Here is a 121,896-nt window from a genome sequence, read left to right on the forward strand (position 1 = left end):
AATCACAAAGAAAGAAAAGTAAAAGTAAAAGTAAAAAAGTGTTTCTAGGCGTTCGCAAAAGGAGCAGGAAGAACTCAACATTAAGAATTAAGAATCCTCACATGTTATGATCGCAGCCAGGACCAGGATCATTCCGCTGAAAGTGCATTCCCCCAGAATCACGCAAATCACGTAACACCGGCAACTATCTCACTAAGGAAGATAAAAGGAAGTTGCGTGCTATGAGAAGTTTCAAAATAAAACACCCCAGTCGATAAATACAATTACATTTTCGGGTGCTTTTGTCAGCGTCTAAACAGAAACACACGCGCATACACGCGCAGGTTAAAAGTATGGGACAACTTTGGGTCTCCAGTGAACAATTTAAGACAATGTACAATACAAAAATATGAAAAATAACAAAACCCATTCAATTAATTAGCACATGTAGGGCAGTATGCAAGTGCACAGCTTTTGCAGATATATTTCTTACACTTGCAGCACACAGTATGTGGTTTACAGTCCTTCTTTTGAGGGCAAAACTGACATCTCTTCCTCTTACTTGCCCTAGCTGGGGACGTGGCTGTGGTAGCTGGAACTTCAGGTTGATCAGGAGCTCCTGCACTCTGAATAGCTTTCACAACTGCTGCTGAGGCTTCTGTGCGGGGGACATGCTTCCTTCTTTCAATGAGTGGAGTTGCAAGTGCCTTTCCTAGCTGCTCCAGGAACACCCTCCTCTTGTTCTGCTTACGAGACATCCAGCTTGGGTTGATCTCTCTCCAAATCACAAAGGCATTGTAGGAGGAAACATCAATGATGTTGTGGAAGATGATCAGGGGCCAGTGGGCAGTCATGCTTCTGTAGCTGTATGTTCCAATCACCTTATCTAGGTTGTTCACACCTCCTTTGTTGCGGTTGTAGTCTAGGATGATGGCTTCCTGTCCTCACGATCGCTAATGTCACCGTATCTGTGCAGTGTGCTCAGAAGAACTACATTCTTGTTTTTCTTTGGGAGGTATGAAACTAGAGTGGTGGTGGGCGTGAAGGGAAACTTTGATGAGAAGACCTCTCTTCTTTGATGCAAGCAGTGCAGGTGGGAGCTCAGGCTTGTTCTTTCGAACTGTACCAACCATGGTGATCTTCCTCTTCAGGAGCTGCTGTCTGAGTTCATAAGAGGTGAAGAAATTATCACATGTCACATTGTAACCCCTCAGGCCCTCTGTCACATCAAGCACAACTCGCATCCCCTGGTTCTTCTCTGGGCATCCACTAGTCGGCTTCCCGGTATAAACTTGCATTTTCCAAGCATAGCTTGATTTGGCATCGCAAGCCACCCATGACTGGATCCCATATTTTGCTGGCTTGCTGGGCATATACTGCCGGAAAGGACGACCTTTGGACAGAAGACATTAGCATCAGTGATTAGTATCAGTGTCACAGAAAACAGTCGAAGAAATCAATAGTAAAAATCACTTTTATTAGAAATATGTAAATAGATTACCTCTAAATGGAACCATTGTATTGTAGAGATAGGGCAGCCACTCCACCCACTTGTCCCAGACATCTCTTATGGCTGCAAGTTTGTCTGTCACACGTCTTTTGCTGGTCTTGACTCACGGTCATCAAATCGTAGCAGTTTTGAGTAGGTGTGAAAGTGTTTGAGTGGCATTGTGGCTCGGAAAATTGGTCTTCCACTCTCTGCGTCCCATAGACTAGCTGCAGCCTTACCTCGGGACCTGTATACACCTGCTAAGATTAGCAGCCCTAAGTAGGCCTGCAGGTCAGTCTCATCCATCTTTTTCCAGCTGTCTCCATATTTGCGAAAACCCTGCAGATTTGTCATCTCCAGGATTATTTTTTCTATTGCTGGTGTGATAAACAGGTAGAATGAAGAGACAATGTCACGGGCATGAGAGACAGCATACCTTGTGGGTCCTGGGGTCATCTTTATGACGTTTTGTTCCGCACGCCTGCCGTGTTGGTCATATTCTGCTGAGGACCATGTTATTTTGCCATTTTTTGAAAGGAAAGTCTCTCTTTCTCTGGGTTGTATTCCTCCCCATCTTCTTCTTCTGATAAATCCTCCACTTCCTCTTCTGAATCAGAGCTGTCTTGTTGGACATGTGAAAAAATCAGCTCTAGAGCCTCTTCAGTATTATAACGCGCACTCATGGTCTTAGCATAGAGAGAATTCGGGGTCCTGTCATCTGCAGCACCTTTATATTCTCTCTGCAGTCTGCGAGAACACCACCTATCTTGTGTTGCTTACATTTGCTATTGATTGATCTGAGACACATCTAAAACACTGTAAAATTCTGTGGCGTGTAAATTACTCCGTGACCTTGATTTCAACTCTATTTGCCTCATGGGTCATTGTGACCCGAAGACCACCTTTGTACTTTTTTTTGTACAACTTACATGGAAATGTGAATAAAAGCAACATTTCACTTGTTCTACTTTTGGGGCCAATCTAGGAAAAGTCATACAATTTCAAGTTAAAAAAATATTGTTTAGGGGATTTTTTTTTTGGTTTTTAATGCAGTGGCGGGTCATTTTGACCCGAGGACAACAGAATGGTTGAAGGAGTCTCGCCTGCCTCGGGTCATCTGACATGTGGGTTTAGTCCAGGACGCCTCTGTGTCATGGACAGGACGGGGATTTGTCCACCCCTGAATAGACAGACGAGATTTGTCCCCCAGGGCAAAGGTGTTCAGAGTGCTCCATCACCCCCCCCCCCCCACCACCACCTCCTTTGTGCACCACAAACAATGAGCGATAATATTCTGGGTGTACTGATCTCTGTCCTGTGGGAAGTCTCTGTGAGGACACGATGAGGTGTGGTTTTCAGGTTCACATGTCCGGGTATAAGCCGTCGCCGTTCAGACACAGCGGGAGGACATGGACGAGATCTGGACCCTGATTGTGAGTTTGGGAGCGATGTGGTCCGCTCCAGCTGTTTCAGCGCAGGATTCCTCCAGGTAGAAGAACTCTGTCCCAGTTATCCTTTTGATTCCTTTTCTTTCTTGTGATTTGAGTTTCTTCTTTCTCTCTCTCCACAAGGGCATTTTTTGTAGTCACGGGTCCAGAAACGCTGCTTGCTGGGGTCCCAACATCTCTGGCTGTCACGTCTTCTGCAGATTTTCCAGGAAGGGTCATGATTGAGGTTGCTCATGGCAACACCAAAGTGGTCCAAACAGAGGAATTCCAAGGAGGTGATGTTGATGTTTATGCTGTTTATCCCAAGTCTTCGCTGTGAAGGCACTAAAATACAGTTTCCCACCTTCACAAGGTTCCACTGGGGTCATCACCCTCCCTCCGGTGAGTTTTTAAGTTCATCCACCTTTTATTTCCAGGTTTCTTTGGAGAAATTTGACTTGAGAATGGCTGAAATCACACTTCTGTTCCCAAACCTGTTCAAGGTTTATGGACCTTTAACACAAAGCGCCCTGTTCAACCTGACGGTGAGGGGCTACAAAGGGGACAGCCTGGTTTTCACCAACAGCACCACCCTTCCCTTCAGCCCCAGGAACGTCTCCAGCTTTATCCAAACGGACCGGACGCACTACCAACCGGGCGACACCGTCAAAGTCAGAGTCGCATCCCTCAGGTGGGATCACCATCCATACCAAGGCAGAGTGGATGCCTCCGTACTGGTGGGTGTCTGTCCCAACAACAAAGGCAGAGGACGGAAGAGGGCTCTAGGCGGCCGTTATGATGACTAAAAGTCTCTTGTTACCTGCAGGATCCCAGCGGGGAAGTCGTAGATCGACGGGAGGCCACAGGGAATCTGGGAATTGTGTTGTGGGAATTCCCTTTATCCCAGATGGCAATTATGGGAAAGTGGACGATCGCAGCGACAGCCAATGTAGCGTTGAAATGTGATTCGTGTCGTTATGTCAGGAACTTCTTTAAAGACTGAGTTCTTTACCTCCCTTCTTCTTCCACACAGGGTGCAACTGATGAGAGGACATTCACAGTGGAGGACTACGGTAAATCGTTACGCTTCTGTTTATCCAGCCTGTCCTTCTCGGCTCCCAAACTTTCTGTCAGGTTGAGGTCAGAGGTCAGAGGTTAAAATCTATAGAAAATGGTCCCCTGTAATGCTGTTCTAGAGCCTGATCTTCTATATTCCAACCAGTTTTGGGAAGTAAATGATGATGTTTTCACTTTCTTCTTTGTTTTTCTTTCCGCCTGGCTGCAGAGCGTCCTCCCTTTGAGATGCTGGTCAAGACAGCCCTGCAGGTCCTGGAGGGCGACGCTGTTTCAGGATCAGTGAGAGTTCTGTGTGTTTGCTTAGCTCACCTAACGCAGCCTGTGTACGAGCAGCATCCTATAGACAACCGCGCTGATGCTTCTTTATCTGTAGTTACTCGAGTGGACAGCCGGTCCACGGAACACTGGTCGTCTCAGTCTCTCTTGCCTCTGCTACGCATGAGACGGCTCCTCCGTCCATCCCAGCACAAACCAAAGAGGTGATCTTGATGAAAGACTCACGCGTTCAAACATCTGCATACGGACTTGATTCGCCTGACTGTTCTTCTCCTCAGATCTACGGGTCAACCCAATTTTTCTTCAGTAAAGATCTGCTTCAAACCCTCTACTCCTCACCAGGAATCGGCAGCGTGCTCGTGGCTGCGTGCGTCACCGACAGCTCTACAGGTACCAGACGTCTGCAGCTCAGTTGGAGTCTCTCCTGTCTCCTCAATCTTGCGATCTTTTGTCACCGAAGGTTTAAAAGTGAACCAGACAGCAGAAGTCCAGGTCCAAAAGAACAGATTCCTCCTTGAGTTCCATGATTTCCCATCGTCTCTGAAGCCATCGCTGTACTTCTCTTCCACAGTGAGTCTGTTAATATCCGATCAGTCAATATCCTGAACCTCCAGAACCTTCTCGGCTCGTTTTCCACAGCTCAGCATCCGGAGCTACAACAGTGGGCCTCTCAGCTCAGAGGATTTAATAAACCCTGCTGTGATTGAAGTGGTCCAGGAAACGACCACCATGAACAACGAAGCTACGACTCTGACGCTCCCCGTGCCCGAGGATGGAAAAGTCCACGTCAAGTTCAGGTTAAAAGACAAGGTCCTTATGCTCTTCATTCGGGTGAGTATCGTGGCTTCCAGGACCTCCAGTTTTGCTCGCTTCATCATAAGCGGTTTTTGTTCTGGTCTCCATTTAATTTCACTTTTCAGCACCGACAAAATTGTTGAATGACTGAATTCAACAGGCTCCCCCTTTTTTTGTTTTCCCTGTTGTGTTTCAGGCTAAATTTCAATCTAGTGAGGAGACCCTGAGGGTCTCCAGCCATTACTCCTCTCCAACAGGCTCCTATATTCAAGTATCTGCCAACACTTCAGCTGCACAGGTGTGAACCATCACCTTCCACTACAGTTGTGCAACCAATACGCCTTAACTTTATTCATGTTTATTAAACTGTGAGATGCTAAACTCTTCAGATTGGAGTTCCTCTTCAACTAGAAGTGGAAAGCTCATTCCAACCATCCAATCTACACTACGTGGTAGGAATTTTAACAATATATAAAACAGCATCATCTGCATATTAGATACGAGAGGTTATAACGTGGGAGAAAAACAAGAATTAACATATGATCTGTATTCCTACATAGAATTCCTGGGTAACACTCAATGTTGTTGTACAGGTGTTATACAGGTGTTATACCACCAAGCCACTATATATGCATATCTATGTAAGATAAACACCTATAATCTTTGAATTCAGCTATGAATATAAGTAGAAGAACATTAGGCTGCGCTGTTACACCATAAATACCCAAGTTTGCTGCTTTCCTCTCAGGTTAGTTCCAGAGGACAGGTGGTGGCTGCTGGAACAGGGGATTCCTCCTCCTTTTCTCTGATGCCAACCCTGTCCTGGTCCCCTGAGGCCTGCGTCACTGTCTACTGTGTCCATCCGGATGGAGAACTCATCAGCGACACAGTGCACGTAGCCACCGACCAGCCCAACCCTGTACTGTATTTCCTCTCCTAGTCATTATACCTGAAAGATACAGTCTTACCCACATGGTGCTTTCAGGTGTCTCTGAAGTGGAGCAGTGAAACAGCCCATCCTGGGGAGCAGGTATCGCTCACTGTGACTGCCGCTGAACCCAGGTTCCAGCTGGGAGTCATGGTGATGGGGACACACCGCGACACTCCGCGAGCTGACCTCAGCGTGAGAGTGAAGCAGGTAAGATGGAGTATTGGGTAAAAGGGCAAAATCCTGGTTTGCTCTCAGGCCATCACCCATTTGTGTCAGATTCGCATCATTTCCCTTTTGTCTGGTTCCAGCCTCCTTAATCGGGTATACATTTTACCTTTGTCACGTTTTCTCCTGCTTGGGCTTTCACTGCAACCTGCAGGTCTGGATGTAACATATCTCTCTCCTTTGTTGGAAGATGACACTTCCATTTCTAAGAAGCGTAACTGTAGCGTGTAAAGGTGCAGGACCCGAGGGTTTCTGACGGGTGCAACAAAGTTTGGGTTTGGCATGATGTCTGAAGGTGACCTTTACTGCTGTCTGCATGTTGACGACGCCATTGTCGCCTCTTCTAATCCGTCTCCTCACTTACTTTTTTTTAAACATTTGCAATGATGACTAACATTGTTTTACATCATCAACCTCTGATCCATCGGTTGGTTCCACAATCCAACAGGGTAAAACAATGTTTGTGTTTGTGTTTTGTCTTTCCTACCACAGAATTGTAAGATTAAGATGCTAACCAACGCCGTGCTACAACAGCACCAGCAGCCCGATGTACCTGTTGGTATGATGTGGAACTGAAACGTTCTTTGCACATTTAAACTTTCTCCGCTTCTAATTCTCTTCTTCTGGGTTTCAAGATGGACACGCCCTCACGATAGAGACGTCCTGGAGACACTGGATGGATGACACAGAGTCTCTCTTGTGGATAGATTCGCCTGTTAGGTCAGTAAGAAATGTGACTCGAGGGAGATTTTATCCTTAAACACCATCTAATGTGGGACATCTTGATCGCCCTCTAGTGGCGTTAAATATTAAGTCCCACCTTTCCAACTAATTTGAATGGGAATATCGACCAAATTGAGAAGCTCCCAATAGTTTATATAAGCACCATTGTTTCACCAATTGCCCTACAAATCCCCAATTTTGTGCAGCGGGAGGAAGCAGCACGTGTAACCCAATTTGTGTGTATTCAGCCATTTTGTAAAATTGGTCATAGTACTGTTTATACCTGCATACATGATATTTTTTTCAGTGAAAACACCTGGACAAGTGAAAAACTTTCCGTGCCAGACGGGTTTACGGCTTTACGAGCTGTGGCCCTGGTGATGTCAGACAACCTGGGTTTGGGTTTCACCCCAGCGCCGCAGCAGGTAATACACACTTCTGTACACGCCGACTGTTTGCCCATGGCTGGGCAATTTAACATGACTTTTGTCTCCTCTTGACCCAGTTAATGGTGACCAAAGACTTCTCCCTGTCTCTGAATGTCCCGTCCCGCCTCGTCAGAGGAGAGGAGATTGTGCTGGAGGTGCACGTGATCAACCATTTAGAGCGCGACTTAGAGGTGAGAGGGAGCAAATATGGCTAAATGCTGAGACGTTCTGCATCCTGGCACCCCCGTTTGTCTCCACAGGTCATCCTTCTGCTGGCTCAGAGTGAAACCTTTGAGTTTGTCTTGGCGAACAGTGCCGACATGTCTGTGGTAAATGCCCAGAAACTCACATTAGGGAGCCATTTGTCTGCTGTGGCCTCGTTCCCTATAAGGCTTGTGGCTCTGGGCATGGTGGACATCACCGTGGACGCCGTGTCTGCAGAGGCCTCGGACAGCCTTGTTTGGAGAGTTTTGGTGCAGGTGTGTGATGATGTAAACGATCTTTCACCTGACCTGAGGTAGAATAGTGCACCCGGTTTATTAACGGGGAGTTCCTGTTGCTGAAGCCAGGGGGGGTGGAACGGTCCTTCTCAAAGACGTTGTTTCTGGAGCTGCCACCACTGAACCACAACATTTCCAGATCCCTCAGCTTTTCCACGCCACCTCATGTGGTTCCGGGCAGCCAGAGGACTCACGTGGCTTTGGTTGGTACGTTTATCGTCCCGCGCTAGCTTTTTGTGAGTGTTGGAACATATTTAGATTGTTCCTTCTTCAATCACAGGCGATATTTTGGCCTTGTCCATCAGCCACCTGGACTCCCTGGTTGAGATGCCTCTTGTCGGTGGAGATCAGAACATGATCCTGTTTGCTCCAAGCATATACGTCCTCCTGTACCTGGACAAGTCAACCCAAGACAACCAGGAGCTGCGGAGCTTGGCTGTGGGCTACATGAAGGAAGGTAAGCTCGCTTGGGTGGTAGTTTGAGGTGATTCCAGGTTCTAACAGGATGTTCTGGGGAATCTCTAAGGATATCAGAGACAGGTGTCATACCAACGAGAGGATGGATCGTTCAGTCCCTTCGGAGACAGCGACTCCTCGGGTAGTACCTGGTAAGTCAGTAGGTAGACTTTATTTTTAAACTTCCAACTTCTTTTTGAACCAGTCCCACTCTTGTGCTTCAGGTTCACAGCCTTTGTGTTGAGGTGCTTCCATCAGGCTCAGGCCTACATGCGGGTAAACCAGAGTGTGCTGTTTAGGGCCGTGACCTGGCTCCTGAAGCACCAGGGTCCCCTGGGGGAGTTCAGCGAGAAGGGCCGTTTGATCCACACAGAGATGCAGGCTGGGCTGGATGACGCTCCGGTGGCCCTCACAGCCTACGTGCTGATGGCACTGCTGGAGGACGAGAGCTACGTGGTGGGTCCAGATGCCACATCCCGAATGAACCCATCAGAACCTCAATGAATTAATGTTAGTCTGTTTTGTGTGTAGGTCAGGTACGCGGGAAACATATCTCTGGCTCAGAAGTACCTGGAGGACAAAGTGACCGGTGGAGGCCTCAGTAACTACAGCATGTGTCTGGCAGCGTATGCGTTAGCGTTGGCTAATAGCCCTGTGGCTAGCGCAGCCCTGAATGAGCTCAGAAGGAGGGCAGACTTAATCGGTGAGAAACCGCTGCTGGCCTGGTCCATTCAAAAGTGCAACAAACCGATGCGGCTTTGGTGTCGCAGATGGGGTGATGATGTGGAGCTCCTCGGCCGGCCCGCCGTCACCCGACTGGCCCCCTCGCTCCGCGCAGGTGGAGATGACCTCCTACGTACTGCTGGCTCTTTTTAGGCGCGGCAACGTGGTGGAGGGCATCGAGCTCATGAAGTGGTTAAGCGAACAGAGAAACCGTCTGGGGAGCTACGGGACAACGCAGGTGATGAGACACGGGAAAATATCCATGGATATCTGTGCACGTGAGAGTAATTTCTCCTTCCTCAGGACACCATAGTCGCCCTCCAGGCTCTGGCTTACTACGCGGCGTTCAGCGGGGCCAAAGCCATCGACCTGGGGCTGAGCGTGTCCACCCCGACGTCCCCGGTTGTCTCGCAGCTTCACATCAACTCCACCAACTTTCTGGCTTTTCAGAGCCAAGAGGTGAGAGAACCGAGTTCAACTCAGACGCCGTCGGTAACATTCAGGCGTCGTTTCAGACCCGACAGTAGTTCCATACAGCTGAACTGCGTCCTGTGTCTTCGCCACACGACTTTCAGATTGACGCTGATAAAGACGTGGCTCTAAACATTTACATGGAAGGAAGAGGATTTGCAATACTTCAGGTACGGCTTGAGGTCTACAGTCTACGTCTACTCGTAGTTTCACTCCTTCACTGCTTGTTTTACGCCAACACTTCCAGCTGAACGTCTTTTACAACCTGGACAGCGGAGCGTTTTCACAGCACGCCACAGAAAAGGAAGCGTTCTCACTGGATGTTGCAGTGGCCGAGGAAGCAGATCACAACCATATGCTGTTGTCTATATGCACAAGGTAAACGCTGCCGGGGATCAGCAGCATGCACGCACTTATTTCAGGGATTCAGTAACACACGTGTCTGTGCCGCTTGTAGATTAAAGGACAGCCAGGCGCTCCGCCAGACAGGTATGGTTATAGTGGAAGCCGGCATGCTCAGCGGGTTCAGACTGCCTCCTGGCGCTGCTGCACCTGAAGGCCTCATCAGAAAGGTGGAGAATCAGGAGGAGAAAGTCACCCTTTACCTGGACTCAGTGAGTCTCTGACGTGTCGATCGGGTGTTTGGTGTCTCTCATCGGCAGAACAAAATCTTCATTACGTCGATGTTCGACATATCTGGTTGGATTTACAGGTTAACAAGTCAGAGATGTGCATCGGGCTTCCTCTCCACCGATATCACAAAGTGGCCCGAGTGCAAGCGGCTGTGGTGCAGGTGTACGACTACTACGAACCCAGTGAGTCCAGTTTGGAGACTAAAATGCCGACTTTTTAAACGCTGTGACCACGTCTCACCCCTCTCTCTCTCTCATAGCCAGAAGAGCAACACGGGTGTACAACTCAGACATCCTCGCCACGAGCAACTCCTGCTTCTTCTGTGGTTTGGACTGCGCTCGCTGCCTCCCCGGAATGTCTGTCGTCATTTCCTCCTCTCACTCTGTCTGCAGCGCCACCTGCTGTGTCTTCTACACGGTGCTCGCAGCCGCAGCTTTTTTCATTGTAGCCTAACTAGATTGAAATAGAAAGAGATAATTAGTCTTCTTAAATATTTTAATGTCTGTATTTTCCCCCCATATTTTAAAGTCCATATTTCTGAATGTACACACGTTAATGTGCACTGGATGCAAACAGGTATAACGTAGCATTTTATACTTTTGACTTTTGAATTTTTGAACATTGTAAAATTGTATATCCAGGGTGCAAAGCTCACGCTTGTTTTGTGGCACGGTGATGAGTTATTCCAAAGATCAACAAAACTATTCACTGGTTGTCTAAACAGGAGAGAAATGTAAATGAAGACAGATTTTCTCATCTTGTTATATGAACTCTTGAGAAGGCTGGCTGGCTAAGGGGAGACAATAAAGCTATTTTAAGCTCCCCCCCCCAAAAAAAAATGTAACCTTCAAATGTAAAATTTTATAAATTCTCTCCATTTCCACAAACAAAACCACCATTTTTGACTGACATGTGGAGATATTTAAGATTTTAAACAGATATTCCCCCTTAGCTGTGCTGAAATATTACATGTAAAGACCTTAAACATTACATACAAGAGATTTTCTTTCTGTTGTTGAACATCGGGAGCATGCAGCTGTTTTTTTGTCGTCAAGATTAACTATTTCCAGTTTATTCCCAAACATAGTTGAACATACTTTTTCAGATAAAGCTTGTAGTACCACTCTCTGTCGCTAGAGAGCAGCATTGTATCACATTTTGCGCTTCTCTGTTGCGCTTTTCAGCATTTATATTAAACTAATTCAACCGGAAATACTTTTGCCGTGCATATCTTAAGATGACTTTACTGTAAATCCCACCACATTTAATGTGAGCAGGATATAATGCCAGAGGCGTTTTCCTCAATGTAGTTCAGTGCAGCTATTATAATGATGATGATGATGATCAGGAAAGGCTTTTTAAAAGTAAAAATAAATCTTTTATGGCCTGTAAATAGAACAATAAATAATTTAACTGCTGCAGCTCAACTCCAATATGTAATTCACTTAGGATGACGCCACACACATGAAGGTTGTGACGAATGACCCTTACGAACCCGGGGTCTTGTTGTGGGTCAGGCTACAACAACATACATCAGTCGGGGGGGATACCCCGACGATGAAGTCATCCATTCACTATGTGTTGGACGTGTTTAATGTAGTAGCTCTACCTGACACTTTAGATTACCTTCATCGAGGTGAAAGACGGGTCCTTTGCAGAAACGTGCACCAGGGACAGAAATTGGTCTTCCTGTGAACATGAGCTTTGAAATATGATTTCTCAACCCCCCCCCCAACACACACACACACTCTTCATTTCTGCAGATGTTCCAGAAGATTCATAGTTAGGTCAAATGATACCCCAAGCGACGCTAAACTCACTAAACTCCGGATCACCGAGGCTGACGACATTATTAGCGTTAGCCTCCCGTCATCGTGGCTCTGAGGGGGACGGCGTTGGCCGGACCGAGCAGAGAGAAAATAAAAGGCTGTAAACAAAGTCAGGGGAGCGGTTATTTATGAGTTTCACCTGGGGGTTATTAGGAAAACATGTAATATTGCTGTTGGACCCGGCGTTAACAGGTGAGACGGAGCCTGTGTGTCAATTCATCAAAGGAAACGAGGAGAAGATCTCATCAAATAAAGCACTTTTTGTCTTTTACGAGCCTTCTTCAGCTCAAATGCAACAAAATACAAATGATCTGCTATATTACCAGTTTTTTCTGGGAATTCGGCCCTGACATGTGGCTACAGATGGATTTGTGGGAAGTCTGATGTCTCAGTGTTGCTTTTCTTCCATGTAGAACTCTTCCAGGCAAGTGTCGCCCTGGCCCCCCCACATGACCCCCGCAGGCCTACGCGGGAAGACCCAATTCTGTGGGACTGGAATCCGGAGCTGCAGTGGCAGCAACGGTGAACCCGGGGCAGAAACTGGGCTCTACCGGCGCCGCTACCTGCACGACTGAGCGGAGGACGTGTTTGTTTGACGAGGCGCTCCAGTTACCGGGGCGAGCCATGGAAAACCCCTCCGAGCCTTCATCCCACCCAGAGTCAGTGTGTATTTAGGTAACCCCGGGCGAACCCGCACGGACTGAGCCGGCCCAGACAGACAGACAGACAGAGCCGAGGGCACCGGGTCAATGGGCGTCGGGCGGCTGAGGAGATGCCTGCGGGAGGCTTGCTCATTCTTCATCACCGCCAGAAACCTGTTGTGCAAGAAGATGCTTCTGTGAGTCACCATGACGATCAGACAGCTGCACACAAGCACATCTGGACAATAGATAGATAGATAGATAGATAGATAGATAGATAGATAGATAGATAGATAGATAGATAGATAGATAGATAGATAGATAGATAGATAGATAGATAGATAGATAGATAGATAGATAGATAGATATGCAGGCCTTCACACGTGGACTTGCTTGGCCCCCGTTTGGGTTTTCCACTCATCTGTCAGTGGGGTCCGTTCCGTCCCCCCAGATTCCGCTGTCACCCGTTTCCTCCAGCTCGCCGCTCTCTCCTTCCAGTAATCAGAAGCAGGTGGACATACGTCGACGCGGCCGCTGCCAAACGGCCTTGTGCATAGGAAAGATATAAGACAGACAAAAAGGGGAGGGGGGAGAGGAAAAAATGTGTGAGGGAAGCAGTGGGCGACGTATGAAAGCACAGCCATCTCTGAGTGACGTGAGATTATTATGTGTAACCACAGAAGGAGACGGAGTTCCTGCAGGCTGATTAGGACCCAAACACTGTCTCAACTGTGCGATCGCGCGCCTTTGATTAATCCGTGCGGGAGCAGCACGCAGGCCGGCCAGAGAGAGGCGACGCTACAGGTTTCCGCGGTAGCTGATCCCCACACTGATGAATGGAGGGGAGCTGGGAAAACAAACGCCCCCCCTCTGCTGTTCCGCTGACGTATGGCCCCATCATAATGGACCCTTAGACACACTGCACTTGCAATGGAGGCTGAGGACAGCGTGTGTGTGTGTGTGTGTGTGTGTGTGTGTGTGTGTGTGTGTGTGTGTGTGTGTGTGTGTGTGTGTGTGTGTGTGTGTGAGGGTGGGGGGTGACCCTTGTCGTGGGGGTCGATCATTAGTTCCACTTTATCAAACGCTGCAGCCGTTCAGGGGTAATTTAGAGGGACCCATCGGGGGTGCAAATGTCTTTTTAATGACCCCGAAAAAAGCCTTGAACATGCGTTTGTTGAAGGAAAATAGCGAAACACTTCAGCAGGCCAGCAAATCTAAAGTCTTTAAGATCTACCCGGCAAGAAAAATGTACTATTTAAGTGTCCAAAGAACAAGTAAATGTAAATGTAGCCGTACATACATAGATCACTTTATGCTAGTGAAGGCTCGTTGTTGTGACCCATTCTCAAAAGCACCTTAATCTCAAAAGATGATGTCGTTGTCGAGGATGCTGGCGATTGAGAAGGTAAAGATTTTATATGCTCCTCTGCCGTGTGCACATTTCCTCCATCAGCGTCCCCTCTGTGTAGATTTAAGGTCGGGATCAGTTGAAAACAGCTCATGTTATTTTGGGGGAAAGACGCTGCTGATCTGACATGCTAATAAGCTAGCAGGTGCCCAGCCTGGAAAGCCAAACGTGGACAGTTGGCGTGTTCTTAGGACGGACAGTTCGTCTCGGAGTTGATAACTAACACTAGTGTTCAAAGTCTCCCCAGAAGATCCCAATAACCAGCGGGGAGGGTGCAGATGAAAGCGTTAGCAGGCAAAACAAAATATGACTAACTGAGGCCCAGAAAGATGAAATGATTTAAAAAAATGACATTCTGACGTCTTTACGAATTTAGGACGCCTATTTTTCACAGACGTTTGTGTAATGTTTCTGGGAAAGCAGCATTTAGCTTCTGACGGGCTGGTTTGGACGGTGATAGATCTCTCCTGTCTGTTCCGCTCTGTCATGTGGTTTATTTGCAGATTTCTTGTGAAACTACAGGAAAACAAAAGTCAGAATACTCAGGAACATATTTCCATTTTGTCACTTTAATCCAACAGAGTTATAAGTTACCCAGTTATAAGGCACCCTGGGGAGACGCAGGCACAACAATCAAAACCAAAATTTGCTTTCGTGGGGATGATTTGTCCTGGCGCTGGCTCTCTGACGTGCCAACAAGAGATAAATCCAGATGTTCGGAGGAGACGGGACGCCTTTAGCCACGTTGTTTACATGTGTTCAGGTATCTGCCGAGGTCGCGCGAGCCCGTCTGCTCCATTACATGGTGTTTGCTGGCAGAAAAGGGCTCCACGAAGCACTGACTGATAGTGTGTAATCGAACGCTACCGCGAATGACGGCGCAGATCTGAAATAAGATGGAAAATCGGCTGAAATCTGGGCCAGACACTCAAGGTCAGACGCTGCAGAGTGTTTATGACATCCAGCCTCCGCAGAAGAGTGGAAGAAGGGAACATTTCCATGACCGAAGCGACGGTTTTCCCTCTGATAAGCCAGAGGCAGAAGAACTAGCGGCGCGCTTTCGCTGCTTTTCATGCGCTGCAGCTTCAGGCCTGCAGACGTGCACACCCGAACAGTCAGACAGAGCTGACCCAGCCCTTGTTTTCTTCGTTCATGCGCGATGCAACTCCACCCAGGTGGAAGCTGCAGGCACACACACGCATACACACACACACACACACACACACACACACACATTCCCATACTGCTATCTTTGTGAGGAATTCATAGATATCATACATTCTCCAGCTTCCTAACATCAACGATCAATGCGTGACCCTTCACATCAACACAAGCCAGTTCTTCAGCTCCAACCTTAAATCCAAGCCGTAACCCTCAAGCGGGCTTTTAAAGTTGTGAGGACAAAATGTTCCCAATTCATCAAAACATCACACACACTCAAGTCTGCTCCTGATTTTAACACTGAATTGTTGATCCCTCCGCTGTTGTTCTGGTGGTCTTTGGAGACGAGCTGAGCTCCTTCTGCGGCAAACAGGCCGAGCAGGAAGGAGGATGGACAGTATGTGGCCCTCCTGATGGGACCTGTGGAGTTGAAAGCAGGATCAGTGAGCAGCCCTGCCCCGGGGTCACTGTTACGGGGTGACAGCTGCACCCATGTGTTCCTCAGCAGGTCTTTGGTGTCTCCCGGCTCTGCTCTGGAGATCAACCAGACGACCAGCAGAGATCCGGTACGGCGTCCTGCTGAGGAGTTCATTGAGGAACCTAATTTCTCTCGGGGTCCTCACATTCTCGAAGGCCCTGGGTTATCCAGGCTCCCCTCCCCCGCGTCTCATCATTCCAGTAAATGGAAGCTGGCTCGGCCTGTTTAAGCCTGCCTGACAGCGAGATGTACAAGACTGATGCCTCCCCCCTCGCACTCGTATATTCCCCAAACTGTCGGGGTTCAGAAGATTTGTTGACGGAGCAGAAATGTTTCTGTTTCCCGCTTGTGATGAACAAAGGATACATCGTTCCGGGTGAATGCGGATTCATCATGCCGAGCCTCCCAGTTGTTCCTTAGAACAGAGGAGGCCATTTATCCAGCAGCTTGTTGTTTCAGGGAGAAATCTGAATTTCCTCCAAAAATACACACGCTTTTATCATCGCACGATGACAGACGCGAATAAAGGCGAAGGCTTTGCTGTGGCCTGTGTTGTTCCCCCCTCACTGGGACCGCGGCCGCCAAAGGTCGCCTCCTGTCACCCATTAGCAGGAAAATCAAGCTCTGTTGATATCGTTTTATTAGCATTAGCTTTTAAGTAGACACGGGTGTTGTCTGCTCTCTATAGGCTTGCATTAATGTCCAATCAGAGGGGACCACACTGGGAACCTCACCCGATTGAAGTCACATGACTGCTGAGTGCTTGAACTGTGGATGACAACACCCCTGCAGCAAAAATGATCCATCAATATCAAATCTGTGCACCACCCTGTTTATTTACACACTTCTATTGTCTGGTTAGTCTCCTGGTGGTTAAACCAGGCCCGAGCGCGCTCAAATTCCTCCTCTCATATGAAGAAAATCGATCTCATTGTTTCCAGGACTGGGACTGACCTCCGTAACCTCATCCTCCACATCTGAAGCGGACCGTCCGCTGATGCCTTCACTTGCACCCCGTGAACCGTGGAGTTAGCGCTCCCCGTCTCCAGCCTTCCCGGTACCTGCTGGTTCTGAATTATTGTTATTTCTCCGTGGATGTTAGACTTTTTTGACACCTCACCACGAACATCTGACGCCCACATGAACACATCTAAATTCAGTTCACACTCCCAGACACACAGAAATAATATTTTTCTTGGGAAAAAGAATCATTACAGAGGGGTGGATGGGCCCATTTGTTGAATCTTAGCAAAATAGTGAATTAATATTGTTCAAGTAAATTTTAGAGATTTTAAGCATTGGCGTAATTTGTTTACTTACAGCTTTGCAGCTTTTCTCACAATCTTCTCTAAAGTGTTCTGTTTTTCACATTTTATGCCTAAAAAGTTACTTTTCATGAACTTTTTTCTGTACCGTGACTCAAATCTGAACACCCGTGAGTGCAGAACCTGTTTATGGTGGATTTACTGTTGGCCAAATCACGTGAGCAAACGTCACTTTGAGAACACATTCCTTCTTCTACTTTAGACATGTTTTTTTTTTTAACTTTAACTCAAAAATAACCACAAGCGAGGGTTAAATTCCATCAGCCATTTTTTCTTTGGTGATACTTCAAAACGTGCATGTGCAAAAACAGTGGAACGGAAAAACTACCTAATGAGTTTAGCCTCCTTCAGGCTTTGTCAGCATGTTTTCATTTCTCTTTTTTTGCACAGGCACATGGAGGGGGATAAAAGTCTGGAAAACGGGTTTGCGACTTTGATTCAGCCTTGCGATAGCCTCGTGAGGGGGTGAACAAAATTTCTGACATGTCAGAAAGTCACCTGATCTTCTCCGGGGAACAACTGAGGCAAGACGGAGTTGAAATTAGCCCGACTGTCGGTGGAGAAAAATAGTCTTTTAACTTGGAAAACAGCTAAAAAATTAACAGTTTGGGTTTGGCAATAGAGAAGACGGGATAAAATATGATATGGTGAAGAAGAAAACTAAATTAAATGAAGGCTATGACCTAAACCCTTTCCCTAATCCACGCTAGCTTAATGCCATATTGAAAAATGCCCCACATCCAGGCAGAACAATGTTGTCCTTTTAGTCCCCCAACAGGAGGTTCTTCTCCCTCAGTTCCAAGCTAATTGTAGCTAACGGGCCGACTTTTGTAACTCCATCCTCACTGTTACACCATATATCATCAGCTCACTCATCTGACTCCCAGCAGGAAAGAAGACAATCGCGTTTCCAAAAATGCGGATCAATTCACAAGGTGGTCCTGCGTCGTCCAGCCTTGTTAAAGGGTCTCTCATAAAAAAAGCATTTCAGCGCAGACCTCTTGAGTCACGCTGCTCGGCAGAGATTGTGCATGTTTAAAAGAATGCCATCAAAGTGTATCTGGAAGGAAACACGCTGTAATTCTTTGATTCTCTTCTGAGATAGAACCTGTGTTTTTCTGTTGTTATATTGTTGCCACCTCTGTCCTCCTTTTTCCTGGAAAGTGGGGTACGTGCTCTCCATACGGCAGAACCATAGGGGTCGAGGCAAATTGAGTTAGGGTACTCTGAGCCCACTAAACTGCTGAGACAGGGAACAAGGGGTTGAAACATTATAGCTTTGACCTAAATAGATTTTACAGCCATTCCTTCCACGCCAGGGGACCCCACCATATGTAGAAGGCATCAGGCAGAGGTGAGCGGTGGCAGACACCGCCTTCCGCTTTGCACAGTCTACCATGAAATATAGTTGGGGTTAGATGAAATGCATTGTGGGCCCCATCCCAAGAATTACATAACAATGCCCAGACCGGCTGTATTCCAGCTTCCTAAACCTAAAGAGCACCACTTGGCTCAGCCTGGTTAATTTTGCAGACACCGTTCATTAAGAAGTACCGATGGGGAGTGGGGGGTGGGGGGTTGCTGCGGTGACATGGGGCAGCGGATAAATATTGGGTCAGGGCAGATGCAGATGATGTGAAAAGTACAAGGAGATAGTAAAGACTGACAGAGCCTCCCATCATGGTCGGTGACTTATGTGCCCTCTGTTGGGATCCTGGACCACCACACTTTGGAGCATCTGCATCAGAAACCACCATCGCTCCATCCCAGGCCTCTTTCCAGGAGACGTTGCGTAGCCTCCGCGGCAAACTCCAGAAGTCGCTGAGATCCGCTCATGGAAAATCTAGGGCCTCCAAGCTTGTAAGGGCTAAACTGGATCGCCTCCTTTCTCTCTCATTCTTCCTCCCCTGTCTTGCTGCACGCGCTGGTGGGAACACAAACCAGATCTCTCCGTCGGGGATGTGCGCAGGCATACGTGTGCATGCACGTGCTTCCTCAACCAAAGTCGTTGATTTGCGGTTCTCTGATTTAGAGCCATTTTCTTTCCACTTTCAACCACAAGGCTTACATGGTGATTTGCTGATGGTGGTGAGATCGGGAGGGAGGTGGTGTTGTGGACAGGCCGTTTGTGTCTTCTTTCCGTTGAGTCAGTCCGTCGGGCTCCTCTGCCCGCTGACGAGCAGGAAAAATGGACTTTCATTCACACCAGAGCTGCATCATTACTGTTGAAAATGCACAGAAACCTTCCCGGGCTGTTAACGGCGGTAATCCGGAGGAACACCCAGGTGAGCGTCCGTCTAGGCCAAGTTGTTATGCTACTTCAGCAGCGAGGCGCCATGAAAGTCAGTCGACCTCAAAGCCCCAGAGGGCTCCGGCCCGGGCCACCCTCGCATCGCAGAACAGCACCGAGGCAGATCGTAAAGAAGAGATATGGAAGTCTGGCGAGATCTCCCGCAATCAGGTGATTTGGGGGCATTGGCCGGCCCAGACGGACGATTTTACAAGTCTACATCTGGGGGTTTATTTTGCACGCGCTGGAAAGAGAGCTGTTGTTGTTTTTCCTGACAACTGACACTGCTTTTTACATGAATGTATAATCTGCCTTTGGCTCCCGTGTCTGGGTTTGTTGTGTCCACATAGCAACCAATGGGACTGTCCATGCAGCTTCGCTTCTAAGATGGGATGTTCTTCCTGTCCTATGTCTTCTGTCATTTCCATTAAGGTGCTGGTCCACAGACAGGAGTACAGTACCTGCTGCTAACAGACATCTGGCTCCCCCACATCACCTACAATATTTAAATTCCTCCTCTCTGAGGTCTTGCCTGCAGCCTGACTCCACTTTACTGTATTTCAGCAGCTGGAGAGGCAAATGAGATTAAATCTGCTTTGTTTTCCTGGGTGGAGGAACGTTGACTGACCCCGCAAAGTAATCACGTTCACCACAAACGTAAACTGGGAATTGATCCTTTGTGCTGCAAGCTGAGACGTTTTCTTCAACACTACAAATCAAGCCAAACCAACAATTACACAAATCCTACCACTGAGAGTATTAGTCATAGTCGCAACACTAGCAGAAGTAGCGATTATATATATAACAATACAATAGTTTGTAGATATGGATAAATGAAAAAAAATGGATTTTATCGTATTTCTTAGCATTTTCCTTGGTGTTAGCTCAGTACTGGCTGCAGTGTTTGTGTTGTCATGCTGCAAACCTCTGAGGATGATTTGTGGGTAACTAATACTGTTATTCTTAAGTAACACTGTAATCTAGCAGGACTCGGTTGGACAGTCTGCTGTGGTCCGGGCCTGTCTAACCCAGACCTAGCAGGTCTTGGATTTCTGTCCTACCAGGTAGAAAACATCTTTCACCACCAGTCAATCACCAACAATCGCTGCTTTCCTTCATCACTCATCATCCTGGTCGGAAAGAAAGCCCTGATGAATTGGAGCTCCTGTCAGAAGTTTGGACACCCTTGCAGTGATCAGTTGGTAGTACGATCCACATCTGCCCTCTTTATGTGACGCTAAAGGATGTGGTATAGTATTCTTTCCCTATTAGTCCGTCCTCCTGCATGGCAGAACGTTGCACTAACTAGTGGATGAAATGAAAATGGAAGGAAATGCTTCTGAAGTTTTGAAGTTGGCCCATTGACCCCTTCCCCCCGCCTCACTGCTGCCATCCCTGCCATCAAATGGACCTTGTCTTCGTCCCCCTCACGACCTCGTCTTATGTCCAACTGTCAGTATTTCCCAAAGGGACCAAGGACACATCTTCCTCCCAGCAGGACAAAGCTCCCGTGTCAGCATTTCAGGGTCAGATGATGTCACCTTGGCGTCCTGGATGCGGCAGTCACTCACTGACACCGGTTATTTATGCCTGTTTTCCACTGCTTGATACCAGCGCACACTGACTCATCTCACTTGCGGTATGGAATGGTTGCCTTTCCGTGCAAAACAGTGCCTCTCTTTAGATGTGCGGCATGGCAGAAAACTGCAACGCGGCACCAACTGTATAGAAAATCAGACAGGACAGAGAGACACAACAAGGTGGTAATGAAAACATGGCGGTTATGCTAGTTATGCTGGGAAAATCCTATCTGGAAATGTGGGCCAGTTGAGACGTGCAGTTCCTGTTTCGTATCAGACTGGACTAAGCGATTATTGTGCCGAACAGGGACTATCGCCACTTATTAAGGAGTAGCAGACATAACACAACATAAATTGTTGTATCTTCTTCATGTCAGCAAAGCGTAACATTTGCCTTTGATACATTTTCCAGACTTGCTGGAGCGTCCAAGATTTCCCCAATGTTTGGAAACAACACCTTTTTTTCCCCCCAGGTTTCACTTTCCGACCGAGGAAAGAGCTACCTTCCACATAACTTAGCTCACATGCTAGCGTTATAAAATGCTTGTTTGCTAACATGTTAGTTAGCATGATCGGTGGTCGAGGGAATAATTGTTATATAAAGTAGTTGTAACTTATCTCCGTGGCTTCAACACACTTATTAACAGGCCCTCTTTCTTATTCTAAAGCCGTGACATCATCTCAACTCAACAGTTTGTCCTACATTAGCAGATTTTTGTCTCTACCCACACGCCGTGTCGGTCCAACGAGTGACCTCATTCATGCTCAATTTAACGCATGGTGAGCACACCGAGATGGAAGGTGTTGATAGCAGCATTACACGGGATAAAATGGCACAGAGTGATTTCTAAAGTGAAGCCATGAGTCAACCCCACCGTTCCCCAAAGAGCCTTCTGTTGAAAGGACTTTACCTTGAGAATTTAACCCTCTGTAGGGGATTTCATCTTTATACGAGCCCGCCGGGCTCCGTGAGGATTTTTTTCCAAGCCGTCTGTGCAAATTGAGCTCCCGGTCATGAATTTCCACTCATTAAAAAGAGGGAGCACCTCAAGATAAAACAGGATGGTTTGTCGACTCAGCACTTCCTGTTCCTCTGTGGAGGGGAGTGGCGGCGTGTGTCCTTTTCCTCTCTTGTGGTTTGTTTATACATTGCCGAAGTAAAGTCGCTCTCGTCTCTGGGAGCAAAGGTAAGGATTGTGTTACCATGATCGCTACCTGGGAGGTGGGTTTTTTTTCAGGAAAACACGGCTTGCCTGAATGTTTCCTAAAAACATGACCTCATTCGTCTCTCTCTCCAGACTGTAAGTGTTCCATCAGAATCCAGCCCAGGCTGCCATTACTGCCTCATAAATGCTTTTTGGACCCTCGTGCGCCAGGTCATTGCAGACCGTTAAAAGTATACATATGCTTAGAAATGGCTCACACATCATGGCTGACCTACACATTTTTTACCCACTGACCTACTTCACAAAGTTATATAACCCAGATGCCTCTGAGGCTGCAGTCTGACAATGATCAAAACAATACTGCTACTATATATCTCCTTACATATAGTGTTTTGAGAGAAGGTCCCAGGTTCCATTCTGGTTCTGACCTTTCTAGATCTTACGTGCCTGAGCGCCGTTTCTCCAGTTAATCCAGTTTCCTCCCACAGCCCCAAACCATACATTAGCATGACTGGAGTACATTAACCCCCAGTGCGATGGACTGGTGATGGCATGGACTCCAGTAACCCCCCCCCCCCCCCCCCCCCCCCACTGTGACCCTACATGTCATGAAGAACAGATGCAAGTTCAGCTTTGAGATGTATTTTTAACGACTTAAATTTGTGTTCCGTGGTGGGAAACGTGCGGCGATTTACGTCTGTTTCAGGCACTTAATTTCCTTTACAATTGAGCACAATCAGGTGGTAACCCGAGCCTCGCAGTTGCGCTCACGCAGGTGTTCGGACGCATTCCACTGCTCCCGAACGCTCAAGCAGGGACAGTTAAGGTCGTGACACGCTGTGCTGGAATATTATATTCTGATGAGGTCCAATGACCAAACAGAACATTTGAGAATACACACTGGTTACGCTGCTCTGGCCGAAATTCCCGATGTGAGCTGTTAAATCCATCTCGGTTCGCAGCCTGATGTTATACAATGAAGTGACGCACTATAAACACTTAAAACACAGAAGCGCAATTGTTCCCTCGTTATATGTTTATGACTCTGTTTTCTCGGCTCGGCACTTTTGCTTGTTTTGACACAGCAAGCGCTGATGCAGCCGCTCCATGCAAATAAGTTAACGAACAAGCGTTAACATGACTAGTTTGACGTTGCTCAACGGCTCCGCTTCCGAGGCCGACATCATGTTGCAATCGCGCCGCTTGGCTGGATGTAAGAAGTTCATGTTTGAGGCAAATGGTTCTGGCACTTTTTGGACATCCGTTTATCACAGCACGTAAAAAAAAGGGCCCGTCTACTCCCGAATTTCTCCTGGTTCTTTTCCCTTTTTATTTGGACGCCTGAGTAATTGTCTCCAAAACAGATGAAATGTCTGGTAATCTCCTTACGTGTTCCGTCATGTGAGATCAAGGCCCTCAGCCTCACTCAGTCAAAGTGTGTGCTCACCATCGTTTCAGCTGTGGGGGGATTACCTGTAACCAGAGGCCGTCTGCACCCTGTCTGGCTCCCTGCACACACTCCCCAGGTGCTTTACTCCTTCTTACGGCAGGATGCCAATAAACCCAGTGGAGCCTTTGGTCGCAGGAACTTCTGAGAGCAATTTTATGGATCTCTTAACGCAGACGTTAAGTGTATTCTGAGGGTGCAGCTTTATCGGGTTTACATCACCTGCGAGGTCGGCGCTTGTTTCTCAGCGACGCGATTAAAAGCACATTAAGTCTCTGTTCTGCCAAGCGGACACAGTCAATAAAAGCCGAGAGTCCCTCTGACTGCACGCTTTATGCCGAATACCAATGTGCTGCTTAACTGACTTTTTATTTGTTATTCCTTTGCTCCTCCGGCTTTTAAAGGGGTCAGAGGTCGAGGTTCCCGCCACAGAGAGAAGATGTAGCCGGTTGATAAAGTAAACACAGTGGTGGCAGTGTAACCTGATCGCCGAGAGACTGACAGGTATTAAAGACGGCCGTGAAAGGACGAGAGCGGCGGTAAGGGTATCCTGACAGGTGAGGGATGATGTCATGAGGAAAGGCAGGAGGGGAAGAGTGTGGATCAACGGGGAAAACAAAGAGATGACAGCTTTAGCAAGCTGAGGATGAGCCTTTTCTAGCCAAAGACCACATTTTATGAGACGCCAGAGCTGTTATGAACAGAACCGACCCTTTATCTCCATCTTTGGAACGCCGACCAGCTAATCTCTCGAAAATTTGATGCTACTCGGGGAGTTTTACTGTTTTGCCAACATGGAAGTTGGATCATCTTGTAAGCCTTCGGTTGGGGTGGTTGTAGGGGGTAGGTGGCTCTGTCTCGTCTGTTTTCTGAAACCTGTCTGCAACCCGATGCTCAGGCTGCGTTAAGATGCCACATAAAGTCGGAAAATCATCAGTCAAATGTGAAGATCTGATCATTTAAGCATGCAAACCCTGTTGGAACTTGACTCCAGGAGGCTTCCCAGCTGCTGTGTGTTTGTGTGTGTGTGTGTGTGTGTGTGTGTGTTGGAACTGGGCTTACTTTAGTATACTTTCGGGTTAGGAGAGGAGGTTGGGGGATGTATTGTATCAATGGGAGTCCTCACAAATATAGAAATATACACTTGTGTGTTTTTATTTGAAATTAATGTCTAAAGGTGTTTGGATCTATCACACTTTGCTGATGGAAATAAGTGGAGGCAGCAATTTAAAGTTCCCTCCAGGCTTTTATTCCCAATTTACACACATCGCATTTAAATTTTAATACCAGAAAATGACTGGAAATACTGCCCAGCAAGCACTTCGGCATGAAACTCACTCAGTATTCCCATCGACTTTTCAAACAATTGAATCATTTGCTTTTTATTTTTATTTACCTTGAATGCATTTTATAGCAAACCATAAAGTTAAGTGCAATTAGCGTTCCTGTACCAACTGCCACGGCTTATATCATAAGACCATTTTAAATGTTGCCCCATAAAAAAAATCACATAAATTCTCGAGAGGTGATGCAGATTGACGCCACATTGGAGATGAACAATGTGTTAATTTCATTGTGGCTCATGTGAAGTTAAACAACAGCAACGGTTGGGGTTAAAAAGCTGCCTTTTATGTGAATGGGGACGGTTGGGGACCCCTTCTCTCTCTCTCTCTCTCACACACACACACACACACACACTCTCATACGGATTCTTCTCGTATTGTGACATATTATTACATCCAATGATGATGAAAGATTGATGCTGGCTAATTTGGAAAGCCTGTTGTTCTAAAGTTGCTTCCAGATGTCTACATTGTATGAATCATTTTCGCCATTACTTCGCCTCCTGGCGTTGAGTAATTTCTGCACTTATGCATTTTTGCTAAAAGCGCCAATCACTTTAATGTGATAGGCTGATTTTCCTATCAAAACATCTCAAATCAAGCTTATTTATAGCCTTTTATCATTTGTTCTGGATCAGCTGTTCCCCCAATTCTTTAGCGTGGAGGCTGCAGGACGTTGTGCAATGATGGCTTATGAATTTAATCTTCATCCTTGAAAGACCGACCTGAAGGCGTCCTCCCTGAGGACATCTGGCAGATCATCTCTGGACCTCTGCAGACAGGGACACGACGCGTCCTCGGTCAACTCGAATGCTCTGAGTTTCTTCTCAAGATGCGTACGAAAGCGCAAAGCTAATCCCCACCCTCGTTCACACCACTTTCAGACATGCCTGTCCGCTTAAACAGGTCTGAATATAAACACAGAAATTCACGGGAATTGTGGACATATGGGCTAAATTAAGAAAAGCTTCCAAAATAAAGTGGAGCTTGGTTACGAGAGCTGTGATGGCGGTCTGTTTGTTAGAGCGGCATGTTGTCAAAGTACAATAACCAAGTCATTAAGTTGCTAATGTAGCAGTATCGTAACAAAGGGCATGTGTGTCTCAGCCACGCTCAAGACAAATGGCTAATAAATCTCAAATAAGCACATAAGGAGCATGAGAATGTATCAGGTGTTTGATGTCGTCACATTTTCCAAAAGAGGAAGGATGCTTGGTTTTAATGGCTGTGTTTTTGTCAGAGGCTGTAAATAAAGATAGACAAAATGAGAGCTTCCCATCCATAAAGCCAAAACATTTCCACGGTCTCCTGGTGAGCGTCTGCAGTAAACAAGACACTAGCTGGAAACACAAAGCCTTCTTCAAATAGATTTCTTTTTCCGGGTTTATGAGGTCATCTCGCAGGTAGCGGACACTGACCCCCCCACACACACACACCCTTCCCCCCACCCATGCTTCCGTCCACGTGCGAGGAAGCGCTCTTCTGTTTAAGGATCTGAAAGGTTCCACGTCCACGCCGTCTTCTCTGTTTATGGTCAGGAAGGCACAAGGACGGACCCGCCGGCTTATTGACGGCACGGATTGGAATGTGCGAGGCCAGAGGTCGAAACCGGATTTTCTCCAAGGACTTTACTGACATCACTACCAACCTTTTTAGGCAGCGCAGTAAATTTGCCCAAATTTAGTGATTCTAACAAACTGCAGCCTTCGAAAACCCAAACTGGCTCAAACTGGCCAAAGGAACCCAACGAAGGAGAGATAAACTGGGTTTTCTTTAGCTCCTTAAATGCTCCACAACAAGTCCAATGGTTCTAGATGTTCTTCCTTGTCAAATGTTGCTTGTTTTGGGGGTCAGGCTCTGAGTAAAGCACCTGAAGGCAGTTTTGATTGTAACAGATGCTGTACAGTGCAAATAAAAAGCATGTTTGAACCCAACAGGTAACACCGAGGTGACTCAAGCCATCATTATCTACACATAAGTTCACAGCATTATCAAGTTTCTGCTTCAGCTGCAACGACATCCATCACATCCACGTCTTGGCTGCTGTGCAGCGGACCACGGAGGGGGCAGAACTACAAGAAAGTGCCCGTCGGCCCAGGTAAAAGCTTCAAATACAAGAAAAATAAAGCGGGAACCATTAGCAAGAATTTGGTGATTTGCAAAAACTACAGGAAGGAGATCTTGCGGCTTTGAATTTCCACCTCAATGTGCTTCAAGGCTTCAAGTTCTGGCTGAATTAAGCGATGCCCATTCATCTTGTCAGGAGCCAGACGGGACCTCAACGAGGAATAACCGCTCCATCTACATGTTTGTCCTGTAAATCAGGCAGCCAAATGAGTCCAAATCACCAGGTCAAAGAGACACGCCCCAAGAACCAGACAATCCAAACAAGACACCAGCAACAGAATGGACATCTTCACTAGAGAGAGAGGAAGCAGGAAGCAGGTTTAAATACAGCAGGAGTTGGAGGGCAGCATGATTAGACACAGGTGGGACACATGAGGGTTGACGGGTTGAGACAGAGGAGACATGATTCGATTTTTGCTGGACCGAACTGGACCGAAATATCTTCCCAGTTGCCACCATAACAAATAGGTGAGACTGGGATTCACTGGACACACTTTTGGAATGTGATTAATTGGACTAATCCAGAACTGCAGTCTGATAAATCCAACGAATCATTTGACGGTTCTTCCAAACCCATTTTGGTGCCTTTGAGCAGGACCGAGCGAATTTTCAGAGTATCTTCTGTTTCTCGGAGCCACGTCGAGCTTCACCCTGATCCCGGGTGCGATACGTGGGATCTGCTCTGCTGAGCAATGTTTTCCGTTCTCCTGGACGCAGCAGGTCCAGCTGTTCTCCCGATTGCTTCACACAGGCAGCACCTACTCACATGAAAGCTCAGCTTATTCTCACACAATCGAGCCACCGCTGGAATTTAACCCCGCCAGATAAATATTTTGACGTAAGAATCAAAAGGTAAACCTCACCGTGGTCTTCTGTGGTTATTTAGAAATGACAAATGAACTGTTCCTGTGGTGGACGCACCCTCTAGGAGTGACTCAGAAGAACGACAAAAGAGGTGCTCCTCTTTGTTTGGCAACCTTTAGCACATTCTCTCTGCTTTGCCATCAGCTAATTTCTAGTTAGCTTCTTGGATAGCGCAGGAACATCTACCTGCTAAATTCTGGTCCAAGTCGGGTTAATCAAGCATCAGTAAGAAAAGAATCAGAAATGTGCACGTTAAATATGGACATCTTGCAAACAGCTTGTCCCAGAATTTTCTTTTTAAATTAAGGTCGTTTTCTGGGAGTAATCAACTCCGTTCGTGTTCCCAATAACCGGGTTACTGCTTACTATCAATCCACGGAAAAGTCCACAGGAAATACTTGTCAAACACGGGGCCGCCGCAAATGCCAGGGCCCATTTTCCCAGAACCGGATCTGTCTGAATAACAAACATGAGTCAGTAGATAAATAATAGTAAAAAAAAATAAATAAAAGGGCGGAGGATCAGAGGAATCGGGGAAGAAGGGAACCGAAAATACCCAACAGACTAAAAAGAGGATGACGAGCAAGTCAAGAATGCAAGTTGTTAGTTTGTTGTGACTGTCATAAACATGGTGGCGGTGGTGTGGTAAGAGTGTGTGTGTGTCCTGGAAGTCAGAGGAAATGGTCACCCTGTGTCATGTGACCTATCCCATAGTGTTTTTTCTTATTTTTATAAATCTGAAAAATAAATAAATCTCTTAAATAAATAAATCTCTCAACGCAGCCTTCGGGTATCTGAGGGGAGATACCCGAAGCCCGGGAAGGCAGCGCTCCACGGAACACGGGGAATTCACAACAGGAGAACATCCAGACCGAGAGTACCGACGAGATCACGCTGACCCAGGTTGCGCTCGAAACATTCGATAAACTAGATGAGATTCGGCTCCTGGTCAGTTCCAATCAGTCAGATAAAGTCAGAATTTATTGCTCCGCTTAAACCAGAATTTACCTTCACCTGGGCAGAAGATGGAGCAGCATCACCGGCGGAGCAGCTCTGCTCTAGAGCCGCAATAATGAAGTCAGCCGACTGGCCCGAAGGCGACCTGCGGCGCCACCTGAAGCCGCTCTGGTCTTCATTTTTTACACCTGTTGACAGCGGACAGCCTTCACTCTGTCAAACAATATTAATAACATTTAAAATGTTAAATTACCCCGCGGGACCAGAACCGATGGCCTTGTTTTAATAACTAACTGAAAGTGAAATATGTTTATTTTTTTTAATCCTTGAAGAATTTATTTCCAAACTTGTGATAAGAATGCCGAGGACAGATCACTGGCACCGGGCCTGTTGATGCTAGCTGCTGCTATACAATATGATTTTAAAAGAATGTAGCCTTTGACCCCTTTGGTCATATTTCTGAGGAAAAAACAATCAAAACGTATCCAATAAATGAAGAAACGCTTCACCTGCATGTTCTGTCGTTCTTCTTCGACAGATCATAATAAGTAAAAAAAAACATGTCATCCTGTATTATATAGGATGACACGTTTAATCATTTCTTTATTCATATATTTATTCAAATTTGTAGTAAAATACACTTTCTGGCTTGGTTAATGAACACTAGTCTAAACTTTAAGCAGTTTGCCCCATTTACTCTCTTTTTGGAGTACATCATAAATATCAAACCAGCAGCTAATTATGTTCTTAACATCTGATCCAAGTGAAAGAGCTTAAAGCACCTATTATTAGTCTCAAAGTCTCTGCGGTCTGCGTCGGTATCTCTCCCCCTATGTGCTTTAATATCCGTTTACTGATGGGTTTCATCACGGCAGCGTTGCGATGATTGCTGTTGAAAGCCCATCATTTAATAATTGCGCCTCTTTGTAATAAAAGGCTTTTGTAAAAACCAAAATGAGGGGGTCGGCTGTTGCCAAAGTGGGCTTTTGAACAACATCTACGTCAGCAAAGCTCGGCGTCAGTCAGACACACACCTTATGGTGGGAGCGTACAGCAGCGGGGGCTGGAAACTCCCCCACGCTGGGGTGGGCAGACACACCGGGGTCAAAGGAAAGACAGTGGAGCCCCACATGAGCGGGTCCACAGACCAGACCTCAGACTCATCATGCGATTCCAATCAGCTTCTCTGTAATTGTACGTTGGCATGTAAGGCGATACCCCGGCATGACGCTCTGACAGGAGAATATAATCAAGAAAACATGGTTCCACTTCGACCTCCTCCTCCACGGTGGGCTCTGAGATCCCTCAGAGTCTCGACCTTAAACCAGGTTTGATCGGATCCCGTCTCCCTCTGTAAGTGCTGGAGACAGGAAGATGTCGACACATAAATGAGTTAGGAGCACCCTCGACGCAGACGCTTCTCAAATGTCCTCGTCATCGTCTTTGTCTAGCTCTCAGGCGGCTTCTTGTTGTTCCTCCTGGCTGTCCCTCAAACACGGGGGGACGTCTTATTGTCTTCAATCCAGAGGCAAGAGAGCAGCAGAAACAAGAAAGACTGAACATAAAAATCAAACACAACTTTCTCACTGTGAGGGCTAACCAGCCCCACCAGGACCACTAGGACCACCAGGACCACCAGCACCACCACCATCAGCAGCACCAGCACCAGCACCAGCACCACCAGCAGCTCATCTCTCTTTTCTGCTGGTTTGTTCACCTACACATTGAAAGGTGGAAACCAGCATGCGGAAACATGCCTTTAAAACAAAAGCAGCGCAGCTGTATGGCGGTGACGGTGCGCTGACTCGGGTCCTAATTTCCCATCAACACGGCGTAGGACGGCCTGGAACATGCCCAAGGTTGGTGTTGATCCACGAAGAGATTAAACCTTCCTGGCTGTTGCAGAGGAGTCTCTGATCACTCCCAGAGCTCATCCTCCAGCCTCCACTTATACGTGCACGAGTCCTTCTCAGATCGAAGAAGAGCCATTAATTACCTAAGTGACAGTAAAATGAACACCCGTTTAACCTGATCCATCCATTCAGTGAACAAATGCTGCGGCCAGTGATGCACGTCCGCCTCTCGGCAGCTGTGAGGGACCAGGCGGGGGCCGTATTTTCATCCAGATGTGACCGTTTAAAAGCCATCTGCTCCAAGGTCGGCCGGGCCTGTTCACGCCGCTGCGTCCAGGCGCGGATGAAGACCTGCTAACCGGCTATCCTGAGGCCCGAGGAAGAGCAGGTAGACGAAGATCACTTGTCCTTCAGCAGAGTCGCTATATAAGCGATATAAAGTTAATGTAAAGTATCAAGTATAAACGGGATTCTTTGCATTTTGTCCCCCCCACACACACACACGCCCACACACACACACCGACTAATGACCCGTCTAAGCTTCCTGCTCCTGTACTCGTCCACCTGCTCTCTCCTCTGCTTTCCACTTTGTTAATTCCTGATGACAAGTAAAAATTTACACATATTTCCTCACATCTGCTCCTGACTGTGTGTGTGTATGTGTGTGTGTGTGTGTGTGTGTGTGTGTGTATTTGTCTGTGTGTTGGAAAATGCTTCCACGTGTGCTGCAAAAAGCTCAGGATTGCGAGAAAAGCTGGCGTTGGTTTCCACCAATGCTGTTGCGTAACACGTTAATTTACTGTGGACTGGAGAGAAAAACGTGTGGGGGGGGGGGCGGGGTTCTTTTCTTGTTATTTTTGGGAAGACATAACGCTGCCATCTGAGGTTATTTACTATGGTTTGTGTTGGACAGTAGCAAACCTGCAGGGGAAGGTCACCTGTGTGGCTGTAAAATAGCATTTCCTGGGATAGACCAGTCTGGGAGGTCGACCCGGTGAAACATTCCATATCCAGACCCGGAGCCGTCCCACCCTACGTCTATAGGAGTTGGCCCACGGCCACATTAACAGCTGCTCTTCTAATTTGTCTCAGTCTCTCAAAACACGTCGGACAAACTTTCCATCTTTAATAAAGCACCGAGGCCTTCTGCTCGGCTCCGTTAAGGCTTTTCTCCCAATTGTTTATAGAAGGAAAATTTCAAGTTTAATGTGGCATCATTGGGCATCGAGACTATTGACGGGTTAAACCTGAAAGATGAACACAAGGGTTGGATTTCCTTCCATTTTATTACCTTGTAGACAAATCAGTGGAACTGACAGTGACAGTCAGTCTCCGCTCGCTTCGGAATAAGGCAACAGTTGCCACGGTGATTCCAGGCTTTCAACTAAGCCACCGTGGGTGTGGTGCGGATGCTCTCCTCAGCTGTATGTACAGTACGTTCTATGTCTCAGAACTGGCATCGTACACCAAATGCAGACATAAAGAGGAAGTGTAAGGCAGCAGGAACAAACTTGTGGCCTCGGAACACAGCCGCCATTTTCAAAGCTAATTCCCAACCTGTTTACTCATGTCTTACCACAGCCTGTATGTGTGTGTGTGTGTGTGTGTGTGTGTGTGTGTGTGTGTGTGTGTGTGTGTGTGTGTGCTTTTAAAATGAAAAGATTACTGCTGACACATGTCAGGGGGTGCCTCCTTTTAACCTCCTCCACAGATAAACAAGCAGCTAAAAAAAGAAATGAAATCACGGTAAGCATCAGAAAACAAACCAAAAAAAAAGAAAGGGAACCAATAATTACAGACAGGCTTTAGTTTGAAGTTCACTTTGGTTTCACAAGCAAAGTGTGCACCTGCGGGCGCGCTACCCAGCCACAGCCCGCATGACATCACCCCCGTCGTCTCCATTATTGCCCGTAATGAACGTCAGCGAGAGCTCCCCTGAGCGCGGCTGCGGTTCGGATTCTAACAGGAAAAAATCATCAGCCCGTCTTAGATTTTGCTGCTGTGACCTGAAAGGACCTGCGCCAGTCCTCCCACAGCGCAATCATGCTAGAAATGGGAGCGACGTGATGTTTGTGGCCACCAAGTGACGCTACGCCAGCTTCATCTGCGCTAACTGATAAACAACAACTGGCTCCATTCAACAGGGTTTCATTTGGGTCCTTTTGATGAAAAAAGATGAAATAAATCAGACGTTTTGAACTCAACGGCCACGCTAAGCTGTCACTGGCGTGAAATAGGGCGCTTAGCATCAGAGGAAGTTTGTGGTCTTTTGATGCCGGGATTGTATTTTCCTCGCACGTGTGGATTTTTCTCTGGAAACTCCAGTTTCCTGCCACAGTCCAACAATCTGCATGTCTTTCTCAGACCTTTATTGATTTCTCTCTGTTTGTCATGTGACCAACAGCACACCAGTTTGTCTGCAGACTCCAGGACGCCCCCACCTGCAGTAGTGAGACAAGCCAACAGGGAGCCGTCTCGCCATCGTTCCGCATCTGCAAGGTTGCGTGAGATCGCGGCGCAGATGAGATTAGCGTGCTCCGTTTTTGGCAGGATGGGGTTTTGTTGGGGTGTTTTGATAGGTGGGACGTGACATCATGCCTGCAGCCAACAGCAGATTGTGTTTCTCACACATGTGGAGAAACTCTTGTAGGGACTCACGGGGTTTCTGTGGAAGTCCCGAGGGGTCCCCATCGCGTGGATGCCTCCGACGGCGAGCTTCAAACTCACGGGACTCAAGGGACCCGCGATCAATTTTGTCCCTCTGCCGCGATTATTACAAGATCAAAGGTTTTCTCTCTTTGATTCAAAACACACACACGGACACACAAAAAAAATGTTGGATGTTGGATTATTGGGAACTGGAAAATATATATTAGGATGGAATCATTAGCGCCACCACCCACAAACTCTCCTTTGTTGGTAACAACACATTTTATGTTGACATTTACTGCGGTTGTCTTTTAATGTGGTTCATGACAAGTTTCATTTCTTTGAACACTCATTACATCAAAGAAAAAGCATCTCTTTGTTTCTCTCTGGTTCGCACATTATGCTCCTGCGCACTGAATTTGTTTGTCCGACTCCGTCTGTGAATGTACGCGCAGGGAAATGTACATAATCTTCAACGTACAAAGGACTATTGACCGAGGAAGGTTTAAGCCATCAAAGCTTTTCAGATGAGTTTCTTTCACAACCCACCCGGCAGAAGAACCTAGGAGCACCGTGAAATCATGCTGTTTACTTTGGCAGATTCAGAGGAAATCTTTCTGGCAGAGGATGCGGAGAAGAGCAGCAAAACCTTTAAACAATATTATGGTATTTATCCAGTTTCTTCACAGCGGCGTCAGGGCTGAACTCAAGAGAAGCACAATCCATTTAAAGGGAAATCTAAACAATAGGAGGCTTTAACGGCCTAGGAAACCTGTGAGCGACGTGCAGTCTCCTCCAAAACTAGCAGCTAACTGCAGAATCTGTTAGGATTAGAATGTATAATGTACTCAGGATCAAATGCTCAAAGGCTGAAATCACAAGAGCGGGCCTTCTTCTCCTTGAGCTGGTTGCTGGCATCTTCTGCTGAGTTGACAGATTTGCTAACCCGTCTCTGCTGAGGCCACAGCTTGATTTTATATCCAGTCAGGGATGCTTCCAGTTTTTGCTTCGAGCCTCGAACAAATCACCTGGACCTGTACATTTTAAACCACACAGGAGAAAACGGAGGTGAATGCTTGCGCAGATGGTTAGCTTCAGCCGGTAATTTATATCCTCCATCGGTGACGCGTCCCAAAACCACTAAACAGCACAGAAACCCCAAACAAAATCCAACCAACATATTATGTAAGTTGGCTGCATCTCTGCTGATGTATTCCTCCATCACGATGATTCCAGCTCTGATTATTCAGCCCAACAGCCTCGACTGAAGGTAAAATGTTGCTAAAATATAAGATGATACAGAGAAATCTTTTTTTCTTTACTCAGCTGACATCACATGAATGGTTTTCCTCCTGATTACAGGTCAGCTGCTGTTTTAAAGTCCGACGGGTGAGACTGAGGGGTCGTGACCTTTGCTTTACATGTTTCTATACAAGGATGTATAAAAAAACAAACACAAATGATGGATTACAATACCCATAAATGTGGCATCATGTAGGCTTTATGCAGTAATTTAATGGATGGATACAGAAAAGAATTAGCTGTGTTTATCCTCAAAAAGGAAGAAAGCTAATGAAGCTGCTGCACTTTACATTAACTAACAATTGCATTCTAATGTGACATAAACACTGAGCTGCAATCTACAGGGGAGACTACAGAAATGTAAACCTCAGTGTATTTTTGTGCTGACGCGTCACGGGTTCTGACACGTCCGTCGGTTGTTGCTAGCTGGAAATGTGCAAACGTGACAAAGAAAGGACCAAACAGCTACCTGCTCGTAAATCTCCCAGATGTTACACTGCAGCAGCAACCCTTTTAAAAACATTTCCATGCATTCGGCCATCTCCGGCTTTAGTTGAGGATGTCGTCTTCTTGACACTGATGTCCTGCTGCGATGAGAAGAATTCCATCTCCTGCCGTCGCTTTTAATCCGATACTATTAATGTTGCAGCCAGATGCAGGGCTGAGTGGGAGAACGGCGGATTCTGGTTGGAGTCACGTGTTTGCTAGCACCGGTAGCATCGCGGAGACAGAGGTCTGCTTCGGAATTCAGCTAAATAAACAGATGGGAGTAATAGCTGTGATTTTTCTGACCACAACCAACCCACAGACGCGCTCATTATTCTATAATGAACAGTGAAACCGCGGTTAGCAGGCGCTCATCTGCTAACCGCCCTCCCGATGCCAGACAGGAAACAGGCATTTTATTTAGCAGCTGATGATTACCCTCATGGAAACAGTCAAGGTAGATTCGATAAGAAACCGTTCTAATCCTTGAAAGCCGCCTTTTAGTTTTTCCGTCTGCTGTTCTATTGATAGTTTAGGCTTTTGAGGAAAAGCGCCTGGCAGTGGATCCTTTGTTTGTTTTCAGAGTAAACAGTCAAATGAAGCTGTTTATAGAAGTAATAACCGTTGTGAGCGAACGGCGAAGAAACAGGCCTCAAAAAAAGAAACAACAGCAGAATTAACCTGTCAGACAGGACTCATAAAATAAAATCACCCCGTCCCTGACGGCATGATGAAGAGGAGTTGTTGTTTTTAACTGGCTTTGTGCTGGTCCGGGCACCACAAACACAGTCACGTGACCGACGCCGCACAGACACTCCAAGGGCACGCAGGAAGATCCTAACAGTCTCATCAAAAATCCCCACGGGTGCACCTCAGATGACTTGTTCCTCTCGTACGTGCTCTTCCCTGTCTGTTTAGTCTCTGTTTACACTTCTGATAGCGTCACTGTAACATCAGTACCAAAACATTTTTATGCTCTGACGGGGAGAGCGTGGGACCCTCGCTGGAGCTGGTTTTACCAAACAGTACTAACATCAGCACAGCTGTGGTGACCTGTTTAACAGGTGATCTTTTCTCCGGCGTGGCCGTTCCAGCAGCTCTCTGACACCACTGTCAATACCAGCAGCCATAGAGGATTCTTGACATTCATCCCCCCCCCCCCCCCTTCCCGAGTCCCACCATCTCTGCCTACCTGATAACAGGGACGGTCCTCAAATACACCCCTCTGCTCTGGTGTGAAGTCGCGCTGCACTGAGTCATGAAGCTCGCCGTCTGGTTCGCCTGAACTGTCTCACGCATTCTGGTAACAGCAGTCAGAACAACAGGCATTCATTCATTTGGCATGAATGTGATGCAGTTGTGCTCTGGGGGGGGGGGGGGGATCAAAGTTTTGCAAAGATTATGAGTAAAACCTTCATCATTCCATGTGGATGCTCAGGCCACCAGCCGTCCGGAGGCGTCAACACTGCTGGATGGAGGACAGCTAACAGGACGGACTGCCCGTAATATCTGTGGCTCGTAAACAAGCATAGGAAGCACAGCGGATCCAAGATCTACTGTGTGAATCATCTGCAGCTGTGGTTTTTATGTCATCTTTAAAGATGCCTTTTCCCTGTTTCGCCCATAGAAGACATGGATTCCCATAATTATAGAGGTGCGAGGTCACCCACGTCTCCTTCATTATCATATAGAGGATAAATAACATAATAACAACAGCAAACAGTGGGCGGCGCTGTGAAGGCGCATGCATTTCACCACCGCGTGGCACCACAACCATTTAACCTTGACCTGAACAGCAGCGCTAAGGGCTGTCGCGGCGTTAGCTTCCTTCCTCCGCTGCACATGTGTTGCACATTAGCCCGCTGGCAACAGCCGTGGCGTCTTCCTCCCATGGATACGTCCAGCGTCCGCGTTCCGCGAGGAATTCCAGACGGGAGGAGAGGTGATGAGCGCAGCGACACCCCTAGCGGGACGGGACAAGGACCGTGGCCGAAGAACGGGGGCCTTCGAGCGGAGCTGCCCGTCACACGTGTTTCACATTCACACACTTCCTGTCTGATCTGACGCAGGTCCAGGGTGTTATGGAAAACACTGCTGGCAGCAATGACGTGTGCACGTTCCTACAGTTGATCTCTGATCTGTCCGAAGCTCCTCATTAGCGCGTAGGTGCACATGTTTCCAGTTACCCCCCGGCCTCACTGAGACGTGCGGCGCGGCGTCGTTGAAACCTTCGCGACGGCTTTACAACCGCGTTACGAGAAGTGTGGATGGCAACGATGGCCAAGAGGGAGAATTTGTTCCTCTGTAGCCTCCAGACAACATCTGTAGACCCCCCGTGACATCCGCACCTGCTGAACGACTGACTCCGAAGGTCCGTCCGGACCCGTAAGTCATACACATCAAATCCCTTTTTAAACAAACCCCAAAGGTTTTGAATTTTTGTGTTTCTCCCATTGACTCGAAGCTGAATGGAAAGTATCTCCTCACTGGTTAAATATTTAGCTTCCTCCAGTGTGTCCAACTGGTATTAGGGTTGTCATGATATTGGCACTTCTGTGCAACTGACAGTCCATTTTATTTGATTTTTTTACTGTTTCCAAGCTTGTTTACACAAGAAATATTAGTTACTTCATTGGGAAACGACCGGTGAGCTGTGTCCTTGTATGTGGGAGTGAGTTTTGACCCCTATTGATAAACCTAGCTGTCCATCAGGCCCGTCCACAGCCCTCACACACGTCCCACCGCGGGGAACGTTTACACTCCCTCGCTGGTGTTTTTGCACCGCTCTGAAATACTGCGAACCTTCGGCGGCGGATCGCTGAGAAGTACCGAAGCGAGCGGAGGAATTTGTCTCCAGATTTATTTGATCTCCCTCAGAAAAGCAAATACACGAGGAGCGAACAGGACGGTCGCAGCGAGAAGGTGGGCTTGATACGGAAGCTCCTGGTCTTTCGATGGTGTCAATCAAAGTTATTCACAGCTTCATGCTGTTTCACTTGGGTCGGAATGTAGATTCCCAAAAGGTTTAAATGATTTAGAAGACTCGAGGCGACAAGTTAAAAGTTGCCTTCAGGGCACCAGAAGGTCGGGGTCACGCCTGTGGCCTCAGATGAGGAGAAACCCTCAGCGATGACCTTTCGTCTTTCCACGTTGTAATAAAGCGCCAAACATTGCGCAACTCTGATATCAACATGGCAGTGGGAGATGCACCACCACGTAAGAATGTTAACTCTGCACTTTCTGACCGCCACAGACGTCTCCGTCGCCGCTCCAACGCTCGCAGGATCCACGCTGGCAGGCGCGGGAGCCTGTATGGTAATTTCATTTAGGAACTTACGGCCGACCGCACGGCAGAAACTATCCGCGCTTGTCTGCGTTTCTCCTCTTACACGCCGGCCGCTTGATGTCGACATGAACATGTGGCAACGCTTACAGCTCTTTTTCCACTAGGGCGAGAATCCGCCGGACGGCTTCTTTTCTTTCCACGCCGAGAAGTCGGAGGCATCAGCGTTTTGGAAAAAAAAATAAAAAAGATAAACCTGTGGATTGTGTAGGCTTGGAGTTTATAGGTAGGAAGCCCACAGAGACCCAGCAGGAGGCTCAGACGAGGCTCGGTCTCCACGAGTACGTGCAAAATAGCACATTTCTAGACATACAGACACACACAACTCATATATTTTATGTATCACTCCTGAAAACGTCCTGGTTGAGATCTGGGATGAACAGTGATGGTCCACCTACAGATTCTATGACGTCCAGTTTACCAGAACAATTAACTCCGCATTTAAGTTGAGGATGAACTTAAATAAGTTTGTTAGAAGCAGCAGAGGTGCAGGGCAAAACCCAAACAGGCCCGGGGGGACACACAGATGGGGATAGAACCAGCCACCGTAGCGTCTTTGGAGAGGAGATGTTCCTCTTTAGCTGATACTGCAGCAATTAGCGCCGACATCACAGACAATACGTAGAATATTCAAGACATAAACCATCATATTTTGCTGTTTTCAAACAGCTGGTGGTGTCCCGGAATGGAACATGGATCGGAATGTTGATTTCTTTGCTCAGTTTTCAGGAAACCATGAAGAATTTTTACACCGTGGGACATGGAAAAAAAGGTCTCGCTGCCTATGTATCACCTGTGAAACATATCTCGTCAATTCCGGGCAGGATAAATGTGTCAGTCACGGCCAGTAAACACCCCCCCCCCTAAATCATTAACAACCTTCGGGATGAAAACTATTTTATTTAGATGTGGAGCAGCACCGTTGAGCTCCACTGTGGCGTTCGCTGCCTGCCAATTTCATCAGACCGTAATAAAACCCATTGTAAAAAGAAATATTTCAAATAGTTTGTTTTGTTAATCTTGGTTGCGCAATGACTGATAGATTTCTCGGAACAAACAGTCAAGTTTACCAGAAGGCTGGTGAGGGGTCCAGAAGCTGTGGTGTAACTTTGCCCTACTGGTTTCACTGGTGTAGTGATGGTCTGAAGCACAACCCCACACATGCACTGTGATACCACAACCTGCTAATAAGCTGCTAATATACCTGAATCGTCTCAAGTACGAGCGTAATGATTTACAGCTTCGGCTATGAATGCATGTGGAAAGCATCTCGGCGGTGGACACTGTGAGTCACAAAGTCCAGATGTCCCTCCCGGTCCGGCTTCTGCAGGTACTCAGGCCCCGTGGTGGCAGCACAGGCAGCCTGGGAGAGAGGAACCATGGAAAATGTGGTTTTAGGGATAGTTTGAATGGACAACAAGTTCAAGCCAACAAGGCACCTTTAGTTTGACTTCCAGCTTGGCTACAGGACGGAATAATCTGATTATGGCCCCTGATTCAGGCCGTACAGGAAAGTTGGTCATGTGTTAATTGGTGTAAAGAAGTCATTTGAAAATATGTCCGGGGAGAAGGGTGAAATCGGAGGAGTTTCAAGCACTGTGGAGGTAAAGAAAAAAAATCAGGCGATTTTTATTTAACTTTATTTAACTAAAACGAAATTTTAAAATGATCAAATGTTCTAAAAAGTAACTAACTCTAAATAAGGAGGTGGAAACTTCAGGAAACAACGGGATTGTGCTCTTCGGGTTCTTTACGCGCGAATGCTAATGCAAAAAAATCAGCAGCGATGCTCATTTCAAACAAATATGTTAAGAATATTTATTTCCACGTCTTAAAATGTCCAACTGGTGTTGCGTGTGACAGTGAAGGCTCATTTGAATTGGTGTTAATCACCTCCGAAACGCAGCATTTTTATCTTCCTTCTGTTGAAAGACTCGACTGTCTGCGGTGATTTATATCCCTGCATCACTGCAGGAAGCTAAAGGCTAATTGAAGCAATCCTTTAACAGTAAGACCAATATGGCAGCACTCATTATTCACTAGATTCAAGCAACTACTGTATTTATTTTTTCTTTTCATTTTACGGATCAAATTAAAGGTTATATCCTGTCCATCGTTCCTCACAGCTGAAGGTTTTTATGCCGTATTTCCACCGGTCCTTGGTTGGTTTATTGCTCTAAATCAGTCATGTTAGCTAAATTAACATCAAGAACAATCATTTACCGGTAATAGCAGGTAGGAAGCCGCAAACAGGATTTTACTTGATCCATCCCTCCATTTTCCATCCACAGATTCTTATTCCTATAGTCAGGGTCACCAGGAGAAGCTGGAATCTAATGCTGGAAGCAGGAATTCTATTAAAGGGTTAGGCTCTCCAATCAAGCTAATGTGTGTTGAACCGTGGGAGGAATCTGAAGCAGCTGGAGGTGCAAATATAGAAAGTTCCAGAGCTGGACTCAAACTCATAACCTTCATGCTATGACAATCTGATGAATGTCTATAGTGGCTATTGCAAGTTTAAGTTAAATAATAGTAAGAAATTGACATTTATGCCGTTTATTTTGATTTCTGTGCTGTGGTTTAAGACGGTTGGACAGCAGCGTCCAAGCACCTGAGGGCCTTTTCCTGCAACTGATCCCCTCTGATGTTTCCATCCAGGACTCGGGAGGGAGAGATTCTCCAAACTTTCCCAAGAGAGGGGCAGGAATGCAAGAAGATCCCCTTTTAAGTCAGCGATTGAAGCTAACAATCATCACATGTTGTTTTGAAGTCCGCGTCCTGGAAAATCGAGGAAACACAGAAAAGGAAAGAAAGCAGAAACTATTTAGCCAAATTTCCAACAAGTGGCTTCTCATGACGTCCCCAACAGAACAAACGCAGCGGCTGTTGTTCAGACGTCTGAGGATGTATTTTATTCATAAAACAAGTTCCCTTCAAACCTTCACCCTAATGTACCTGCATTGAGAACCCCCCACCACCACCACCACCACCACCCCCCCAGAGATCAGGCCATGTGAAATCCAAGTTCTTTTTTTAAAAAAAAGGCCTGCAACCGCAACTCGGGGTGCGGAAGCTGTTAGCATCTACCCACGACTTAGAGAGCGAGCCTGACCAGGCTGTGCTATTTCTGGCGTTACGAGCTCCGTCTTAATGCCGAATTAAAGAGTGAGTCAGGATGTGATGCGTAGACGGGGTAATGAGAAGCATACCCCGACGCTGTCGCTGCCGGCGAGCCAGCAGATGTCTGAACGCACACACGATGGAACGCGCAGACAGACGCAATAATCAGCCCAAAATGCATTAACGCTGCTTCTGTAACCGAGCAGATGCCGAAAAAGGTTTGGTCATTTATGCATTCAAACCACATTTTACAATGCTCAGTAATGTTCCATAATAGCGCTAACAGCCGCGGGGATTAGGTTTTACGGCGTGGGACAGTGGGGCCAGCTGTACTCCTGAAAAGATCATTCTTCCCGACTCGCTCCCACTATCGCAGGAGTCCAGCGAGGTGCCGACAAATCCTCTAATTGCACGGCTGTCACGACGGAAACTTCGAACTCTCCCTGACTGAGTTCTGTCAGGGTTTTTAACTTTCCGATATCTCCACTTTTCAGGGCTCAAAAGACGGATCTGCCCGAGTTACGTAAGATGGCGACCACAGTCAAAACACGAGTGGCGTGGAGTTTCCCTCCTGCAGCCCGGAGAGGTGGGAGAGGCTGAGTGGACAGTGTTTGTGTGTCTGGACTCGTGCATTCCTCCCTGTGACTGCTGGGAAACCTTCGTGAAGACTCTGATCAAAATGGATGGTCAGATGAAAGGGATCAAAGGCCGAAGCGTTGCCGCGGCGAGCTGCGGTCTGAATACGAGCCACAGACTCACGTGTTGCTGAGCGGCTCTCCGGCGGTTGTGGTTAATGAGCAGACGGAAAAAACTCGGTCACTGCTTCTCGGCGGCGGCGGCGGGGCAGAAACGCTGTGGTGCAACAGTTCTGACTTTTAACTACTTCTGTAATGGTCCGTGATTGCATTCCTTACAGACCCCCCCTCCTCCCAATGTTCGGGCTAACCAAATGACTGTCTGAAAAGCGCCAACACCACGAAAACCCCCCGGCTAAACTTCGGATATGCCTTTGGAAACACGAGGCAGAAGCTTGGCCGCCAAATAAATCTCCATCCATAAGGAGGAGATGGATGCGGGATTATGTCATTTCAGCTTCAGCTTTCTGCTTCATGAACTATTAAATATATCACATGTCTGGATGTGCTGGGGTTGACTAACTCGGGGGGGTTATCAGACTCAGTTTGAGCGGGTCCTAGTTGGTCCTCCGGCGTACAAGTGTCAGCACAGGCGGATGGACGATGAAGCCATCTAAGGTCACATGTAGAGACGGTGAGCGTCCAATCCGATCTAAACTAATCAGGAGCCAAAGTTCCTCTGTGAGTGAAGCTACAGAGTCACCGTTTATCACAGATTCCTTTAGGTGCGGTTTGGTCCGCACTAAGCCTCCGAACGTCTTCGGTGTGCTCACCGTGTTTGTGACGAGCATGTGAGTCAAATCAGCGGCTCACGATTCAGCATGAGCACGCTCGTACATCTAAATGTCCTGTGTTGCATTAAAGCAAACAAGTAGAGACTTGGAATGATTTAATGAAAAATGATTACCCTCAGGAGGAGGAGGAGGAGGAGGAGGAGGATGAGGAGGAGGAGGAGGAGGAGTTCCTCCTTCTCTTCCTCCCCTGCAGATATGTAGCTAACCTCTCTCCCTCTCTCTCTCCAGTCTCAGTCTCCGCCTCTATCATCCCTTAAAATGAGGTTTGAAGTAGTTTGGAAACTATTCTGGTTGCCTTTTGCTTCTGTGTGCAACTATTAAATGGGGTTGGCTCGGAGGCATGTGAGCATTCTCCCATGTATTCAGCGCTGCTACAGATAATTTGGGAAAGAGAATAACAAGAGCGTTATGGTTTAAAGCATAATCAACCATTCCTGGCAGCCGCTCTAAGAGTTCGGCTCCTGCGTGCACGTAGATTTTGGTGTCACGCTGCAGTGAAACCTTCTCCTTTTTAAAAGAAAAAATAATGTAATTTTCCGTCGAAGCGAAACCTCAAAAGTCCGGGGTCACTTTCATAAAACAGAGACTGGTCTGCGTGTCATTCGCCACAGCAACGTTCCCAGTCAGTGATCTTCTGCGTCTCTGCCGTATTCCCAGGCTGCCGAGGAGCAGCGGCATTAATCATACTGTAAAAGGTCAGACGGACAGAGCCCCCCCCCCCCCCCCCCCCCCCCGGCCGTGTGTGACCAAATGTAACTTAGCCTCAGATACATTTTTTCAACTTGGTTTTATTGGTTTAAGGTTTGGAGCAAAAGAAAATCAAAGCTTGAATAATAAAAAGCTCTTTGGTTTCTCCCCCAAAATGATCACAAAGGTACCAAAGCCCCCCCCCCCCCCCCCCCCCCCCCCCCCCCCCCCAGCCTGGGTTCACATCATGATGGTTGATTGGTGCCAATAAAACCTTAAACTCTTTTGATATTTCTTTCTTCTCCAGAAGAGTGATGGTGGCAAATGACACAAAAGGACATTTAAATGATTTCCAGCATGTTGAGAAACACAATATGAGAGATTAAAAGGATGATCCCCGATGAAAGAGGGAACAAATTCCAGTTAAAGGGGGGCGAATATAAATAAAGAAAAATAGCAGGATAGGGGAATAAATCTGTAGATTGATATGACAAAATAATAGAACATTAATCTATCCGCTCTTTGTACGTTGACTTAATTAAAGAGCAAAAAGAAATATTTCCCCCTTCCAAAAGCTGGAATTTCATCTCTTATACCAGTTGGAAATTCTGAGCAGATGAGGAGGAAACAGTGGAAAATGTTCCGGCTGCAGAGTGAACATTTGTAATTGAAGCTGACAGGGCCCGAGTGCAAAGACAAGGACCCCATTTTACGTACAGCGCTCCGCATCAGCCCATTTGTCAGCCCATAAATAAATAATCAACAGCATGTGCGCAGTTTTCATAATAGCCTCGTGTTCCAAAGGAGCTTTTACAACTGGAAGAAGATTCAGAAGGAGCTGCAGTGCCGACCAGGCTCGCCGGAATAGCCTGCAGAGCAGAAACCACTCGGAGTCCGTCAGAAGCTGTCAGAGCAGCCTGGCAGCTTCACTTCCCTCCATGGCTGCCTTTCATTTTCCCATAAACTGTTTATGTATGCTCACATTTTTTCTTCCATTAATCATAAAAGAGAGTAAACTTTCTTAAGCTGTCTCCTAAAATGTGTTCCAGTCCCGCTGAACTCATTCCTTCTTTAAGAAGTTCGCTAAGGCAGCAGCCGGATTAATGCTAACGGAGGCTCCAGCTCCACGCTGGATTTTTATCCCTGATGCTACTGAACGTGCAGAGGTTCATCAACGTTCTCGCCGGGGGTTCTGCAGAGTGGAACAACAATGTTCTCTTTTCCAACATCAACTGCTGATGGGTCACCAGTGCCAGGGCTGTCCATGTCAGGAGGAGGCAGCGGCTAACGCTAAAGCTTCTGCAGCTTTAATGGGAGTCTGAAAACAACAAAACAGGCCGATTTTTCAAATGGTTCCAACAAACTGGGGTTGGGGGGGGGCAGTATAAAATGCAGGCTTTGATCGCTTCTTGTTTTTTTAAAGGCATTTATGTGACGAGCATGATCTGTATTTTCCTACATCAAAGCAATTCACTTACCCCCACTTTTTTTTTACAGTTGCGCTAATTGTTGCAATATTCACCATCCACCAGATGTTCAAACAAGGTAAATGCTGCTGGTGGTCATGGGAAATTCATCGTATTGTCAGCTATCTCAGACCTTCCTTTGCTTATTCCTCCCTGTGTGAAGCCTCTTCTGGACCGCCTGTAGGCACCAAAGCAACAAAGTCTTTTAAAGCTGAATAAAAATGTAATATTGCCATCCTTTTTGCCAAAGGATTAAGCAATTAAGTCATCTAGTTTCCCCTTGTTAATCTTCCACTCTACCACACTACTGAGGGACAAGGATTCCACAGTACAGGTGAATGTCTAAAGACTCCAACTTTTGTTGTAACTTTTCAGATATAAAGCACAATTGTGAAGCTACTGAGGTTTGTTTTGTAAAACCTTGTATATTTGCTTCACACACACACACACACACAGATATTGCGTGCTGGACACCTCCGGTGACACAGACAGAGTGGCTCTGCTAACCTCCAGCCTACGAGCTCGTCATCACCATAAACTCGCACCATTTGGCCCCCAGCCAGGGAGGCTCAGCTGTGGGGGAGCAAGCGGCGCTGCTGACTCACTGCGGAAGCACATTGACCAAAGCCTCGGTTCCGGCACGCCGCCGCTCGTGGGGTCTCTGCGCATCCACGCTGAAATCGAGCAGCTGCATCGGTTCACATTTCTACAAAATAATTCCAGGAAGCCGAGAAGCCGAGAAGCCGTGTCAAAGGTCGCGGCACAGATGACTCAGGTGGGACCCCGAATAGACCGTCTGCCAAACGACGCCGACGCGTCTGATACCGTCTCTCATTTCCAGCCCCGTCGTGGGCGTCGTCAGCCTCAGGATCTGGAGCGTCGACACCAGCTGAAAGCGGCGAAGCCAGCGCCGTGCCAGGGGAGGAGAGCGGCGCGCCCGAACACGCCAGGGTGGAACTTCCAGGGAAGCAGAAGATCCAGCGCAGGTGTGGGATTCCATCTGAATCAGTAGGGACTTGACAAGCCAAATCAGGTTGCCATCATTTAACATTGCGCTGAGATGAAAGATCTCACCAAAGATCTCCAGAAAGTTCAAAGAAGTTCTGGGGGGTTCTCTTTTACCTCCCACAGAGAGAACTACAGGAACCCCCAAGACAGTTGGCTGCCTTTACTCTCACCAACTGGGAGATCTAGGACCCCCCTCCCTGTGTCCCAGCATGAGATATTTGCCTGATGTAGCATCTTCACTCCCCCACCCTCCAGATTTCCTGGTGACATCACAAGAGCGTCTCCCCTCTCACTCAGGGCCACGTTTCCAGCGACCTAATGAGTTGTATGCTGGCTCTGGCTGAGGCCACTTCACAATCGTGATTGTATCAGACGCTATATAAATAAAGTTGGACTGAATGGAATTGAGCCGAAACCCAATCCGGATCAATGTTTCAGACTCCACCTGTGTCCTGCTCACATGAACTTTCCTTCCTAGTGGAAAAGCACCTTTAAATGGTCTCTTGTTCCACTTCCTTGTCACCGACGTGAGAGAGCGAAGATGAAACAGCCAATGCCGTGTTTCCGTTATCGCAGACAAAGTTCACGGTGGTCTCAGTGAGACAGCGAGCCGTATTCATCCAAGGAACGAAGCTCAGTAAAAAATGTCTTGTTCCAGTACATCGCAAACACCATCGAGGCCATAATTAAAATCTGGCAGAAGCGGGATTGTAATCAATCAAGGGAACCACCGGTAGAACATGGAAAACATGACAGCTGCGCAGCCAGACGGTCATTTCCCCATTATTTATGGGTGCCTGATGTATTCCAGGGAGATGATGATAGCGGTGGAGAAGCAGGCACGTTTTTATCACGGAAACCTGCAGACGGGAAAATGAAATCATTCCATCCTGATGCCTGGCCCGTTTCCAGGTATCCTTGTAAAGCAGTAACAAGAGGATTTCCCAACATTCCTCTCTGACTGGGTCGTGGACCCCTTAGTGATATGGAGAATGCATTATTGTCTGGCTGACACCTAAATTAAGATGAGTTACCCCATTAATGTACTTTTTCCAAGCTAGTTCAAGCTGTTGTGGGAAGAGCAATCGCAGGGCTTCAAGGTGGAATTTTCTACAGCACCAGAAATGATGAGATGGAGTTTGAGCTTTTTTTTTGTTCCTGATGAAAAAGAACTTATAGAACTCATGTTTTACTCTGGCATCTGGTAGACATATTAGCTTCCATGCAACATCTGCGTCTAGTTCTGGTTTATCTACACAAACGAGCACCACGTTGTTTCCTGCTCAAGTATTCCACAGACAGATGTCAGTGGCAGCGACGCTGAACTAAAGGACCCCTCACTCGGGACACACCTCAGACACCAGGGGTGGGTTTAATCTTATAGGACTGGCCGCTTACCGTCCTTGGTCCTTTGAAGGCAACTTCCAGAACTCCGGATGCTGATCAGCTCACCTGCACAGGCGAGAGCTGTATTATAAAAACAGATCATAGAGAATATGGATGCTAACAGTAGCATATGAAGACAGAAGCCTTTGGATGTCTCTCTGCCAGGAAAGCCTGCCTGACTCCAGCTTCGCACATTAGATTCATTTTGTTGTCTTTTCTCTGCCTCCACTACTAGTTAAATTTGATACCAAAACCAAACACGAGGCGCTGGAAAGGTTTGACGGTTTATTAAAAGCAGTCAAGGAGAAAACGGCAATGTAATTGAGTTTCAGAGCTGAAAGATGTTTAGCTTTATTAGCCCGAGCTGCTCCGTCTTGGCAGTGTCTAGGAACCGGCTGGTGCAGCAGTCTCGAGCCAGAGTTCCGTGTAGGTGAGCTGGAATTGTGCGCCTGATCCCAAGAGCAAACACAGGTAGTCGGAGAGAAGGCAGAATTCAGCTGCATCGAATGAGCAGCCAAACTCAAATGGGATCTTCAGCTTAGCTATAAAAACTTAACAAAAACAATTAGCAGCACAGAAGAAACAACACAACCATCATGGTTTCTTCGATGTTGTTGTATTGTTTATTACAGTTACATTGATAAATGCTCCAAAAGGATAAAGTCAACTCAAACAAATCCATGCTTTAAACATTCGTTGTCTCTTTCTTCATGCTATGCTAACATAATTGTTTCCTGCACGTGTCTTCCTATTTTTCCTTTGAGGCTAGCATTAATCTTCTCTTCCACGTCCCTCCATGAAAGGACAAACCATTAAAAAGAAAAGTGCCGTACTCAAAATATCAGCATGACTTACAGTAGCGCCGCAGCAGAAAGTCTCTGACAGCATGGCGAGACTGTTGATTCAACTTTCCTGATGACTTTTTCATTGCCCTTTGGTTTTGTTGGATCTTGAAACAACATAACTGAAGGTGAGCATCATGGCCCTACAAGTAGCATTTGGAACCCACAAAAATAAACAAAGCTTAAGAAAAAGTTCACAGCCCAAGTTCTCCGACCAGGCTCTCGCCGTTTCAGTCGTACGAAAACATCAAACCAAAATATTAGCGGTTTCTTTTTTTTCCCTCGATCATTACGGCCGTCCAAACAGAGAAAACATTGGCAGGACACATGATATACAGTCGGCCCTTGGCCAGACTTCCTATAGCGCACAGGATAAACCACAAAGTCACGAGGATGTGTTAAATGATTCAGCGTCAGTCCGAGTGGGTTGTGAGTTGTGCAACAGAGCTCTCAAATGAACTGACAGTGAAGCCCCGAATGAAAACCTTACGCCATTAAGCTACCGAAGGGAAATGGGAAGACAGCAGTTGAGATACTCATCTCCACTGATGAGAGTCTCCTATCTGGAACTCAATCCTGCCACGAATGTAGTCCTCAAGCCAAACTTGATCCAGAATTATACCATTTTCTGCCCTGGGATGAGCATTTGAAATGATCATTTAAGCACTGTTTCTAACACAGGCTCTTACATCACATTAAAATCACAGGTCAAAGGTCAACTGGAATAGGAAATGACCTGAAAGGGCTCGCAGAGGGTGACACGGATGATAACGACACGTGAGAGCAAAAGCTCTGTAATTGCTGGTAAACTGACTGAGACTGAGACGAAACCCACAAACATATATACAAACCTCAAAACCCCTTTTTCCTGATTAGCCGTGCACCGTTACTCCTGCGGTGAGCTCACCAGTTAAAGGGACGTTTGTTAGGACCTTAATAGCTTTAATTTCTCCTTGATTGCCAAGTTTCCCCGTCATAAATTTAAAAAAAAAAACACAAACGGTGACTCACATTAGATTGTTCTCAAGCAGGGAAAACATTGTTCTATGTGTGATTAAATAACAATGAGCTAGCAACGGCGGGTCGGTACTGTACTTCCATAATAGTACAACTGTGATTAACAACCTGCTGCTGCTCAGCTGTGGATTTATTTAACCATTAGTGTGATTAATCTTTCACAGGGTCTTTTTCCTAATAGCAGCATTTAGAGTAAATTATAGGGATATTATGCTTTGTTGATATTGTGCTTTGCTTTGGTATTTCGGAGCTCCTGATGTTGAAACAGGACAAAGAATGAGTGTCGTGAATCACGGGTTCACTCCGGGCCAAGCCCAACAGTATCAGGTGGATTATTGAGACCCACCCCCGGCCACAAAGTCGTCTGCCTGGTCGTCCATTCACAGCCTAAAAGGCACCTCAGCATTTGGAAACGTGCAACCTCACTAAAGTGGTGGTAACAACTGTGTTCGCCACCAGCGCGGAGAGACGGGGGATCACTGGGGCAGACAAATGGCTCTACAGCTGACAAGGGTCGAGGCTGACCCCGCTTCTCCGTGGGGTCCTGAGCACGACTCTGGTCCAAATAACTGATGAAGCATCTCGTCGCTGCATCAGTCCGATACATTCAGGCCAAGAACAACTTCCATGATGTTTTATATGATGAGGACATGCGCTGCTAGGAATAAGGGAGGGGGGTGGAAAAGGGAAGACCGCAACTCCTCCAGTTGTTGTGCAGTTCCGCTGCAGCAGCACAGCAGAGTGCGGCCGACTCAGGGCCTGCGAAATCCATCACTGATAGGAACAGGATTATAAAACCCACTATCATGGGCTTGGAATGTTCCCCAACGCAAATGAAGACCGTCAAGCTTCCATATCACGTCCATCATATCACCCCTTCCATTCCCTTCATTTCAGAGAAGAACGGTCGGATCTTCTAGCCTTAAAACCAGAGCTGTGAGCAGCTCACCAGCGGACGCATCCGGGTGGCTTCAAATCACCGTTTCCTTCTATCTCCGCTCGTTAACTTCTGCTCTCAGACACGACTCTAAAAAGTTACGAGCAGTTTCAGCGACATGGACAGAAAGGCTTTGTGAGTAATGTAAGCTAAAGTAACATGTTCCGCTGAGACGCCGACGGGGGAACTCAGTGTGAAGCTGTAAAATGCTTCAAGATGACCAGCGAGGGACAGACGGAGGGACCGCCTGTCACTTTGCTCCACTCTTCACAACCTGTTAACTGCACAAGCGGGGATCAAACTCAGTCTGTCGGGGAAAACAGGGATATGTTAAGATATACAAACGGGTGTGTGTTTCCACAGATCAGTATGGCTTCTCCAACATATAGGTTCTCTCCAAAATGTAGGTCACCATGAAATGGTGCAAGTAATTTGTGGGCCCCAGAAGATGTCCTAATAATTTGGAGCCTGCCCAGAGTTTGTTTTAGCCCCACGGTCAAGATTTACTTCCCTCTTGACTGATGGCTCAGGGCAAAAGTGAACAGTTTGAAACTGGCTGTTAGATTTGTGGGTCTCCCAAAGGAATGGTCCTTATTTTGCTGACCCTGTAACACTTTCTCTGGCACCAGCCGTCCATCCATCACCGTCCTACCCGTTTACGACACTGGTCCAGGGTCTGGGTCAACGTGTCGACAGGCCTACCACAGCATCTCCCACACCCCCTGTATGAGCCTGGTCCTGCTCAAAGTTTCTTCCTGTTAAAAAGGTTTTTCCTGACACTGTTGCTCACTGGAAGGTCAAAACAAACTGTTTTAATTTACAACCTTCCTCTTTTAGAGTTTGTTTCTCCACACAAGGGTCACAAAATATATCTGGAAAAATTTGATGGATCGTTTCTGACCCATAAACAGAAGTATTTAAAAGTTCCAGACCTTGTAAATACAAACATGTCCCAGATTCAGAAGCTGGACGTAAGAAGTCTGCAAAGTTCATGCTCACGTGTGCGTGATATTTTCCGTTTGAGCAGCGAACGCCGAAGATCGTACGCGATCAGGTCATAAATTGTGCCTTTTAAAAAGCAGATTTTCAGCGAGCACGGTGAAACATTCAGCCTCAGAAAGAAGGAAAACACACCCGGAGCTTGACGGGGGCTTTGACATTGATGTATTGTGTCTGCAACTTTCCTCTCGGTGAATGAAAACTCATGCTGACACATATTTCCATGCTTCCGTTCATTTTCCTTCTTTGGTATTTCCCAGAAACAACAAGGCTTCTTTACTTCTCGAACTAACATTCGCAGACACCACTGGGAGCTGAGTCACAGAGGCTCCCCCTCTGTTGGGGGACCTGGGTTCACAGGTCACCATGACGACAGCTGTGCCAGCTGCTGTGGCCCGGAGGGGAAACCAGGGAGCCTTTTCTTGCATTTCTGAATAAGGAAAGAGTGACCAAGCATTCCACTGACCCTAATACTAACCCCTTTGGGGAGACATTCAGAGTCTGAGCCCACACAACCAGAACCCAGCCGCTGTCGCCCACACAAACATCAGAATGAAGTCAGAACATCTGCTCACAACGTCCAGTAATTCCGTCATGTATTGTTAGAAACATCTCTGGCCTGCACGTTTTATCTTCTGTGACAAATCAGGAAATTTCAGCGCCACAGATCAGACTTTCCGAGCATGACGGCTCAAAATATCTTTATTATTACCCCCCATCTCTACAGATGTGCTACAGAAGACTCTCACCCCGCAGGAATGGTTGTTTCTTCTTCTGTGGAAGAGAACCAACAGTGGAGCCCAGTTTTGGTGTAATGTGGAAGCATTGCAGATGCGCGAGCACATTTCCCGTGGTCGCATCTCTGCCACGGCTGGTTGAGGTGAGGAATGTTGATCTATAATGATCTGGTCTCGTCGTTGCTCTGAGAGGGTCAAAGTGGGATGATGAATGCAGTGGAGATGACCTGGGGGAGACAGGATGAAGCCATGACGCCCCAAAATGAATGGTAGTCTAGCCTAAAACCAATAACCATACTTGGTGATGGATGAATTGGCCAAAAGCTGCGCTTCCTAATGATTTATAGCCGCTTTAGTAAAGCGTCATGCAGCAGCCCACCTGAAGGATGTACAATCATCGACCGTCTCAGGTCTGCAGAACGTTCCCCGTCCTACAAAACTGAATTTACTGTCTTTTGTTATAAATACAAAATGACTCAGGTGTCATGTTCCAGCAGCGTTAGTCAAACTGAGTCATGCTAGACTACACAGACGAGCAGTCAGTGCGCTCCTCCGGGGGATAACAGAAGGATTCAAACCAGAAGCATTTAGCGATGACACAAGACGCTGGATTTCCGCATCATCCTGATGTGAATCCACACCGGACTGAACGTACTGGAAAAACACACCAGGAAATAAGTGAGCTCAAGAACAGACAGATGGGCCGTATCGAAAAGTTGGGACGCTTCCCTCTCATAAAACAATTATGGGGGCAATTGCAGACCCAGGGTAACAATAAAATGTTGCATTTATATTATAACATTTTCCGACCCGCAAACCTCTGCTGCGTGTTCCCAAGCATTCCTTATACCTCGTAGGACCTCGAGACCCAACAATAGACCCCCCCTCCCCATCGCGACCTGATGCTCAACACATCTTTTGAACACAGCACCGGTCGGCCTTCCAGCACTGATCTCTACATCTGTCCTCTCCACGTGATGCGTCTCACAACAGGCGGCGGAGCTCTGAACGTGGCAGGGGGTCCGGCTGCGCTTGCGGGGAAACAGACCGGGACCCACACGTTACATTCGCCACGCTGGTGCTTTGGATTCAGGACCGAAGAGAAGAGACCAAGTTAAAGTATACAAATGACGACAGCCTGAGAGCCACTATTCAGTTTTATAATTTATTACTATTTGTCTCATTCCCACAGGACTGTGCTAGTTTAGTGCTGCCTGTACCACCTAATAATGGTTTTCTTCTCTTTCTCTCTCTCTTTCACTAACTCTGAGTGACCTTTAACCCCACCCAATCCCTTGTTTTAAATCAATAGCTTCAGGATAACAAACCATGACTAATGCATTGGCATGAATGTGTCTGTTCTTCCCTTCCTTCCCCCCCACCACTCATGGCCTCATCTACCCTTCTCCTCCTCCGGCCATCAGCAGGAGGGCCCCCCCACCCGTCTTTTCCTGCTTCAGGTTTGTTCCATTCCAGTTAAATGCAATTGTGAAAATGTTTTTCCTTATTTTGAGTAAACACTATTTTCCCCCTTTACTACAGGGGCTCAGTAGTGAAGGGAACCAGCACCAAGTCCCTCCGTGGTTGGAATTTCAGACTAACGTCTATTAAAATGATGCACATTTGCAAAGTACACAAAATAGTGGCTCTTCTGTTGCACAAGAGCGCACAGCAGCTCCATTTGTATTAAACTGCATGTGAACTATGGACTCCGGCAAATGCAGGCCTAATTTACCAACCGGATGAATCACCGGCTTCTAATTTTGAACGTGAGTAATTTCATTTTCATAAAGCGCTGCCAAAAACAACACTTCTGCTTTGAAAACCTCATTTTCACTGAAGTACGGTAATTATATTTACGTCTCGTTACATGCTCGGATCTGTGAGTACACTCAGTGTCTCTCGTGCTTGTATTTAGTGATGTGTTTTGACCATCTCCATATACAGTACATTTCGTCTCTGTCAGCAGCTCCAATAGTTGGATTAGTGGCGGCACGTTGACAGTTGAAGCCGTTTCCATCCAGGTGCTCTGACCTGGTTACTAAGGACACGCATCTCAAAAATGATTCTGGGACGATACTTTGGGTTCCTGATTGTCAATTGGATTTCCAGGCTGAACTATTGCCCCAGAGATGCACTTAAACGCTGCATAGTTTTCCTTTTCTGACATTTTGGTCGCAGGTAATGCTGCACATGCGGCTTTCCAGGAGGGACATTTCACAGTCGGAGCTTTACAAGGTCAGCTGAGGAAACGTTGCCTCTGTTCTCGCCATATTAAAAGGGCGAGCACTTGTCCATGTTGCTTTTGGCGAGCCTCACCTTACGGGCTCCACTGAAGAGCTGTCCTCAGAGGAGTAAACCCACCTTCATTCCTGCCTGGGCTTGGACGGCCAAGAATCAAAGCAGCTACTGAATCAACGCGTCAGATGCATTGATTCAGTAGTTGGTTCTAGTTTTGATTCTGTTTTGCTGCAACTCTGCTTTGGAACTCCGGCGTACCCAGGATATTCGTAGATAGGAGAGTGCGCACACTGGCTGTAAATAATTTCTGCTCCTTGTTTTGATGGGAAACCACAGAGGTATCCATAATGATAAGTTACTGAGCATTACTTCAATGGAAAGTTGGAGTGTCACATATATTAAATCCCAGTTCACATGCTTGTCCAATCTGCCAAAACCTGGAACTGCCAAAGTATTATGAATAATAAAAAAAATAGTATCAAAACAGATGTTTGGCTTCAAAAAAAGGTCATCTATATTGGGTTTTTTTCCCCTTAAATGGGTTCATCCCATTGGAGGGTTGTGACCTTAGCTGCACTTTTGTATTTCTGCAACATATTAGATCATGTTATGTGTTTTAAAGCCCGTTTTGTATCCTGTTTAAGCACAAGTTCCACAGAGGAATGCTAAGGGTTCTTAAGCTGTATTTATTACAACAACAGCACAAAATGCAAGAAAAAAAGGTTCGAATTGCCTTTTAGCCAGGTCACATGCTTATGTGTAAAGCCCCGCCACCATTAATATTAGAATAAGCTTTGGCGATAGTTTACCTTTTTTGGCCCAAATAAATCCCATCAGCAAAGTAAACACATATTTTACATTTATACATACAGCTGTAGTCTGTTTTCCTTTTTTCCTACTATTAAACACATGCAGGCTTTATCCTGGTTCCAGTTTCCGAGCTATGCCTATTTGTGAAACATAAATGGTTCCACGACACCAGAACATGACAGCTTCATATACGCAGGTGGTCTTTAGTCCCATTGGATCGCTCCAAGAACCATGAGCGATTCTAGAAATTTAACCTGCAATATCTCACAGATTGAATAGAACATTAAGGAGCTCATATTCTCATCAATATCACGGTAGGTTAGCAGGACAACTAATGCTTCTGCAGGTACCACATGTCCGCCCCCCTTTTCTGTAGCACCATGTTGGATCTACTTGTCAGAAAAATAGAAACTCTCAAAATGGCTGTGTTGATGCTGGATTCTTTTGAATCGTTGCATTAATTTATTTCATATAATGGATTTTTAACACATCATAGAAATGTTTGCCTTCACCTTTCGGTGCCCTGTGGATTAATGAGGGTTTTGTTCAGGGACTTTGTCAGGTGTTGACAGATCAACCTTGATGGCCTCGCCCTAAGTGCAACATCCCCAGCAGGGCTTGTAGCGTCATCTGACTCAAAGCTGTGTGTCAGAGATCGGCCATTTGCACAACATAATCATTTTCTCCCTGACAATAAGCAGGAGTCCCTCAGAGAGAGGGGGCACCAGCTTCATGGGTGGCCTGGCCTTTCTCTTTGAATAAAGGGTCTTTCTGTGCCCATCCTGCCCATTACTAACGTGTTGGGAGCAGAGGCTGGAGGTGCGACCTTCGGATTTCTGCAGGTACAGCTGTAGCTCTTATCAATTCTTAAATTGGTCGTGACGCTGAGAACGTGACAAATAAAATGGAGTTCTGGCCCCATTCCTTGTTGTGATGTTTTTAATAATGCTTCAGCATTGGTGGAGCTCCTCTGTACATATGCTTGAGTTAAAAACAGCAGAACTTAATCTGTGTCTCATATCTTCATTTCTTGTCTGCAGACATTAACATTTACAAACAAAAGGAATTTTCCCAGAGCTGATGTCACGCCAAAAATGTATTTTTATTATTGAGTTATTATTATTGAAGTCAACAAGCCGCCCGTCAAAAGCTCGAGATGTGAGCTGAAAATCTGAGAGACTGGATTCAGCAAAGTGTGACATATAAAAACAAGCAGAGGCGAGTGTTACATTTTCAGTAGTTTTATTGAAAAATGCCTCTTCTGATTCAGAAATAAATAAGAAAATAATGGTGTGTGTGGAATTCACAAAATGTGCAGTTACAACATGAGAAAAGCTAATCTAACTCCATAACCGAAACCAAACTGCATAGATAGAAAACAACTATATTCTGACTTCCTCGGTAAATATACACAAACATGCAATTCCACCATTTGGTACCACAAAAAAAAAAGAAAGAAAAAATATGTTTGGATTCTTACACTAGGTCAGATTACCACTTGGTTTACAGAAATGAAGCGATCTTTGGTGGCGATCTTATGGAGTATGTGAAACAGCTGACATCAGGAGCGCGTGAAGCCTGTGACGTGTCTTAAAACATGCGTACTGTCTTTTCTGACATACTTCTTGCAGAGTTGTAACATGATTAGTGCATTACACAGTCTGGAGCAGATCAACGGTAAATGGGGGGGTGGGTGGGTGTAACGACGTCATAATATTTCTGGAATTTAGTTTGGTCAAATTTCCCACGTTAAAAAAAAAAAAAGATAAATATAGCCAGGGGTATCAAACCCATATAAGTACTAGCTTTGTTCTGCTAATCAGTTCATCCTCTCATGCGTGATCCTGGAAGTAATTTCAGCGTGACGCTTTCTCTTACTGTTGCTATGATGTTAGCGTTTCTGTGTTGTCTTGGGGTAGTGATCGCTTTCCACGCCGGTTTTGTGAGTTACCGGCTGATTGTACTGTCCCAAACCCTCCAGATGGCTCCACAGGTATGGGCACTACCTCAGGTTCAGGCGGGTACTGGCCGGCTAGAAACATATTTGGGACGGCAGATCAAATAAACTGTTCTTTCTGCAACTGTTCACATGCACAATTTAAATAATATTGCACTCTCAAATTCCAAAATAAGAAAAATCCCTCTCAGATGACTGCAAAATGAACAAAAAAAAAAGAAAAAGTTTTGAACTGACGTGAGGACATTTAGAATAAAATTCATAAAGCTAAGTGCTAATAAAACGCAATAAAAAATAACCAGCTCTTATTACAGAGAACACGTGGAAATGGTGGGATAGCAATTTTAGGTGCTAACTGTTCAACATACAGGATAAACATGATGATTAACAGTACAAATGGAACATGCTTCAATCTAGACCAGGGCTGATTTGCCCACTTAAGGCATCGTAAACGGAGGTTATGCTGGTGGTCAGTAAGCAGAGGGTTACGAGGCACAAGCTCAACACAGATGTTAACTCGGGTTTTAGTGACGTCCCGCTCTATACAATCATTTACATGGCACCAACACTCTTATTTACACAAATCACCTCTATGGGAACTTTCTGCTACAGCATCTTCTTGGTTAGTACTTGCTCTGGATGGGATCTATACATGCTCCTTCCCTCGTAGAAACGCTCAGTCTGTGTTTAGTTTCCCCCCAACCGTTCGATCAAGATGCAAACAGGCCAGCGGGTTGCCATCGCTGTAGCTTGTAGCTGTGAGATGATGTTAGTGCCAGTCTGCTCCATTGTTTTGTTACTGTTTTGAATGTTCAATTTTTTTCTTTATTTTTAACGTCCGTGGCGAATTTCCTTACATGCCCCCACGGCAACTGGGCAAACATCTCAGAAACAGGACTTCAAAGTGTGAGTGGCGCGGAAAATGTTAACCTGAAAATAGTGTAAAGAGGAAGGGGGTGAGTTTTATTTCTGTGGTACAAGGTTAAAAGCAACTCATCATTCAGGACTAGCTACGATGCTTTACATGCCAGCTTCAATGTCAAATGTATGGAGGTACTGAATCACAGAGGATCCCGACTGACAGTCCGTTAAACGCCGCCCTCCCCTCCCTCCGATGATAGAACCTGGCAGTCGCTGGTAGTCAATGAGGTCCAGCACTCGCTAAGCATCATTACTCAGAAATAAAATGGAGCTTTGGAGCTCTTTTGGGTCAAAAATCAGACCTCTGTTGTATTTATATCTCCACACATTTTCCACAGGAAGAAACAGTTGCAGTTAGTCTGCATCCGCATTTATCTACCTCACATGTTCTCTACTGTAAATCCATGCAGGGTCTTGCTAATCTGTACCTGTGTATCCTTGTCCGTTGTAAGGAATTCCAACACACTGAGAGGAATCGCAATATCCAGGGGGTCCAGATGGTCCCCTCACTCCTGGAGTACCCGAGCGACCCGGAGGGCCGCGAGGCCCAGCGGAGCCAGAAGGACCCGGGGAACCTGTTCTCGACTCTCCTTGTTGCCCTGCGTATGGGTGAGAGAGGGTGGGTGAGCTTAAAACACAAAACCAGTGACACAGCTCAATTAAAAGTCTAGAGCTGTGTAGAGTTACCCCATGCCACCCCCCTTTCAACACCCCCCCCCCCCCCCCAACACCCCCAACACCCCCATCCCACCAGCCTCGACTGTCTAGACGATAAAATCTCAGGATGGAAAATCCCCCCCCCTCCTGCTTCTTTTTCTCTCCCCTAAGTGAGCCCATGTGTTCTGAAGGAAGCCATCAAAGAAAGCGAGTTGTGCAACAATCTCTTCCTCTCACACTCTCACACTCTCACACACACACACAAACACTCACACACACACACACACAACAGTGAGTCATCGGCGTAGACCCACTGACACTCGGTGGTTCCTCACTTCATTCACAGAAACAGAGATGTCAGTGTTTTTGTGGAGTGAACACATCAACAGCTTCCTGATGTTTTCACAAAGCTCTCCAAATCAGAATGGTTTTGATGTAGTGAGCAGAAAAAACACACGACTCGAAACACATTTTAAAAAAAGACAAATGGCCTCTTCTGAGCACACAAATCAGCCTGACTAGTATTTTCTTGTTCCAAAGATCGTTTCTAGAATTACACCATGGCTCTGACTAAAGGTGGATTTATGAATACCAAACTTCCAGTCCAACACAACAAGGAAGGAAGGAAGGAAGGAAGGAAGGAAGGAAGGAAGGAAGGAAGGAAGGAAGGAAGGACTGGACATACAAAGACACAATATACAAATCTGTGGGAAGCTCTCCTACCTGGGGGCCCAGGTGGACCTCTTTGTCCTCTGATACCAGTTCCTGGTTGTCCCCTCTCTCCCTTCTCGCCTGGCAAGCCTTTGTCAAAACAAAACCAAATTCAAAACTCACATTTACCAGTTCCTCAGATAATAATGTGCTTTTTTTGCATCTGCATCTTCAGCAGCCTCCAACCACAAAGCGTTCAGAAAAAGAAATGTCACCTCTTTCTCCTTGATTTCCAGGCAAACCAGAGTTTCCAGGGAAACCTGTCCGTCCAGGTTGTCCAGGCTCTCCGCGGATTCCTTGGTCACCTGGGGTTCCAGGAGGACCGGGGGGACCGGGAGAGTTGCTGCGGTATCCCGAGGGAACCTGGTTCAGCATCATTTCAACCCTGGTCATCTGGCCTGAAGGAAATGAAGACGTTGGTTTTAATTTGCCTATATATCAACACCCCGACCCCCCAACAGAGATTTCTGGAAGAGGGAGAATAGCTTTGCTCACTGTTGACGAGCTGCTCGCAAACTTGTCTTGCAATGGAGCGCATCATGTGCTGGGATGCAAAGTCTCCCTGGAAACCAAAAGAATAACATGCTGAGATCAGGATTCCTTCCTGACAGACAGAGTTGTAATAATGTAATTAACTCAAACGTACCCGTTCTCCCTTCTCTCCCTTGAGTCCAACAGGTCCCTATAAGAGCGACGAACAGCGTTAGAACAATCAAAAACCTGCATTTCACATTGTGGCTACTCTTTTGCCAATACATACTGGGTTTCCTGGATCTCCCTGCTTTCCTGGTTTCCCAGTAATTCCCTGTACTCCTGGATTTCCAGGGTTTCCCTGGACGGACACATAGAAAGTGTTCTCAAATCTCTTTGCACGAGGCGCCATTACCAACATTTAACTCTGCTAATCATTAGGTAACCAGTGTTGGAAACTTTATACGCTTCCACATCTGCAGAGGTGGGATGTGGGCATGAAGCAGACAGGAAAACAGTGGAAACACACATGCACAACAGCCAACGGTGGGATGATGACCCCCCAACACACACACACACACACACACACATGCTCATACATGCCAGTCAGCATTAATTAGAAAACCGAAATGGGTTTGCTGTTTGTGAGTTTTAAACCAGCACACTGTGCCAGTTGTTTGTGATTGTGATGGTAGAATTAAGGCCAAACAACAGCCAAAAACGAGGCTCGAACCCCCTCCTCGTTAGAGTCAGAGGGGCCCCCGCAGTTTTGATTGGGAACAATTCATGCAGTCATATCAGGAAACGGCACGTGCGCCAAGGTAATTTGGCTCTTGACTCCACACGTTCTAAGCACGTCGACTCTCACCATGGGCCCTGGTGGGCCTCTGGGTCCAGACGACCCCTCCTTCCCTGGTGGCCCCTGCGAAGAAACAAAGTACAATCACACATAAGTTAAAGTTCACTGGGGACCTCATTCATGCAATACATCAGTGTCAAGGCCCCATATTGGCTTCAGCCACGAGTCTTTTTAAATGACTCAATTAGGGCTGTCGTGTCCATTTGCAAGCTCTAAAGAGTGTGCACATCGAGGAGGCGTGGGGGGGCGTCTTACCCGTGCTCCTGCAGGTCCGACTGGGCCTAGAGGACCACGCTGCCCGGCAGAACCCTGTTTAAAAAAAACAGACACACTTTATTAAGTGCTAACAGTCAGGAACAGAATATTTGCACAGCTCCCCAGTGCCCCCATCACAGCAGATTCTACATCTGTAGGTTTCCACTCATTTCGCCAAAGATAATACATCATCCTTTTTTCCAAATCCTCGGGAACTTCTCCCTTGTCTGTTGACAGATGGTTGGTAGACATCTGCCTAGACAGCAGTTTTACAATAAAGGCCATTGTCTGAGGCAACTGGGACAATGGCGCCAACAGATTCTGAAGTTCACGGAAGAACTTTCTCCCATGTCGGAATTTGCTCATTCAGAGGAATGAATAAGCAGTTGTGATGCTCTCCCGAGCAGAAAAGTGGGAGTTGGGTGAATGACGATGACGTGCAGCTGCCAAATTTAATGCTTCGAATAAAAAAGTAGTTACCCTGAAGGAAGGGGGGGGGGGTTCTGACAGAAATCTCTCCAATTTTACCCGCAACAGTTTTGTCCTCCGCCTGACATCTAATGTAAGTACAGTAAAGAAGCTTCAACCCTGAAACAGAGTCACGATCATCATCAATTACAAGGCTGGGAAAGAACATGTTCCATTCCCCTATTTCCTCTCTGGTCACCCGCGTCTGTGCTTCATAATAATTTAACTGCCTCACTGGCTTTCTACCGTTTGTCAATCACTGGGCTGAACTGAGCGTGTGGGTCTCCCTGAGGATGGCATGGCCAACCTCCCACTCCGACTGTGGTTTTAATCTCGCTGAGTGGACTGAAAGCAGCAGCGCCGCTCTCGATGGATCGTCTCTTGTTTCCTGTTCGTAAGCCACAAAATGAGAGGGGAGTTTACTTACTTGAACACCAGGCTGGCCCGGATCTCCACGATCTCCCTTTGGTCCTTGGCGACCCTGAAAGTGGAGAAGAAGGTTTGGAAAAGGAGTTCTGGTCTCTGTTTTACGCTGTCTGGCGTCATATATGACTAGAAAATCCCTATGAGGGCGCTGCCTGTTAGGTGGGAGTGCGTATTTAAACCAGCTTTTCAGGACTTGATGGGTCTTTAAACTGTGCAATTACATCTGTGTGAACGCTCAGTGTGGTTTCAGGTGGACTTACAGGTGATCCAGGTAGAGACAGTCCATTAGGACCCTGTGGACCTGGTGGTCCCATTGAGCCTGGGAGACCTGGCTCACCACGTGGACCCATTGGACCCTGAAACATTTCCCGGGTGAAAAGATAAGTGCTTACGGATAAGTCCAGAATTGGTCTTTCGTGTAACTTAACAACATTTGCAATTAAGTCATAGACACTCACGGAGTTGCCCTTTTCTCCTCTGTCTCCCCGTGGTCCCTTAGATCCTGGGCCTCCCTGGAAAAGACAGAATTAGAATATAACAAATCCAGACTCCGAACAGAACTGAAACCTCCAAAACTTCCCAAACCCTTACTGGATCTCAGTTCAGCAAGAACTCATATTCCAGTTACTCTCTTCATTATTAAAGCCCCTCTTTCCAAAATGGTAAAACAACACCGCCTCAATTATCTCAGGTGCAATATGGATTCACCATCATCCTCAAATCAAATTTGACTTCTGATAAAACCATTTCAGCTAAACTGTAATCGCATCTTTACCGGAGGTCCAGAAGGTCCTGGTGCTCCAATGCTGTCCTGTGTGCATGTGCAGGAGTGGGGGAGGGAGGGACACTTGGCCTCGTCTCTCTATGAAAAGACAAACCCATCAGAATCAGTAGGACCATCACAGAACCACGTGTAAGACCCCCCCACAATCGCATCATCATGCTGCCATTAGCTTGATGCATTGAGATCTGCTCCAAATTGCAGGTGAATTACTTATAATTGGATAAATGCGCCTGTGTGGTGAATGAAAATAAACGGCAGGACCTGCAATCTGGAGCAATACTTGCTCTCGTGTAAGTGGGAGCTCGTACTAGCAACAATACAATTAGCACAATTAGCCAGCGCACACGAGCCACTTTAGCTCAGTAGAGATGATTTCTTTATAAACATCTAGTTAGGAGCCTGATGAGAACATGCCAATATAGCATAAACGTCTGAGCAGATACGCGTGAATACAGTGGAAAATCCTCTGACACACAGCAGATTAAAGGGACAGAATTCAAGATTAATGGGGCAAATTAGCTACAATTACTCCAACATGTGCATCAAAACACTCCATGTATAGCAGCAGCATTTCGACACCATTCTAAAACCAACACTTACTGTTGCGGGCAGGTCGCAGCATTTGTCTCGGCTGATCCAGCTTAAGCTGCAAATAATATCGAACATCTGGAGCTGGAACTGCACAAGAGAAGAAAACATACATCAAGATGCCGTAAAGCAGATGCAGACAGCAGAGACCTCGGGAGGACGAGACACACGCAGGACTCCGTCCCTGCGAGCCAGCGGCAACAGTTAAGACTCAATTTTTGCCTCTTGGAAACGGTTCGTTCTGGAAATGTATGCTTTTATTTTCGCTTACTGTTGCAGACTGCCTCCTTCCACCTCCAGACTTGACCATCTTGCCAAGCACTTCGTAGCCGTCCAGCGTGATGTTGTTGGCTGCTTTAATGGGCCTCTCTGCCACCTCTTGACAGTCCAGGTTGATCTTGACTTTGTCTGGAGAGACCGTGATGTGGAGCTGTGGGGGGAAAGAACGAGGCTTCAGCTAAACACAACATTCTTGACTTCTTAATGCCAACCGGCAACGCGTTTTTCATTTAAAATGCCATCGTGCATCAAGAGGGACAAGGCTCAAACAACCTCAGTGAACCCTTCAAGGGCCTTTTTTGGCTTATTAAAGAGCTGATACCACGCTCGGCATAATTGCAGGGTTCCGGGCATCATTTCGCCCCTTCTGATGTTGATTATAGTTTCCATTGTTTCCCAAGAGTGGTCAATGATTTGGCAAAAGGCTGCTGCTTGATTCCTGCGGAGCTGAATGGACCATAAAGAAGGCAAAACGACAAGGTTTGCTTTTCCAGTTGGAGTTTCAAGCAACAACACAAGATGACAAAGTGCCAGAAGGTTCCTCTCAAACTCCCCGCTCAACATCTTGAAACAATATCGTTTGCGGCCTGCCATCACACGTCCTACACTTTCCATACTTTTCCTCCATAGTTGCAAATTTTCCCCAGCTCGACAGGGAGACAAGCGCTCTTTATGTCAGGAGAAGCAAGCCACCATTTTTCTACAAAGACCGCACCGACCACAGACAAGGCCACAGTCCTTGGCAACCAATCACAAACTTACAGTTGACTTCCTTGGCGACGGATCAAACCATCCGGTCAGCCACAAAGAGAGAGGGGTGTCATTTATCCCAGCGTCTTGATTACACCCCAATGCTTCTGTGGGCTTACCAAAACATATTTGGACGATCTAGCAGGAGGCCAAATAATGAGCAAGAACATATTACCTCACCGATCGGCAAGCAAACATAAAAAAGGACGACGTTCACTGGAAAATAGGGTCTCAGGAAACTAGCTGGCTAGTGACCAGCACTTGTACAGTCGATATCTGCTGCTGAGTGTCAACCCTCTACAGTCAAAGTGCGCATCCACACACACGAGCAGTCATGATTCCCGTCACTTTAGATCTTATGGTCCTTGGCTCTTCTTTCAGGATTCTTTCATTAGCTTCATGCATGCATTCAAGAATGGGTTTCACTACATGAGTCCAAGACTCTGATTTAGCAATGAACTAATCAGGAAAAATCCATTTGCTTTTCACATTTTTGCCGACCTGCTGACTTCATTTTCACGGTTCTCTGTGTTGCCTGGCACATGCTAGCAGGCTGCTTGATTACCTTTTAATTTCCGGTATTTCTAGATTATTAGAAATAGCCCAAAGATGTACTTTTTTAAACACCACAATGAGAGCAGTGAGAGCACAATTTCACAAGAAAAAAACATCGTCTCTGTCTAAAGTAGCGTACGTATAAGTTGGAACATGGAGAGGAAAGTCTAAAGGACGTTTACAGCTCTCAACAACAAGGTTTGTGTGTGTTTTCAGCGAGGGGGGTGAAGTTCAGGGTCAGCGCCTCACTACAGCAGCTCACACACTCGTGCTCCTACCAGTGTGACGCTGAAACCATTGACTGGCTGCTACAACTCATGGAAAATGTCTTCTTCACTCCAATCAACAGGAAAATTCTCCTGGCTGACTCCCACTCCTCCAGTGTGGGAGGGGATTCCCTGGTGGGCTAGTGAGTGGCTAACATCTGTAAAAGTCATCAGTGAGAGCTTTCCCACATGTTCAACTACCGGTATACCATGACCCCCTTCCTCAGGCAGTGTAACTCCTTATTACCTCAAAGCCCCAAATCTACCAGAAGCCTGGCAGATACACAACAAAAACAGAAACAAAATGCTGAATTATGGTCATTTTAACACAAAGAAACTGATGACTCCGAAGCTCTGCAGAGTTCTTGGATTGTAGCAATTAAGAAATATTTTGGGCCGTTTATTAGTTATTCTTTTTTGAATGCTAATACTGTGAGGAAGCAAATCTGAAACCTGAGGGTTTTTTTTTTCCTTTCTCTGGACACATAAATAATAGCCCAGGCCTCCAGACTGACGCATGTTGAGGTCGGTCTGAAACAGCTACGGACAAAGTGTTGGGAAGCCACAGACAGCATGTTAATGCACACCGGCAGCGGCGGCCAGGAAATAAGAAGCTAGGTAGACCACTGTAGGTTCACCGGAGTATGGAATAAAAACATCGACTTCCCCACAAAACTGGCCACTGAATGTACAGTCAGGCCAGCGTCTCCATCGCAGCCACAACCAGAGAGTTTACACGCACACGTGCATACACATATGAATCAGGCCGCTGTCCAAGTGGACCAGCCATGATGTCATTTTTATCCAGATGACCCATCATACAGTTTCCAGGGTTCCGTTCCCCTTAATTAAACGCATGATGCTGGATGGCGAAACAGAAAAGCCAGTTGAGGAAAATGCTCTGATGTTGGAGCCAATTTATCGCTCACGGCAGCTCAGGAAGCAGACGGCCTGTTATATCAGATAAGACCGTGGTGCATTTTAAAAAGGGGTCAATCTGATTAGCTTTGAAACTGCAGTTGGACAGCGATTCCCAAGTCATTCCAGGTCACGATGGAAACATATAGCTCCTCATTATTCTGGCCTCTGCACCGCACTGTGATGGGATGCAACAAAGGATGCTTTGCAGCCACTAAATGTTAACACTTGAAACTATTATTCTCTTTTTTTTATGTTGCCTGAAAACATCTAAGGGTGGAACAAGAACACTAAGGCATTCTAAAGTTTAACGTGAGAACCTTTTTATTACAGCTTTTCGACACCAAACACATGGTGGGATGTAGTCTGTGCCATTTAGATGCATTATGGGAAATAGTTTGGAAACGGCACCAAAAATCTGTATTTCTTGAGTCTTTCTGTAAGTAAAGCTTAAAATTTATGGTGGAAAAACGCTTCTATAAAAGTATAACAAGGACAAATAAACTTCAACTGAGTTGGTGGCAGCTGGTGCTAAATGTCAGCTCAGACTGCTTTGGAATTCCTGATTACCAGGATATCCTTCGGTCTTGATGTGGTCAAACCGCCGTGATTACTGTAACCATACATATTACAAGCAGTCTGTGCGGTATCAAAGTTTTCCCTAAATGCGTTCATAGTCTCCAAAAGCCATTTATCATGCCAACTAACCGTGGTCGGAAAAGACGAGAGATGAAGCGCAATTAAAAACCAGGCCTAGCCTGACAGCAGGGCAGCCTTCTTGAGATGGAGGGCAGGTAAAAAATGAACAGACTTAAAACCGATACATGAATAACATCATTATATGGCATGCACATAATGCACGCACCTTGTGGAAGCTACCATGGAAAACCCGTTTCACTTGCTCCTGATTGAATGTGGCTTTCTGGATCTCGCCTCGAGTGTCCTTGTTGTAGAATGTGATTGTTTTGCTGGAAGCTGAAAGGAGAAGAGTCTGGATTAATACCTGAGACTTGGTTATTGTGCTGAGGCACGCAAGGCACAGACAGGATGGCAGAGTAGGCTTCTCCGGAGAGCCAAGGTGGATTATGTGCAAGCTCCTATTTGCTTCAAAATTTTATTACACTTATAAAACATACATACAAATAAATGGGAGGCTGAAAGAATTCAAGTTGAATTCCAAAATTGCAATTTAATTCAGTGCAGTCTGCCATTTTTCAATAGGCCTGATCTGACAAAGATCAATTAGCTTTGGTTGTCCAAACAGGCTGAGGAATTGAGGTATAACATCTCTGGTTTCTAATCCAGTCCAGCTGTGCACGCCTTAGCTCAGCTCCCCAGCTGAGGGCCATACGAGGATACTTACGGTTGAGGCTGACCCCGACTTCAGGGTTGTTGTTTTTGTCGGAAATCTGCCAGATATCAAAGGGTTCCGAGGGCGAATCGGGCAGCAGGCGGAAGAGGAGGACGATAGTGTAAGATGGGGGTAGACCCTCCGGATGGATCTCCCTGTTAGTGTTAAAAACATACATCCGCATTACACCCAGACTGTCACCAGCAAATCCTGTAACAACGGTGTAGCATCCGCCCTGTCAAGCTAGCTGTAAACAATCGCCGTTCTCCTGGTGGACTGGCAGGAACAACCCACATGCTGAAATCATTTTCAGAAGGTTTCCATTTGTGCAAATTAAGACAATTGCCCCCCACCACAGCAAATCCACGAGGTTATAAACATATTTACAAAGCATGTTGGAAAGCTCTGGATTTCTGCACTTGGCCAACACCATTTAAAGCATGACCCAGGGGGGAATTATTGTTTTCCTGCGTAACATAGGTGAGAGGACAACCTGTTAAAACATATTTAATGTGTTACTCTTCATTTCTAGGGAAAAGACTCCTGAGACCACAAAGGCTGTTGAGGATCTTTGTTGAGACATGACTCTGGGCTGAGCGATAAGGCTGGAAAGATGCATGTTATGACACTCCCACTCTGTCTGGTTGACACACCGCAAATAACCATTAGCTTGAAGTCTTACTTGGTTGGCTGGTTTATGAAGGAATCTTTGTGCACCCTGTAGGCAATGTAGCTGTTGAAGGAGCCCGGCTCCATGGAAACACCGTTCATTCCGGCAAAGGTCTTGTCTGTAATATTGAAGGCCTCCAGCATCCTGAAGCCTGCAGAAGGATGGAAAATGACCATTGTAGCACAGTATTTCTTGTGACTGACAACAACTTCAGGGGGAAATTGATGATGCTGCTTACCAGGTGTTGTGTACCCATTGATGTAGATCAGAGGGCAAGCTAGGGCAGGACAAAAAAGATTTAGACATCTGGAAAAACAGACTGGAAAGAAAGTGACTTGTACTTTTCCTGACCCCCCCCTGAAAGTGTAGTAAGCAAACCTTGATTGGTGTTAAAAAGTGTTAAAAAGTAAAACAGAACTTAATTATATGATGAGAAATTCAATAATCTGTCTTACTGGAAGTGGCTGTTTCACAGATGAAAGTGATCAAGTTGTCTTGGATCTTGGCGAAAGCATCATAATCGTCTACAACAAACACGTGTCTCTCGCTGGGTTTGCTGCCGATGATTCTCAACTCGGTCATGTCTACGTCGGCCACTCCCACCACAAAGACGCTGTAGCCTGCAGGAATGAATAAAAGGCTTTATTAAATGAAGCGGATCAGTTTGGGAGGACACCAAGTCAAGTGGATTATGAAAACCAGCTCTGATGCGAATGCACACAAAGCAGATGAATTCTGCCACGCCTACCAGAGTGCTGCAGTTTCTCCGCACTCTTCTTCACGTCGTCCTGGGAACGTCCATCGGTGAGTACCACCAACACCTTTGGCACGTTCCTCCTCATGCCGTTGTCTGAGGTGAAGACTTTCTCATAGACGTGCTTCAGAGCGATGCCTGGAGCAGAAGAGGACATATACCCATGTCTGATCGGAACAACTTTTCTTTATAAAATCAACTACAACGGCTTTATTTTTCTCAGTGCCACACCTGTCTTGGTGTTTCCTCCTCTGTAGCGCACAGATTTCAAAGCTGATATCACGACGCCTTTGTTATAGTAAGTGTTGAGTTTGAATTCTGTTTTGGCGTCATCACTGTACTGCACCAGTGAAACCTGTTCAAGGAGACAAAACGATGGATATTGAAAGAGTATAATTCAACAAAGACATCTTTTGAGAAGCCACGGAGAGTTTAACCTGCACGCACCTGCATGCCGTTGGGGCTGATCACGTCAAATGCTCCGATCATGCTCGTGACAAATTGGATCACCTTGTTGAAGCTCTCGTCGCCGATACTCCAGGAACCGTCGATGAGGAAGACTAGGTCTGCCTTGGCACCTTTGCACACTGAGCACGGATGCAAAAATGTTTGTCAAAGAAACAGTTTATGGCCTTATCGCACTGGGCTCTGCGTTTTTTGGAAAAGTAAGGATGTGTCTCAAAAACTATTATTACACAGAATTGTTCTCATTCTATATCTTATTTTGAAGATTGAAAATGGTGCTTTCAGCCACTTCTAACTGCCACACACAATGGCAAATCTTGCTGCCTGGAATTGCAGAGGTCCCAGACGATTGTCTCATTGATGTTAAATTTGGGGGAAACGCACAGGCTGCCCAAAGTTCATGTCTCTACAGTATCTGAAGATCTCAGAAGCATGGGCTGTTTGATATCACGCCAATGTGACAGAGATCCTCACCATCCAGTGCAGGCGGGACTGTTGCAGGAGCGGGAGGGGTGGGAGGTTGGGTTGGCACCGCTGTGGTTCTGACCACTGAAGAACAGAAGAGAAACTTGCATTCAACCATGAGTTTCAATGAACTGGAGGGTTTTGGCATCTCATAAGTCCACATTACAGTAGCGCAGAGAATGTTATCTTACGTGTCTTCTCCTGCACGCTGACCCCGGGTCCCTCCAGGTTGGGGGTTTGAGTGTACACTGTTGCATTGTAAAGGGTGTCAGGGCTCAAACCGTCGAAGCAATAGCTGCTCTCTGAGCCCCTGACAGTGATCTCCTGGGCTCCGTTTTTGGATTCTGCTGATGCAGAGACAAGATCAGAGTGGCAGAAGGTTTATTATGTGTAGCATGCTGAGAGTAATGCACTTACGGTCCAGAGGGTTGACTTTGAGTCTGTAGGAGGTGGCCGCTCTGTGAGGGGTCCATCGGATGCAGAAGGAGTCATGGTCGACATTGTAGGTGGTCAGGTCCGTCACATTCAGGTACACTAAAGGGAAGCATGACTCTCACTATGGGTTCTTCTTCAACGAGGGTTTAGACAATGTAAACTCGAAACTCAAAATTCATTCTCCCTTACATGTGGTGCCTTCACCATCCAGAGGTTTACTGGAGCCTTTGTCATATTGTGCCAGGACCTCAAGGTCATATGTGGTTCCAGGTTTCAAGTTATGCAGTTGGTGAGAGGTGACATCCCCAACAAAGACCTCTGTGTAATCCTCTGTAGAGTCTGAAATGGACAGAGGTGGTTTAAGAAAATGTCCAAAAATGTGCATCCAATTAGAATCACCACACATGATCCTACACCAACACGCTCATACCTTTGGGCTTGTAGAGCAGCTTGTATCCATTAACCTTAGAGGGGGCGGGGTCCCAGGACACCCGGAAGCGAGTGTACCATTCGTCAGAAACGCGAAGGTTTCGGGGTCCGAGCATATCCACTGTGGAGCACCAATACAGGCCAGTCAACACAGTGTATTCCTCAGTGTATCCAGTTTCAGTGACCTCTCAGCATGGTCATTATTAAAGCATGAACATGATGATTGGCACATCTCACCATATTATCTAGAGGAGCAGGGTTTTGATAGTACTGCACTTGTTTAAAAGAAAAATGACTCTCAGGCTTCAGCCAGCACAGGAAGCGCCCTCGCTCAAGAGCACGGCCAAATCTTGATTCTCTGGCAGGGACTCCTTATGCTTTAAGCCTTTCCAAAAAAGGGGCAGTAATCCCACTGTTTCTGATTTAGTCATATTGTCTTAGACTCTAAAGTAACTCATCCCTGTCCTTGTTTTTCTTTCTTGTTGATTCCAGACTGCTAGTCCGTGTGTGTCTGTGTGTGTATTCAGACATACACAACAGATAGTATGGATAAAATATACATACACGTGCGTCCATTTCCTTCCAACTCTCCTCCAGGTCCGTCATCATAGATGGCCGTCACTTTGATGTTATAAGGAGTGTCTGGATCCAGGTTCGGCAGAAGAACATTGTTCCTGTTTGCTGGTACTGTAGTCTGCCATACCCATGGGTTGAGGGAAGATTAAATTAGATGATTAAATCAGATTTGTCCTTTCTTTAACTTTGTGGACTTGTCAGCACGCTTACATATTCCTCAATGGGGTCTCCGGTAGTTGGAGCGTAGGTGATGCGGTATTGCGTCACAGGGCCTATAGCAGGTTCCCAGCTGACAGTGAGTGAGCTGGTGGTTGGGTCATATACCTGCACGTTCCTTGGTCCACTACGTGGCACTGAGGGTGCATAAATACGTACAACGTGAACATCTTCATGTATCCAGACCCTGTGCGATGAGCTCTTATGCTGTGTTTGGGTTCTTACGTGTCTTTCCAGCGTCACTGATAGCTGGACCCTCGCCATCGCTATACAGAGCAACCACTCCTACATTGTAATCAGTGTCTGGGAGCAACTGCTCCAGGAAGGCTGTGGTCCCTGGTACCACAATCTGCACCCAAAAAAAATGATATATGTGTCAGCGCAATACCAATACCCCTACAGATGATTAAACTCAGGCAAAGACACAGAATATTCAAAGTGTTTTCCGCTCAGTCGAGAAATCTGTGTAGGAGCGTGCAGACATGATAGATATTCCCACCCATTGCATACAAAAGGATCATTCGTCTCTGTGTTGGCAGCTGCTGCTGTTGTCCCCTCCCTTTGACATCTCTTTCATTCACCAACTCTTTTTCTCAGCAGAGAGGGAAAAGGCCACATAAGTTCTGTCTGACAGTCTGACAGCTGATTACAGAGGGGCTCAGAGGGTCAATTCGATGGACAAGATAAGGTCGGCATGGCTTGAGGACTCTGACATTGAGATAACCCCTGAGAGTGTCTTGTGTAGGCTCCGTTGAGATCAAGAAATGATCAAGATGTCCTGTGTTGTGGGCGAAGAGAAGGGAAGATGCAGACTTTTCTATTTCAAGCTAAGCTTTAGGAACTGAATCTGGTCTTTCACTCGGCAGATCTTCATCTGACGTGCATTAGTGTGCCGAGACCTGAAAAACTGACGGAAATCCAGACAGAGCAGATGTGTCTTAATGGAATGTGCCTCTCTTCAAAGAGCACCCAATTAGATTTGTAGTGAAGAAATGGCTCTTAATTGTGCCACGTTCCGGGCAGATGTTTGTTGCATCCTGGCCGGAGAAATATTTGGGGTTTCGCTAAGCCATGCAGACTGCCGAGCTCATGAAAACACGGTTCACAAGGCTGCCAGATGCCACAGATTTACAGTAAAGTGGTACAGTGTGAAGACGTCTTAGTTGAAAAGTTAGAGATAAAAAAAATCACACCTTCGTTGTGTGTGTACAATTTATGAATCCTTAAGAAGCAGTGGAAGGACACTCACAGATTCAGAAGGCTTGGCACCATTCACAGGAGCGTAGACTACCCGGTAACCCTCGACGGGGCCTTTGGCAGCCTCCCACCGAACATTCAGGGTGTTGGTAGTCGGGTTGAAAACCTCAATGTTCCTGACTGGGCTTCTTTCCACTGTGGAACCAGCAATGACAGGTGGTGAGCGTGTCATTAGAGGCAAATACAGAGATAAGAAAGTGAAAGGTTGAAGCAAGGGTCAGGGGGAGGTTAAGAAGGGAAAGACAAAACAATAATGAGAGGACAGTTCACCAAAGAGAAAAGGGGAGAGGTTTTCAAGCTCTACAGACTGAGAAGACAGATAACACTGGGGAACACAGTTTTTGTTAAGTTAGGTCTGAGAGCTGTTTGTAACTCATATTTAGGTGCGGAATCCAAAACTGATCTCAGTTTTTCTAGGCTATTGACTATAGACTACTGACCTATTGGGAGCTGCACACACCTCTCACCACACTGACTCAACTGTGGCTGCACAAACAAGATGCAACGTGAGTCCAGTCATAATCAACTGCCAAGTTTTACTACAGCCAATTAGTGGAATTTTGCTTATCCAGAGGGGAAGCTGTGGAGAAAAAACTTGACATACTGGGGGAAAAAAACTGACTGCAATTTTGGAATCAAAATGCCAATTTTTGTTTTAATCAGCATAAAAATGAAAATCGAGAGCACGTTTTTTCGAATTGTTCCCCAGTGCAATTGGATAATTAGAAATTGTTGATGAAATTGTTGATGACAGAGGTCACTTAATAATAGACTAAATCCATCCAGGTGTGTACCAATTCAAGTTGTCTTCCTATGGAGTTTTCTCAGGCTTTCATTTTAAAGCACAGAATGATTTTCCTAATAAAAGTGAGAATAGCTTCCTCTTTATCTCATTTACTGTTCAGGCCAATTTTTATCCACATAAATAGCTACACCCACAGGAATCCGACTACATGAGAACGTTTCAATAAAAGGAGAACAATGCTGCCCTGCAACCAAGCGAGGCAAGTTTAAGACTGTTTATAACAATAGCTCAGTCAACAGGACACTTCCTCTCAGTGCCCTAAAGGTTAATGAAAAGGATATACAAGATGTGCATGGAGCTCTGCATGAAGCTAGTCATCTAAAAAACCAGAGCAGATGTTTAGAGGCTTTGTGGTGCTCCTCGTTAGAAGCCCATAAATGCAGTGGGGAAAAACGCAGCCGGCAAAACACTATAAGTGAGCTTCCGTGCATTAAAAGTTTCACAGGCCGAAGCCTGTTGCCTAGAAAGGACCTTTGTTTTTCTTAGGCACAGTTAGGTTAAACATACTTAGCTAATAATGCAACTACAACAGGAGTATTAGAACGCTGAGATTTGCTATATGGTGTAGAACCACAAGTTGCGGTAAACTGCCCACAGGACATAGCTGCACAAAGGAAAATGGGGTAACGCTAGCGTGTTTGCAGCGTGACCTTAGCTGGGTAAGCCGAGAACCATAAAACATACAATGCTCTCTATTCATTTCTTAACCAGTTTTGTTTCTTTTTCCCAAAAGAGTGCCAAATACTCAACACACCCCCATCCCATTCTCCAGCCCCGCCATTATCATGAGCTCTACCCTTCACCCAAACCTATAAATGGACAATATTACAGCAAAGACGCAGAGGTTGACATCATTATCGAGCTCTGCCAAGAGGAATTCCTTCCTTCGCAATCAGCCCACAAATTGTGCTGAATCATTCCCAGTAGAGACCCGGAGTTTAAAACTGGAGCATCTCTGTTTCAAACAGAGCTGACCAAGCTTGTTATTTTACATCTTGAGTTCTGTTGTGTTTTTACATGCAATTTAGGACTGCGGATTTCATGCAATCACTTTGGGTTAGCTTTAAGGTTTGGAAATGTGATATGAGCCAGTGCTTTGTCTGAGGTTCTTGATGTATCTATATTTACAGTGAGCCAGCAACTCAGGCCAGCAACTTTAGTCTGGACAGATGTGAATGATGCCTTGCTCTGGAGCAAACACAGTCTGTTTGTCTCTTCCAAGGATATCACATCTGCTCAACATCCCTGAGCGGATTCTGACTTCCCATTCACAAAAAAACTATTAGAAACATGTGGGTCTTACATGTTTTGCCGTTCTCAGACTCAGGTTTTCCCTCCCCAGTAGGGTAAACTGGAACCACGGTGACAGTGTAATCAGTATCCGGCTGCAGGTTCTTCAGCACAGTGTTGTGGGTTCTGCCGGGAACCTGGACCTGGAGAGCAGAGTGACAAAAAGGCATTCGTTATTATGTACAGTTAGAAGAGGAAGCATTCTAATTCTGTTAGTCTGGTTTCAATTTTACCATCTCTTCTGGTCCTCCATCTGTCGGGACGTAGTTGACCTTATACTGGCGCACGTTGCCCTCAGCAGGCTCCCATTTGACATTGAGAGTGCTGGTGGTGGGGTCGGTGACTTGCAAGTTCTTTACACCCCCCAGAGGTTCTATGATAAGGTAAAAGCAGGAGAAAATCAATAAAACAAAAGATATTTTTATTCATCGCATTCAAGTTTATAACCCTCAGTGCAGCACACTATATCACCAGGAACCATTAACAACTGGATAAACGTACTGGTCTTTCCGAGACCGGTCAGGTCCTTGCTGACGCCTTTGGCATAGATGGCAGTCACACCGATGGAGTATTCCGTGTCAGGGGTCAGCTTGGGAAGCAGGATGCTATTTTTCCTTCCACTGACCTGTGTCTAATCGGGGAAAGAAAGTAGTTCATTTCAGTTTGTTGGATGTTGTTATATTGTGTATCTATGGTTATCTGAGCTGTTCTTGTGTTCTTGTCTTTTAAAACCAAATGCGGTTGCTATCACTAAGGAAGCAACAACTCACGCACTTTAAACCTCAGGCACTCTACCCACAATGTAATTTAATCAGCAAAAAAAGAAAATGCTGGCAGTAAAACAGTCTCAAAGCTGAATGGAATGCTGGAGCCAGATTAAAGGGTTTGGTCCTTATCAGAGCAGCCATCAGTCTGCAGTGATGTGTGTAAGGATGAACATAAGCATAATTTAGCATGCTTCAGCCCTTCTTTTATGTCTTGTTTGTGGAGGGAGTGAAAACTGTCTGCTAGTGATTTGAAACCAAACATTTGGCTAATTGAGAATAAGAGTTGAAGGGGAGAACTTACAGTCTGGGGTCTGCCTCCAGATGTGGGCACGTAGGTGACGCTGTAGTTTTGGACTGGACCTGGAGCTGGATTCCATCGGGCATTCAAACTGGTTGTGGTTTCATTATACACAACCAAGTTGGTGGCAGGGGCATATGGCACTGGAAAACGTATGTCGACAGAGATAGAACACTTAGAAGCACGTCACTCAATCATTCTGCTGAAGGAACAGTTGTGTTTCCCCAGAGATCTTTGTGGAGTATCATATATATTAAAGGCACAGTCCTTGATAGATTGGCCCTGCAGTGTGTGACTCGAAAGGGCTTGTTTGTGATCAGAAAAATCATTTTATTTATTTTTAGAGGTTTTTGGGGCAAAACAAAGATACTACGACTCAGTTGCATCAAGGATTGTAGCTTTATATATGAAAAGACAAAAATGGATTTAGTCTTTGGATGGATGGATGGATGGATGGATGGATGGATGGATGGATGGATGGATGGATGGATGGATGGATGGATGGATGGATGGATGGATGGATGGATGGATGGATGGATGGATGGATGGATGGATGGATGGATGGATGGATGGATGGATTCAGCCATCAAAATATCAAAAACCTGTGGACCAGTGCATGCACAGTTCAATTCCTTCTTCAGCCAATCAACCAAGTCAGAACATATTCAACTAAAGCATGGATGGATGGATGGATGAATGGATGGATGGATGGATGGATGAAGGATGGATGGATGATGCAAGGATGGATAGCCACATGAATTGATGGAGGGACGATGAGACAGACACAGACAAAGACAGGACAATCAGCTCTGTCCAGTGTCAGGTGAACCACAGCGTCACTGGAGGGGTGAATGGGTTAAAAGTCTCGCTTGATGATGTCATGAATCATGCTTTCATCGCTTGAGAGAAAAAAGCATCCCCTTGTTTTACCGCAAATGTACTTACATCTGGTAACATCACTCTTGGACACTAGAGAGGCAAAAATAGAAAGGTATAATGGGCATACTAAATATCATTCAGCATATTTAACGCGGTGGAAAAGTGAGCCTATGGTTGATGCCCATCAGAGAAGCTGGCAACTTTAAAAAAACAGGTTTTAGTTCATGGAATTGTCAAGCGAACATCTCACAGCTGGTGTGGTTCCCCTTACATGTTTTCTCTGTGCCCAGCAGATCCTCGCTCTCCGCCTCATCCGGATAGATGGCGGTGACAGACACATCATAGGGTGTGTCAATCTCCAAATTCTCCAGGACGTAGGTGGTCTCATCATTGTTCAGAATTTCCTGATGTGGAAAACAAAGCACAGCTCGTGGGAAGGCCAAAACCGTTGCAACAACAAATATCCCAGCAACTGGTTCAAAAGCCTGCATTTCCCATGTTCCCTCTGCCTCCGCTGGCCATTCAGATGTGCCAAGGCTGTCTCTGTGGGAATCATCAAGGAATACCTGCACAAATGGTTTTTGCTTACATATTGGAAGTTGTTCTCTCCCTTTTTGCTCCAGCCAATGCGGTACAGAGCCACGTCGGGGGCTCCGTGATCCCAGGTGGCTCTGAAACTGGTCTGAGTTACATCTGAGAACTGCAAGTTCTTGGGGGCAGGAACCACATCTACAGAGCAGAGGAAAGGAAGATCAGTGTGATCTCTATCACAGTGCTCAATGGTGTCTTTTAGTTAGGAAAGTTTCCATCCCTACCAGTAATCGCTTCTCCCAGCATTGGCTGAGCAGGTCCCACATCGTAGATCGGAGTAACAGCCAGGGAATACTCAGTCTGTGAGATCAGGTTGTCTAGTTTCTTGCTGGTCACACTTCCATCAACTTCCAGCTATAAAATAATTAAACATGCTTGGTAAATGTGGCAATAAAAAGCAACCCTATATTAACAGTAAAAATTATGAACGTTCCATTTCCTTTTGGTATTCTTTTCCAGCTCATGTCAAACCTGTAGTTTGTAGAACCCAGGAATGTGCACATGAGACTGGAAGGTACAGTATAAAACTGTTACCAGAGGAACGTGGAAACAAACAAACACACAGCAAACAATAAAGTTTGTGTCCAACACCTGCAGTTATAACAGGAAACATCATGCTGGTTTAATTGGACTTTCTATAACGTTCCATCTTCATCTCAGGAAGTCGGAAATTTGAAGGGAATTATTCTGGACGTTTTATTGGCCGCTTTGCACAGCTGTTAACTATAGTTGCTGATCTTTCAAATTTTCAGTTTATGTAAAATATTTTACACTGTTAATTGTATCTGCTACATGGAAGGAAAATTAGCTGCCCCAGAAGTAATCTATAAGGTCTAACATGACATTTTGTTACTTTCTGGGTTGGATGAGAGAATGATGATAATCACAAAACCTGCCCCACTTTCACATATGTGTTTCCATCAGCAGAACTTTGAAGCCTACCTCCTCTCGATTTATGAGTAAGGAAGTAGCAAAAGGCAGGCTGTAGAATTGTCTGAGGTAGCCGCAAAAAGTCCCAAAAGGGGACATGCAACTATAAAATATTGGTCCAATCCCGACATCAGAGCGGGCCTTTAACCCCAGCAAACCCTGTTTGGGTTTCACTGGACTCCAAATCATTCCCCGGTGTCCCCCCAAGCAGCTGCGGTCTCCATTATTGGCGACTCGCCAATATGTGGAGCAATCAGTCAAAAATATGCATAAAAATTCATCATTCATCAACCCTGATGGTTCAAACAGTCCTCCAGGATTGGGTTGGATAACACCCGGATGGACGGGGCAGAGATCAACAGGAACTCACTTCTTTGGTGTCGCCAGTGTCCGGTTTGTAGGTGATTAAGTATTTCTCTACAGGCCCTGGAGCAGCATCCCAGTCAAGATTCATGGTGCTGTGGGTGACGTCACGAACCCTGAGCTCACCGGCAGGTGGTAGTGGCACTGATGGACAGGGAGATTTGCGTCTGTCAGCCTGCTGAAGGTCAGGTGTCACCAGAAAACAACACATTTGCTTGTCGACCACATACGTGTGACTCCTTGATCGCTCAGGGGTGTGCTTGCTGACTCGCCATACAATGCCAAGACAGAGATCCCGTAGGCTGTGTTGGGGAATAACTTCTCCAGCTGGACATCAGTTTTGTCCTGTCCCACTCTGATCTGTAGGGGGGTCGGGAGCACAGCAGCAACAGGTCAGAGGAAGGACACAGACAAACTCTTTGGATAAAATGCAACATAGCAGCATTGCAGCTTTTTCTCTCTTCGAACAAACCTTTCATTTTCATAGGTGACTGGCGGGATGCCCTTTCATTTAGTCTGATCCCATTTTGATTGAGCGTTGCTTACCTCCTGCTCAACAGTGGGTTGAGTGGCATTAATGGCGTCATAACGCAGTATGTAGCCTGTTGCGCCATCCACCTCCTCCCATCTCACTCGCATGGTGGTGGTGTGTTCATCATACACGTCCATGGATCTCACGGCACTCAGAGGGACTGGTGAGCAAAAGGATATGACATTAATGGCAGAAGAAGATCACTCTTGAGGAGATTAAACCTGCATCATGCAGTAATGACAAAATGTGAGTTAAAAAAAATCCATTGTAAGAAAACCTACGTGTGGTTTCAACTCCTTGAAGAGGCTCGCTGCTCTCTTCATCCACAACTGAAAAGACCTCGACCCCGTACTGTGTGAGGGGGTTGAGGCCCTGGAGAACAACAGTGTTCTCTGTTCCATCCACATATACCTGAAACAGATGGTAAAGTTAGATGATCGTACTCACTGAAAGGACTTTGAAAGTGGTATGATGAATTCACAGATCAGCATTTCATCTCAGTAGGTGAATGATAGATGGCACCTGTCTTGTCTGCCCTGTAGGAGAGGTGTACTCCACACGGTACTTGTCTGGTAGATCTTCTGGGGGAGTCCAGGAAGCTCGGAAAGATTGGTGGGTGGCATCGGATGTTACCAAGTTAGTGGGAGCTTCGGGTGGACCTCCTGTTAGATGCATAAAAAGACTGTAAATGTGGCCCCCCATTAAATCTGTCCACAATTCCATTTTAGCACCAATGCTGGTTGTTACAGCCATTTACACAATAGCGCCTATCGTGACTCTGATGTCACATCCAAGGGGTTTCCCTACAGAATCAAATACCAGCACTTTCATTCCATTAGCACAGCCAGTTTGCTATGCCAAAACAATAGCTCTGCGATATGTCTGGAACGCTTGGCTCATTCTTTGCTTTCTAGTCAGGCCCTCCAAGTTGGGCCAGCTGTGCAGCTGCATGTAGGAGTGGAATTCTTCATATTACTAGACTCAAATGTCTATGGCTAGGATGAAGGAGCATTCTGCATTCAAACAAGTCCACTATTCTTCTCTATGCATACGATTGTAAATCTATACATACCTGGTCCCTTGACACTGTTGCACAGGTTGTCTGTAAGATTGTCGACAATGTCCAGCAAGAAAGAGAAGTCAGCTACGTTGTACATGTGAATGCTGTCTGGGTCTGAAGCGATGGACCTCAGCTCATTTTCCTCGGCATTCTTAATACCTGAATGTTAAGGAGCAACTCATTAGCATTTACATTCAATAAATACATTTTTTCAATAAACCCATTTTAAATCAGGAACAAAGCTTCACATACCAACAGCATAGAGCTCAATGTTTTCATTTCGTAAGCTCTGGGCTCTCAGATGAACATCATCCTGAGATTTGCCATCGGTGATCAGCACTCCAATCTTCCTAGCGTTCGGTCGCATCCCGACATTCTCTTTGAAATTATTCTGGAGAATGTAGTTCAGAGCCATGCCTGTAAGGAGAGGATGATGAGCTGGCTAGCAGAAGAGGAAAAGCCACTGCGTTGACTGAGATATGTAAGTACCGGTCATCGTGTTTCCTCCTTTGTAGGGAAGGTTGGCCACAGCATCTAACAGGGACTTCCTTGTTGGATGAGCATTTAAATGCCATTCAGTCTTTGGGTCGCCACTGTACTGAGCCAGACCTGAAATATACCCCCAAAATAATTGTTACAACAGTTTCCTAAAGCTTGCATTATTGTCATAACACTCCAACAGCGTTGTGGGGTTGTGTGGTACCCACCAACTTGGACCTTGTCGGGGCCAATGTCAAAGACTCCCACCATACGTGCGATGAACGCACGGATGGTCTTAAAGTTAAGGCGTCCGATACTCCAGGAGCCGTCCACCAGCAACACAATGTCGGCCTGTGCCTTGGTCTTGCAAGTCACCTCTGTGAGGGTGAAACATGATCGTGTCAGCAGGATAAAAGGGTCAGACCTCATTCAAGTTCATTCTCAACTGCGGAGCACATAAAATGACGTGCATGGTGAATTGTGATAAGCAGTGTGTTTGTAAGAGGAGAAGAGGTCATCAAAGAGAGGAAGTTCGATAACATCAGTGCATTTTTCAGTGGCACAAAGGAAGCACATTCACTAGAAAGACATAAATCCATCCTTTTTCCCCCCAGGAATTAAAATGATCTTCTTCCTCCGTTGCATGTTGTCCTGTGTCTTCATTTTGGAGGCATGGATCTCTCTCTCTCTCTCTCTCTCGTTCTCTCTCTCTCCCAGGAGCAAATGTTACTGCCACACGACATATCAAAGGCATCCGTTTTTACAGTGCCCTGAAGAGCGTCATTTTCAGCTCCAGCTTTCCAAACCACTTTGCGATGACAAGGAAGTCACCTGATCCGTGCCACCTAAAAAAGATCTGCAGGTGCGCACTGGAAAAATGTAACTGTTGATGTTTCCTGCAACTGAAAACAGGTTAAATATTTGATTTTCAAATTTGTGGTAAATAGAAATCTCACACATCTAATGTAGACAACAAGACTCTTGTTTTATGTTTGTTAGGTAAAGAAAAATAATATTTGACTTAATGTGGCTGCTGGGTTTGTTGGAAATGCTCCCTGCATATTTGATAAGGGATCAAAGGGAAGGTTTCAGAAGTGTTTTTCCACACCTTTCTGTTCCCCCGAGCTAACCACAGCTGGCAAAAGGTACAGAGAAGGGTTAGCTTCTCTCACCTCTGCAATTTTATCTTTCAGAGCTGTCAACAACAAAAGAGCTGCCTTCTCCTCAGGACAGGGCCTGCAGCCGAGTGGTCAGTCTGACCTTGCAAGCCCCTCCTCACAGCCAACACAACATTTTCCCCTTTTCTCACACTCTAGTCTGTAAAAGAGGGATTTCTAACAGCATAGAGGGCATATATGCATATGTGGGTCAAACCTATGTCCATTAAAAAATCAGAAGCCTAGAACGGCACAAGTAGGGCAGGCGGATGGAAAGGACATTAGACATGTTCCTCTGTGAGCCTTTGAGGAACATATTTAGTGAAACCCGTCAGATTTTATGGGGAAGGGGTTTAAAGTGTATTTCACTAAGCAACATTTAACAATGTGCTATAGCCTCCAGTGTTTGACTGAGGAGGCCCAGAGACATAACAGTGACAATGTTTAATAGTGCTCAGATCTAATTCTAACATTTTGGTTGTTCGGCACACAGAGTTTTATCTGATGTATATAACACATGTGGGTTTTATAACAGAATAACTTCACCTGATGGCGGAAATTCTGTGTCGGGATCATCAGAGAGAGTGGTCTTCTCTTCTCCAGCCAATGGCAAACTCTCTCCCCCATCAAACATGCCAAACACACTCACTGTGTATTTGGTACCAGCTCTGTGGGCCAGAAGACAAGGAATTTTTATAGCAATTTGGCAAAAAAAAAATCACAGGGGAAACAATTTCGGCCAGATGACACACCTCAGCTCCTCCAGCACCACAGTGTTGTCGTACGGACCAACCAGAAGTTCTTCAAGGTCAATGTCCTCCCCTACAGGATGGAACTGGACCTTGTATCCCTTAACATCACCCGGAGCAGGATCCCAAGTTACACGGAAGCTAGTCTTGGAAGGATCAGAGGTCTGGAGGTTCCTGGGACCTTTATAAGGTGTCACTATAACAAAGGAAGTGAGATTGAACTGGACTTTTACTCGAAAGAACTCTATTGTGTGGCACGTCTGATAGATCGACATACATGTGGTCCCCTCTCCTTCCCTCGCTTTGCCTTCTCCTGAACGGTACACTGGCAGAACAGTGAGGTCATAGGTGGTGAGGGCAGTGAGGCGTCTCAGCACGGTAGAGGTGTTGCCACCAGGCACCTTGGCAGCCAGCTGGCGGCCTCCTGATTTGGGCTTGTAGGTAACACGGTAGTTGAGCACATTTCCAGGTGCTGGTTGCCACGTCACCTTCATGCTTCTCTCTGTCTCCTCAGAGACAACAATCACTTTAGCAGCAGCTGAAACTAGAAGGAAGGAAAAGAGCAAGAACAAAGTTAAACAGGGCAAAATGATGAATGAAAGGTCTGAGGGAAAAATGTAGATTTTGGGCCTTGTTCAGATGGAAATTTGTGCTGAATCTGTGCTGAACTGCCTATGTTTCCAACAGAACCTTTGGAAATATAAGCAGCACGGCTTTCCTGCTGGTAAGCAAACTAAACAGTAACATGCTTGACTACCTAGCAGACTTTCATCTGGATATCTGCTCAGTTTCCACATGCGTGTGGATACAAATCTACCCAAATAACTGCAGGTTCACTCAATTCAGCAGTATATATTAAACAGGCAAAGATTTAAATGACGGATTATGTTTAGCTGGCCATTTCTGGGAGCCAGACACAGATGTCTTGTGAATTTCAGAAAAGCCAAAGTTTCTTTTTTTTCACCTCATTGTGCATCAATAAAGGGTTCCTTATTTTCAAGTGTGAGTTGCCCTCAAAACGGGTTAAGGAAAATATCCAGACCGCTCCACTTCAGAGGGAGGGCTTTTATTAATGGAAAAAAACAGTGCATCCAAGTCCGTCTCGTGTAGCGGACTTCAAAGTGTTTTATGTGGAGCGCAGCTGATAAGTGGGAGCACAGCGAGTGGAGGAGTGAGCACCATTTGAGTTAACATTTAAACCTGCAGAGCTGCTTCACAGTGTTTGCTGCGTGTCTTTCATTCTTTCCAGTATGAATAAACATTAATGATGGTTTGGAAAGGTTTTTCAAGAGCACATTTCATTCTCTGCTCGACAAATTGGTGCAAGATTTCCCCACAATGTGCTATTCTCATTGAGGTGCGCCTAATAAGGGAAGGATCACCGTTTGGCTATTCATGCTGAACAATATGTCACAGTTACATCCGCTTTTTTGTTAATCATTTTCAGGTTGAGAAATATACACAAATTAGCAACCGTAGAAAGCGAGGCGTTACTTACTGTCGGTGGTTTCCTCTCCATTCAGTGGCTGGCCCTCTCCGTGGCCGTAGACAGCGGACACAGACACCTGATAGCGTGTCTCGGGGGTCAGGCCATCCAGAACCACAGCCGTGTTGTCTCCCGGGATTGTCTTTTCTCCAGCCTCTTCTCCGTACAGAGACTTCCACTTGATCCGGTACTGGCGCACGTTACCGGGGGCGGGAACCCATGACACCAGGAAACTGGTGTCGGTGACGTCTCTGGTAGTCAGGTCTCTAGGTGAACCCAGCTCTGTGGACACAGGAAAAGCAACAGGTATTACCACAGAAACACCGACACCACCACACGTCTGTTTCAGGGGTTCTTATCTACAACTGAGACAATAGAGCTCGTGTGACCAGTCCCACACGATGAAACTGTTCATATATCACGCAGATATTGTGCAGGTCTGAGGCTCTGCTTTAACCCCTCAGGATCTGTTTGTCCAGAGTAATTTTCTCCCTTCAGAATCTGCTGGAAAAATCTCTGCAAAACTAATCACAAATCACATCTCAGTGCCTCTGCTGACAGCGCTTTCATTTTCCATCGAAACAGAGGAAACCCAATCCACGAACGTGCCTTCGCTACAATCGCAGATGTTGAGCTCAGACTGGGAGCCCGTCGTGAAAAGTACTGATTTGACATGGACGAGAGGGAATTTTCTGGTGGGTTTCCGTGATGAATGACTAGCGCACGCATGGCTGAGAGGGTCGAGATGTGGTCTCCAGGCTCTGGCTCTGTGCAGCGGGTGTTATGGACCACATCAGGATTTGGCTGCCACCTATTCTCCCACACAACCTCACCCACCCTGATCCTGATTCAAACCCATACATGCCAGCCTCAAACAGCAATATAATCACAGGCGCAGCAGTGGAGCTGGGTGGTTCCTCCAAACCTTATACAACATCTCCAGATGAGATTTAATTAAGTAAAAGCAAAAAAAAAAAAAAAACAGGGAGAGGGAGAGGAGAGAAGAGGCACCAGATGTGCAATAATGTTGAACACACAGCACAAAAGACAGACACGGCATTTATCTGTCACGCTATGAATGCTTTTCAGCACCCATCTGTTAAAGATGAATTTAAGGCTGACCTGAATAGAAATAACAGTAGCAGTGCTGCCTGTGTGGTTCACACCTTCAGGTATGAGGAGCGAGGGCAAACACCGAAGAAGTGCACTCTTTCACGCGGACAATGAAAACAGTCTGAGTCACATCTAAATAGAGAGCATACACATCCCATCAAAGAGGGTCAACTTTGCCAACATTACAGGCTGAACTTGACTGACTTTTCCATCTGTGTGTGAGCCGAGAGAGCGGGGATCACCAGATAATGACTTCTGCAGGTCACTCCAAACAGCAAAGCACGCATACATGGAACACATGGTGTGCAAAGACACTCACAAACTTCTCTTTTCTATTTGACTCCCAGCATGCTGTTCTTTAGCTAAATTCCTGTAACATTTGCCAGAAGGAACAAGATGTGTGCATAAATATATATGAACAAATATTTGTGGAAACACATATGTAATTTCATGTAATGAAACCCTTCTGGATCCACTAATCTTTCTCTATTACACTTTAAAAAGCATGTCAGACTTTAAGGAGAAACATTCCCTTAAATTAAGACCCTGGGTAAAACCAGATCACAAATTCACACCAGTCCGAGCCTCACCCACTTCTCTGGAAAAAAAAAAATCCCGCATGACACAGCTGAGGATTGCTGAAGAGAGGGCATGTGCAGGCATAGAAGCTGAAAATATGAGTGGTGCCAGCCAAACAGAGACGAGACATCAGAATCAATTCTTGGGAAGCAAGTTCCTCTGATGTTTTTTTCAACATCTCTTGACTCATTGCATCGCTATTAGGCAAGTGTTTCTTTAAAAAGACGTGTTTACCACTTGTAGTCCTTCTAAAATTTACTGCAGGAAAGTCATACTTCCTGCAAAATGCTACCTCAGCGCTGGCACCCAGCGCAAGAGTTCCCTAACTTTATTACTCTTAGTTTACCTTGAGCCTCACAGATGAAGCCCTCAGTGTTTATGAGCCAAATGCTCCCCCTCTCTGGCCTTCTACTTCAAACAAGAGCCTGGCACTGCGCGATGTAGACAAAGGCTTTGGATTTAGAGGGAATCAAACCATGATGTGTCAGTTTCACCTGATGCTGTGTCGTTCTTCACCAAAAAAAAATAAAAAAAATCTGGCACGTGTGATATTTTCTCTGAAACAGTAGGTAGTTAATAATTAATGTACAATGCCCCAAAGACCAAACCCTGTGACCTTTCACTAAAGCTTTCAGATAACCCTTTTCTTCAGACACCCTGCCTGTGCTTGTCCTCGGCCCCACCCTGAAGATGAGCAGACATTACTCTTGGTAACCATACAGACAGTTCAAGCTGCTTTCAAGGTCCTCTTAGAAAACGTGCCGCACATGCTGGGAAAATCTCCCTCTTCAGTAAATAACTGGCCATGTTTGTGTATAATAGCCACATGCTTCTCCATCCTCCTCCTGACTCATATCAGGATGTTTGAATTTTGTCCGTCTCAAGGCTTCTGTGTTGGCGGACATCCACTTCTTGCCACAAGGTACGCCTTTGTGGACTTTTCTCTTCCAGTCTCGCCTACGTGGACTTCACACAGAGGGTCACTGAGTGTCACTCGAAACAATGAGACCGGTGTTGGTGCCGCGCTGACGTCAGCGCTGCGTAAAAGAGACGGGCTCAACAAAATGCTTTGTCATGGAGCTTTTTTCCTGTGGGGGCTCCTATGTTTGATGACAACACAGATCCGATCTGTAGCTATAGACAATGAAGCTCTGTAATCAATGTGGGAATGAGGAGAACCGGGGGAAACACGGCCAACATCTTGTCATGATCAAAATATTTTTAGGAAAGCATAGGTGGAGCTTCCCTGGTGCCGCATCACTGCCAGGACAAGAGCAACATGAAGAAAGATGTCAGCTCGTGCGAAGTGTTGATTGGTCCACAGGCTCAAACTAATTCATGAGAAAGATTTATCCCATCTTAATTAAGTAAAGATCTAAAATAAATTAGTTAACCATTTTGGTTGTTTTTACAATGGTAAAATAAAATGAGTGAAGGTGTTTTGAAAACATGGGTTGGACAACAGAAGGTTATATATTTGGGTTCTAACGCCCCTATTCTCTATAATTAACCAGCCATTAGTGGGTGAGGTTGAGAGTTCCAAAAGCATGGGTGGGACATAATACCTTAATTGTTGCCAACCTGCCACCCCGAGGCTAGGCCCTCCCCCAACTTTCTCTTTCTTTCTCTAACAACAGATGCACAAAACTGGTTCCATCAGGGATTGTGTGGGTTGACCCCGATTACCATTTTAAAGCAAACAAACTCGAGTGATATCTCTAGATATAAGAGACTGTCAGCACAGTATATAAGAACTATATATGCCAGTGGGGGTCAGCTGATGGTGTTCCCCATCCAGTTCCATTGAATATGTGGCATAAGCCTAACCTTCCCATGTTAAAGGATTAAATCAAATCCCACATTTGTTAAGCACAATCCTTACTCAAGAAAGTTGAGTAAAAAGTAAAAGCTCCACTTCCTCAATTCTACTTTATCATCAGCCTGTGAGAAGAATGTTACCCCAGACAACTGACCTCACTCGAGCACTTTTGATAAACATAGCAAAATATAAACAGTAATAAAAGGCAGTAAAAAATGTGCATGACAGAAACAGGTTTGTCAGCTCAGCAAGGTCCTCTTGCTGAGTCCATGCATTTGTGCTGCAATAAAAACATTCCTACCATGCATCAAAGGCTTCACATCTCCCTTACCTTCTAAAGTGGTTCCAGTGCCAATCAGGGGATCTCCCACCCCTGAAGTGTAGCGAGCGCTGACAAACAGCTCGTACTCGGTGGCTGGCTGGAGGTTCTTCAGCAAAGCCTGGGTGGTATCGCCCTTCACAGTTATCTCGTTCCTGTCACCCCCCTCGGCAGGCTTGTAGACGATGCTGTACTGGAGGACATTCCCTCTGGCAGGCTGCCAGGCCAGTTTCATTGTGGAAATGGTCTCATCAAACACGCGAAGGTCACGAGGAGAACCGAAGACTGAAAATGAAAAAGAATGAATGGCACGATAGTTGGGATTCACTTGTCTTTGCTTCTAGAGGTCATTCTGGAATAGATTTTCTGGCTCACCTTCCTTGGTGGTGCCGTCGATCTGCATCTCCTGACCCAAGCCTGTTGAATACTCGGCAAACACAGACACTCGGTAGGTCGTGATGGGGAAAAGCTCCTGGAGAACGATGGAAGTCTCGGTTCCAATAGTTTGAGCCTCCAATATTTCCCCAGTACCGCTCAGTGGAACATAGGACAGGCGGTATCTGATGACCGGACCTGGAGCATCTCGCCATGACACTCTGAAACTGTTTGTAGTCTCCTCTGAAACACGTAGGTTTCGTACGGGTCCTTGTTCTGCACAACAAAGAACACATCAGTTTGTAATTATTCTTATTTGGAGTTCTCTCAGAGTACCATTTGAGTTCCAAGCACAAGCCACAGTACCTTCTAAAGTCGTCTCTTCTCCGCTCAATGGGAAACTGTCTCCTTTGTCATACTGAGCGAAGACGTTGACCTCGTAGGCAGTGAGGGGGAAAAGGTGTTGCAGAACCACCGAGGTGGCATCACCAGGCAGTGCAATGGAAATGTAATCGCCAGTGATGTCTTCAGCCTTGCGGTAACGCACCAGATAAGACATGACTTTAGTAGCGGGTGGTGTCCAAGAGGTGCGGAAGCTTCTGGATGTGATCTCAGAGAACTTCAAGTCATTTGGTGGAAGCAGACCTGAAAAAGAGTAACCAGTGGTCTGAATATCTACCATAAGAAGAACACTAAAAGGGATTCATCAAGTAACAAATGAGGGGCAAAAGCATCAACCAAGAAAGAGGTTTGCTGGGGTTGCCAGGAAGCCTCTGAGAATTCAAAACATGGGTCCAACCATGTTTAGCCAACGATTATAAAAGAAAAGCATAAAATGTGAAATGCTACAATGTCAGCGGGGTGTGCTTTGGCCTTTATTATCAGGTACTTTTTTTTTTGGGTGGGATGATTCCATTACTGGGTGGAACAGCCATGGACGTGCCCTCAGCCTAACCTCTGATTATGAAACCAATTTGCAGCAATCACTTGTGCGGTTAATCTTAGCCATTTGTTGTGCTTTTTATTCCATGACAGTCCTACTGTAAACAGCTAAGTTGCAGAGTGCTTTTGTATACTTGATGTGTTTGTATTTCAATAAAGAGTGTGACAGAATTTACATGCTTTTTGGTTTGTTTTCTACTACTTTCACATATTCTGTGGCCAACGACTAGAAACCCTAATTGAACCTGGTGGCAATTAGGGTTTTAGGATTTTAGTTTGTATTCTGTCCTTTACTAAATAACATGTCAAAGCTAGCGTCATTTGCCAACAGCTTAGTAACACATGCAGTTATTCAAACCACTGGCTTGACCTTAGGGGGTCAGAAGTTCAAACCTCCTGCTTACTTCTCTTTTTGATGTTGAGGAGTTCCTGCTCGATCCTCAAGCAGATGGACTGTGTCAGCTCTTTGGAAATCCTCTGGAAAGCATCAAAGTCCTCCACCTCAAAGACATGGTTATCAGCTGGGGGGTTAGCGATGGCTTCGAGCTCTGTCCTCACAGCATCCTTCACACCAACGGCAAAGATCTCCACATCAATATTCCTCAAGTTGGTGGCCGCGTCCTTAAAGGAGTCGGATGACTTTCCATCGGTGATCAGGACCATGACACGAGGAACATTCTGTCTTGCTCCACGGGATGCGATAAAAATTTTGTCCTTGACATATTTCATGGCTTTGCCAGTGTTGGTAGAACCTCCGCGGTAAGGGAAAGTACGCACTGCTTTAACAACAGCGTTGATGTCGTGGTGGGTGTTGAGGGCAAACTCAGTGTGGGGATCTCGGCTGTACTGCACCAAGCTAATCTGAACTTTGTTGGGTCCGATGTCAAAGGAATTGACGAGGACCTCAAGGAAGGCGCGGACTTTGGCAAAGTTTTGTAATCCAATACTGTACGAGCCGTCAACCAGGAGGACCACATCAGCCTGCACATCAACTCCAAGAGAGCACTCTGGACAAAAAGACATGAAAGGGTTACTCAAAGCAAAATTTAAGACTGACCTATAATATTCTGGGCATTGTTTATAGTAGTCTATTTTACCTGTCGACACCTTTACCGGCTGGGTCTTTTCCGTCGTGATGATGGGTTCACTAGGAGTGAGTCCTTTGAGGGCAAAGAGACTGATCTCATACACAGTCTCGGGTGAAAGGTCACGAACATTGATAGACGTATGAGTTGGCCCCGTGTAAAGCTCTTGACGCTTCATTCCAGCTAGCATGGGGATGAGGGTGAGCTTATAGCCTGTGACATCACCCAATGAAGGATCCCATGTGACCCTCATTGACTTAGATGCGATTTCTGTGACCTGCACATTGGATGCTGGCTCCACCACTGATGGGGAGGGTAAAACCAGGGATATTAATCATGACTTTGCCCCTCAAGATATGTTTTCCACAGCCATACGAGTAAGAGTGTTTCCACTTACATTCTTCTCCACTGACCAAAACGCTGAGCTGCTCATCAACACCGGAACACACCTCTCCGATGATCTTCTTCTGCACCTCTTGGATCTGGTCAAAGTTGGGAACGTTGTACACGTGTTTGCTGTGCGGCATTGACGCCATTTCCCTCAGCTCGTCCTCATCTGCCCCTTTGATACCTGAAAAAAAGCAGTCCAGCGCCAAGGTATCAGCATGTGTGTTCTGCACTCTGTGACAGATGTGGTAAATATAAAATATGGATATTCCGATCTGCGGAAAAAGAAATACTTTCCAAGGACAGGCAGACATTTACGTGGGAGAGTAATATTCATCAAAACATACCTAGGACAAATATTTCCACTCCGATGTTCCTAAGCCTTTTAGCATACTCCTCCACAGAGTCCTGGGATTTTCCATCAGTGATGATCATGGCTACCTTAGGAAAGGCTTTTCTGGAGCCACCAGCTTCCGTAAAGATGTTTTGCAGGAGGTAATCAATGGCATCGCCTTAGGCCAAAAAACAACACGCTCGACTTATTAACAGACAGATGTCAATGTCATATTAATTTGACAAAAGCAGAAGCTACACATGTCAATATCGCTCTTGGTGAAAATAGCTTTTGGCAGAAAAGTAAAAGAATAAATTCACAGTAATCTAACACAAACAGCTGTGTTTCGTTATCATCCCATGGAAATAAATCAAAATACCATCGCGAAGTGAATGATAAATACTGGCAGAGTGGAGATTAAAGTATCTTAAAACAGGCTATAATCAGAACAAATTGACGTCTCTGCTCCTTCGGGAAGGTCAAAACATTTTACCTGTCATGGTGTTTCCACCCTTGTAAGGTAGGGAGTTGATGGCTTGGAGCAAGTCTCCTCTTCTGTTGTAACGGGTGAGGGGGAACTCCGTGCGGGTGTCTGTGCTGTACTGAACCACGGCCACCCGGGTCTTGTCCTCGCCAATGTCGAAGGCCCCAGCCAGAGAGGCGATGAAGCTGCGGATGTGCTTAAAGTTTTCTCGGCCCACACTCCAGGAACCGTCCACCAGGAAAACTAAGTCTGTGATTGCACTGATGGAACATTCTATGCAGAAAGACAGCAGAGGAGTAAGTTAGCTTAATTCTCCTCCCGGTTAATGATTGGTCGAAAAATCTACACAACAGGAAAAGCGAAAATAAGTCATGCATAGGTCAATGGCAGCAGCAGAGTGGTCTAAAACAATCTCGACATTTAGTTGGAGAGCCCGAAATATTCTCACATCAAAGAAAATATCAGTGGTTACAGTATGCCAGCGGATTCCAGCAGCCCGAGGGAACAATTCAGCACGCTAAACATTTAGAAAAGATTCCACCTGCAGTGCTCGCTGGTAATACTTCCCACACCTCAGTGGTGGAAATGTCTGGAGCTTTTAATGTGTCTCTATTAAAACAATTCTGGAGCCCCGTGTCAGTGGAATTTAATCGCCTTTGCTCAAAGCCTCCCTGACAGATGTGTTTGGTCAGTGTTTCCTGGAGGAATGCTGAAATGGATGAGGACAGTTTGACATGGGACTAAGATGTGCCGTCCCTGCTGCATTTCTGAACACTTTAAAGGGCAGCCGGTGTGTCTGGAGTTCTGTTTATATTACGCAGTGAAGTTTTCTACTGTGGGTTTATAGGACGGGTGGCGATGGCCTTGTCGGTGACGTAAGTCATGTGACAACACGGCGGCGTGATGAATTAAAATTGTGTAGGTAATTAATGAATTTGCTGACAAAGAAGAATATGACACTGGATGGATGGATGGATGGATGGATGGATGGATGGATGGATGGATGGATGGATGGATGGATGGATGGATGGATGAGTGGTTGGATGGATGGATGGATGGTTGGATGGATGGATGGATGGATGGATGGTGTCATTAGACTCCATAGATGGGTATCGAAAAATGGTCCGGTAGCCTAACTAGGCGCACTTTCCTGGTGGAAAGGCAGAAAACTGTGCCAACAGCAACGGTTCTGCTCAGTGGAGCCGCAGCTTGGGTGGCACAATCCATGCGTCACCGCCTGATACTCCCTCCACCCCACGACAGAAACCAGAACCATTCCATTCCCGTCCCTTTTTCTCTTCAAGCGTCAACTGGTTTGTGTTGTGTTTGGCGTTATGTTCACAGTCGGACACTCCCCCCCCCCCCCCCCCATCAACAGCACCACCACCTCCACCCCTACAGAAACAGAGCGCGGCCCGTTCAGTTCCTGGCTGTCACCAGGATAAACATACTTACTGACGGTGTCTGTCGGCCTCCGGACTCGATCGCTGCTGTTCCCGGACTGGACTGAAACACAGGAAGCACATGGTGAGTGATCACCACACGCCAGCACCTCTGCCTCTCAGCAGGGGGTGGGAGGGTTCACGGTGAAAAATAGAAACGTCAACATATACCAAACGTGTACTTACTGGTTAGCTGTCCAAAGATGGGAATGCTCTCCTCCGACCCATCGAAAGAGTTTATAGACACCGAGTAGTCCAAGTCAGGTGTCAGGTCAGTGATGGAGGTCACAGAGGTATAAGCGTCAAGGGTAAAGTCTCTAACTGCTTCATCTGGAGGAATTGAACAGGAAAAGTTGAGATGGATCATGGGTGGAGATATTTTTTCCAGGACATATTTCCCTGGATCGTACTGACCTGAATCGGATACGACCTGTATTCTGAAGCCCTGTATCCTCGCCGAGGGTCTCCTCCAAGACATTTCCACTGAGTTTTCATTTAGAATTTTAAATCTCAAGTCCGAGGGGGGCTCCACTGCAGAGGAGAAGGACACTGCGTTAAATCCCAGCAGAGACGGGGGCGAATATTTCTGATCAAACGGGAGTACGTGAGATTTTCATTCAGGCATTCACAAAGGGTCCCAACAACAAACACTTCAGGGCTGAAGTGGACGTTCCTTCATTGTTGTTGGGGGACAGACACACAGACGCTGCGGTCCGTTTGTGAGGATGACAAGAACAAATGAGAACAAAATAAAAGGTGCAAAGGGGGGGCCATTTTGGAGGGAAAATGGCCTTTGTTTGAGTTGCTGGATCCAACTCAAGCGTCGGTAACATGTGCGCAGCATCAGTCCGCCGCAGTGCAAACAGCGAGTGGGCCGTCACCATGCTGAGAGCAGCCGCTCTAACACATGCTGCTCTCATCAAAGGACGGGTCGCAGCTTCACAAATACACAACCGCGGCTTCATACACAAGTTACCGATTATACAATGGAAGCGGAGTTGCCGTGTGATTGCTGACTCGTGAGAAAATTGGAAACCATATGTTATATATACGTCGTATATAAACATATTTCAAAGAGGAGAGATCGGCGTGTTGTTTATGTGGTTAAAATATGAGTGGCACACATCCATTGCAAACCATTTAAAAAAGAAATACACAACTGGTGACCGCAGACACTTGTGTACTTTTTCATATGAGACACACAGAATGAATGTAAACGCTGGAAAGGCCTTTCAGGTGGACCAGAGCAGAGAAGGCGTGTACATTGATATAAATACAGGAAGACAAACACACAGCGCGAGACGCGCGCTCTGACACTCATGCATGGTGTACATGAGAAAGTTGTTTGGCTCAACAACTTTGACCGATCGGACGGTGTTTTCCATGTACAGTGGGGACCACACAGACGGTTGACAAGCATATTTTAGAATGATATTCTTTTCTTGAGGGTGGCGGTTAGTCGAAGGGAAGAAGGGGGGAGGGTTAATAGGTGGGTTGCTGGTTTAAATTTAGTCCGTTCCGCATGGACGGATCGCTTCAAACTGTCTCAAACTTTCATTTGATGTGTCCTAATGTGAGTTGTTAGTCTGTTTCCTGATTAAATCTTTTAGCATTGCGATGTGTCATGCTAGTTTCTTCAGAGATAATCGCGACTTTAAAGTGATCAAATTAGCTGGGATGCACTGATCCACGACAGTAAATCAGACTCAGAACTGTCAGAGAGGTTAAACTCAACGGCCTAAGGGCCTTAACTCCAGACGGTTGTCATGCATATCACCATAGCGATGACTCAAGGGGACTCAGCATGCACTTTAGAGCCTGGAATGAATGGTGGGTACAAAAGAAGGCAGAATATCATTGGAGAATACGCTCCGAGTAGGATGCCATAGCTCGGGACACACTGAACGCACAGATGACAAACAGGAGCCCATGAAATGCAAACTGGGATTGGAGGATCACCAACCTGGCGCATCGACCCATGGGGGGGCCCCCCACGGACTGCATTCATTTCTCCTGCGCGTACTCCTCTCAGCCACCAAACGGTGAGAGGTTAGGGAGCGTGTGGATCACAAAATTCCGGTTTTTAAAAGCGGCTGCTGGCTGCGGTTACGTTTTAACGGCGCTAGCACATTGTTTCGTTTTGCTGGGTTCGACCAAATGTCCTGCTGGTTTCCAGGAACAATGGCGGATCTGTCTGCTTCCTACAGCCCCAGCGTGTTTAGACTCTGTGGTTTCCCTCGCTACACGGACGTGGGCCCCATCAGTTCCTAATAAAGGACGCCCCTGGCCTGGTGGCAGACGGAGGCCGGCTACTGTTCTGTCGGTAACCTCGCTTCCCAGCCAGACCGCCGTCCTGGCCCGAGCTCTCGTCGGAGGAGAGAACCAGCAGAGGCAGGACGAAGGCCAACATAATCCCACAACATGTGCTGACATTAAACGTTACCGCATATTAACTTTCCGTTTATTTTGCAGTTCAGCATTTTGGATTTTTTTTTTACTTTTTTTTTTTTTTGCAAATTCCCGAAAAAATAAGTTCTAGAATGGCTCTTTGTCTGGGTGCTGTCTGAGGACTAATTGACGATTCTCGGATTTCAGCTTTCCATTCGGTTGGAGATATGTGAGACCGGACGATTAAACCCGCTCCCTTCTGCCAGAGACCTTTCAGACGGGAGGGGGGGAGCTTTCCATACCATATTTCCATATTTCCCCTTATTTGAGACCAAATGTAAGCAGAGGAAATCGCTCTGAGTCATTTACAGTCACAATGACTGAGAGATCTGGAGCTCAGACCCGATTGAACAGCCATTAAAACCAACTTAACTCCGTTTTAACCCATTTCCACATCAACTCTAAAGACTGAAAATGACACTTAACAAACTGAAGGTGGTTTAAAGTCGATGTGTCCAGTTATTTCAGCCTCACTGTTGGACTTTAACCTCTTTTTCTACCATTCCATCAAAGCTAAATAGCTTTCAAATTCAGACATTTTAGGCAGTTTTTGGGGTTATTAGCATTTTGAAACAAAGGTGCAGCACTGGGCTGTCAGAGATCGAGCCTCCGAGAGAGCGTCGCTCGACTCTTTGGGCTGCTTTATCCTTTTTTTCTTTCTTTTTTTTTTAACAAATGTTAAGAGCAACGCTGCAGAGGGAGAAGAACATGACAGTGATCAATCCGTAAACACATCATCTGACAGCATACGCAGCAAAGTCAAAACAACTTTATTGCATTCATCGATACAAACACATTATTCCTGTGGAGGAAAGAAATTAAATTAGACAGCAGGAGATGAAAGGGAAGGAGTGGGGCTGGCGTGTGTGTGCGTGTGTGTGAGTGTGTGCGTGTGTGTGTGTTGGAGGGGGTGTGCATTTACCTTGAGCCTCCACGGAGGACAGCAGGGCTGCGACCAAGGCAGCCGTGGCCAGACACAGCCCTAACTTCATGTTTGGCCCCTGAAGGCTCCGCAGCACACCAACCGGTCTGAGAGCAGAGAGACGGGGAGTGAGGAGGCGAGTGTGTGTTCAACACGCCGGGACGTTCCCCCGCGTGGAGAGAACAGTTGCGACCCAGCATGAATGCTGGAGCCCCGTGCACTTGTTTTATGTGGAAATATTAATAACTGTTGGATCATGAGATCTTTCCATCGAAACAAGCTCCATCTGGACTCTCTTGCGCAACAGCTGCCACACCTTGATGCCTCCTGCTGATGGCTGCACCCTGAGGTGGCCATTTAATGCTGCCTCATCATAATTAGAGAGTTAAAAAAAAAAAAAAAAAAAAGATTCCACCACATTCCTTAATAATTTTTGCGACGCTGTCTGCTCACATTATTTCCTTTTATAGCCCCGGGACCGAAATAACAAGGTAAAATGACTTTAAAGGCTAATTCACGCCGGAATTTAAATGACTGCTGACGTGATGCACCGCGGAGAAGCTTAGGGAGCGCATGCGTGACCTCTGCGGTGGTCGCGTCCGTGTTGTTGGATGACACGCAACACACGTTGGGAGCGCGTTTCAGTCAGAGTCTGATCTCGACTGGAGGCAGAGCCGCACCAGGGCCGCACGCACACGCCCGCGGATCGCAGGCCGCGCGCACCGCCTGCTGCCCAGCCGGGAACACTGCAGCAGGCGCGCTGAGTGGGTGTCATTCGAATCCCTGATGGGTCTCACGGATGGATTCCTTACGTTCTCTTTGGACCCGATTTCTGAATTTTACTGTGAAGCCTTTTAAGGCGGACTTGGAGGAATCTCAGTTCACCAATGAAACTTGACAAAAAACTTTTAAACATGAGCCCAAACATTTGCTCATAGAAAAATTGGTTTAAAGTGTTGGAGTTTAAGAATGAACAATAATGTTGAATATCTAAAAAGGCATAAATCAAGAGCAAGAGAGAGTTAAAGTGAAGTTTTTCTCCTTACATTCAAGCGTCCAGAAGCGCAGCCAGCGAGCGTCAGCCTCGGAGCGTCTCTTCTCCTCTGCAGTCAAGTGTGAGGAGCAGCCGGACCCTCCTCTCTCCTCTCTCCTCTCTCCGATGCCCGGGCAGGAAAAGTTGCTTTCCAAATGGGAAGAATCTTTCCACCATCAGCTACTTAATAAGGGGGGCAGGTCCCGGATCTCAGTTTACCAGTTACGACAGCCCTGCCTGTCAGTCGCCCCCCCCCCCCCCCCCCCAGACTGCGCCACTCTTTGGGAATTTTTAAATTGCATTCTTTCCCTCTGGTGACTTAATGGGTTTCCTGCATCAGCGTGACTACATCGCAGAGATAGTTGCCAAGACAACGCTGAAAGGACGTTGGACCGGATTTATTATTTAACTCGACTTCTCCTCTCTGTACCATGTACAGGTGACACAAAAGAGCAATCATCCATTTATCTTGGAGTTTTATATATTTTTATATAGTTTCCATTCTTATTTCCTTTTTTTTGTATTATATATTTATTATTATTACGGATTGTTCTTCTTCTATCCTTGCAGTCCTGAATGTCTTTTCCTCTGTGTGTTTTCACGTTGAGGGACAAAGAAAGAAAATCTGAATCTGAAGGATTCTTATTTTAATTGGAATGTTTTGGAATGAAAGACTTCAGTCTAAGAGATGGGGTCGGGGTGGCGGGGAGGGTCAGGACCAAGCACTTGAATCGCCGGAGTACTTTTTTGAACCCAGTGAGGACTAATACTGACAGACCATAATCTTCCATTGAAGAGTTTGACTCAACATTCTCGTCCAGGCTCTCGCAGGGGTTTGACGCCCCCTAGTGTCTAAATCAAGCACTTACATCTGAGCCAAATCTCGAAGATTACAGCATTTATATTAATTTGTTACACAAAATAAGACCAACGTAAAAAATCTCAGCAGTTCATGTCTCCGTGAATGTGAGTGGTCATGAGTTATGACGGGGGGGGGCATTTTACTTTCATCTGAGTGTAGCCCGCAATCTTACGTCACAGACAGCTTAGTAAAATGTCGCCACCTGCTGGCTGAATAGTGCAGTCTTCTTTACAGGTCAAAATATTGTAAATTATGGGCCTATATGTCTTTATATATGATATGATGCATCCACGGCCAGTAATGAGCAATTGTGAAATCGAGGCAGTTTTCCAATAACTAACTGTTGCATCATAAAAGACACACCTGAACTCCAACAAGCGAGTCAAGAGCAGAGTTGTTTAATTGGACAGTATGTACAGAGGTCATAGAAAACAAGTTCCCAGTTCAAACAGTTCCATCCTACTGAGGTGACAGTTGCAGGAAACGCAGACAAATAAGGGGAACTCACAAACCAGACACTTTTAAAGTGCATAAAATTTGGTCGACATTAAGTTAACACGAGGGTCATATTAACGATAGTGGGTAGTAGCTGTTTAGGAGGCTCCCAGGAGCACTTCGTTTCGTTTTTAAAAAGGGGACCAACAGACAATTTTGCACTATTCAGTGCACGAAAGTTCCAACAATGCTGATTAGGCCTTCCAGAGGATCAAATACTCATTAAATATTGGTGTTTACCTTAATAAATAGCACAAAATGCATGATTACCTCTGACCAAAGCGATCTCAGTGATGCAGAATGGTACATTCATCAGCAGGACGTGATACAATATAGAATACGGAAACATCTGCACAAAAAAAATACACCTTTCAACAATAAAGCCATTCACAGAGTATTACTGGAATAAAACAGACACTCTGTTAATGTGTGGGTGACCAGTTGAAACAGGAAATGATTTGCTCAGCAGCTCACATGAAGCTAAATGTGCTGTAGCGTCCTTCATCCACGGCTGACGGCAGATCTGTTAATGATGCACGTCCAACGCTGCTCACTTCAATATGCACAAACACGTAACAGATGACTAGACACCAGTATTATCAGGCTAGAAATCAAAAGGCAGTCAAGACAGACCTTTTAGCTTTAACCAAGCATGCACAGGCAAGCGAGCGTGACCCCAGGATCGGGTTAGTTTGGAATGTCTGCGCTGCTGTTGCGGGTGTCGTATTTGTGGTGGATGATGAGCAGAACGACGCCCAGGAAGAAACAGATGGAGCCCACCGTGATGTAGGCGATGCCCAGGAAAGGGTTCTTCCCCCCCATCCAGGAAATGGTGCTCAGGATCATCCTCTTGCGTCCATCAAAGCTGAGCACGGGGTAATCTGATTACATGCGGTTAAAAAAAAAAAAAAAACAGCTGCAGCTTCTGGACAGTCAAAAACAAACAATTCTATTAATACACATGCTAATGAGCATGCTTAGTACTATATATTTCAAATTTTAATGTCTGCTGTTTGCTCGCAGGAGAGTGAAACATTCTTCCAACTGAATAAAAGTGACTGATTTAAAGGTGCTTATTTAAATACATATATTATAGAGGATGAGGTGAGCATAACCTATGTTTACATCCATCCAAGGAAGTTATGTAGGTATTGAGGCAGGTCCTCCTCTATGGGTTTTTACGGGAAGAAAACCTGATATTTTTGAGTTTCTGTCGTTTGTTTCGCCTATGCAGTAAACGTGCTGCATATCGTTTTCTAACCACCAGGGGTCGCCAAATATATATATATATATATATATGATTTAACACAAGACTTTCAAGATAAGTGTTAAGCTGAGATATAAGCCAGGTCTCTAGAGCAGACTTCCCAGTACCGTGAATTTAATGTGAAAGGATACTGTAGGTGATGTTCAGCTCATAGTTGCCACTGGGCAGGGTGGGCTCCACGTTGGACTTCTTCGTGATAATGCGATAGAGCTTGCGAAACGTGGGCAAGGCAGCCGTGCGCATCCACACAATGAAGTCCTCGTTGATGAAACCGTTGTTCTCGGGATCTGACGGGTCCAGTTCGTAAACCGCCTTCCTCCAGTTCACCGGTTTGTTCGTGCCTGAGAAAGCCAAGCCTGTTAGCGCGACGCGGGCGTTCACGAGACAAAAGGTTACAGGACACAAAGGTTTTAAACGGCACCTTGGAACACGACAGTGAGATTGGCATTCCCTCCGGGGTTCCTGAACTTAACGTGCTTGTCCGTCCACCACGCAATCCCCTTCTTCACCACAGGAATTAAGACTTTGGTGCCATTATCGATGTAATACAGCTCCAGAGTGTCTGAAACAAACGCTTAGTTTAGACCAAATGCGGCAATCGACCCAACGTCAATATTGGCTGCACTTACCATTAAAAAGGCTGTTAGCTATGGCCCCACATGGAGCAATGGGCTGTCCCTCACTAGTGCGGTATGGGTCACATTCTTTACTTGGGTTCTATAAAAACAATCATCGTTAACCTAACGCAGTCCCAGTAACTGCAGAGGTTCCACGAGCGTACCTTCAACGCAGACAGGTCCCCATTCAGCTGGCTGTCATCTCTGGACTTCACATAACGCCTGTGGTTCTGGTAGAAGTTGGATAAGCCGTAGTACATGAAGACATTGTTCTGCAGGGAAGGAGAGCGCCAATTGTGGTCAATAACGCCATTAGACGGGGGCGGCGCAAGACCGAGGAACCATCCACAGAATTTGATTTAAGAAGCACAGAGCAAAGGATTCTGGGTATTAAATACAGGTTTCTCATATTTGAAAATATCCACTTTTAAAATGACTCAATTAAACAAAGCAAGGAAAAGTCAAGGCTTTTCTACGATCAATACAGGCCCATCTAGGGGTTGCTGCGGTGGATACTTTCTGGGCAGAATGATCAATGTTGGTGTCCAAACAAAGCCTGAGTGCTTTTTACCCTGCGATGGAAATAGACCTTAATGGCTCTTTACTGATTGGAGGGGCCACCTCCGCGAGAGCCGGTGCTCACCTCAAACGGCTGATCCAAACTGAAGTTGACGACGCAGTGGCAGGGCGTTGTGCTGTTCCACGTGAAGTTCCTGGCGCAGCTGTAGCACGGGCTGGAGATGTCCACGCCGGTGTAATCAATCTGGAACCGTGGAGCCAAGGATTTAGAAGATCAAAACGATGGCTCATTTTATGAATCCGATAACCCGATAGACCACATTGCTGAGTTATTGGACAGTTTAACCTACAGTGTTCCACCTCATTATATTCCAGTATAATTAATCATTTCCATGAAACAAACACATCAGAAACGCTGTAAGCTCTCAGCTCCACTGTCACCCTTATCTAGGGTACGTAGAAATACTTAGTGCTTATTTTGACGTAACACATCAGGAAGTCAGGGTAAAAAAAATGCGTAAATCCATTTATAACGCGTCTTAAGTTACGTAACTAGCGTTGGTGCCGCATATGTTTTAATGTACAGCGTAGAATCAGCAAAACGCCGCCTGTTTTTGCTGTATTCGGTGTTAGCTGTGGCATTAGCAAGCAAAATGACAGCTGCGACTTTACCTCGAACTCTTTAATGTTGTTTGAGGAGACATACAGGCCGATACCGATGGGGATGAAGATGAGTCCGATTACGAAGAAAGCGGGCAGGACGGTGCCAGCCGTTAAAATGGGCTGCCAGGCTGGAAGTCTCTGCTGTTTGAACGCCGTGTTGTCCGGCTTTTTACTTTTAACAGCCCCGGTTCCTCCGTGGTTCGCAGCACCCGAGTGGTGACCGTCCTCTTCCTTAGCGTTGTAGCTTGACGCCATCATGGCTGCGATCCGCGTAGAGCAAAAATAATCAAGCGCAGGCGACAACGGACAGGTCCCAGGCGATCCAACACCGCGAAACAAAAGACGAAACGTGACAATGAAGTGTAAAAAAAACTAAACAGACTTCCACCTTGTTTCAATGCAACGATCGGCTCATTGCAACGTTGATCTGATCTTCCTTGTTAATCCTGTCCAAGAAGAAGAAGCAGGAAGCGCTTCAGCCAATCAGACGACGGAACCCTCTACGTCATGAACGAAGCAACGCCCCCTTTTCCTCTGCCTGTTATTTCTATTTATTCCACCTATCGATGATATATATTTTTAAATACCCATATTAAAAGTGATAAACAGAAGCTTGCTGTAATTATAACATAGGCCATTATTATAATCACGGTCGATTGTGTTAGATTTCATATAAAAACAGTATAGAAAGAGAAATGAAAATTATTTTAACAACTTTTTTTGCTGCTTGTTTCAAACACAAATCGGAAAAATAGACTAAATATATAGTATATATTGAATAGATATAGTATATACATTTAGTAACTGGAAAATGGAGCAATCTTAATGAAATGGATAGAGCGTTTTTGCCAGAAGTGCACATGTGAACAGGATTCTCCGTCTTTGCTGGGAAAAGCTTGTTTTTCCTCAGTAACTGAGCCTGCCACACAGCACTTTGAGGGGAAATTTATTTGAAAGACTTATGTAAAAACATTTACAGACATAATTTACATGAAAACAAGAAAAGTGGCATTCAGTATAGCGTCCTAATAAAAGGTAACCCACAAACTTATAAATGAGGCAAACACCCAAAGCAATTATTCAGTTATTAGCTGCGCATTCAGATACAACATCTAACAGAACAGTTATAAAATACAGAAAGCATATCTGTCATTTGCACATAAAAAGGCTTTGTTGGTATTTTTATTTCACTCAGCCCTTCCCTCCAGTTTGTAAAACGTTACTAGCAGTGGTCTTTTTCACTTCTATCCTCATAGATTGACTCTCAGCTCGTGACTCAAGCTTCATTCCACTGGATATTCCCAAAGATCCCAGCACAGCTTTTCCAGTCTTGAGGCTCTTGGACATTGGAATGCGGGTCATCCCTGTGCGAGGTGCCTGGGCATCATGCCCAACCTGGTAAACAGAGAGGGAGAACCAGGAAAATGGGACATAAATGCATGAAAGCAAGGAGCAGATTGTGATTTTACTTATCGGATTTGCTACAGGAACTTGATGAAAATTGAAATCATGACTTTTTTTGGTCAGCAGTTAGACATAGTCCAGGTCTGGTTTTAGTGTGCTGCTTCGGTTCCACCAGAGGACACTGGGCCTTGTTTAGTTGTTTGTGAATAAACTCCGTAAATCCTGAATATGAAATATAAATTGCAGCATGCTTGTAGCGGGGTGGCAGGATGCCATATCATTAGCTTTGGTGTGTGGGGCCGGCCCATAGGGCCATTTCTGTCACGCTATCTATCCCGTTCACAATGAGCAGATTATTGTCAGGTTCAGTGAAACACCGACACAGCCTTGCTTCATCTGACGTGTTTGTCAGTGAGGGAGGAAGCTGTTAGTCAACACATTGGTTGTCAAAAATGAGTGGATAACTTAATGAAAATATTACATCATAGCTGAAAAGCCAAAGGATTGTCGAATGCTTTCGGAAATGCATTCACTTATAGATTAATGCCTTTAAAATCAGTACTCTAAATATAACACGATATCTTTTGGTCAAGCCAGAAGCAACAGGTTTGAACAATATTGCTTTTAAAAATACTAATTACGGCTTTTTTGTCCCCCGACATGGGAAAACGCTATCACACAAAGCAACGAAAGTGATGGAAAACTTACGCTGCTTTGTGAGGATTTAGCTGTGGTGGACGCTACAGGAGAAATAGTGATACTGCTGGTGACTTTGCTCTGTGTGCTCCTGGTGGCGGTGGTGCCCAGTTGGCGGGGGGAGCGTAGAACCGTCCCAGTTGATAGGGTCATTTCTTTGCCCTCCATCACAGCGGCCACGGGCCTGACGACCATCTTTGGGGTCACGCTGTTGCCGAGGTGTATATGGATCTTGTTGTCGTCGGCGGAGGCGATGATGCTGGCGTTGTTGGGGCCCTTTCTTATAGGCATGGGGACCATCTGCTTCTCGGGGGTAACCTTGAAAACGGCCCGGCCCATGGTCATCTCCTGGGGTTCTGGAGAGGCAGATGTGTTGGGGACTATAGAAGTGCTCACTGTCATGAGTGGAACAGGGGACAGAGGCCATCCTGAGGAAGAGTGGGGAGTCCCGCTGCTTTCTGGGGATTTAGCTCTGGATATTGTTGTAATGGTGACGGGAGACTTTGCTCTTTCGGGGCCCAGGAGTCCGGTGGTGGACTTTCTTTTCTGGGTTGAAGCAGAGTAGGTGGGTATGATTGTGATCCTGGACTTTGGTTGGGAGGCGTTTGGACTCATGGGGGCTGAGCTAGAGTAAAACTCCTCGGCTGTGCGACTGCTGATCTCAAGAGTGGCCACGTTGTTCTGGTGATCTGGGGTTACTCGGATGTGAACCGGCTGCCCTTGCATTTGGGACATGGTCACTTCCGATCGTAGATGGCTACCGTTAATATGCAGAGGCTTTTCCAAGTTGGCTTCTGGAGTTGAGTCTTTTTTCCTCATCCAGGGAATCCAGGATTTCTTCATTCCGAGGTCGCCGCTCGATGAAGGGGAACGCTCAACACCGCTCTTCTCTGTTGGCTTCTTCAGGGACTTTTGTCTGAGGTTGTTCATAATATGATTCTCTTCTTGAACGGACTTGCGGATGAACACAGCAGGGGTCTCCTCTTCTGTGGGTCCAATGGATGATGACTCTGTCTGTACGCCTGTGGATGTCACGGCAACGTCCATCATCCTCCTCCCATTCAGGCTGGGCCTGAGCGCCCGGCTATGACGCTTTGCCATCTCCAGATCTTTAGTTAGCTGGAAAACTTCAGAGCTCATGCTTTTGGCTTTCTCCTCTTCTTCCAAAAACCTTTGCTGTAGGATAGAATAGTCCACTTGGAGCTGGGAAAGTTGGTCCTCTTTGTGCATCAGTTCATGGATCTTCTCCTTGAGCGCTACAACGTCAGCCTGGAGCTGCCTGGTTCTTGCCTCCTCTCGCTTGCACTGCTGCCGGAGATCTTCTTCCTGGCTTTCCTCCTCTCCTTTCTCAATTGCTTTGTTTCTTGCAATCAGACTCTTCATTTCTTCCACCTGTTGGGAAAGAATTTTGGCCTTGTCTTGTTCCGTCATGAACCGTTTCTCCAGCATGTCGTACTGATCCTCCGTTTTCATCAAATCCCCCTCGACGACTTCGAGCTGCTTGAGGCGATTTTTCAGGCGCTCTATTTCACACGTCAGCTCTTTGACTTTGTTGTCCTCTCTTTTGCTGTTGTCGGACGTTCTTACGGGGTCACATTTAACGTTATTCTTCATGGATAGTTTATCGGTTTGCTCGAACCCGTCTAACCTCTTTTTCATTTGGCTGACCTTTGAATTAAGATCCTTAGTTTTATCCATTTCGTATGCTAGCTTAGCGCTCAGCTCACCCTTTTCTAGCGTGAGCGCCTCTACTTTGGTTTCCATCTCTGACTTCAATTTGAGAAGCTTTTTGCTTTCTTCTATTAATTTCTCAGTCACCTCCATAACTTTGCCCTGCTCAGATTTGACGAGCTTACTCAAATCCTCGTTTTTCTTCTCATCCGACTTCAATCTGTCGACCAGAGTTTTGCGCTCTTCCATCAAGGCAACCGTCAGTGACTTCAGCTTGCTCATGTCATCCTTGAGACTCATTTCAGACTTTTCCATCTTGAGTTCGGAAGACTCGAGCTCCTTCAATCGAATCCTCAGTGCTGTGACTTCATCAGAAAGCTCTTGGGTAAGACCCGTTTCTTTCTCAAGGGTGCTGTGTAGCTGAGCACACTCGGACTTGCTAACAGTGAAGGTTCCTTCAAGCTTCTCTAATTCTATCATTCTTTCCTGAAGTTTCTCCACCTCCAGCCTGAGATGTTTACTCTTTGCGTCCTCTTCCTGTAGTCTCTTTCGTAGCTCTTTGCACTGCTTTTCAGTCTTGGTAATCTCCTCATCTTTCCCCTCCATCTCCAGAACTCGTTTGCGCAGGTTCTCCAGCTCAGCAATGACATTGGTGTTCCCACACTCCCCCGTGCTGATTTTCTCCCTCAGTTCCTGCAGTTCCTCCTCAGATTTCTTTAAGACTTTGTTGTTTTCCTCTAGCTCCTCCATTTTATGTGAAAGCCCCAAAAGTTTAGCATTAAGTTGACGGTTGTGGATGTCTACCGTGGCCAGCTTAGCGTTCATGTCCTCTTGCTGTTGGGTAAGTTTGGCAGATTTCTCCTTCAGCTCAGCCTCCAGACTCAGGACCTTTTGTCCGTCCTCCCGTGAACGCTCCCTGGCTTCACTCAGCGCCTGGTCCCGCTGCTGGAGCTGATGGCCGAGTTCCTGGACCCGCTGGCTGTCTTGGTCAATTTGTTCAAGATGCTGCTGGCGCTCAGTGACCAACATCAGGGCAAAAGACTTCAGCTTCACCAGCTCCTCACGCAGCTTTTCCAGACGTTTGGAATGCTCCTTCTCCTTTTTTAATTGGTAGGCCTTCTCATTTTCGAGCAACCTCTTCAGTCTAAAATGTAGAAAAACAGGATAATTAATGTCACTGTTTTATTTCGGAGAATAACATCAGCAATGAAACATAAAGATCTCTGTTCCATTTAATTACAGGCGATGTCACATGCTCCTCCCATTTTGTCATTTTTTGACATCAACACCATTTTTTGGTTGGGATTTACACATCTGAGACTGAGAACATGAAATCACTCTGTGAAGGTTTCACCAGGACTTTTTTTGATGTTTGTTTCCAGGCCTCTTTCTATGCAGCTCATGTCCACTCCCATTTCAAATCCCATCTAAATACATGCAAAACAGTTCGCATGAGAAGCTCCAGCATCCTTTTTTTCCCCGTTCGGCCACTTCCTGAACATGTTTGCATTGCAAAATTAAACAAAGTGATATAGAATCCAGTGCACTCTGGAGGACTGAGCATTTAGAACTTAAACAATAATGAAAAGATTCCAGAAACTTTGTAATACCTTTAAACTCACCCAACTGTGGAAATATTGTGAAATTCCAATATTTAACGGCAATCCTTACCAAAGTTTTTAGAGGCTGCTTTTCCACTGAATGCTCCCCATCACACCCCCAGACCTCAGTATCACCCCCTCCATATGAGCGTATGTGAATGTGTGTCTCTGTCGCTCGCCACACAAAGTTGAGGAGGTGGAACTTTCGCTGCAGGAGGAGTGGTTTGCAAAAACACCCCCCCCCCCCCCCCCCCCCCCCCCCGAATTTCATGAAAGCTTCCATAAAAGTGTGTAAAACCCAAAGTACAATCCCAGAACTGTAATCCATCGTCAAGAGTTTGAAGATGAAAATTACATTTTCATTTAACTCAAACCACATCTCCATTCCCCAAATACACAGCATTCAGGCTCCGCGGACCGGAAAGCAGCTGTAGGAAAATGGAGAGTTGTAGTTCCACTCTGGGGAAAAGTGGACCAAAGTGCATGTGATGAGGAAAGCAGAGAGTGTAGAGATGAACTGGGTGATTCCCCACAGGTGAAGATGTTCTTCTACTTAGGAACCCATCGCAACACCTACAGAAAAATCCAATGAATCTAAAGACATCGTCAGCTAGAGAGCGAAAGTGGGGATCCTCAGTTTGGACAGGAGCAGTTCGCAGAGCTTTGCCTGCCAATAATCGACAAGATGCGCATGAACGCATCATCTTGTTTTGATTATGCTCTGCGAAATCTAAAATAAGATAAATAAGCAGGTGCGATCAATAACGTGACCTGCAAACGTTTTTGTCCTCTACCCGAAAGGCGCTGCAGGCCCTCTGTGTCGGGGGGGCCCGAGGACCAAAAGAGACACCAACTGCCAAAAACCTGTCAACACGACGCAGTGTGCAGTAATGAGCCCTCTGGACTGAGCAGGAGCATTCGACGTTAGGCAAGAGAGGCGGCGGCGGCGTAAGACTGATGCGGTGTTAAAAGAGGGGAATCAGATACAGGAGCAGGGCAGCAGGTTCACGTGCGCCGCTCGTTCCCCTCGGATGATTGGATAATGTTAAGAAAAACATCTCCCGCGGTTTTAGGTTTCAAAATTCTGTTCGCGTGACTCCCCGAGACGCTGCAGCTTTGTCTCGTTCATCAACGCGCGTACCGCCACGCCACTTAAAAATGTTAAGTGCCTGGCTTCAGAAATGGACGCCCAGGAGGGCCTGGGCGAACGGCGGCTGCCGGGCGGCTACGCCGTCTCCCGACCCCGAACTCTGCATTCCTGCAGACGTTTGGCTTTGCCGTCCTCACCCTCTCCAGATCACACGGAGGGAGCGGCGATGATGATGACGATGATGATGATGATGATGCGCTGCACAGGGCTGGTTATGCTGTCTGGAGATACACAACAGATGTTCTCGCCTCTGTTTCACACGTCGTTTGTGTAACGCAGAGAAATAACAAGACCGAAATTTCCCATTTTTCCAGCCAGATATTCTACGGAGCCACGCTGGTTGCCAAATGACCAGCGGGTCCGGTTTTAACCTTCCGAACGGGTCATACGTCGGCCCCCTGCGGTGAGGAGGGGGGTCAGCAGACGGATGGTTTTAGTGTACAAAAGCACTTCTGGAGGTCATGACAGAAAGTAGATTCCAATATTTTTTCCTCAAGATTGTGCTGGTTCTTTGCACGCGTGTGTGACTGAAAGGCTTGTGTTTGTGAGCGTGTGAACCCGTCGGGCCTCCGCTCTCATACATATTCAGGCCACATCTTCGCAGTCCTGATCGTGCTCGTTTGTTCCCCGTGAGGCCCCTTCATGAAGCCCTCCAGCCTCTAACGCAGGAGACCCTCTCCCTCTCCATCAGGCCCCCTTGACCCACATCCCCCCTTGACCAACAGGCCTGGTCACAACCTCATAGATGACTTCATTGTAGAGATGATGTCATGGGAGATTTGCTCCTCTCTTTATTCTTTCACATCCCACCCCTGACGCTCCTCTTTCCCAGAGCAGCGAGTCGGGCCCCTTCCCCGCTGAACCTTCAACCCGGGTCCCTCCGCTGTTCCTAAAGCTGGACTTGGCTGTTGAGAGCATCTCTCACGCACTCGTTATTGTCAGTTTCTCCCTAGATTCCATTCAGATTCACCTCTTCACTCTCTATCCGTCCATCATCGCAACCTTCATCATCCTCATCATTCAAACCTTGAAACCAAACCGGACCCTAACTCCAACTACTCTCTATATTAACCATATAAAGTTGTTTCCATGTGCCTGTATTGATGAAACCCTTCCCTGGTGACCCACTCCTGTCCTCCTCACCTCTCCCTCTCCTGCTCCAGGAGGTTGGTGAAGTCGTCACTCTTGTTCATGTAGTCGGCGTGCTTGCGTTTTTCCGTGTCCAGCTCCTGGACGGTGCGACGGTGGCACTTCTCGGCCATCAGCAGCTGACCCAGCATCCTCCTGTACGTCTCCTTGTGCTTCTCCTGCAGACGCTCCAGCTGGGAAACCGCAAAGACGCGTTCAAAACGAATTCACGCCGAAATATGAAGGAACTGTTGCTACTGACCTCAGCGACAGGCTTCTGATTGACACCGGGGCCGTGTGGCTCACCAGCGGCGAAACGGTCCCTCTGCAGAGCCTGAAGAGCTGATCCAGGGACGGCGGAGCCATAACGTGACTCCAGGGCCTCAGGGGGAGCCGGTCTGGACTTCAGCATATAGATAACATCTTCTCTGGCCTTAAACAATAGAGATGATGGAAGTTTGGACTGACACGCCATTACATTACATTACATTACATACAAGCTAAGAACACGTCCTTATCTTTGCATACCAGAAATTAGGCGTAAAGAGGACAATTTATCGCCAAAGTTGCTGCATTTGATGCGCGTAAAAAATGAAAACAGCAGCGTGAGAAGCTGGACGGCGTCACAGCATGACTGAAGTTGGTTTTGCTGGTTGTGTCTGCAGCGAGTTGCACCAAAATACAAAATATAGGCAACAGATAAACCGGCCTGATAGACAGTTGACTGTGATGCTGATGCCAAGCCACAAAATAAAGGATAAACAGGAACAGACAGGCGGCCACAGGTCAGTCAGAATGACCTTATTAATCTCTTCGAACCTCTGCTTCCCGGGTTTTGAACTTCCTTTTCCCACCACAGGATGGAGCCGTTGTCCATTAAAAGAGAAAACGCTTGAACCATCAAAATGAGTTTGTTGGAGCTTTACAGATACGAACAGATGCCAGAGAGCCACACCCACCCACCTGAACTTCCCCTTCCATGATCCCCAGAAGTTTGAGCAGATCTTTCCTGGACAAATCCACGATGTCCTCTTTCCTCTCTCCACTCTCTGACGAATCAGTCAGCAGCTTCTCTTTGTCAGAGGTCACCACGACCATCATCCTGTCCTCGTCCTCCTGCTGCTGAACCTTTGAGATCAGCTTCTTCACAGGCAGGCCCATTTCCTCCTCCTGGCTGATGGCGTGGTCTCCCTGTGGGACCCCGAGCACGCCATTGGCCCGGGTCTCTATCCCATCGCTTTTGGACCTCATAGTCTACCTGGTAAAGAACAGAAAAACCCATCAGAAACACGATTATGGACGATTTTATCACCCTGAATGAGAGAACAGAGAGTATTCTGCAAGAAATCTGTTGGAGTTTTGGGGCGATTCAGGGGATGATTTGCTGATTAGCATCTCTGATGACTTTTGTCCTTTTCAAAGCTCCCTTTAATCAGAAACGTCTCCCGTTCCTCTGTTTTTGAGCGAGCTCGTCCTTTAATTGGATCCTAATATCTGCCCACTTTAAAGCTTCACATTTGCTGCCTCACTGACCCACTTTTAACAAATAACTTCAACACATGCAATTCCTATCCAGGAATGAATATGCCTATCCATTACCCACCCACACTCTGCATGTGTGTGTTTGTGTGTGTACGAGCATTCCTCACACACCCCTCTCTCTCTCTTGATCACATTCACGACCCCCGTGGGTGCTATAACCTCCCCTGTTGACATGAAAAGGCGGGTTTGGACATTTTATTCTGAAAATCAACCCGTCAGTAACGGACGCTGAGGGAGAATTCATGTCCAGACGTTTGTCAGGATGCACGTCAGGCTGAAGTGGACTTCAGCACACTTGCTTCCTCTCCTACTGCAAACTGAGAGATTTGGACATTCGGAATATTTGACAGTGTTTATCGTCATTTTAACCCTCATTTGGAAGCTGCGGTGCGTAGGAGTTAGCGAGAGCTAGCATGAGAAGCACACTAAACTACTCAACCTCTTCCCTTTTAGAGTGCTGATTCCACGGCGGTTGCAGAGGAACAAAACAGATTTTTGACTCATCCAAATAAATATCAACAAGTAATAGAGTTTATCTTCAGATCTGTTTGTCCTCCAACATGGCAGAGCAACGTTCTGACACTAATGGAGGGGGACCTGCAGCGACATCTATGGAAATATCTCAAACGCACGCTGACCTGACCCCTGAAACACACTCTGGGATCCAGGAGATGAACTCCATCGGGGCAAAACGGCGTCGGCCAATCAGGAATCATGAAATCCCATCAGATAAAAATGAGCCAATGGGATCGCGGAGGAGAGAGACTTGACATTCCACACGCGAGGTCCGAAAGATCGGATAAAGAGGGAAGTTTATCTTTTCCTAGCGACGTTAAGACTGCAGCGAATGCTAATGGCGCTTGAAACTATTCTCTTTGAATCACCTGCTTCCAGGAAAAAAGTCCAGAGCACCCGAGAGGGGAGGGGCCACGATAACAACAGAAAAATCTCTAGGTTTAAACACGGACGGACGCCCTCACCAAGTCCTGAGAGTTCAGCGAGGTTCCAGCTGACGATTCTTTCATTCACTTCATATCATTTATACAGCGCAGGCCCAAAGGGACGCCCTGGGGCACCACCGAGGGCGCGGGTGACGAAACACACAAATTTGGATCTCTGTGCAAGTGACCCGTGCAGCTTTCCTGGATACGAAAGCCCGGCTGGACACGGGCTGGGTTTATTTTTAGTATCTGGGCAGATGCCATGATGGCCCCAGAGAAGCTAATATAGCGGATCACTCAGCACAGACGAGTGGAGCTGACAGCGACACGACACGTTAAACGGGTTCAAGAGCAACGGTGTGTATTGACGGACCGTCCCTGTTTGTTACGGGAAGAATGGAGACTGAAATCATTCCTGTGGCAAATAAGTCGGTTAAAAAAACACCTCAGCGTCGCAGCAAACTGATGTTTTCATTTGGACGCATCTGTCCTTTAAAAGAGACGAGTTTTCAATGTTTGCAGGTCCGTGAAGCTGACTGTCGACAGCCCTTTGATCCAGCTCGACTGCTCGCCGGCCTTGACCCTCGCAAATACCTCAGAGGAACAAATGGGGATTCCGAGCCTGGATTCCAGTCTGACATGCAACATTCCCAGTTGTCTTAAGGGAAAATAACAATAAGCCTCTCCTCGGAGGCACCGCAGTGCCCTTCCGTATCTATGGCAGCTAAACCATTGTCATTGTCTCTGATTGCACTTTCATCAACACACAATCATACCCAGGAAGCCCCCCCCCCCCACCACCACCACAAAGATTGAGCCTAATTTTAATCTCTCCTGGGGTTTGAGCACCTCCAGCTGTCACATATATCTGTATTTATAGGCCATAAAGAAACACGTGCATTCACTCCAATAGGAAAAGGGACCTATTTAAAACATTGCCAGTGGTTTGCAAGTAAGTAAAACTCCATGCACACCCTCCACTGGCACGAGCAACAGCAGCAAAGACTAGCGAAGGTTATAGTGTAGCATAAGTATTGGCCTAATTTTATCATGTATTCAAGTTCTGAACAGCTATCTGTAGTATTTAAGAAAAAGATCTCAGTGAAAGGATGATATGGGTTTAATCTACACCCTCAAATTTGGTTTTATGTGGAGGTTCAGCTAATGCAGTGTTTGCATGGCTCTGTAAGCTAACTGCCACTTATTGCTAGCCAGCGTTATGGGGGTGCTGGAGCCTCAGGGTTGCTTTGTCAGGTCATCCCTCCATCACAGGTCCCTCTCACCATTCATTCACTCACACACTCGCCATTTGGAGTCAAACCGACGTGCGTGGTTTGGGACTATGGGAGGAAACTGGAGCAGCTGGAGAAAATGCAAAAAGGCAACGTTACAGTTAAAGAACAGAATGTGGAAACCTTGTGGCCACACATTGTGCTAACCACCGCGCCGCCTTCTAATATTCAATAACTCCAAATGAATCCAGGGTTTTTCCTCATTTAAGTGGCAAAAAAATGAAACCGTCTAACGCCCACTTTCTCCTAGGTGAAGTGTGTTTTATGTTATTCCTAGATTCAAATCTGCGGTTTTTCGGATTTGCTCTGGCCAAACCGAGATGTGTTGCTGAGGATGTGACGCATCCAGGTTCATCCGAGCCGAGGGCGCGAACGGCTGCACATAAAAACAATGCTCGAGGAAAACGAAGTGATTTATTCAGTGAGTTTGACATATTCACACCATAATCCCAAGGTGACTAAATAAGGAGTGGGAAAAACTCATTGCATGCGAGCGTTTGGCAGCACGTCCGGCCAGAAAACACTGAGAAATTGCTCTCTGCTTGAGGAGCCCTTCCGTCTTGAAAAGGAAAACATGCTCCCCTGCCAAGATTTGGGAATTTCAATCAAATCCGCGACCGTACTTGAGTTGCGGAGCTACAGCAAATCCACCTGATATTGAAATTTTTGGGGGGTTTTTTCTCAGTGGAAGGATTTTTAATGCACGTTCCGCTCCAGCCAGTGACCTCTGAGGTCACGCTTGACGTAACCGTCACCTTCGAGAGCTCCGGGTCAGAAAAGGACAGTCTGTCCAGATGGACACGGACACATAATTGCATTTTTCCAGAGCATAAATCCAAACGTGAAACGTTAACAGCTCCCCTTCCTCTAATCACATTAATAGTGACAGTAACCTTAATAGCTGGCCCGCCGCCGTTGGCGGTGGCAGGTTTCACGCTGTAGTGCTCTCCTGATGCCAAATTAACCTGATCCCCTCGGCGGTGATGAGTTAGGGCTTCACGAACGAGCGTCCTGACGTGAACGCCGGGATTCTTCGCACGTATGTTTCGCATTATTGGCTTAAACCTCCTGGCTCGGCTTCGCGAATCCGCTCTAACGCGTCCCTGTAATCAGTGACTCATGAAACATAGCGAAGTTATGATCGCTGGTGGAGGTTCCGTACGCGTTCGCTCCGAATCTCGCATGACCCCGCGGGAGGCCCGCGGTCCAGGCGGGGAAATAACAGCAAATCCTTACAAGTGGAAACACGCGTAATGAATATTGATGTGCGGAGAAGACTTTGGTTCGCATCCTTCACAATCCCCCGACCGACACGCTCCGTGCAGTTTGTGCGCCGCTCACCTCCATCTGTTAGATTAAGTCAAACACGCTCGTCGGCTCGAGTCGAGCGCACCAGCGTGAACCCTGACGCCGAGCCCGTCTACGTGACTGGAACTAATCAGCGAATGGTAACGATCAGATCCGATCAGATTCTTTTGAGACCAAAGTTTCTTGCTATTTCCATCTCGTAGCTACGCTGGCTAGCGTGTGAGTCCTGCAAAAGAGGCTACATGCTGCTGCCCTCCTTCGAGCTTTGGTTGTCTTTGCTCACACTGTGACGAGGACTTTCTTTCTTTTGTTTTCAGATCAATGCTTGTAGATGCATGGAGGCATCAGAAAAATGAGGCGAAATCTAGAATATTTACATTTCTTACAAGCTAAATCATATCGCATCGTGCTGTTCACCTGAATAACTGGATAACTCCAGAATTCACATTTGACCGGAGTTTTATGGTCATCAGCCCTTGGAGCATGTGGCGCTCTTTGACCATCGTGGCGTGGCTGTGGGATCGTCTTCACACCGTGGGGATGAAGGTGGAGATCGAGTTCTGGTCGTCCTATGAATAGAACCAGCAGAAGGTATGCAGCATCTAGATACGGGCCGGTGTCGCGGGGTCAGCCATATGTCTCCCATCTAGATGCCAACACGATCAGAATTCGACTGATGTCACTTTTCTGCTGGGGGGGCGGAGCCGGGGCGGGTCACATGCAAGGCGGACATATGTCGCGGTGACTGCGCAGCTCCTTTATTTTGATTGTTCCGCCATCTGTAATTATGTGTTCAGACGCACAGAACTGCCGCAGAGGCCTCCGAAAGCATGTGCAGTTCATAAATCAGAAGACGCGACGTCGCTGCATCTGTAATTGCAGCTTTGCGGAGTCTGGGGAAGTCAGTCACATGACCCTGTAACTCGATGCAACTGGCGGGGGCGCGGCTGGAGACTATACATTAAAATCTTTACTTGCAGACTGCCGCTTCTGTCTTTTTTATTGGCTGCTGGAGAGCCTTTCAGACGTAAAATAAAAGAGGTCATCATCAGTTGAGAGAGGAATATCCACCCCGGTGGAACGCCATCGGGAATATTTCATAGCGATGTCAAACATAATGGCACTGGAGCGGATCCAGACCCGTAAACTGCCAAACCAGCAGCACCTACAGATGAAGTGCAACAGCGAGCTGAAACCCTCAACGGTCCCCCAATAAGCACAAGCAGGCACAGCACTGGTCCAAACGACTCAAACGGCTACTACCCAGTTATTTCTGTCACTTATTATTAGCTCAGGGCTATCAGTTAGCAGCTGCTTTTAGCCTCACATGGGCGATTGGGCCGGGCCCGGATGTGAGGGTGAGACGGACCTGCAAGGGTGAGGCGTGGATGATAGCAAAAGTGAAGGCAGAGTCATTTTTAGATGCTAAACATGCGTCTGCTGGACGTCTCTGTCACATATTTCACAGAAACTTTAAACAACTTCTATTCAAACACGCGCGCGTGTGTGTGTGTGTGTGTGTGTGTGTGTGTGTGTGTGTGTGTGTGTCGGACCTTCGATGGTAAATGTCTCACACTCTGCTACATTTGGAACAATGAAGAAACCTTCGGTAAACCCGAAGGTTTTGGGGGTTGTGTTGTATTGGTGTTGTGGTGTCTGCGGTACAATGTTAGCTTAGCAAAAACAACAATGAGTGCTGCTGTTGCAAGCGGCACAGAAATATACAATATAAAGTCCCGGCTGAGTCTCGCCGCCTGAAATTACAGCACTGCCGAGCAGAATCCAGTCGTGGTTGCTTTTGGGTAAATAGGGGTTGTTGTTTTTGCCTGGGTGTTGGTGACATCACCGGACTGATGAGGCCATTGTGTGGCTTTCATCACCGTGACAGGTTCACTGAAACAGTCACGGTGATGTCATTTCATCCAGCCCGATGCGCTCCTATGTCCTAGACATAGCTCGCCAATGGCCTCGCCTCGTATTCTTAGACGTCAAGAACCGGGCAGGAACCGAGCAACTGTGCCATCCTGCGGCCTTTTTAGCCGGGCTCGAGAAGATTTCGAGTTGCTATGGATTTAAGGAGCTTATTTTTAAACCGAGGGAACGTGAGCTATAAGCACGGCCGCTCTGCGAAATATCCCGATGTGTCTAAACCGCATTTCTGGAATTTCAGGCAGGGGCCCTTATCCGACCGGAGCTGCGCATGTGTCGCTGACAGCTGTTGTTGAGGCCCAGCAGACGTGCGGCGTGGAGGCGACACCAACCGCTGGCAGCCCTCGCTCCGTTATGCGGTGGCGTTCTCACCCCACAGATGTGCGTATCCTCCGAGGGAATGGCCTTTTAGACGGCGCCCGCCGCAACTCCGATGATCCGCAGACGAACCGAACGGTCGCAGGGGATTGTCAACCGCTGGGCCACCTGGAAAGTACGGTGCATTGTTTGCTTGTGACATAATCCCAAGCCTCCCAGAATCCCCGGCTCAGCGGAGGAGCTCCGGCGACAGAAACGGTGGAAATCGATGCCGCTTCGGCGAACGCCCCGGCCGCCTCGGATCCAGCTCAAACGGCGGCCGCGCTATTGATTTGCTGTCGAGACGTTTGCGGGCCGCAACACCGACAATCAGCTCCGTCACTCCCCAGAGGCCCCGATCCAGCCTGGGGAACGTTCCGGACCAGCTTTGATAAGGCTGCAGCGAGGACAGGAATGCCGATGAGTCACGTCGCCGTTCTCTTTGTCTCCCGTCAGAGGTGATCTCAGTGAACACACAGAGGACCCATCAGCTGGGGGGCAGCACCCCCCCCAAACGGGTGGAGGCTCGCAGGACGCATGTGTCTCCACTGAAGAGGGAGATGACTTCATGGGAATGAGACGGATTCCATCTTGGCACCATTACATTTCATAAATAATCAGGATGAGAGATCATCCTTCACATGCTCCACGTTCTACATTCTGTGTGTGTGTGTGTGTGTGTGTGTACTGTAAATACAGTGTGTGTAACTGTGCAATGACACATAGAATCTGGTTCCATTTGCTATGGAATGGGATATAGTTGGGCCAGTACACTACAGAACAGAAGTGACTCATATCTGAGGCTTTGGGAATCGGGGGGATTGACAACAATTTAGATATTTTAGCCCAGACTTTAATCCCGAGGGGTTGACATTTCCCACTGATGACAGCAACGTTGGCGGGACGCATTTGACATTTAAAGTCACTGCAATTAAGAGCACGCTTAACGTTTAAAGAGGGGAGAACGTGGTCCTGCGGACCCCCACACACCCTGCACAAGAGAAGGGTCTATTCATTCCCTGATATAAGATGTAATTCATGTTTGATTCATGACTCCGTCCTCCTGCCAGAGCCCAGCAGCACCAAGACTAGCCTCTTGTCTCTGATGAATACCGCATGCACGAATCTACAAGATTTGAATGGGTAATAAAAAAGTGAGCTGAATTAAGTAGCCCCCCGCACATCATGTGACCTGACAGTAAAGGAGGTGGTGCTGGTGTGTGTGTGTGTGTGTGTGTGTGTGTGTGTATTGTCCTCCCAGACAATAGCCTCTTATTGCGTTTCATGAGCTGATGACAGCTAGGCAGCAGCGTGGGCGCCGTGTGCCGTACCTGACGCTCGCCTTTCATGACGCGCGGCGGCACTAAGAGGTCGCTAAAGGCCACAGGAGCAATCAGGCGGGAAGGGCTTCCCCTCCTTACCTGCTGCGGCGGCGTCCCCGGGCTCAGGCAGTGAGGTAATCCCAGAGAGGCGGAGGCCGGGCATCCACGGGCGTCCTCCCGCCGGCACGTTCTAGTCTACACAGCTGTGCCAGGATCCATCTCCAGCCCTCTTCTCTCTCTCTCTCTCTCTTCTTCCACTTCCTCGGGTCAGTGAGGGAATGATAGAGAGCAACAACAGAGAGCTGGAACTTCCCTCCCTCCCTCCCTCCCTCCCTCTCTCTCTCTCTTCCCTCCCTCTTTCGCTCACTCAGCCGATAGCGGGCTGAAGCATACCTCTCTTTTTTCCCACCTCCCTCCAAGAAGTCAGTTGGAGAGTGTGTGAGAGTTAAAGGCAACAGGGTATGAGGGGGAGAAGGGGGGGTGGAGGCAGTCGGCCATTATTCTGTTCCTTCTGAGCAGGCTGAAAGGGGCCGCTGCCCACTGAGGAGAAAGGCAGAGGTGTGGTGCGATGTCCTTTGTCACGAGGCCAGATTCACCCCCCACCCCATTGTTCCGCTCTACTCTCTTTCTGACTGGAGTCAAAGAGGCTAAAAGTGTGGTTCTATATTTAACTCCGTCCGCTCTGGGCTGCGTTAGCAGCTGAGGCTAGCTGAGCGGTGGCTAGTTAGCGCCTCGCCGTGACCCTGGGGGACAGCTGAACCTTGCCATTCACCCAAGCCGGGAAAGTCCGGAGACGGCAGCCACCCGAGCCCCAACAGAAGTCTTAAAAAAAAAAAAAAAAAAAAGGCACCAACTGCTGACACAGGAGTGATGAGCGGGGCCAACTTCTCCAAGGTTTGGCAGCGAAACTGCTCTTTTTGGCTCCGCTGGTTGAAAACAAGCCCGTCGAGCTAAATCTGAGGTGCAATAATTAAAGTCAATTGGCATAATAAACACTGTTGCTGTGAAGTTCAGCATGTGCGCAGAGACCGTGGAACGGAAACGCGCCGAAACTCCAGCAACCATTTTTTCAAGCCTCTAGGCAACATTTTGCTTTCTCAAGCAGGACATAAACCTGTGCTGAAAGCACACGTTTCACCTGGAAACATCCCTCAACGTGTCATCAATAAAACCGCCAGCAGCGATCTGCAACATTCATCACGTACGTTCATTTTCCTTCAAAATGGCGGATTGAGGAGTTCAACTCGTCGGCCCAACTGCAAAAGCACAAAGTTCCGCTGATAAATGTTGTTCTGGAGCAGATTCAGCGGTAAAATGCATAATTTGACTGTTCCTAATAATAAATCAAAGGTTGCTGTTAGTTTTTTTTGTTTTTTCTTTTACATTTTTCATAGCATTTCGTGCAGCTTCTCACATCTCTTTTCTCTCTCACAACTTTCTTTTTCATTTTTTTTTGATCTTCACTTCCTTTCTCTGGCAAAAAGGTCCATTTCAGAATAAGGAGGGAGGCCACGCTCTGAAGAACCTTTAGTTTTGTCCCTGAAAGCCTCCCCCAGGTTTGTGCCTCGGTATAATCGCTCAAGCTTTTGACCTCATGCTTCATTCTTTACTCTCTGTCCTGTGTAATGTCAGGCATCAGACACTGGCGGGAGTCTTTTCAGATCACATGTGAGCAGTTGGTGGACTCCAGTCAAGGCGCATGAACATCTCAACCATGATGGATGACCCCCCCCCAGGTCTGAAACCTCTGACTGTGCTGCAAGTGCTCATAATACCAGGAGTACAGACACTTTCTCTCCAACACTGACGGCGGCTTCGCGTAGCCGAGCATTTATACGCAGGTTCCAGTCTTTGGACTGACTGGTTACTCGATAACTTCGTTCGGTTTATTATTATATAACCCCCCCCCCCCCCCCACCCCTTCCCCCGGGTGGTGTGACTGAAGGAGGCGGACGACTGTTTTATTGGAATCCAAAGTGAAAGTCTGTCACCAGCAGGGAGAGATACCGACACACGTTTATCTGCGGTGGAGGTGACTCACAAGGCTGCAGCGGCGATAAATTCGCAGCAGAATCGTGTCAGACGTGCACGCGCCCCCGTGGTCAGCGCCGCGACCCGGCGGTTCACACGGACTTGCTCCTGGATTAGGAGGGTGTGGGGGCTGATGTCATCTTTTGCTCAGTGGAATAAAAACCCAGCAGACAAGTAGACAAAAGAAAAATGCACAGATGTCTTGTAAAGACAGATCTCTCTCTCTCCGGCTGGGACCGCCTCGCCTTTCCTGGGTCGCCGGGGTCAGGACGGGCCTACTTTTCTGGCGGGGCAGGCAGAGAGCATTAGCTCCACACCTTCAACCTGTACGTGAGGTCACCTCTGCCGCGGAGGTAGATCTTTGCAGGCTGAGGTCATGCGGAGTGTATTTGGATCGTGTGCCATGAGTTCCACACCCAAAAATGAGGTCATGCGTTGGGATTCGGAGAGCCGGGGGGGTTCGTTAGGGTTTCGCTGCGGTTGCATAAGATGGACCTTCACTGGGGCTGCGGAATGTGAGCGAAGGAGCTGCCATTTCACACCTGTGAAGGACGGAGCTGGCGAACGCGGCAGGGGTGATAAAGTCCACCTGCGAGCAAACAACAGCCAATGGAGACGTCTGAGATGACGCGACCTTTGCCCTCTGCCTCTTAACGCTTCTTTGTCCTTGCGTAACACACCCCGCTCCCATCCGACGGCGTCCGTTGTCAAAACAAAGCATTATCGCGTCCCTGCTGACCTTCGCCTCTTCCGCGTCGGCCTCACCCCGGGGTCCGCCGCGGTCGGGCCGGCGTCATTCCCAGATCTGACCGCGCTGACAGACGCTAACGAAAGGTTGGACCACAGAGATCGATCAGGCTAAACTGCACATTCCTGGGTGGAGGGCAGGGAAGGGCTCTGAGAAGCCGGGGGCACAGAACACACATTTAGGAAGGACGTCTGCTTCTTTTCACTCTTTAATTGGTTTTCCACCTCAAAGTTTGAAGCTTTGCGAAATTAAAATAAATGAGCGTTGGAGGAATTTCTCTGCAATGTTGAAACAAAAGTCGTAGAAACTTATACAGAGTGGTAGAAAGAGGAACGCAACAGAACATCCGAGCTTGTCCTGAGGAGCTTGTCTCCTATGGAGAAAGGATGGTGATCATACATTTTATAGATAAATTAAAAAAAAACAAAAAAACAAGTTGAGGTAACCAGTCAAGAACTTGCTGTTTGTAAAAAAGAGGACAATCTAAAAAAAGGCTTTTCCATCATGGGTTCGGATGAATTACCTCAGGATATTTCCTTTCAGTGTAATTAGAAGTCTTCACGTACCTTCCTAGTTCCTCAAGCTGCTTCCTTCCCATTACAAGCGAATGCATCAGCAGACCACCCGCTCGGGTTATTTATATAAAAACATCTCCGTTAAAGATTATTTTTCCTGCGTCCTAATTGTCTCGTCCGTTTTAGTACATTTCCAGAGACCACAAAAATTCCACACCTCATGTATCAGTGGAAAACAACGACCACAAGCATTCCCTCCCTTTATGTGGTGCTGTTACACAATAATTAGCTCTAATTATAGCGCCGGGTTCTTCACTTCTGAAAGGTCTTGTCCACAATAATATATGCACATAATTTATTGCTTATGAAAAGTCAATCGGAACAATACCACTGAGAACAGCATAATTCACTGCAGTCTTCAAGCACTTCCTGCTCCCTCCGAGCTGATTTCAATAAATTACAACAGATTTCCTGTTCCTGTCAGCCTCCAGACTGCTCTTGTGTTTAATTAGGATTGATGTCTATAGATGATTTTACCAGTTACACTGTGTTTATTGAAATATTGTAGTGTAGTTTATGTAAAGTGAAGTGCATTTTCATGATGGCATCCATCTAGTTTCCCTTT

General features: G+C 46.6%; 4 protein-coding genes and 1 long non-coding RNA gene across 7 annotated transcripts in view; 2 read left to right on the forward strand and 3 right to left on the reverse strand.

Moving 5' to 3' along the window:
- The window catches only part of LOC101072229 (CD109 antigen-like), an 11,713-nt gene extending 257 nt beyond the window's left edge, over positions 1 to 11,456 (forward strand). Inside the window, exons 1-32 of the mRNA XM_029830979.1 lie at positions 1 to 2,957; positions 3,040 to 3,191; positions 3,269 to 3,297; positions 3,399 to 3,632; positions 3,722 to 3,844; positions 3,929 to 3,968; positions 4,181 to 4,262; positions 4,346 to 4,451; positions 4,527 to 4,638; positions 4,709 to 4,818; positions 4,888 to 5,079; positions 5,240 to 5,341; positions 5,433 to 5,495; positions 5,792 to 5,962; positions 6,029 to 6,181; positions 6,692 to 6,758; positions 6,835 to 6,919; positions 7,230 to 7,347; positions 7,428 to 7,541; positions 7,611 to 7,829; positions 7,916 to 8,057; positions 8,131 to 8,307; positions 8,377 to 8,458; positions 8,531 to 8,762; positions 8,838 to 9,009; positions 9,077 to 9,267; positions 9,333 to 9,488; positions 9,605 to 9,670; positions 9,748 to 9,878; positions 9,958 to 10,114; positions 10,213 to 10,315; positions 10,393 to 11,456. The exon at positions 1 to 2,957 is cut by the window's left edge and continues 257 nt beyond it. Coding sequence (XP_029686839.1) covers positions 2,878 to 2,957; positions 3,040 to 3,191; positions 3,269 to 3,297; positions 3,399 to 3,632; positions 3,722 to 3,844; positions 3,929 to 3,968; positions 4,181 to 4,262; positions 4,346 to 4,451; positions 4,527 to 4,638; positions 4,709 to 4,818; positions 4,888 to 5,079; positions 5,240 to 5,341; positions 5,433 to 5,495; positions 5,792 to 5,962; positions 6,029 to 6,181; positions 6,692 to 6,758; positions 6,835 to 6,919; positions 7,230 to 7,347; positions 7,428 to 7,541; positions 7,611 to 7,829; positions 7,916 to 8,057; positions 8,131 to 8,307; positions 8,377 to 8,458; positions 8,531 to 8,762; positions 8,838 to 9,009; positions 9,077 to 9,267; positions 9,333 to 9,488; positions 9,605 to 9,670; positions 9,748 to 9,878; positions 9,958 to 10,114; positions 10,213 to 10,315; positions 10,393 to 10,586 — 4,155 coding nt within the window. The 5' untranslated portion in view covers positions 1 to 2,877 and the 3' untranslated portion in view covers positions 10,587 to 11,456. The remainder of the gene's footprint in view (positions 2,958 to 3,039; positions 3,192 to 3,268; positions 3,298 to 3,398; positions 3,633 to 3,721; positions 3,845 to 3,928; positions 3,969 to 4,180; positions 4,263 to 4,345; positions 4,452 to 4,526; positions 4,639 to 4,708; positions 4,819 to 4,887; positions 5,080 to 5,239; positions 5,342 to 5,432; positions 5,496 to 5,791; positions 5,963 to 6,028; positions 6,182 to 6,691; positions 6,759 to 6,834; positions 6,920 to 7,229; positions 7,348 to 7,427; positions 7,542 to 7,610; positions 7,830 to 7,915; positions 8,058 to 8,130; positions 8,308 to 8,376; positions 8,459 to 8,530; positions 8,763 to 8,837; positions 9,010 to 9,076; positions 9,268 to 9,332; positions 9,489 to 9,604; positions 9,671 to 9,747; positions 9,879 to 9,957; positions 10,115 to 10,212; positions 10,316 to 10,392) is intronic.
- A 33,909-nt stretch (positions 11,457 to 45,365) lies between these two features.
- Positions 45,366 to 46,411, forward strand: LOC115248868 (uncharacterized). Its single transcript, XR_003887593.1, has 4 exons — positions 45,366 to 45,418; positions 45,541 to 45,859; positions 45,926 to 46,070; positions 46,216 to 46,411. It is a non-coding gene; the product is annotated as an uncharacterized lncRNA (long non-coding RNA).
- Positions 46,412 to 56,286: 9,875 nt separating this feature from the next.
- col12a1a (collagen, type XII, alpha 1a) lies at positions 56,287 to 97,389 on the reverse strand. 3 transcript variants are annotated; one of them, XM_011616041.2, is made up of 66 exons: positions 97,227 to 97,389; positions 96,181 to 96,287; positions 93,225 to 93,341; positions 92,997 to 93,140; positions 92,824 to 92,874; positions 91,378 to 91,641; positions 90,898 to 91,062; positions 90,561 to 90,734; positions 90,176 to 90,466; positions 89,483 to 90,085; positions 88,503 to 88,781; positions 88,137 to 88,412; positions 87,774 to 88,046; positions 83,944 to 84,213; positions 82,723 to 82,989; positions 82,449 to 82,641; positions 82,243 to 82,364; positions 80,767 to 80,916; positions 80,549 to 80,668; positions 80,312 to 80,476; positions 80,072 to 80,218; positions 79,522 to 79,661; positions 79,281 to 79,410; positions 79,014 to 79,159; positions 78,698 to 78,827; positions 78,475 to 78,611; positions 77,399 to 77,528; positions 77,173 to 77,312; positions 76,855 to 76,987; positions 76,650 to 76,673; positions 75,708 to 75,847; positions 75,141 to 75,270; positions 74,873 to 75,012; positions 74,653 to 74,782; positions 72,537 to 72,679; positions 71,513 to 71,636; positions 71,282 to 71,424; positions 71,060 to 71,189; positions 70,497 to 70,616; positions 70,256 to 70,405; positions 70,049 to 70,165; positions 69,823 to 69,975; positions 69,641 to 69,715; positions 69,149 to 69,288; positions 68,933 to 69,056; positions 68,696 to 68,839; positions 68,403 to 68,567; positions 68,186 to 68,224; positions 67,960 to 68,098; positions 67,290 to 67,432; positions 66,792 to 66,901; positions 63,430 to 63,588; positions 63,171 to 63,248; positions 62,562 to 62,648; positions 62,245 to 62,298; positions 62,047 to 62,142; positions 61,788 to 61,841; positions 60,893 to 60,946; positions 60,647 to 60,700; positions 60,068 to 60,139; positions 59,954 to 59,989; positions 59,803 to 59,869; positions 59,523 to 59,705; positions 59,320 to 59,397; positions 58,368 to 58,538; positions 56,287 to 57,093 (listed from the first exon to the last, which is right to left on the reverse strand). In XM_011616041.2, the coding sequence occupies exons 2-66, from the start codon at positions 96,248 to 96,250 to the stop codon at positions 56,945 to 56,947; spliced, it is 9,342 nt and encodes a 3,113-aa protein (XP_011614343.2). In that variant the 5' UTR covers positions 96,251 to 96,287; positions 97,227 to 97,389; the 3' UTR covers positions 56,287 to 56,944. The 3 variants fall into 3 exon arrangements, with proteins under 3 accessions (XP_011614343.2, XP_011614348.2, XP_011614357.2); XM_011616055.2 differs by lacking the exon at positions 56,287 to 57,093 and adding an exon at positions 57,815 to 57,948; XM_011616046.2 differs by lacking the exon at positions 76,650 to 76,673.
- A 1,068-nt stretch (positions 97,390 to 98,457) lies between these two features.
- Positions 98,458 to 102,115, reverse strand: LOC101077692 (cell cycle control protein 50A). The gene is made up of 7 exons (XM_003962420.3): positions 101,646 to 102,115; positions 101,098 to 101,217; positions 100,619 to 100,726; positions 100,467 to 100,554; positions 100,259 to 100,399; positions 99,969 to 100,178; positions 98,458 to 99,451 (listed from the first exon to the last, which is right to left on the reverse strand). The coding sequence occupies exons 1-7, from the start codon at positions 101,892 to 101,894 to the stop codon at positions 99,258 to 99,260; spliced, it is 1,110 nt and encodes a 369-aa protein (XP_003962469.1). The 5' UTR covers positions 101,895 to 102,115; the 3' UTR covers positions 98,458 to 99,257.
- A 368-nt stretch (positions 102,116 to 102,483) lies between these two features.
- Positions 102,484 to 118,247, reverse strand: LOC101071790 (filamin-A-interacting protein 1-like). Its single transcript, XM_029832928.1, has 6 exons — positions 118,077 to 118,247; positions 110,250 to 110,544; positions 109,549 to 109,719; positions 109,302 to 109,480; positions 103,749 to 106,551; positions 102,484 to 103,031 (listed from the first exon to the last, which is right to left on the reverse strand). Exons 2-6 carry the CDS (start codon positions 110,535 to 110,537, stop codon positions 102,828 to 102,830), a joined length of 3,645 nt encoding a protein of 1,214 aa, XP_029688788.1. The 5' UTR covers positions 110,538 to 110,544; positions 118,077 to 118,247; the 3' UTR covers positions 102,484 to 102,827.
- Between the last annotated feature and the right edge of the window lie 3,649 nt (positions 118,248 to 121,896).

This window comes from Takifugu rubripes, chromosome 2 (assembly GCF_901000725.2).
Source record: "Takifugu rubripes chromosome 2, fTakRub1.2, whole genome shotgun sequence".
NCBI lineage: Eukaryota > Metazoa > Chordata > Actinopteri > Tetraodontiformes > Tetraodontidae > Takifugu > Takifugu rubripes.

Bases quoted from the DNA above. Each gene is read 5' to 3' on its own strand.
- LOC101071790 (XM_029832928.1), bottom strand. From the start codon at position 110,537: ATGAGGTCCAAAAGCGATGGGATAGAGACCCGGGCCAATGGCGTGCTC. The intron at 109,720-110,249 runs GTGGGTGGGTGT...CTATTGTTTAAG, and splicing joins TCATGGAAGGGGAAGTTCAG to GCCAGAGAAGATGTTATCTA. The intron at 109,481-109,548 runs GTCAGTAGCAAC...GCGGTTTCCCAG, and splicing joins ATCAGAAGCCTGTCGCTGAG to CTGGAGCGTCTGCAGGAGAA.
- col12a1a (XM_011616041.2), bottom strand. From the start codon at position 96,250: ATGAAGTTAGGGCTGTGTCTGGCCACGGCTGCCTTGGTCGCAGCCCTG. The intron at 71,190-71,281 runs GTAAGCGTGCTG...TGGGTATGGCAG, and splicing joins GAGACCCCATTGAGGAATAT to ACTACAGTACCAGCAAACAG. The intron at 60,947-61,787 runs GTAAGTAAACTC...TTTTTTAAACAG, and splicing joins CGGGCCAGCCTGGTGTTCAA to GGTTCTGCCGGGCAGCGTGG.
- LOC101077692 (XM_003962420.3), bottom strand. From the start codon at position 101,894: ATGATGGCGTCAAGCTACAACGCTAAGGAAGAGGACGGTCACCACTCG. The intron at 101,218-101,645 runs GTAAAGTCGCAG...CCACGGTTCCAG, and splicing joins ACAACATTAAAGAGTTCGAG to ATTGATTACACCGGCGTGGA. The intron at 100,400-100,466 runs GTAAGTGCAGCC...CGTTTGTTTCAG, and splicing joins AGCTAACAGCCTTTTTAATG to ACACTCTGGAGCTGTATTAC.